Source organism: Poeciliopsis prolifica, unplaced genomic scaffold (genome assembly GCF_027474105.1).
Source record: "Poeciliopsis prolifica strain line A6 unplaced genomic scaffold, Auburn_PproV2 SCAFFOLD007, whole genome shotgun sequence".
NCBI classification, from domain to species: domain Eukaryota; kingdom Metazoa; phylum Chordata; class Actinopteri; order Cyprinodontiformes; family Poeciliidae; genus Poeciliopsis; species Poeciliopsis prolifica.
The window spans coordinates 9,585,911-9,718,284 of NW_026562382.1; the positions used below are offsets into that span (position 1 = coordinate 9,585,911).

At 37.2% G+C, this 132,374-nt stretch overlaps 3 protein-coding genes across 5 annotated transcripts; all 3 read left to right on the top strand.

Annotated features, from left to right (window-relative positions):
- Nucleotides 1–3,035: 3,035 nt before the first annotated feature.
- Nucleotides 3,036–75,752, top strand: hs6st3b (heparan sulfate 6-O-sulfotransferase 3b). The gene is made up of 2 exons (XM_055031437.1): nt 3,036–4,016; nt 68,771–75,752. The coding sequence occupies exons 1-2, from the start codon at nt 3,472–3,474 to the stop codon at nt 69,528–69,530; spliced, it is 1,305 nt and encodes a 434-aa protein (XP_054887412.1). The 5' UTR covers nt 3,036–3,471; the 3' UTR covers nt 69,531–75,752.
- A 5,116-nt stretch (nt 75,753–80,868) lies between these two features.
- LOC129360959 (muscleblind-like protein 2a) lies at nt 80,869–103,462 on the top strand. Of its 3 annotated transcripts, XM_055031498.1 has the most exons (10): nt 80,869–81,126; nt 86,677–87,229; nt 89,816–89,980; nt 90,077–90,280; nt 90,391–90,645; nt 93,157–93,210; nt 93,548–93,704; nt 96,364–96,399; nt 96,949–97,043; nt 103,296–103,461. In XM_055031498.1, exons 2-10 carry the CDS (start codon nt 87,056–87,058, stop codon nt 103,380–103,382), a joined length of 1,227 nt encoding a protein of 408 aa, XP_054887473.1. In that variant the 5' UTR covers nt 80,869–81,126; nt 86,677–87,055; the 3' UTR covers nt 103,383–103,461. The 3 variants fall into 3 exon arrangements, with proteins under 3 accessions (XP_054887473.1, XP_054887474.1, XP_054887475.1); XM_055031499.1 differs by lacking the exon at nt 93,157–93,210 and having other exon boundaries at nt 103,296–103,462; XM_055031500.1 differs by lacking the exons at nt 96,949–97,043; nt 103,296–103,461 and adding an exon at nt 98,141–101,571.
- A 1,337-nt stretch (nt 103,463–104,799) lies between these two features.
- On the top strand, nt 104,800–123,518 carry LOC129360960 (ras-related protein Rap-2a). The gene is made up of 2 exons (XM_055031501.1): nt 104,800–105,842; nt 122,002–123,518. Exons 1-2 carry the CDS (start codon nt 105,529–105,531, stop codon nt 122,237–122,239), a joined length of 552 nt encoding a protein of 183 aa, XP_054887476.1. The 5' UTR covers nt 104,800–105,528; the 3' UTR covers nt 122,240–123,518.
- The last annotated feature ends 8,856 nt before the right edge of the window (nt 123,519–132,374 follow it).

Sequence of the window (132,374 nt, forward strand, 5' to 3'; positions counted from 1 at the left end):
CAACTTGACTAGGATCAGATGTTCCTCATCTCCTTCATATTGACAACAGGTATATGCACTCATTAACCCTGTCCTCGAATAATAACAAGTAGGTAGAAAAGATGGATGGAATAAAAAATGTCTGCACTTCCAGGGTTAGTTAGAGAATTAAATATCCAAACTAATTCATTATTGAAATGCTTTTGATGCTATTCATCTGAAGATAGAAAAAATAAAAATAAAAATAAATCAGAGTAACATAATGATCGTTCATGAATTTACTTCAGACTATGTCTGAGTGGAAGCACATTACCTCTGTCTTTGAACATCCTTCTTTGAAATAAGTATGGCAGAACAAAATGAATACATAAGAATAAGGATCAGACAACAGTTTTAGCTTTAGTTCCTTTGCTCAAAATAATTACATCTCTTTCATACTCCTGCTTTCGGTTCCATAATTTCTAAACTAAAAATGACCTTAATGGTCTAATTCAAGTATGTTCTTCTGAGATAATCTTTGAGATGTTTTTACTGATTCGAAGTCTCTCAAACAACCAATTTATTTAATTTTATTAAGTTCATTTAAACTTTAGAGAAGGACGAACAGACAGATTAATGAAAATTAATGGTTGTTTTTATTTATGTAATTGTTTGCACAATTTCTAAAATTATACAAATAGTATTTTATTTTGAATTTCAGGAAAAACTACAGAATTGGAGGTTCCAGCCACTCTGTGCAGTGCACCAGTTGGTGACTGTTTTTTAAGTCTAAAGCAAAGACCTCGTCGCTTCAAAACTTTTTTCTTGTCATTGTGGGAAAAACACTCAAGCTTTGACCTTTCTGATCATATTATTTATTCTCTAGCTAATTATTTAGATCTTCTCTGTTGGTGTTTTCAAATTTTAACCGAGTTAAAAAGGTGTCAGTTTTGGATCACAGGCGATCGGTGTAGTTTGTGTAGTCTGATTGTTAGAGGTAGCATTAAATTGGCAGTTTGCTTCACTGCCAGTGATACAAAAAGATTGGAAAAATGAAGGACTCCAGTTTATCCAACTATCAACTAGGTGGTTGAAATGTGGACAGAATTAAAAGTTACATAAGGAAAACTACCCCAAATACATAGTGTGAGTGTATGAACGTTCCCCTGAGAGCAGGGTTTGATCAAACCGCGAATTGAACTTTAAAATGCATCTGTGAAGCTAAACTGAAGAGAGTCAGGTGATTTGTTCAAAAAAATCATTATCTCCTAAAAATCACTCAAAACAAGATATTTTTAATCACCTGAGAGCAAAAGAAGAGTTAACATCTGTCCTGTTATTTAGTCCTTCCAGAATTCATTTTTAAATCTGACTTTAACTTTCAGGCCCACACTTGTATAAACTCTTTCCTCACTGAATTGATAAAGCCACGTTCTCCACCTTGAGCATTCAAGTCTTAAACTAAATGTACTAGCAAACCAAAAGAGCAGGGATAGAACTGGAGGGAATTACTCTTTCCAAGCCATTTCACCTCGACTGTGGAAGGAGCTGCCTCTGTTTCTACTTTTTAAATGAGTCTCAACTCATTTAAAAAGCAGATAGAGATATTCATTTTCAACCACGATTGTCCTTAAACTCAAATTTTCTGATTTCATTCCATTTTAATTTCTTCCAGACGCTTCGCTGCATTTTTCAGAGCACAATTTAAATTCTCACTACTTGTTCAGTCATCAAATCATTGTCACTTACGCACATCAAAAAGCAGTTTCTCATTTCTGTAAACAAAATACAAATACTTTTGGACAATCAATTCAAGTGAGTATGATTCTCTGCTTTTTCTTACACTTTTGATTGCTTATGTAATATGGATCAAAATCTGTTATATGGGTTCCTCTTGAATAGCCTCATCCTCCACAACATTTAAGCATAAGTTTGCTGTATAAGCCTTAGAGCCTTGAATAAGTTGTCATAATAAGGGAAGCATATAATCCTATGCATTTACATTAGACTTTTTTGCTCCCAGGTGAATCCTGGGTTTCTGCAACAAAAGTAAATGTGTGAAGCATCAGATCAACCAATGATCAACCATTTCAGTTTTCTTTATGTGTTCTTTATGTCTGACAATGGAAAGACCAAGATTTCAGGTGAACAGCCAGAGAGAAGAAGAAGAGGAAGATGAGTGACTCTAGGGCAAAGGAGTGAGGAGGCAAAACAGAAGACGAAGCAGAGAGCTGAGGACATATGCCAGCTTCCATCACTTGTTGTGACCCACAAGAAGATACTGATGGAGTTCCTCTCACTCAACTCATCATTCCTTAACCTCAGACAGGCTGACACACAGATAGACAGAGCAGCATTAATAATACAGCCGCTAAAGGCTGCTAAAGGATTCAGACTGGAATAAAGAATCATCCTTGATCTGTTTATTGACCCAGAACATACAGCAAGAGATACTGTGCTTTTGATCACAACTTCTTTATGTGTTGTTGGATCTGAATTCAACCTGTAGCCAAGTAAATATGTGAAAATTGCTGTCTGCAGATACTTTCTGTCTAACCCACACTGGTGCTTTTTAGCAAAGAGGAATGGAACATTTTCAGTTTCCAGATGTGCAAACCTGGATGAGACATACTTCAGACAGACAAGTGGCTCCCATAGCAGCCGATGACTTCTTCAGAGATTCCGACCTGATTTGAGAGGCTGAATACAATACAAAGCCACCGTTTTATATGTAACAAATGTTGCCGACCTTGTTTTATATTAAATTATACTTCTAATGATAAAAGATTTTAAAGTGGAGTGAATGTGTTTGAGAAGTTTGGGCTGCATAAATGGTTCAGGAATTTAAATACGGGTTTAAATCTCTATTTTGTCTGCGTCTATCATGCTTCTGGCTTCGCTCTCTGTAAAATAAGATTATGTGGTGGATAGGATGGGAGGGTATGAGCCGTGGATCTCTCTCCCAGTCCATCCACGAGGAGGGCATAACGCGTATTTGTCGGCTCAGATGCAGCAGCAGCAGCAGCAGCATCCTCTCAAGAAGCAGCGCTTTCAGCTGAGCCAGTCACTGAGTCTCAGCCCGTCCGTGCAGACAGGATGCAGCTGTCCGAGCAGAACTGAGTCTGTAAAGGTGAAAGAGAGTGAAGCTGAAAACTCTCTCTGATCTCTTTGTTTCTTCATGCCCCCTCTCTCTCCCTCCCCATTTCGTCGGAGTGGTCGGAGCAGATGCAGCTTCACGGCGGCTTCAGAAGTTGGACAGCCACAGATTTGCATGCCATGACTCTTGAATCCGGACATTCCCAAAGGCAGCGCAGCGCAGCGGCGTGGATCATTTTAAAAGCCGTCGCCTCTGTCCACATCACGCGTGTCGGGGAGGGTGATCAACATGTGGCGCTTTAAATAATAATAAGAGTTAAAGAAAAGAAATGAAGGAATACTGATCTCCGTCCGAACAGCCTCCGGGTGATACCTGTTATTTACAGTAACGGAATGAAGACCCTATCCTGAGAGATAATGGATGAGAGATCCAGCAAGCTCATCTTGGTTCCCATCTTGGCAGTCCTTTTTGTTATGATCGGTTATCAGTACATTTGTCCGGCGGGCAGCAATTCGTGCCACTTTAAGTCCGAGGAGAGATTCAGAGGGGTGAGCCTGCTGTCCTCCCCGTACCAGGACGCCGATGACTTCTTCAGAGATTCCGACCTGGACGACGACGGTCCGCCGAAGCTGCCGTCCAAATTCAACTTCACCGAGAGAGACCTGGACCGACACGTGGAGTTCAACATCAAAGGGGACGACGTGATCGTGTTCCTGCACATCCAGAAGACCGGCGGCACCACTTTCGGCAGGCACCTGGTGAGGAATATTCGTTTGGAGCAGCCGTGCGACTGCAAGCCCGGCCAGAAGAAGTGCACCTGCCACCGGCCGGGCAAAGAGGAGTCCTGGCTCTTCTCCCGGTTCTCCACGGGCTGGAGCTGCGGGCTGCACGCGGACTGGACCGAGCTGACGAACTGCGTTCCGGTCGTGATGGATAAGAAGGAGGCCCAGAGGAATAAAAGGTATTACATTAACAGGCTCCCGGGCCCGTGGTATTTGAAAAGCTGCTGCAGGTGATAGACAAAATGATTGAGGAGGAATTTGTGGTAAATGCTAAAACATTGTGTCTTATGCAAAATAATATTACTCGTTTATTTTTGTGACAAGTAGGTGAATGAATTTATGTTGCATTTATGTTATTCTCAGTAAATACGCCCCTATGCAACTCTTTAACCACTTCTAACTTTTCAGCCAGTGTGCTTTGGTTCATTTCATTACAACCTCTGTGTCTCCATCACTTTAAGGCTGTTTCAGTTCGAACAATCAATGCAAAACAAAACAATGCAAAAAAGTGGTGCTTTTTTTTTTTTGACAAAAATGTTTCAAGACAGACTTGTTCAGCTCATTTTATTTCCCCTGAACCACAACATTCAGTAGGCACCATTTGAATCACATTTTCACCTTTTGTTCAGATAAACATGAAAGTGGGTATCAGATTTGAAGGGCCACCTTCTGAACAATATTAAATGCCCTTTGATAACCAGATAAAATCTTTGGTAAAAATAACATCTAGAAAAATTTAGGGGAAAACAGCTCTGTGCACTAGCTTGCGAAGAGGGTCAATAAGTGTTGATAATCGTGAACTTTTCTTCCTCTGAAATTTTCATGTATTTTATTGGGATTTAGTGTGATCTAAAAATGACAATACTAAGATAACTAGAAACCCACCAATACCAGGTTTTTCACCTAAACTGACTGGATGAGTAGGGAGGGCTTTGATGCAGCCAACAAGCCCATGTTAACCATGGAGGAGCTGCAGAGATTCACAGCTCAGGTGTGATAAGCTGTCCACAAAGTTGCAGATAGAAACCCATTGTTGAAAGAAAGTCTCCTTTAAAATGTGCACAGGTCATGCAGAAGAGTGAAAACTCAAACTCAGTTTCATCTGGTCAAATTTGATGAAAATTAATCTTTCTAACCTATATTCAAAATGCTATGTTGGGTTAGCAAATGGTGGTGGTGGCATTACGTTGTGCAGATGCTTTTTGTCCACTCTGATAAGGAAACTGGTCAGGACAGTGGAAATTGAAGAAAATATGTCACAGCGAATGCAACAAATGCAGGGAATGCTTTAACTTATCCAGTATTACTGAATTTGAGCTACACAGCAAAGACAAACTGAATAAAAATTACAATATCTACATATGCAAATCTAGTAGAAGCATACTTCAAAAGCTTTGCAAATGTAAGTGAGGCAAAATATACTCATAAATGCTTGAACACCATGTTTCTATTTTAATCCATTTCAGAATAATGAACTATATTGTGTTGGTCAAAACAAAACAGTTTGATGTTTCTTGTTGTAAGATGACAAAATGTCTAAAAGCTCAAAGGGCCTTAACACTTTTTTAAGTTCATAGCCCTTGTTTTGTCTGAAAACCTGGACTGTGTCTGCAGGTGTAATAAATCCGAGGCCAGTGGTGGTTCCTGCATAAATGAAGCCTGTTTTTCTGCTGTCCTTAAACCAGTCAAAATAAAGAGAAGTAATCCTGGCGTGTGATAAAATCCCCTGCTGTTCTAAACAAAGCATGTAAAATATAAAATAGATATTTTGTCTTTTTTTGGTACTGAAGTTTACTTACCCCCACACCTTGCTGACCTTTATCGCTGTCCATATTGCCTAATGGTGTCTTTTTGGTTTATAAAATTAATTAAATTGTCTTTTTTTTTTTTAACAAAATCATGATTTGTTGCCATCTCAGCTGTGACTTGCTTCAAATTACAATTACTGCACAAGCTTGATGTTATCTGAGAGAAAAAGCAATGAAGACAATAATTTAAAATTCACTGGGTCTATTTTAGACTGTTGTATCTGCTGCAGAGACACTTGCAATTACTGGCATAAAAGAGATGCAAAGAGGCACGTAGCAATGAGTGCACAAGCGACATACTATGTATGCTATATGTCCATGTGTCTATTTTTCAGGACAGTAAGCAGATTTCAAAGCAGCATCAGGTTTCCAGACTATTCATTAAACAAGAACATTAAAAAGTCAGTGTGCCAGAAATGCACGCAGCACACGGAAACCAAAACGTCTCGTCACATAAGCTGGATTTCTGAACTGCGTAGAATGTCCTTCCTCTTTCAGAAAAAATACAATCATCCAGCAAAGCACGCAAGCACATGATTTATTTCTGCTGTGCCAAGTGTTTTCTGTACTCTGGGAAGTGCTCGCTGGATGCGACAGCTCTTCATTTCACAGCTGCAGCATCTGTTCTGCACTTACAATCCTCCCGCTGCTTGTTCTTCAGTGGCCTCCCGCAGCATCTTTTCCAAGGTTTCTCCTTCTCAACAAGACACATTGCAGTTAGATTTTCTTTCTGGTCAGCCATTATTTTTTGGTGGATTATTTTTTTTGAGGGAAATTTGCTTACTGAAAGGAGTATTAGCATCATGTATTATGATTTTGAAACAAGCATTAGCCCAATAACACATTAATTAATTAAGTAATTGGTCAGAGTGAAAATAGGACCATAATAATAATAATAATAATAATAATAATAATAATAATAATAATAATAATAATAATAATAATAATGGAGGAACTGGGTTCCGGTCTAAGAAAGAAATTAATATAATTGACTTTTATTTGATTTCACAGATTTCACTGCCAAGTATTTGTTGGCAGTGAAATCTGACAACAAATACCTTTGAGGTTGCACTGAGAGAATACAAACTGAATGTCAATATCAATTCAGATACCCTGCCCTTGTATTGTGGGTGCACACTCCTCAGATTGACTTTCCTCACACATGCAAGTTGCCGGCTCCTGCGGTGGCAGTAAGAAGAGGTGAAGGAAGGCTGCGATGGCATCCCTCGCGTGGCCTTGCATGGCCTTTTCAGCCAAGCAGGGTGCGGCGCACGGTGAGTCAGCTGTGCGGCCCAGGAAAGGTCAGGCGTGTCAGGCTGGATCAGTGCGCGTGTCCTGTGGCGTGGCGTCTCTGGAGTGCGCTGTCTGTCAGGGGAGAAGTGGAGCAGGCAGGTCGACCCTCTTCGGGGGCATTGTGGAGAAACAAACCTTTAAGTGCTGTCCTCTTAAGTTGCTTTGGTATTACTTATCTGTTTGCATTGGGATAGGGCTCACCGAGCAGGTAGTTTTCCTCTTTGGGAAAAAAATTCTAAAGGCCTGCAGAGTCTGAGGAGTGCTGGAAGAATTATTTCTGATTGCTACATGTTCATTATCCAACTTTCCAGTCTGGAATTACTCATGTAGATATATTCAGTGTGACACTGGGATGCAGCACAAGGAGCAGCTTTGCAAAATTTATTTCATACAAATGCAAAGAAAGATCTTGAGTAAATCATGTTCTCGGGAGTCTATGTAGTAAAAGGCTGCACTTAAAAATCACAGAAATATTTGATAGGGCTTGCCATCAAAATCAAAACAGGTTTATTTTGTTTCTCACTGTTGCATTTTACAATGCACTTTCATTCTTTCATCCTCAAACATCTGTCAATGACACAAGTGAAGCAGCAATAACACAGTTGAGGAGGCAAAACTATAAATCATACAGTTTGAAATCTTTACACTTAGAAATACAGAATATACCTCAAATAAATCAGTGTCACTTACAGTTGTACCTTGGTTCTCCAAATCCTTTTATAGATGTGTAGAGCAATTTTTTATTTTATTCTCACAGAGCTTTATGATAAACAAAAACAAAAGAAAAACATGTGCGAAAGCTGTATGCATTGCTGCATAGATGCTTTGTGACACATCCTTTCAGTCCATTGTCTAAACAAGCACAATCAGTAGACTATACTAGATGTGCTTTTTTAGTGATGCTCCCTCCTATAGCTGAAACAGAGCTATAGGAGGGATATATCACTTATTGCTTTGCAAAGTCATTACTGTTAAGGAATTGATTATGAACATCTTTTTAATACAATGGATAAAATGTGGAGGAATAACCCTTTTCAGTGAACTGATGTAAACTCACCATAATGCAGACATATTTTTAATGCTTCAAACTTGTATGAGATAAAGTCACACTGACACAGGTGAGGTCAGTTGTTTATCCTCATCATTAAAATGTGTGGTTGTCATCACACATTTGTCATCTTTTATGCAAGATATAAATATCTCTTATTACTATCTAGCACAGCTACAGAGCTCTGTAGATCTGTTTTTATTTTCCATCCAGACATGAAAAGCACTTTAGACATTTACACGTCTATATAGTACTGAGTTTAAGGCAATCCTGTTGTAATTATTTGTCTTGGTTAAATGTAGATTGATTGACCACAACTGGGTTTAGGGTTGGATCCAGCAGACAAGACAATTGGTTAAACTCATTGCTACCAAAGACTGAGTTTAAAAGAATAACCCCTAAAATTTATGACTGAATATAAAATATTTTGGTTAAAGTTGATTTTGAATTTTGTTTAAATCTGCATTAAAAAGTTCAGTTTGGTAAACATAGTCAACAACAGCATTTTTTTTTTTAAGAAAAGACAACAAAACACAACAAATCCAAACGTAAAAATTAAATCTTAGTGATACTTCATATAATGTTGCACTAGTTTGCCCTATTACTTAGCAAGTTATATGATTAACATTATTGTAAATGAACCAACTCATATTAAGACTAACAAAACAATACAACCCAATACAATACTGTCATTATTCAACATAATTCTATCATCTTACCATTTCGTATTTCATCTTGTGGAAGATTTTCCGCAGCATCTCGTCAAGAGGGTGTGTACTTGAAAATGGCAAAGTAATGATGGGACTCTTTATCTTTTTTCTATATCAGCAAACTCAGTGACAATGTTTACTTAATGTTTGATTAAAGATGTCTAACTTCTGTCCAAAAATAGTTTTTCTAAAACAAAGATTAACCCGGCCTTTCTGTTTGTGTATATTTTCTCAATGTGTCGGATGCTGTTGATGCAATGCCCACTGTAGATGGTAAGCCTCTAGTCTAAAACTATAAACTTCTTCTCCACTTCTGGCCAACATTGTTACTTTGATTTGCACAAATAGATGTCAGAGCACTCCTTGCTGTGTCACAAGAGGAGATACATTTATATTAGCAAGCCATGCAATAGTGATGCAAGTCTCACTTTTCTCCACATCATCAGTATTTTATTGGGGAAGGTTTAACAGAGTATTTAGCTGTCAAATTGTTATTTTGAGAACACAGTTTTTGATGATACTCAAACTCTAAAAGAAAGAGTGAAAGCTAAAGCTAAGCACTAGCAAACATTGATTCATTGTGATCTGTTGACTTTAACAAATTATTTTAGAAAACATTGTTTTACCTGACAAACACTGAGATTATAGACAATGTAGTTGTTTCAATGATCTGGCTGTATACTCCCAATCTCAGGTGCTCTACCTTGCTTTTTCTAAGAAAGGCATCCACATATCCTGCATAGAAGATCTTTGTCAAAAAAAATTGCTCACTCCATACTTTATCTGGAATTACAAGTGGTCATACATGTATTTGTTATATTCCCTTGAAAAATACCTTCTTTATTCAAGACAACACTCCATGTCCCATTTACAACAATAGCCCATCTGACACAGCAGGTTCAGATAATATAAAATCACTCATGCGTGGTTCTCACTTCCCAGTTTTAAGAGAGCTGTGGCTAAAAAGGCTTTCTTGTTGTCAAATGTGCTTTTAAAATAAATTATTTACTTTGGAAAAACAATGGAAAGGCTGATTATGATTGATTTATTTTTCATACTTTTAATATTTAAAGATTTTAAAGTGAAAAATAAATCATGCATCATGAATTTTGAAACTCTAAAGTATGATAATTGCTTTTTAAGTCAAATAATGTATTTTCTTTACTGATGACGTGCCTATTACAGAAGCCAGTTCTCATCACTCCACCCAAAATAAGATTGTTCAAATGTATGAAATAACTCCCTTTTGTTAAGAAATGCTAATAGAACTTTTATTAACATGACAAAGACAAAGCAATGAGATACATATATTCATGTAAGTATCCACTCTATTTGGCCTTATCCCTTTCAAAACAATTCTATTTGCTTCCCTGTTTTACTTACCAGCATGCCTTGCAGAAAAGTTTAAAAATCCTTCAGTAGCACAGTTTCACTCTGACCTCTTCAGAGAAATCAATTTTTATTTTGAGTGCATTTATTCACATGAAGAAAACAATTCAAAAATGTTTGAAACAACTACTGGAAACCCACAAACATAATGGATACACTTTTAAAAGTGTATGCTTTAATTTTGTAAGAGGATCAGCTTAAATTAGTAATGTCTAATTAACTCTCCCTGAAGTGAGTAATGTGATGTCACAGGGAGGCCTATTTCTTTTAGGCGCTAAAATCTAGGCAGGATAAGGATCTGAGATTAGCTGGCCAACAAGCACAGTGAAGAGGATTTTAAAGGTGGTAAAAAAGAAAGAAAACCCTGGGAGCTGACTGTTAGAGAAAGGAAAAGGTTTGCTAAACTTTACTACCAGGTTATCTAAAATTATGTGCTTAGGTCAAATAGACTTAGCTCTTTGGCAGTAAGCTCCACAGGTAGTTTGTCAATAAAAAACTGCAGCCAAATGCAAAGCATGGTGGAGCATCTCTGATGCTGTAGGAATGTTTCTATTCCAACGTGCTGGGAAGCATGCATGGGATTATTAACTTTTTAAATACTAGAAGATTTTACATGGAAATCCAATGAACTCTACCATTGAGAATTGATTACCATCGGGTGTTTTAGCAGGACAATGAACTGAAACACATGGCCAAATCAACAAAGAAATAGTGCAGCGGAGATAAAAATACCTCTGTGGTTGTTTAATCAGACGTTGTGAAATATTAACAGAGAGGAGGAAGTCCTGTGTTCTGGGTAAAAGGGTGACACCAAAATGTTGACAGTTCTGGTATAGTGCCATTATTTTTGTTTAAAATAACATTTTTGAACTTTACATTTTTTGTCATAACACTAATTGAATGTATTAAAATTAAGTGGAGGATTTTTTTTTTTGTAAAATTAATGATATGATAATATCACTACTATAAAAGAGGAGTTTCTGCATTTTAGAGATTCCAATTATGGTGACCATAACTGTAAGTGAAAAACACTGAAAATGTCCCATCAACTGTAGTTTAATTGGAAACAGATCCAATTAAAACTAAGTTTAGTATTATATTCTCAGGTTAGTAAGAGGAGGCTTGCTTTGTTGCCCCACTTGAACCTTCTCAGAGCAGCTCAAATATAAAAGTTTAATTTAACATGGTCAGACAAGCGCATGGATGAATACCGCTGTAGCACATCAGGGATTCACACGTTTCCAGCTGTTCCTGGCTGTGTTCTGCTGCTCTGGAAAGAGGTGAGAGTGCAGGACTTTAATGAGACAGCGAAACAGCAGCACAGCTGACGCCCTACGGTCACAGATCAGCTTGAATGAAGGAAGCTGGGCGGATTTACAGTTCTGGGCACATCGTTCTGATGTAGGAGGCAGAGCGCTCATCAGTATGACGGGGTGTTTATAGTGTGTGAAGCTCACAGTGCCCTTGTAGGCCATCCAGGGCACGAAGATTGCTTTTCATGTGTCATTAATTCAAGACGTCATTGCTGGCAGGCCTGAGCAGTAATTCAGTTGGTCTGATAATTAAGTGTTACCTCCAGAGAGAATGCAGCGGCATATGCGAAACACTTGTTTAACGTCATAATAAATATTTTTCACATTTGACTCAAGATTTGCTTAGGAGGAAATATATTCCATGAAACTTTAGCTGCCAATTAAAGCTCAGTAATTTCTGTTTCTTATTAATGTTTATTTTGAATTGATAACTTAAGCAAATTTCTGTGATGCTGCAAAAGTGTGAAAATGTTTTTTCTTAATTCAATTAGAGTATGCACATTCATTGAATATCTAAATAAACAAATGACTCATATCTCATATCTGCAGTTATAAAATATACTTTAATGGATATTTGTCAATATTCATTTAGTTTGGGAAGTGGGTCTGTGTCTATTTTTATCTTCTTTTCTAAACGCCACTTAAGATAATGAAAACTAAAGCTTGGCAGAAAATATCTGCTGGTCAGGCAAATATGATTTTCCAAGAATCTGATTCAGCTCTTTTATTCTAAGAAGTGGAATGTGTTGCACTTCAGCGATGCATTTGTACCCCTTCGAAAGATGATACACTCCCCTTTATGTTCATTTTGTGGAAAGCAGCTCAGATGCTCCTGAAATTAGGGACACAATGATATTTGTATGTAGGTTACACCCATTTCTTGTATCTCATCTTCAAAATGGGAAACTTAGGAGAAGCTATTTAAATAAGGCTTGATTCTGTAAAAGGCTTTAAAATAAATAGATTTTCCCACCACCTTGCCCATGCCTACAGCCAGAGCAATGATTAAAAAGTTGCAAAAGACTGAAAACTGACTGGAGGAGCACTCTAATTTATCTTACTGACACACACGTGCATAGTAGAGGAAGGTTAGGAAGATAAAGAATGTCTCAGTGTTGGAGAACTGGAGCAGTCTTTTTATGAGTGACATTACGCTGGCGTAATAAAAGATTAATTTATTTTAAGGCTTTCAACACATCTTTACCAGTGATGCCAATGAAAGTGGTGGGGACCTTTGTTCAGACTTGGTGTGCCTTGACAGATTGACATATCAAAGAGGAATAGTATGACAGCATAGGTGACTGGCTGCGTTGTTTCTCTTTTGGTTCCTACAAGGGTCGACGAAAGGAGCACACCAAGAATAACCGCGTCTTTAGTTGATTTATTGTAGGAAACCTGGAGAAAGGTCATCTGTCCTTATTTGGGGCAAGCTGATGACATGTAAGTCATACAGTGGGGAGGGCAGGTGAAGCAGCTCCTCCATTTGGATTCAGAGACTCAATGAGCTCCTTGCACACTTAAAGTGTAAGTGCAGGTAGAGTCACCTTCACAGACTAATCCTCTGCTGCATGATCGTGCCACCCAGCAGGATTAAATTCTCTGTGTTTTTGATGTTGTAACAATTTGTGCTGGCTGGCGGTATGGTGCAGCGACTAAAACTTTTAAAGTGCCGCACCTCTGAATGGCCCCACAAGGAGAGCTACAACGACATTTGTGTATGAGAAATATTGCACCAAAATTGCCCACAGCATGTGAAATCTGTTCAGCAAATCGAATATTTACTGCTGGGCTCCTCTCCATCTTTTCTATTGCGTGGATGCAGTCAGACTTGGGAGAGGAATCTGAATAATCTCACTTAACAGATTGAAGTCCAGATTGTCTCTTAAAATCCTGCATTTATAAATAGGTTTCTTCCTCTTTTATTTAGTAAGTTGTTTAGATGTTTGAACAGAACCACACTGTGTTGCAACTCTTTTTCATTCATTTTTTATTTAACGTGTACGGTTTCTTTTAATAAAAAAATATGTATTTTTTTATGCTTTGTCATATTTGTGGTTGTAACATAAAAAATGATAGATGGTTTTCAAAATGTTTCACAAATAAAAAAACTGAGCATTTGTATTTAGCCGTTCTGAGTCAGTAGTTGCTGTAATTTGCAGCTTTAAATCTCCTGAGGTATCCATCTATCAGCTGTGCGCATCCGCACACCGATTGTTTCCTCTGCTCTTCTGTCTAACATGGACCCTACTGAAAGAAGAGCATCAATTTTCAAGCTGTGCCAAGATTCTCAATTGGGTTTAGATCTGGATTTGGAGCAGGCCATTTTTATATGTGGATACACTTTGATCCAAACCAGTTCTGGCTACATGTGGTCCTTCTTAAGGTTGAACTTTCACCCCAGCGTCAAGTGTTTGGCTGATTTTAATATGAGTCTCTCCCATATTAAGTTCCATTCATCCTACCATTAACTTTATGCCCAGTTCCACAGAGGTTTCCCACATCATGACTCTGCCACTGCCAAGCAGAATAATTGTGTTCAGGCTGAGATTAAATTGCACACTTCTGGATTTGAACTACAAATTACTGGATCTTATTTACAAATATCTGACCGTGGTTGAGAACAAATGTATTTTTATTCTTAAAAAAGATAATAAAAGCCATAAACTCCCTTGTTTCAGGTTGTCACATAAAATCTCACGAAAATGCTTCAAATTTAGTGGTCGAAATGTGTTGTGAGTATTTATTCTTCTGCAAGAAACTTTAATATTTAGAGTGAAACAATTTCAAAGCTGAATGTTGAATTAATACTATTCTAAAACTATTTTAATAACTTCCATTTTCTGTGTTATGGGAATCAAATAGTAGTTTCTTTCTCAGTTGAAAAGAATTTCATCCTTGGAAACAATTTCTGTTCACACCCGTCTACAATGCTGCAGTATAAATCAAGTCCCGGGCCGCAGTGTAATAAGTATGCATTAAAAAACTGTCTTTATAAGCGTACGGTGCTCAAGATTGGGGTAACATCTTGTGACATCACTGTGTGCTGGAGTGGAACAAATAGCATTATGTCTCAGCACGTTTTACGACACAGCACATCAAGCTCATGGTAGGAATCTGATGTCCCTCAGTGTGAGTCATTCCCTCTCAACATGCCAGATGAATGGCTAAAAGACAGAGCTTTTAAATCCCACCCACAAATCCCGGGATCACTTAACTTCTCATCAGTCCCCATCCAGCGAGGATGAGTTGACCACGATGTGCTTCATTCATCATTCCGTGTGAGGCTCCGTCTCTCACTTTTGGAAGCCGAGTTGTGCCTTTTGTTTATCCTCAAGTCGGCCGTGATGAGAGTAAAATGTCCTGACACCGGTGGCATTTCCTGCACTTGGTGGTGCCAGGCATGTCTGTGAATCAAAAGAAGTCACGGAGAGGGGAAACGGCATTAAGTGTCTTTGAGTACCTCTTCTGAATGATCAAAATGCGTCTCAGTGTCATCAGGGGGAAGATTTTTCCATTACTGGGTACTTCAGGTTTGACTCTATATTTGAGTATAGTACTGTAAATGCAAGCGAACCTATCATGTGCTTCTTGTGTGTGTATACTGAAACAATTGAAAAAGCCACTTTGATAGCTTTCAGTAGCAGTGTTGCTATGCACTTGCAATGTAAAGTAGGGTTGCTATCATGACTAATGGACCAAACCTGGGTCTTTTATCGACTTTTACAAAAAGAGTCAGGGATTGATTTGACTGCTTATGCTGCCGCTATTCTCTCCCTTCCATTGATACGGTTTCATAGCTATTTGTAAAACTGCAGTTGCAGCCCTTTTTTAACATCAGGTGTCATGTTGAATTTAATCATATTCGGCTCAGTCTGGAGCCAAGCTCTGTTTTTCTTTGAAGTTTGGCTCACCTTGTCAGGTCTATACAGCATGTTATAAACAAATATGTATGTGGGAGCAACATTTAGGTTTTGAAAGTTCGAGATGAGAAACACAAGTGTTCACAAAGTTGCTGCATTATTTTCGAGACCACTTTGCTCGCCCGCACCAGTAACATTCTGCAGCAAAATTCTGATTTGAGTCAAAGTGAAAACCAAGAAATAAGGAACAGCTGTCTGGTCAAACAGATGAAAGCAACATCAGTAAGGAAGACAAAAAAAGAGAAGGGTTGGCAGAGTTTTGCAATCAAAACTTCAAGCTGGAGTAGTTTTTTCCAAATATAATATAAAGGCTTTGTCACATTAATGTTTCTTGGTGCTGCCTTTCTTGGTAACTAAGAAATTTCCAAAATGTAACTGTCACTATATTTTAACCATGAGTAAAAAAACTAAGCCTTCAATGGGTTCTATTTTACAATAATTTATAATAGAAAAACAGTAACTGTGTTGCTGAAGAAATATATTTTTAAAGCTTAGAGTTCAAAATGTTGTATTTTTTTTTCAGTTTTCAAAGTAACATGTTGTTTTTATGCCATTTTTCTTAAAAGAGAACAAGTATGTTAAGCCTACATTGGCGAGCTAGTTAGCCATCTTAAGGTTAAATAACATCATTCAATGTATAAGTACAATACATTTCAATGCATTGATCTGAATCGGTCAAATTTAGAGAAACATCTTTGTTTGGATGTGAGAAAGTGACTGTATTTTGCTGGCTCATTAGCAAGATGCAGATGTTTTTAATAAGTGGCAGAAAACCAACTGTGTTTTTAAGAAAATAAATTGCTTTTCAAATGAAATAAAATATAATTATTTCTTCTTTTACCAGTCTTATCATATAAGTTTTTAATTTTTTCTTTATCTCCAAAGTGGATCGAGGTGGATGTGGTAGATGTAATTATTACGATTTTTCTCTGAGAAATGTGTTCAATATGACACGTTCTACGAAAAATATTTCTAAGATGCTAGAATAATGTGTTTGGATAACTCTAATGGGATGCATCTGAAGTTTCTGTCGGCCATAATTAAGAAAGCTAAGCAGTCAAACCTCCTACTGCGATGCTTCGAAATATTAATAGAAAAACTGAATGCATTGAAAAGATTTTTCAGGTTGCAAAAACAAGTATTTTGAATTCAATGTAAAAAACCAGTTTCACAACAAATTCAATTAAGAGTGCTTCATCGGATTTGCTGTCTGAAACTGAGTCCGGAAGCTATGTCTTATCTCTTTAAGTGAGAAAAGGACGCAGAGTAGCTTTGAGCAACCGGTTTAGCTCAAGACTGTATCCTTGCAGATGATTGATTCAGGTACAGTGAGGAGGCAGAGGAGAAATCGGGCTTCGGGCTGTGTCCGTTAATCACACGGCGTTACCACACAGAGAGCATTTATCACCAAATACCAAAAGGATTCAGTTATGGGGGAAAACTCAAACCAGTCTAACTGCTTATAAGTAATCTATCATATGCCACAAAAAAATAAAATAAAAACTAAAAAACAGCTCTAGAGACTGGCTCCACATCCATTTCCCCTGGAGGATACGGATCCTCCCAAAGTAAAGCCTTGCTCGTACAATTTAGGACAAAATATGTATTGGGTTTGTTGAGTGATCAGATGGAAAATTATGTTTTACAAAAGTGATTCTCCTGGTGTTTTTGTAACTAGAATCAATCTCTGTCAAAGTGACAATTGTTAGGTTCAGAAATACATTTTCGGTAGATTTCAGCCAGGTGAACCAGTTTGAATTTCAACACATCTGTCCTGCTGGTACACTTCTCTGCACTACTGCCCTGGGCAAGATTCTCCTTCTGCACCTAGAATATTTATTAAATTTTATTTACTCAAGAGCGACAGTGTGAATTGAAGAACAATCTGAGTAACATGAGTGTAAATGCACTTAGGTGCATCCTGAGGCTGAATTTGTATGTAGGTTATACAAATAGATTTTTAGTATATTCTGAGAAAACTCCATATATTCTTTAACAGATAAAAACATGGGATTTAAAAAAAATCTGAAATTAATGTAGTATAATTTAGTCCAGGTCATACGCATCATAATGTGAGTTAATTATTCAGGATTCTAGTGTGTGGTTGTGCTTTTGTGTCTTCCCGGAATAAAATTCAAGCCTGACTGACATTATGTAAATATTTTTACAAAGAGATGCATATCAGAAGAAACATGATGGTAAAATTAAAAAGATTACTTTAAAAACATAATTCTAGCAGGGGTGTGAATAATCTTGTGCCAAAGTGTATATGAACAAAGATGAATTGATTGATTATCCTCTCCTGGCAGATGGCCACCTTGGGCAGTGAGCCAGAATTGTCTGAACTTATCCTAATTGTATCTCATATATCCATGGGTTTCAATTCATATTTAATTTAGATTAATCTTTATGTTTTCCATGCAGGAATGGCTCTTTTTTTTAGCTTATACGTAAAAAATTACTTAGACATATCACAATCTATTGCATATTTATGGACTCTATGGAAAAGTAGATTAAATTCCTCTCAACTCCATTTATTTTAGTCTGCAAGTTATAAAATGCCTGTGTGCTAAAACAATAATGATTAAAAAGAATAACATAAACACGCTGACAAGATTCTAAGACACTTTCATGTTGGGGTGAAGCAAAAGAGATGTTCCTAATATTGCAGGTAAAGTGCTTTCCAATGCTGTGGGGAATTTGAACTTAATTGTGAAGTACCTAACTTAAGTGTTATTTGAATAATTAGTTTAAATGATGTATAATTGGCCTAGCGGGTGGATGTCAGCGATCTAGCTCTGCTTCCTGAATCTAATAAGAGAACACATGGCGTGTGATGACCAGAATTTGAGATGGAAAACATGTCGGATCCGTTTCAACACCTGGAAACTCTCCATTGCGCGTATGCCAATGTGTTGCTGTTTTGCTAATTTTTTTTAGGTCTGACAGATGCGAGCTGTAGTAGGACTAAATCACTCTGGCCAGCAGGCTAAGTGACCTTCAGAAGCCTTGCTATACATCCAACAATCTCTTAGTTCACTTTATAATGCTTAAGAGTTCAGAGATGGCTGTAGAGATGTTCTCTTGCATTCGAAAGACAACGATTCATCGATGCATGTTTGTGCAATTTGATCAAATGCGTCACTATGAAAAGGGCTCGAACATGCGCACACAAATCCAGCTGCTAATGAAGAGCTGGAAAGGCTCGCCATCAGCGGCTAATTAGACATAGGTCTTCTTGTCAACCAGAAGTAAATGTTCCACTATATATTTGGGTTCAAGAACCATCTTGGTCAAATATTTGAAAAGACAAATGAAATTGCCAAGAACCACAACCACAGATCTATATATGTTTTTTTTCTTATATTTGGCCTTGAGTATTATGGTGCACAAGCTGTACTCCCTCCTACGCGCGTTTACCATTAGCTATGATAATGGATTTCTCAGTGGGGCGAGGCGGTATGTTTAGAGACTGTGAAATAATGAGATTCTCTACAGCAGGACGTTCCTTATGGTTAGGGTGGCGGCTAAAGCTTGTTAAAGACTAAATGGAGTTATTGAGCTTGCAGGCCAGTTAAAAGTCAGTCATTTAATATAAAGAAACCTACAAAAGTATTCAGTCCCCTTCATTATGTTTGATGATGTTGCAACCAAAAACTTCAATGTTGTTTGGGATTTTAAACCAAGTCAAAGTAAATGAGACATAGCTTTTCTATTTGTTTGTTTAAATAAATACATCTGTAAAAGAAGGTGGATACTTTTGCATTCACCACCCACCTGTATCAATAATGTCAGGAACTGCTGTAAATGTGTTTTGCAGCTTTGCATCTCTAGAGCTGGAAAATAGCTTGAGGGTTCCCTTCTTTTCATCTCCCTCCATGTTTTCATCAGTTCTGACCTGCTTCCTTGTCTCTGCTGAAGTAAAGCCTTCCCGCACCATGATACAGCCACCCCATGTTTTACAGTGGTAATGGTTAGTTGAGGGGAACTTGCAGAGTTGGGTTTCTGGTGGTCAAAGCGTTTGCTGTAAATTTTAAACAAGGAACCATCTTCCACGTTTGTTGTGTCCTGGACATAGCTCGTGAGACCCCGCAAGTTGCAAATGTTATAACAAGGTTTTTTTTTAATTATTATACAGTGCTCTCTGAGAGCACTATATAAGCCCTAAGCTGTTCCCTGGCACCCTGGTTCATTAATGCTTTCTAACTAAAATCTGAAGCATTCAAGAAATATTCGTATTTAATGAAACAATGAAACTATGGTACACAGTAGCCATTGGTTGCACTGGTTTTTATATGGGGGTGTCAGAGTAAAATGAGCTGTATACAGACAAACGGTTCAGAATTTAAAAACCACCTTTCTTCCACGTCATTTGTGTCGGTCTGCAGCATCACACCCCAATAAAATCCACTGAGGTTTTTGGTTGCAATATCATCAAACATAATGAAGGGGACTGAATACTTTTGTAGGTTTCTTCATCTTAAATGTTGTAACAAAATGCCCAAATAAAAAAGAAAAAAGGAAAACGAAAAGAGACGCGAGTACTTTAATGATTTAGTATCTTGATTTCAACCTCACAGTTCATTCTGGTTGTTTAAAAGCATTGGATCATGTCCATCTGAGTATTTGTTTTGGGATTTTTGTAAAAAAAAAAAAAGAAAATTAGCGGTGGATCTAAAATTAAATAGTTTATTTTCTTTGTAGGCTATCATTCACTCTGTTCAACTAGTCCCTCCTGCTTTATATGATGCTGTCTTAATATCCATCCATTATCTTACACGCTTATCCCTGAGGTAGCGCAGGGTGTTGGCACCAATCTCCAACAGTCAACGGGCGAGAGGCGGGGTACAACCTGGGCAGGTCACCAGTCCATTGCAGGGCAACACAGACAAGCAGGACTAACAACCACGCACACACACACACTCACCTAAGGAGGATTTAGAGAGATCAATCAACCTGACAATCATGTTTTTGGATGGTGGGAGAAAGCTGGAGTACCTGGAGAGAACCCACACATGCAATGTTACGTTAATACCAATAAGAAAATCTAAAGACTTAAAACAAGATGCATCCATAGGGAGCTTTTCCACAGAGTTTTCATTCTGCTGCTTACCTTGAAATGAAAAGCGTCGCGATATAAGGCTACACATCTAAATTTTAATAGTTTAAATAGCAAAGATACGGACCAAAGCTCTCTGAGGACCTTTACAGCAGTGCTTTATAATTCAGAGCAAACAGACGCCTGTTTGTGTAAACCCTTCATAAGCAGCTGTGTTTTCCATGTTGAGAAGACAAATAATGTCTGAGCAAGGGCAGACACGCTGTTTTTAATTACCTCTCCCACTTGCAATCGCAGCAATTCTCTTGTCCGCTGAGTTGTCTGCCTAAAGTGGATCAAAGTCAAAAGTGTCCCAGCAGTGTGCATTCCAGATGAGCCTTTGGTTGTTTTAATAACTATAATGTGAAAGCTACAGGGAAATATGCAGCACCGCTTGTATTTTTCTTCATCTTTTTTTGTTTTTTTTTCAATGTCAGCGAACATTTGGAGGCTCTGACTCGCCGAAACCTTTGCAGATTGAAATTTCTGTCATTTTTGCAGATTGACAGGTCATCCAGAAATTTTTCATTCACGGCAGCGGATGGAAATGAAACAACCTAAAGGGGCGCCCTACGGCGCCAACGTCGCGCCAATCAACGCTCACTGATGTGCAGCGGAGGAGGGAGAGTGACATTTACAGCGTGAGGATGAGGAGGCTCTGACCAATTCACACCAGATGCCTTGTAAACATACAGAAACAGGCCTGCTGATCTTTTAAAAAAGGAGCGAGGAGAGCCTGGGGGACAGAGGGAGCGAGCCACATGGCTGAGGGAGTTATTTCATCAAGCTTCCACCTTGCTGCAGTCAAGGGAGACAAACAGTAAAATCAATACTCCCACTCAGGACAGTTCACTACAAGGGCCTCCCTCAGCACAGCTGTCTGTCAGAACCAGTCCCTCAAGCGGGATGGGAACTGCTGACAAGCTGGGTGTCGGAGTGCAACTAAAGTCCTCTTCAATACCGCAGGCACGATCGCAAACACAGGCACAAACTGTGGCTTTTCCGCCGTTTTTCACCTCACGCCTCAGAGACATTTTCGGATTACATCTGTGCAAGAACAAAATTGTGTGTGTAATCAACATCCATTTCACAGCATCAGCACAGCAGAGCTATGAGGATGTTGAGATTTTCTACTTCCCCAAACTTAAACTTCTTAAAGTTCTGTGTTTTTGTCCATTTTTAAGGATAGAATTCAGAGACTCATGAATTTTCAAATGGATGGATGCGTGGAAAATAATAAGTGACTACCGACCGTGATGACCTGAATTTGTGAATTTAGACTAAAAAATCTTCTCTTCCTCATCTTGTCATCTCGTCAGGATAAACATGAAAGACCAAATACCAAAAAAATGAAGCTGTAATTATGTTGAAAACTCAAGCTCTCCATCACACTCATGACTGCAGATGGCTCATCAAGAATCTAAGCAAACAATTTGCACTAGATTTTTTTGGGTACCTTTACCTAATCCATTAATAGCTCTGTAAATGGGGAGTGGGTGGATAACAGACCAACAGTCACGTTTATCCTCTCGGTTTCCTGTGTGGGAATGAGGGGCCCATCAGAGAGCCCTGCCAGTGGTAATGAAGCCACCACCATAAATGGGCTAGTCAGTCATGATTAACTGCCGTGTCATGCCTGAAGTAATTGCCTTAATTAGCTATTGAGCAGGTTTCAGGGTTAATGGGACACCAGGTTTGCAGTGAACCTGATTTACTGGTGGAAGGTAATGATTTTACTCTCTTCTTCCCCCTCATTCCGTGAAATGATTTGATTAACAGTAAGGGAAAACCAGACCCCCTTGTTTGTTAATACAAAATCAATTTCATGGCTGGCTGAGCTATCTCTGACGGTGTTTTCGTTGGGCGAGCAAGGTCTTCAATCAGCCACTGGAGACAGAACAAACACAGACAGGCCTGTTGAGGAGTACAGGCGGTAAATCTGCCCATCTCAGTGCAAGGAGCAGGCGTGCTGCTTGGGAGCTGGCAGCTCCTTCTAATTGCCCACAAATTTACCTCAGCCAGGATTTTCTGCCGTTACTAGCAGACGGTTTTTCCTGAGACTTTGTCAGAGAGATAAGTCTGTGTGAGTAGTTTAGGAAGGAGGCAGGTACCATAAAGTCTCCTCTGTGAGACTGGATCAATGTGTTTAGAGCAGTGTTTTGTGTGAAATGCCAGTGGGAAAACATAAAAATATTTCTCTTCAATCTCCATATGGCAAAGCCATTTAATTAGCAAAGCTGGTCTTTTATTGAACAGAGGTTTTCACTGTTAACATCCGATATTTCTCACTGAAGACAGATAAACTCTCTGGCTCAGATTGTGGCATATTGTTCTTTCAGGAGAGCCTGGGCTGTGGAGTTTTGGGCTGATAAGCAGACGGGTTTGGACAGTTTAATGATATCGTCTTTGGCGTGAGGAAATCATGGGAGACAATATTACAGATGTTTATAAATTCCCTCTGACAAAAAAGCATATTTAGCCTTTACTATACTAGATCGGTTTGATATTCCCATAACAATGTTATATCTGATAAATGGCAAAATAAATGCTGGGGAATTCTTTTTTTAATTTTTTTAAAGTCATGCATTTAGACAGACTTCTTTAATTTTTGGCTCAATTGCCTTTTACAGTGGGTATGGAAAGCATTCAGACCCCTTAACATTTTTCATTCTTCTTTTCATTGCAGCCACTTGCTAAAATAAAAAAAAAGTTAATATTATTAATGTACAGTCAGAATCTCACCTTGACAGAAGGTGAGATTGACAGAAAAAACATTTGCAAAAATGTTTGCAAAACTGAAATATCACAAGGTCATAAGTATTGAGATTCTTTGCTGTGACACTCATTTAACTTACATGCTGTCCATTTTTTCTGATCCTCCTTGAGATACTGCTACTGCTTCATTGGAGAGCAGCTGTGTTAAATTAAACTGATTGGGCCTAATTAAGGAAAGACATGCACCTGTCCATATAAGACCTCACCGGTCACAGTGCATGTCAGAGCAAATGTGAATTATGACGTATAAATATAAACAATATGATGAAATTCTGGCAACCACAGCTGTTGGAATTTTACCATGAGTCAAAGAAAAAACATTTACAGTGCAGAAAGGATATGGGCGCTTGAGATGACTGGGATTGAATGCAGCTAAGTATAAATGAATAAACACAAAGACCTTTCAAGCAATACTAATGATCCAAGTGTATCAAAATCACAAAAACAATTTTCAACAAAAAAAAAAAAACAGTAAAATTGAAAGTTATGTGAAATTGCTTAATTTTATTTTCTATCATAAATTAGCTATATTGCATATGTGTATTGGATAATATTTAAACATGAATTCAGCCATAGTTTACAATCAAATTCACAGATACGGTCTTGGAAACTCCTAACAGCTTATGGAGCAAATCAAAAAGAACTGCTGAAAGCAAACATTTGCTTCACACTTCAATCGTAGTAACACTTTTGCGCCTCACAAAGACGCTACTAACATTCAGGGAATTAAGTAAGATTGTTTCAGCTGCAAAATGTCTGCAAAATTTCTTAATGCAGACATTTTGCGCTTCATATTGAGGAAGCGTTACCACTGCGAATGCTAGCACAGGGATAGCGTGACAGCATTCTCACTCTAGTTCCTCATAAGATAAAATCCTCTGTTGCCTGCAGTGAGGATATGGTAACGTTTCATTACTGACTCTGCAACAGTAAGAGGATCAGAAACAAGTCAGCAACAGAGAAACTATACAAACATATCAGCCTGCTTTTTTCCCCCTCTGTCTTTATTCTTCTCCCTGCAGCCCTGTGATCGGCTTGTCAGCACTGCAGATGCTTTTGTTTATTGAGCAAGTCGTTCCACTCAGATTGTCAATGAAACTTAGTGTGAGCCAGCTAAAACACTCAAAGTCCCACTCATCTGTCAGGCACAGCAGTTACACTCTGCCCTCTGATAATGTTGAGGCGTTCAGAGGGGGGGATTCTCTGCAGCGGCTGTCAACTCAACTAATTCAGCCTGAAGTATTTGATATGTGTGGAGCCAGGAACAAGAAAAACACTTATGACCTGAGGGTTTGTCGAACCAATTATGATAAAACGTATGTTTACACATAAAATTCTTCTACGTTTAGTTTGTATTCTAATTGATATTGCAAAACTTTTACAAAATAACCAGGTAACGCAAAATGAAATATTCTATTTTTAGTCCCCAAGTGGACTGCAGCAATAGAACTTGCGTTGCTGGAAGTAACAGTCCCATACTTTTACTAAATGTCCATTTGCTCATTTAGTAAATGTGCATATCAAACATATTTATATGATGTAGTGTAGTTGATAACTGGCATGCAGAAATTATCCAACGCTAGTCTTCATCCCAACACGCTGATCCTGGAATTTACAGTAAAATTTTCCAACATTCATCTGTTGGAAAGCTCCTCATCCAGCCTTTGAATAATAATGTCAATTCTAATTTTGGTTGAAGAGTGGCTTCACACGAGGAATGCAATGCTTTTTGGATTCATGTAGGATTTATTTCGTTGTGACTGTCCTGCGTTGAAGCTCACCAAATTTTTGAATGGACTTTTCTTGGCAATTCTATCAAGGCTGCAAATTCCCCAGCTGCTGATACAGCTTTTCCTGCAAGTTTTTTTTCCTGCCACTCAACTTTCTTTAAATAGCACAATCTGTGAACAATTAGCTTCTGTTCAGTGTTAGATTTGTGCCAAACACTTCCTTTTGGAATTGTGACTCAAAAGTTTAACTTTAGTTTCATCTGACACATTTCCCCACATGATTTTAGGATATTGGAGCCATGCAGGGCTAGATATTTAAACTAAAAAAGTTTTTAATGTTTTTAGATACATATTAGTAATTTGTGTTTGGGGGAAAAAAAAATTGTTTTAACTGTTGTAAATGATTTTAGGACTGCTGCAATAGTGTTAGCTCCTACGACCAGACACTAAAACTCCAACTTTATGGTGGAACAAAACCAATTACATTTATACTTCAGTGCTATTCCTGATATTTATTGCAGCTCCTAAGTCACACTGCACTGTCTGGAGACACTCAGTCAGAGAAAGAATAAGTGCTGTGCTATGTCTGTCTTACCTTCCTGTTTTCCCTAGCTGTAAAACAAAGGTTACATATTTGGACTGGTGTTTGATCCGATCTGACTGCAGGAAAAGCCAGGAGGTCCAGGCTCTGTCTACTGACTCCTAATAGAGTACATTATTGCAGCATGACATGGCAGGGATGAATTGTGGATTTTATCAGGTTAAGATCTGTAGCAGGACTGATTCTCCTTTACTCTCCTGGTGATCAGGGAGGTTGAACAGCTCTGCTCCTGAGAGACGCCCCAAGCTGATAGCTGTAAATGCCGCAGAGCTCCAGGGCGAAACAGCTATCAAACCCTCCAATGCAAGAGTGAGCCCTGGTTGCAGAGGTCTGATAATGATGGTCAGGACCTGCTATATCTCTCCAGTAATTCTCAGCAGATATTTTCTCCCCTTGACAAAGCAGGTAGGGGAATCTGACATCAGCACAGCTTCAAACAAAGTGAGGGGAGATTTGGCTGCTCCTGTCAAGAGCCCTTCGACATAATCGCCAGCTCCAATGCACTTGCAAGCATCTGGAGCATGACCCTCCAAATAATCAAACAACCCTCTTTTGCAGTGTGGGACTACCGCTGAGCTTCTGTCTTCTTTAAATTGTATCGCTTGCCAAATATTTCGTAATAAAAAAAAGTGATTTGCAGGCAAATCAGAATCTAATTTAGGAATTTGGATGAATGGATACGATATACTCAGGTTCTGGCTGCTGACTGAGGCGATGGGCTAATAGAGCATCACTGTGTCCATCTGTGGGCACCAACTGGTGGGACGAGAAGGAAGATAAGTAATTAGGAGCAGCCTTTTAATTAAGAATAAAGAACCAGTGATAAATATTATTCAATGTGCATTTAGAGTGTATTCAAATTTTTTAGAAAATAAAAGGATATGTTAAGACTGGATCGCTTTGACCAGAAAAGTCTGAAATCCAATTCAAGGGTTTTTCAGGTGAATGAGTATAGAAAAATATTAAAATATCTATATGTACATCCATTTGTCATTTCATCAATCAATTTTCAGTTATTAGTCCATCTATCCATCAGTTCTTTTATTCCAATAATATAGTCATTTATTTATCAAACATCCCTGCATCACATTTCTGGTCCCGTGTTTAAAGCTTGACCTCTGCAAAAATAATTGTCAAGAATTAATTGGGAACTTTAGTTTTTGAACTTTAAACTGTCTAAAAAATACCAATAACTCTTGAAAATTGAGTCTTTAAAAGGCAAGAGCACAAAGGTTAATGGGTGATTTTTTTTATTTTGGATGTAAATATACAAATACTGTTTGAAAAATTTAATATTGAGAGGAAACCATCCTTATTTATAGAAAATTGCTAATATCTGTAAATTTAAAGGTGTATGCACCTCCTGGAGCTAAACTTGGGCTTTTTTTATATAGTGGAGTGGCGAAAAAAAACCTGTTTAAAGATGTTTCATGGAAGAGAGAAGACTATATTGTGACATTGCATTTTGTTTTTATTTCAGATTGATTGGAATACATTTTATAAACTAGTGCATCTGATGACAGTTCGGCGCTCGGGGAGGAGCTTCTGTAGTTTCTCCTTACAGCAATAAAAAGCGCCAATTAAAGGGTGGCCTGTGAATCCTGGGAAAAGGTCATTTTGACAGTCTTATCTTTACACATAATGGCCTCCGCACAGTGCAGAGCACAAGCTTGATACCAGGCAAGGAGTAGACATAAGTAACTTCTATCACAGAGGATTTTTCCATGTCAGCCAGTATCAGCCAATATGATAACAGCATGAATGTTGATTGGCAGCAATTCTATTTGTTAGATGTAGTCAAAGTTTTGCCTGTAGGTAGTTTTTCACCTTGAAACCCTCAAGGTTCACAAACAGAGACGCATGCATGGTAAAGGATCCAAAAGCTAGCTGGGGATACACTGTGAAATAAAAAAAATATTTTTTGTGTACGGATTGAATAGTCCAACCTATTATCTACGCACACACGTCGTCTGACCAGTCGGGTCACAAACATGATATGTGAGCTGTGAATTATTGAACTCTGCAATGTAGTCATACAGTTTGAGTACAACTTCTGAAATTATCGTGCAGCGTATCCCCAGTTTAATTTGCACCATGAAGACAAGCATGTGCAGATTATTGTATTACTTTAGAGATATTATATATTTTCCAGGCACATAGACGATTTAATACTGCAATCAAGTTACTATGTTACTTTTAGTTATTAAAATTCTTTACGCATCAAAAACAGTGAAAAAGAAATTTCACTTTACATCATAGTTGTATCTGAGGCCTTTGAATTGGCCACTCGTTAGAACCGTGTTGTTATTACTGTGCAATAGGTAAAGTTCACCATGACCTCTTCTTGTGGCATATAGTGTATTCAGATTATTTCTCAAGTTGACAAAAACTAAGACTGCCAACTTGTAGAAAATCATTATGCCTCTTTATTGATGTTAAGCAGATCAAGGATAAAAAGTAGAGGTTCACTTTGGGGTTAACTAAATATGGAGTGTCCCTTTATCTTACGGTCAGTAAAGAAAGGAGTTTATCCCCTGACTGATCACCTGAGCATAAAATATAAATATTGCCACCTTTCCTTGAATAATCATGACAGTAAATTATGCTAATGGAGAGTTGAGTCACAGAGTTTATATATTTCTTTATGTATTTCATTGTAGGACTTGTTTGTGTTATGCATACAAAGTAGGAAGCAGATAATTATGAAATATTCCTGCTGCTTCACAGCTGCACTCCAATAAACTACTCCACATAACTGTGGTGAAATGGTTCATATGTGGATTAATATAATCGTTTTATCCCCTATCTAACAACAGTTCTTAACAAGAACAGACCGAGTGTTTTTTATAGAAAAATGACGCACATACTGGTGATCATTACTGTATTTAGTTGACGGAGAGTTTCAAGTTGTAAACAAACCAAATTGCATTACATTAAACAGGCAATTAGAAAGGATGTGTAGCAGAGGAGTTTTTACATAGATGTATGCTGCATGGTTGTAATATTGTAAGGAGTTTAACTACTGTATAGGGAATATGACCCTGTAGTATCTGAGTGTGCAGCAAAACCCTTCCAAAGTTTAGAATATTAAAAATCAGGGCATCGCCACTGTCTGAAAAGCTCTATTCATCCTGGATAAAAAACAAAATACACAAAATTGATCTAGTCTTTGTTTTCAATAGAAAAGTGAACAATTGGCGTTCAGACTCTGCAGAGGTCGTGAGTATTTATCAGCATCAGTCAGAGATGTGGCTGGCAGCTGGAATCGTCAGCGTCGCCAAGTGAGACTTACTCCCCCAGAAATAATAAACAATTTTTGTCAGAAAAACAAGCTTGTCAGATATTGTGGTCCATTTTAGCAGAAAACTGTATGATACTTTATTAGCTTCTTGTGCAGTCCACAGAGGGATTGTAGTAATTAAAATGCTGCAAGTAGCACTTCATCCAGGAAATCCCCACTGCCTTCATTAGCATGAACAGTGTTGGGCTTAATTTCAGACGTTATACCTGCGCTTAGTAAGCTGGGATATGTGTGCAAATGTGTTGCTTAAATTATTTGATTCTCGTTTTTCTAAGTAAATAATTTATTGATGATTTCTCATGTCTTAGAGTAGTTAAATCTGCTCTAAGTTTTCCTGTTCTTTGCTCAATAATTTTAAAACGGCTTGTTTGAAAGCAGAGATGGGACCGAAGTGATAAAGTGGTAAATCTAGCTTTAATTGGATTATTAAATAAGTATGCGACACTTGTATGTGGATAAAAATATTTAATTCTATGATTACATTGAACCTAAATATGAGGACAAAAACCTTTTGGTAATGTTGATCACTATGGTTTGAGGTTATGAATCCTTTTACTGGATCACCCCTATTTTGCTTCATATTCTTTATCCTGTTAACTTCAGTCGCCCTGCCTGTTGTGGCTTCTTGTGTGTGAAGCTGCAACTATCACATTTCCCAGTGGGGCTGATGTGTTCAGAGTGATGTGCACTGTTTTAATTGACCGGACAACCTTATTGTACATTATATTTTCACATTTCTTGTGGCAACATGCAAATGAGATGTTGTTGACAAGTCCAAATTGTTGGACTGTACAACTAATCCTGGCTCGGTGGACTGATTATCCCACCTGAGTTGTGGCTCTCTGCAGCTCCTCCAGTTAATGGGAGTTTTGAGTTAAGGGGGAAGCAAGAACATGCAGGGAGGCAGGACACAAATATGAAGAAAACACAGATGATACTCTGAAAATCTGTAGAATTAAATCAATCATTTACTTACATTTACAATCATTAATTTCCCTCTGTGTATGATCAATAAGGTATAAGTAAAGCGTGAATGCAGGTATATGTGAAGTATTGCATGAAGGAAAGGAGCAGCTTTCCAGAAACCAATATGTTTCAACAGTGAATGTCTTATTGACCCTTTGTTATAAAGACTTGAGCAAGTTTCACATAAGTGAACTTGAAGTAATTTTATTCAGAGATGACAAATTAAAGAGTCTAATCCTTCTCTTTCCACTTTATAAATGCACTTCTGTTTGTAGTTGTTGTTCATAAAACAGATGTGGACAAGTTCTAGGGTTTTGAACAGTTTTGCAATGCTCCATGTGCCTGAATTTATTTCGCTGTAAGAAAAAAAAAACCCACACAAACATTAATGAAGTCACAAATCAAGTACATTAGATTAAATGCACACCTTATTGCTGCTGAACAAAAATTGAGTTTGCACAAAGTTATCGGCCCCAATAACAATTTAACCAGTGTTGTCCTGATCCGCATGATTATGTTAAAATAGACTAAGTTAAATTACAACCTTGTCAAGTAAACCTGTGTTGTAAAAACCTGTTCTGGCGGTCTTATTACCCACCATGCTGTTGGAATGTAAGACTCAGTGTCTGTTTCATAGGTTATGACAGGAAGCCTATTTGCTCATGTAGAACGAACAAAGCACAGGCTCAGAGAAGTTATTTTCTTATTCATCTGTTTTTCATTTCACTTGCTCCACAATTCATCTTTTTGCCCTTTGTAGTTTTTATTAAGCTTTTGTTCACTGAACCTGTGGTGAAAAAATATCTTATTTACATAGATATGAATAAAGGGAGAGAAAAAGCAGTAAAAAGAGCATTCAGTTCGCAAGTCATTTCACCTCAAAATCAAAATCCGCTTGGAAGAAAAGGGCTCCGGAGGTTTCTTCACAGTTTCTCTTTGTCAAACTGTGTGTATAATTTATGCACAGAGCTGAGTATTAGAATGACACATGTCAAATGAAATGCAGGTTTTTCACAGCATGATGCTTTTCTTCTAAGGCTTTATGCCAAATGTTTGTTTGTAGCACCATTCAAAAAATCTACAGTTTAAATTTTACAGAAATTTTAAAAATCTTAGAATGTGTATAGTGTTAAAAAATGCTCTCCTCATCAGCTAAAGTCTTATTTTCCTTGTCAATTTGTCAATTTAGTTCTTTTACCTGTAAACAAAACTGATGTTGCATAAAAGGACAGCATTTTTTTTTTCTTAATGTAAGTCGATAAATACAACTTAACTTTCTCTGTTCTAGCTGATTTAGGATGAAAACATTATTTATGTTCACCTGCAAGAATAATAAGGGAAGTCTGATCAGAAAATGATTTATTAAATATTAACGCCTGGCAATACCTCAAACACTCCTTTCATGACGTTATGACAAAGTCAGTAGAAATCAGCTAAAAGAAATTAGGAGTTGCACGTCTTCTGTCTGATGACTATGATTGACTATGACTATCAAATGCATGAATGTGCCATGTTTGTCTTTTCAAACAATTATGCCCTTGGAGCCACTGTTCAGGAAGGAGACAGGTACAGGTCTTAGGTTTGTCCCAGAGAAAAACTTGCTTTCTGTGATAAATGTGTGTGTCAGCCAGGCCCATAAAAAACAGAAAAGACCTTGTGAAAATGATGGGTGAAGGCAGTAAGATAGTTCTGTTATCTACAGTCCTGGTCATGACCTGTGGTCAGTTCAAACTAATATCTAAATGTTTGGCTAAAATGGCCATTGTTACAAGAAAAAAGTGAAAAGGTTGCAAACCTGAAATCACCATCCCAAAAGGCAAACACAGTGGTAAGAATATTATTTTGTGTGGATGTTCAGCTGCAAGTGGGACTGTTCTTGACAAAACAGAACATTAGGCAACATCTCAAGTCATCTTAAGACAAAACTAAACCAAATTGTAGGAGCTAGTCAAACCAAACCAAATGAGCTACAAATTAAAAATGTGTGTGTGATCACAAACCTGACTTAGCTACACCAGTCTAGTCAGGATTAAAGTGCTTGAGAGAGGCTTTTGGAAGAATACCCAAGATGTTTGAGGCAAGCCAGAAAAGTTAACAGTTCTACTAAATACTGAGAAAATGTATGCAAACTTCAAATTTGAAGTAAAAAAAAAAAAACTCTAAATCAAAATATTTAAAAAAAATTTTTTTCATTTTAATCTGTGCCAAAATAAAAAATATTTAGTCTAATTTAATATCAAATAAAGAAGAAAAAAAAAAGTTATATGTTGTCTTATATGGTGTCACTGGAAACAAAACAGCAAATTAGTTTGTGTTGGGTGTTGCCTTGCAGCTCAGGGCATTTGTTATTACATAAGAGCAGGGATGAGAAGCTGAACCTGACAGCTGTTTGCAGCTATGCTTTCCATTTCTGAGAAAAGCAATACGCATAAAATAAATGCTGTCAGATAGGAACACAAACATGGAGATAAATCTCTTGGTTGCAGTCATCTTGGCCATTAATCTGCCTTTTGTTCCATATCGCATTGTTGTTTTGCCTTGCGCAGTGGCTCCCATGCAGTGGACCAAACACAAACGAACCAGATCCAGTCTGTCGAACACATGGGAAGATTTTTGTTGTTGCTGTCTTCCTGCCGAGGTTCAGCTCCTTCCAGGCAAGCTGTGGTAGGGTCCCCACTGGTCCAAAGAAACCAAAACCATTTTTTTTGCCCTTTCACAAACCGAGAGCAACAACAACGACCTGTTTTTTTTCCCAAGTCAGCTCAGTCAATAAGCAATATTAAAACTCTGAGCTCACAAACAGTGAACCCGCAGAGTGTGAGAGTATTCAGTCATCATACACAGCGATCTTTTTGTTTTGCATTTAGTGAATGCATTTTATTTTGCTCTAATTTCCGACTCCAAGGCACGGCGTTGTAAAGCTGGTGAAATCCTTTACACATTTCCCTCCCCAGACCCAATCAGCACAGATCTGTCTGCAGCAGAGGGGCTCATTGCTGTAGCATATCAACGATGGGCATTTGATACTGCCTCTGCAGAGCACAGTCACATAATCCAGTTTGTGGGCCAGAAAAAAAAAAGAATAAAAAATGTTAATTCAACTGCGGCCAAATAATCCCCTGAAATAACAAGCTTAAAAGCTAAAACCTTCCATAATTTTATCTGGAATCTTCCACGCACTGACAATACTATGACATCAAAGCAGGGCAGGAAATGCATGGCTAACAAATCAATGGACAGAAGAGTCGCATTAAGGCTTAATTCATGGCAAAGTGGAGCTTTAGGAAAGCTGTGTGCTTCAAACGATACAGAGAGACAGACTGAATCAGAGATATTCAGCCTGCTGTGCCACTCATCCCCATGTGTTCTGGGGCTTTAAGCTGGACATCAGTGCAGAAATAGTTTGAGAATTTTATTTCCTTTTATGCCTCAGCTGTTTTGATACTGAAACAGCAAAGTTAATGAATTAAGCTGAAATACATTTTTGAAGTAGCTATTATTTTAAAAGCTCAAAAGATGACCCAGATTTCAAGTAACCTTGTTCTGCAACAATATAATACTGCAGTGATAAAAAAAGAAGAAGCTGACCATAAAATCTAGAGGACCACAGAAACTTCTGACACAAACTTGTGACCCCTGCACACTGCCAACACAGTCTCAACAACCTTCAAATCATTTTAGCTGTTTTTTTTTCCATTTGTGCTATTTGTCCAATCCCATCGCATAAACGACAGCAGGAATTTGCACACGAGTCCTTGGCAAGGATACTTTGGCAGAGAAAAACAATTAGCCAGATAAGAGTTCAGATCAGATATTTTCAGACCCAATGAGATCTTCCAGGTCTGACAGAACACTAAAAATATATTTTTGCAAACTTCTTTTAAATTCAGAGGCCTGCATAGATTTCCTTAATATTTGTCGACATTTAAACCATATAACTTTGGTCAAATGTTTTGATTATTCCCCCTCACAGAGCTGCAGTTGGTACGTCAAAAATAATGCCTATGTTGTGCTTAAGTCATTTTGTGACTAATTTAGTTATATGTCAATTGTCCAACTAAAGATACCTCTGGGGTTCAAGTTTTTAGCACACTGCATGTAAACATTTATTTTCAGCTAAACATGGAAAAATATTCAAAAAAAAACTTTTAGGAACTCAACAGAAAGCATAAAAAAGAAAAATAAATAATGCATCAAATAAAATATATGTAAAATAAAAGCCTGATGGACACACTTCATTAACATGTTCTTTCAATAATAAATAAACTCGGATTTTTAAAATGCACTTGAACAAAATTGTTATGAACAATACATTATAACATAATGTTATTCCTCCATAATGGTACATATTTATCCTAATTACATTTATCTGAACTTTTTCATCTTATTATGCTGCGGTCTTTATAAACTTGTCGACAGCAAGATTTGAGTAGCAGTACATTAACATTAATCCAGTTATTGTTCATACTCTTTTGGTCACATTCATAGAGATTGGTACCCATCACAAAGGATTTTGTTTACTCTCAGTTTGAAGTGACTGTTGTCATGGAAATAAATGGTTTATCTGCATCGTTATTCTTCCAGTAGCAAGACGATCTTCATGTTGTTTGCCAGGGTTCGTCGCAGCATCTTGCAGACGCAGATGTCAAACAGAGCAGTGTGGTTTTAATGTGGTAATTAGACTCTGAGGGCCCGCCTGACTCAAGGACACTTCACGAACACTCCAACATCCTCTTCACCTTTACAAATGCCTTCATCACTCTCCCCACATATTGCCTTTGGGACTTTTTTGTGAAACAGAGCATCAACCTTTGATTTTTTTTTCTCTCCATACACGTACATCAGTCCAGATTAGAGCTGCTCATGTTCTGCACCACAGAAGACTTGAGTGATACTTTATAGCTGGTCGCTCTACCCCGATAGTCCTCTTTGGGTCCCGATTCTGCTTTGTGCACACATTCAGTCCCTATGCAGAGGTTGCTTGTGAGGCTGGAAGCAGACAAAGCAGAGGGAGATGGAACGAGATTAATGTGAGGAAATTCATTCATTGTCGTGGCTCTTGTAACAAAGGCTTCCTCCAAGAAACGATGTGACAAGATATTGCAGGGAGCGCATACATCAAAAGGGATCCATCTGCATTTGTTTCATTTTGCATCAGATCTGAACTGCTCCGGCAGCACTGAGCATTAGTCTCTTTGACCTCCTTGTAGTCTGAGGAGACGGTGGGGCATGAGGCGATGGATTAGCAGGATGTTCGGCTTCCCAAGAAAGCCTTGTCATCTTGCTACTGAGCCACAGCGGGCACGGACCTCCCATCCTCCCAGGGTCTGCAGTATGAGTAGCAATTGGCTGAGGAGACAAGATGCTAGATGGCAGGACCGGCTGAGGTGAAAAGAGAGACACGCACGGTGATAAGTCAAAGCTATTATTCCTGCATCATTTATCCCCTTCCTGCAGTTTCTGCAAAAAGTCAAACAGAAAGTGTCAGCAATATTTATTTAAAATTGCTGTGTTCGTCTTCATTGAAGTGTTTCTTAAATAAAGTTTTTTGGGGAAAAAAATTTTACTTGGATCAAACTGAGCTTAATTATTCAAATATTTTTGGGTTTTTTTTTTAGCTAAGTTTGAACAAATATAGAGAAGTTTTCCACTGATGTTAACACTTAATCCAATCAACTTTTCACTTTACAGTGGATTGTTAATTATTTTGAATTGAATTTACTCTTCTTTACTGCAATACTGACACAGTATTTCAAGTAGAAGGAGTTCTGACTAAGCATTAAGTACAAAGAGATACTTTTCAAAGTTTCTATGTTAAAAAAATCTGCCTGTGATGAATCTATCTGAGCTTTAATTTTCCAGGATAACTACTAAATTAAATCTACTTTTTAATTATTCAAATTCAATCAGATGTAGGTTTAAATATTTGTCTCCTGGAAAGGTTTTACAGCTTCAAGAGCGCCCCCTTGCTGAACTAAGCAACAACAATCTGACTCGCTGTTTTTACGGCAAACTAAAACATTAATTTACAGATGAACAATTAAGATAAAAAACGGGAAACAGAGGGGGAAAATACTACCTCCAGTGCATATTTCCTGCAAGAATGTTCTCATAAAAAGCTATTCATTACAGCATGAACAGCGCAGCTTTGAATAAGCTGTCTACCAGATGTTGGGTAAATATTTTAATGAGTTATTTTCCTGGCTATGATGCAGTGACAAGTGTATTTGCAAGCTGTGTGACACTCAGAGAAAATGTTTTTATGTATTTGGTGAGAGGCAGTAAAAGCTTTCAAGGTCTATGACTGATGAATTTGCACATTAATTAATATGTGAAAGCTGAAGTGTATTTTTATACCCCTCTGACTTCTGTCACATTGCAAATTAGAAAAGAAAATAATGAATAAAATTTGAAATAAAATACTTAATGAGAAAGAAATAATCAAATCTGCCATTAGTGAAAAATTTGATTTCCTAGGGTGAGCATAACTCCCGGTGGTTGTAAAAAAAGTTTTTACTTTGACCATAAACAACTTCTTGTTATACAGGCATAGAGCAGCAAAAGGTTAGAGGCAGATACTTTAATCAATTTGCTTGTGCTTTGATAAAATCTGGTTGTGTAGCTGATAAGTCTGAATTTCAGACGTTTATTTTACTATCTGACAAAACAGGGAAAAACTTTTTTTTTAAAACAAATAGCAACTAACTGTTTTTTTTCATGACCACATTAAAATACACTACACAAACTGTTGTGCAAGTTAAATGTAAACATGAACAAATTCAAAGTTAAATTCACATGGGTTAAAAATCCACATCGGCAGACAATAAAGAATATTACTAGTAGTAATAAATTAATTGCTGTTAATAGTATATAATGTTGAAATAAATCTGCAACCCTTAAATTAAGGTTCAATCATATGTTTTTGTTGCAAATACTTAAGGAATTTTTTCAACAAAAACTGCACTTTTCTCATTCTGGAGGATATATAGAGCTATAAAATATAATGCCTCAATTAGCATATCGATTTTGTTGTGTCCCATTTATAACCTAATGTTTTTTTAACTTTTGTTTTATGTTATATATTTGAACACAAAATGTATTATAATATATCTAAATTCTTACTAAAGTTGCCATCCTTGTATTTCTTTCCTCCTTTGCCAACAAGAAGCAAAAGAAATAAAAAAGTGTGATAAAACATTCGCTCATGAAGACCACTTTTAAAGCATGATAAGGTTGTGGTTTGTTTTTAGTTAATTCTGATGTAAAAAAAAAAAGCATCAGTTATTTCAATATGCTTACCTCTTTTTGTAAAATAACTTGTACAAATGTCTGAATGTCAATAAGGCTGGTCAGAACCCCTGCCTGCAGCAGGCTTTGTACAGGAAGAGTAGCACAGGAGTATAGGAGTAACTCAGCTTTATGGATCCGTTTTTAGGCTCAAGTCACGACCCACTGGTTTTTACTATGGCTTAATGCAAGAAGTCAACAACTATCAAAGCGACTTTGTTCCAACAAACACAGATAGATGAGTAATATTCTGAAACCCGCCTGCATTTACACACACACCAGTCACTAATCTTAAGGGGAACATTGCAACTTTTGCATAAAGCTGCTAAAGTTTCCTGTACAAATGATCTGTTTATATATTTCATAGTATTCCCAACATTAATGAGCTTGTCATTTCGACCACATCCATACATAATAGAACAGGGGAGAATAACACACTTTAAAATAAGAGCTGATAAAAAAAAAAAATACCATGCCAATAGCATGAGAACTAATTGAATTTTTATTTTACTCTTAGCTATGGAGGACTTCCTTAAGAAAAGACAAAAGAAAAATATACTGAGATGAATTTATCTCAGAAACTATAAGTAATAAACCACAAACACGAATACTTTAAGTTTTTATCAGTGTCAACTGAGGTCTAAAATAACTCACATGAGGCGTGACCTTGCTTGGAATTGTACAGTGGTATTTTGAATACCTAGGCAATTTTGTTAATGATCCAACCTCATCACTTTGGCTACAAATTGTTCCAGCTGAAAATTTAAAACACATTAACTGGTAAATGATTAACAAATGTGTTTTATGAGAGTTGCAGTTACCTTGAGCACAACTTTAAAGTGAAAAACTTTGAAGAATAAAAGCATTAAACATGCATTGCGTATCAGTCATCACAGATCATCATACTCAGCGCAATGCAAGAAAGGCGGAACAATCTTCATTTCGCCATGATGAGCCTGAATAATTTAAACACAAGTTATTTGTAACCATCCGGTTTTCACCGGACTCAAGCTGAGGAAATGTGGTGTGACAGATAGCTCACATCTCTTGTTAAATGGCAGTGTGGCTGAGCTACCTCTGAACATCAATAACGCAGGTCCTCACAGGCTGATCTGACTCATTAACTCTGATATTGGTATGTAATGGAAAAGAATCATTCCACTTTGCTCTATCATGCTTTTTTTAAAGACCTTGTGGCTCTATACAGTCATTTGAAAAACACCAGGAGATTCAATTACAGGATCCGTGTCTTACTAATATATTTGGACATTTTAGATTAATTCTAATACATCTAAAAAAACTTTCATAGAAATACACTATAGATCTGAAGAAAATACCTTTTTAAAATGTGCTTAAGAACTCTGAAAAATTGTAGTTTCTGGTGAGGAGTAAATTAAATCACCCCAACTTGAAATTGCAGCAATTACACACAGCATGTCGCATCCGGCACACATGATTAGAACATTGTTATTCAGGATTTTGAAGTAGGTCTAACCCATTAAAGTACCCATATGTGGCTGTTTAATCAAGTTCTCCAAAATATAAAAACTCCAAAAATGCAAAAACCTGCTGCTAATACCCACATAATCAGAAAGAGCTTGCAGAGGTTTAACTTTCAGGGGAGTGTGCAAGGTTGAAACCATCTGTCCGTCCGTCCATCAACAATACTTTGAGCAAGAGATGAGGTAAACCTTTGATAAGTCAACAGAGACAAACAGGACATATTTTAAGGAAGAAATCTGTCAGGTGAATGAATAATTTTTGGCCTAATGTGGATGTCAGAGCCTGGCATACAGATACATGAAACATCTCATTTTAGTTATTTCAGCTAAGTGGGCTAATGCTATCTATTTGGTAATAGGGTGTCTGAATTTTTCCTTCCTAATTCAGAATAAACATTTTTGATTTTTGTGTTTGCATTCAATTAAACCACTTTTTTGTTCCAAAAAATGTAAGTAAATATTTGATGCGTTCCCTCACATGTCTGTATCTGACAGGCACACTGAAACACCTACAGCCTTGCAATTTTCTTTTCTACATTTGTAATAACGAAATATTGAGCAGTCAACATGTAATCGCAAAACAACCACACACACTTTTTTTATTTATTTTTTTCATCAGCATCTTGCTGCCAGCACCTCGTAGCTTCTGTCAATAGATTGATGGAATTGCTGTTCCGGTCTCATTTGACCCCTCTGTGGGCTGGACTGCCTGCAGACTGACTCATGCTGACAGTCCAGGAGCAAAACAAGCTCAATGACCAGCAGGTCACAATGCTGGCTCTCCTTTGTTGCCGTGACACAGCAGCTGTCCGCCTAGTGATGAGTTCAATTTGCTGTGGCCAAGAATAAAAATTAATACGATGACACAAGATGAAAAAGCAGAGGCAGGGAAGAAAGCGGTGGCCAGGCAATAACTGATAGCTTATCAATTAGTAGCGCTGAGCGGCTGTACAAGATACTACTGCAGAGCAGCTGAGATTAGGAGAGATCAGACTTTTAACCTCCAATGCTTCAAACACTGATGAAGGGATTTCAGAGTATTAGAGGGACATTGTTCTAGCTGCCATGTCATTTAAAGACTTAAAGTATGTTTTCAGTGCTGTTTGCAAAAATGCTGTAGTTGTTTTCTCAGTTTTTCCACAGAGTTAAAAACTGTTGTCAGGATATTTTAATATTCTTTGGAGCACTTTAAAAGAGTTATCCAAAAGATAATAATTCATGTTACTAACATTACCCCTGACTCAAATACTATGTATTAAGTGCACACAAATATACTCACTCACCAGCTGCTTTAATAGGTACATCTGTTTGTTTCTTAATCAGTCACTTGGTAGTATTATCCCCACTGTGGCAATAAACAGCAGACATGTTTTTGCTGATAAACAATACATTTACACATCTTGCTGTTGTTGTTTTCACTGAGAAGTGTAACTGGACTGATAATTGTTTTTTTTTTTTAACAAGCTTTGGAAAATTAACACAGTTTTGTTCTTTTATTTAACCAGTCAAACCATGTTGAGCCTCAGCTACTTAACCTAATCCTCCTCCACCATAGAAGAAGAATAAAAACGCTTCCATATTTCTCCCAAAAAGCATCAGATAAGACCGAAAGTGATGAAACCTAGTGCCAGCTGTTACTTTTAACCTCGAAAGCATCCACTGCAGTTGATTTAAAAAAATTAATATTTATTTATTTTTTTGACCGGCTGAAATGTGTTGGAACTATTTCCTTGGTTTCCTTTTCTAACATTAAACTAAAAAAACTGAAAAGCTTCTGATGACATGTCAGATCTAACTGAGGTGTTTGGCAAACTTGTTAAAGGTTCTGAGAACACATTTTTTACACTAACTGTGAATTATTACTGAGCTTTTATAGCCTATCTGATGTTTATTATTCTGTTTTTGTACAGTGTATAATATTTATGCAAATAACAGTAGAGCAAACTGCACACTGATGTGTATTTTGATTTGATTTGTTAGTTTGCTTTGTTTTTCTTTTTAATGTATTATTTTTATTTAATTTTTCCTGTTCATGTTTTATCTGTCCTGCGTTAGCGCTCAACGGTTCATACTTTATATTTTATGTTTATTTCATTCAATGTCTTATTGTCTGACCGGTAAGGAAAACATTATGGTTATTTATTATTTTTTGTTTATTTTAATGTGTTCTGGCAGCTTAGGCAAAGAGTACGGTGATATGTTTTTATTTATTTTTTTTAATAGAACTTAAACTTTTCAGCTTAAAAATTAGCAAAAACAATGTCATACACATTAAACATATTTTAGACTTACATTAAACCGATTGAATGAATTTACCTTTGAATGTTTCCTCATAATGACCCCCATCGTGTTCAATGGTAGCCATGCTAACTTCCTACATTATTTATGACCTGCCAGTCTTATTCTGTTTTAAACTCAACTTTTCAAGCTGACTAGTTAGCGCACAGCCAGACTTCAGTAGCTTGGCAACAACAAACTCCAGCCATGTTCCTCTTTTTTAGTGTCACCAGGAAACATTTTCAGGCTGCTGCTACTTGGCAGCGGTTCTATAATTGGCTGTGTACTGATCTGTTATTTATTCCTTTCATTCGTTTTGCTGCATTTTCCCATTTTGCTCCAATTTTTCTAAAGGTTTTAAATGCCAAAGAGGTCGATATGTCCCCTCACCTGCTTGTGCTTTGTGCTTTTGGTTTTTGAAGCTGATGTATGTTCCAAGTGGAGGCTGCTGCTTCACTGGAAGAAAAGCATCATATCATAAAGCACATTAGTTTCTGTTGCATAATTATTTTAGCTTGCATTTTAAAGTGCAACGAATGAAGTTCTAATGAAGTTCTAAAATCCATTCAGCTTGTGATCATGTAATTTGATTAGATCATACAATTTTTTCTCATTTCCTTTCATTTGACCACAGACACTCAGTTTCAGATGATTCAAAGTGTTAGTTGTAATGTTTAAAGTGTCCTAATCTAGTATTTGTTGATAAAAGCATTTGCTTGCAATACATAGAGTATCTTAATGGTAATGGGTATCAATTGATGTTGGCACGTATCGATTTCATGGGCTTCATTTCACAATTGCAGAGTCTTAGGGAAAAATAAAAAGCTGTGGAAGTGAGAAGCAGCGAGAAAGAGAGAGAGAGAAGCCATTTAAGCCTCGCTACACTTTTCTTACAATCGATAAAATTCCATTTACAAAACAAGAGGTTGGTGACTCAGTTAATTGCTTCATGAAAGTAATCAGCCAACACAACATCTATGTGGTTAAAGCACCTGCAAGAAAAAAAAAAGGTACATTGGGGCATCACTAACAGGGCTGCATGACTCGGGCCTTTCTAGAGATTCCTGCAAAAGCTCTAACACTCTCCCAGATGCTGCAGTGTTGCAGAGCAGTTACTAAATCTAGTAATTACACATCCATGCTTTTTTAAAAATTGTATATTTACAGTGTACCAAAACCAGCAAATAGAAAGTTGGAGAAATGCAAAGACACATATAACCGCTCACTGAAAACCAAACTAGTTTCTTATTTAAATAGCAGTTATACGTGCACTGTTCCTATTATTTCTTATGATACACTTACCGTTCTATAATTGAAACAAGCGACACCACAGGGAACTTGAATCATTAAATATAGAGAAATTCCCTTTATTTGAGTTTTAAGAAAAAAATACTAAACCACCTTTGCTTGAAAGTAAAATATCTAGCAAAACGTTTCATTTTGCATGTGTGCTCATTCTTTGACTTTTCCAGAAAAAAATGTTAATGTGCCGAAGGGGAGATGGAAGCACATTTACCTCTGACTGATCAGGTGTTTCTGCTGATGGAATCATTATAATTGTAAATTTTTTCTTCATTTCTGGACAGCATGTAATATTGCTAATACTAGTTGACAAGACAGAACAATTGCAACTTGCTCGATGGCAGCACGTACCTGAAACTCTCTCTCCAATTATCTGAGATGTGTGCCCATGCTAGTTTGTAATCTCTTCTTCCTATTTATTGCAACAATGCATAATGTCAACATCTGATGACATCATGCACTTCTCGCTGTCTGCTTGATTCACTCAAAAACATGGAAATATGACTAATTTATGTCGCCTTTTTTTCTTTTTTGCAACATTTTAAAAGTTTGCTCAGAAACGCAGCTATTGTTCATGCTCAGATTTACTATATTTGGCTTCTTTATCTCACGTCAATGATGTGAGGCAGTAGCAACCCAGTAGCAACAAGGGTTGCTACTGCAGATGCTTTGAAAACTGTCGGATACACCTTTAGTACTTGCTATGGAAATGGGACAAAAATATTTTAAGGGGGTTGAAAAGATCTGAATTGAGCCATTCATACTGCCATGAAAAGGTAGGATATGCGTCGCATTCGTCTGCTGTGTGAACACAGTCTTATGCTCACCAAGCCTGCAAAGTATTGCAGTGGCAGCATCATGAGGAGGGGAGCTTTTTCCACTGTCCGGGCAGGAAAGCCGATTGGAAGTTTGATGGAGCTAAATAGAGGAAAATCCTACAAAGAAATGCTTGGTCTGCACAGGAAACAAAACTGGATCAGACATTCATTTCCCTGAAGGACAGGGATGTCCAAAGGGTGGCCTGGGGGAAATTTAGATTGATTCATGTGTGACCCCCAACTTAACTCTTAACTGTGAGTTAAGAATGATACAGGTGGTTGATGCAGATGTAAACTTTTTATTTTTAATTTGTGTAAAATTATTACCACCATAATTTTCTTACAATGAAAAATGTTAAGTGCAACACCTTTTTATAATCCAACTTTTATAATGAAATCCACGTTTATCAAGAGACTTTTACTCAAAAGCTGAACCCAAATCAGCTTTTATTGAATTTATTACAGCATTTTGAAAGAGCCTTTTCTTATAACTGAGGATAAATTTGTTCAGTCGAGACCAAAACAATTTGAAAACTAATTTTCTTTCTTTTAATGCAGCAAAATTCTTTTTCCGCTTGGCTCTATGATGAATAACATCCCTTTCCAACAACAACAACAAAAACATTAAAATTAGATTACTTTATTTGAGTGATTTTAGCTTAATTTCCACTCTCTCTGCCTGCTAGTACTACCAGCTGTAGTTGTGTGAAGCTGACAGAGAGAAGACATGCAGATGCACTGTGATTGCAGTAAAATGTGGTTTTACAAAATACTGGGTGGATTTGATTTTTATTTGAAAACGTTTCGTAGCCTATGTTCATCCTAATTTTTGTTCTCCTTCAGAGTTAAACAGTACTACATAAAATATATGGTGGCTATAAAGTGATAAAAACTTTTTTTTTAAGTTCTAGAAGTCTGAATAACCCTGCAAATAAACCAGCTCAATGTTAACCACTGGATTTCACAACAAATACGTTGAAACATTTCAAAGTGGGCAGTTCTGTCAAATCAAGAGCTGAGGAGAAGGGTTATTTTTTATGCTGTGTTTTCTACTTGCTCTATGTAAGAGACGTGTTGCTGAGTTTCATTAAACTTTGCTTAGAAAAAAATGTGGACAGAAGGAAAACTCTGTAACGATTGGTGGCTCCACTCATTTTTCGAATAATTTTGAACGCTTGCCAATAACACATTCTCAAAAAGCCTGAGAGGGATTAATGTAATTTGCTTCATAAAAGTGAAAGCTACATTGATATTAACAGTTTCCCAGGTGATAGGCACATATACGCTGAATAAGTGGAGCGGTGTTCTGTTAGCGGTGGGGATTGACAACAAGGTGGGCTGCAAACTTCAGCAGAGCTATGGTCCACTGAACCTGAGTGGTTTTTGTTTGATGGAGTCAGTGGAGCAAAGAGGCGCTTTAGGTCTGCTGGCCGTCAGTCTGACAGCGCACATCACAGCCTGTATGAATAATTGCCTAATGTGAGCGAGAACAGTTTGGCTGACAAACCTGCTGTCTCTGAGAGAAGATCAAATGTTTTCTAATTGCGCTGGTTTCGCTGGATAATTAACTAATCATTGTAAATCACTTCTTTGATTCACAATGGATTTCGTTTTCACAGTTATTGGTGATTACCAAGTGATTACATCTATTTTACACATCGTTAGATAGGAACAGTAATAAAAAAAAAAACGCCATTTGATATTAAGCTTATTGAATTTTTCATAAGATAACACATCAGTGTTGGGATCCTCATGAAGGAATGAAGTGATTATCACATTCAACATCATGTTTTGTAGAATCTGATCTGTTCCACTGTAATTAACGGACACAGTGCTGTTGGCATTATTGGTTCAGATATTGATCCGATTGCTGACAGTATGATCGCTCACCGTTAAACATTCTCTATGTGCCTTGTCGGTGCTCAACCACCTCAGTTATACATCAGATGGATTTTATGTGTTTTTAATCATGCTTAGAGACATCATAACTCCAAATACTTTTGAGGCTGCATCTTGATGCATGATAATTCAATTGAGGGCAGGAAGAAGATGCAAGGCTTATTCTCTGGGCTGTTGCATTGGTTCATATAGCACCCAGGTAGAAGCATTATTCTGCACAAATGTGTTTTTCAAAAACTTTCATCATAAGTAAGATAGAAAAGTCTATTATTGTTTTAGGGTGTAGATTACATTTCACCCTAACCCTACCTGTGGAAAAGAAAAAACAAAAATAGAAGAGATTTGTTTTCTTTTTTAAGAAGATAAATGTGAAATGAAGTCATTCTTTTATTTATATATGCCTTGACCTCATATTCTCCAGTGTAATTGCAGGTTTTAAGTGGTGCAGAGAGACATTTTATTTAATGATCAGTCATTTAATGCCTTGAAGTTGGACTTGTGTCTCTTTTGAAAGGTCTTGCTCTTTCCAACACTCCTCCTTGAGACGATCAATACAACAATGCTTTTATATTATACCATTTACAATCATTGTTTTGAGCCTTGGACTGAGAAGCAGTTTGTATTATAAGCCCATTAGATGCGCAGCTCCACCAGGTGTTTGCTAATTGCTGCTGCCGCTAGTCTGGAGGAGCTGAGAGAAGCAGAGGTGATCTGTGAGACTAGAAACTGCTGCTCCAAAGAGGAGCTCTGGGTGAATATATGTAATATAAAATATCCATAGATATATATAAAATGTGGTGGGTGCAACATAATTACCCCATAAGACTCAGTGAACTGGATAAAGCATGAAAAAGAACTTTATAAAAAATAAAATATTGGTGTCTACAAATTTTGAAATCACAACAGAACCTCAAAAACCTGTGTCCGAGCAGAATTTCAGGAAGGATCTGGTTATTTTCCATGAGCCATAAAACAGCTAAAAAAGACAATTATGTACACATTATGTTACACATTAAGAAGATTGACACTTTTTCACCTTCATAAAAATCCCTTCATTAGAAAACCCCAGGTTACTTAACTTTTTTAATTGTTTAGACATGAAGTAGATTGATAGCAAACACGCACAAACACCCTCAAGCACTTTATTCCTTTACTGGCAGCCCACTCTAGACAATCTGTTACTGTTGTGAATAATTTATTGTTTTCTGTCGCAGATCCAACTAACTGCTGTCTGTTGTTTGATTAACCTGCTGATCTGATGGACCGAGGACGAGTTTTCTGTCTGGTTTTAATAAACAAAGCCCGTGGATCGCTGCTTGCCACAGCGTGGGACTCTCAGCCAGCACATCCTCCTTACACACAGAGCCAGAAATTAATCACAGTGCAGCTTTGTGTTCTCTCTAAGTTTGTTTCTAATTCAGATTAATGTATTACTGAAATCATGCTAGTTTAATTAACCTCTGGCTTTACGTTTTGCTAATGGGAACATTTTACTAATGATTTAAAGGGACAGTTTCCTTTCTATGAAGTAGGAACCTGCTCCTTTTAAAACGGGGTTGTTGTGTAAAATTGACTTTTTTATGCTATTCTATAATGTTACCTCATCATCAAAACCATATCTGGAGCGCTCTTTGATTCTTTCACGCATGTTTGAGGAATCCTTCAGTCTCCTGTGGCAGCCGGTCGAGGGTCCCTAAACATTTGGTCTCCCAAAGCACCACCTACTTCCTCAAAACTCATCCTTGGATCTTTGAGGAAGTGCTCTGTGAGCTTCCACCTCACAGAGCACTGCTCCCCCTCTCAGCTCCTCCAGACTAGCGTCAGCAGCAACAAGCAAGCACCTGTTGGAACTGCACATCTAATGTGCTTGTAATATAAACTGCTTCTCAGTCAGAGGCTCCAAAGAATTATATATAGAGTTCAGTTCACTTTATCTTGGTAAATTATCAATATTAAACCTAGGAAACGAAAAAATAATAAACAACAATACAGTGTTTTTATAAGAACCGAAGGTAACAAGGTTGCATAATTACTCAAAAGGTAGATATATAAGGAAGATTTTAGATGCCGGAGCCTTCTGGAATAGAGCTAAGTTACTTTCCACAGAGCACATTATTGCATATTAAGGCTAAATGCTGACTTAGTATTTAATATTTAAATGTTAAAATGTTTAAATGTTTAATAATTAAGTTTGATAAATTTTCAAAACTGATTAAACAGTTTGTTTTAATGACTTGACTTAAAATTTCTGCTTAGGTTAATGGTATAAAATTTATTGGATTCAGTTTAAGCCGAGTCTTTTTTGGTGCACCAACTGTTCCACCTCTCCATAATGTCATACAGATAAATAAATTTCGGTATATACTTATTTTAACAGACTCATAGTTGTTGTTTTGAGACTATTGTCAATCAACTGCAAGATGTGCATGAGGAGGCTCTGTGTTTTGAGGAATGTTTAGCAGGAAAACCTGCTTTCAGCAGTCATGTGGAAGCAATTTTGATGTCATCTCCCAAAACACAGTTGCAGACCATCTATCCTCCTTTGAATGGCCGTGACATTCCTTGACAGGTACAGCACGACAAAAAAAATAAATAAAACATTTTTAAAAAGGGCCATCGCTCAAGCCCGGAAAAAATATTTCTGCAAAGGTTTGAGGAAAGCAACACAGATCAGAGGTGCTGACCTCTAAATGCTTTTGAGTAATTGGACAAGGATGTGTGGTCAGATCGATGTGGGCTCAGCCTCACACTTTACAGAAGGACTGCAGAGTTGACTGAGCCATATATGTTTTCAGTGGCTCTACACTGATGTGAAAGGAGCACTCTCCTGTGTGCGCTGTCTGGAGTTATACCTCATTACTGTTCTAAGATTTCATGTCACAAAAAAAAAAGCTTTGAACTGTAGCCTCACCTGCTACATTGGGGGAAAAAAAATGTTTACATGATTGGACTTTGATCATTCTATTAAGGCGAGCTTTTACAGGGTGACTCCAGAAGCCCCCACTATTTGATCAAAGTTACGGTTCCTTGAACATGGAAGCAGCAGCGACTTGTGAATAATTCACTCTGCAGATATCATATCAGTGTATAAAAAAAAAACAAGCCAAGATACAAATTACAAAATAAAACCTTTAATGTCTGCAGCCATGTAGTGAGTATGCAGCTGAGAAATATTTAATACCCTCACTTCATCACCTCACACAGTGATCATTAGACTAAGTGGATGATATGTGTTGAAAACTGCAAGCAGGCTATGCGTTATGTAGCTTAAAAAGTGGCTGTAGTGTCACTCCATCACATTTCAGTCCAAAAAACATGTTTTTTTTCTTTTGTTCCACACTAAGCTCTAAAATAGATTTTTAGTCTTATTATTGATAGTTAACATACAAACTTTATTACAATAATCATAATAAACGCTACAGACTCCTTGACTATACCCCTCTATCTCCAGTAGACAAAAGCAGAGTAGGTCCATGCACACTCTCTAAGACCTACAAGAAATTTTCAAGAAACATGCATGTCAGTAAACCAACATGGTTTGAACTGTGCAAGCAAACTAGAGTATTTGGAAAAACCCATGTAGGTACTGGGAAAACATCCAAGCTCCACCCAGAATCTTCTAACCAGGTTTCAAACCCAGGAACTTGTTAAAATTGTATTTACTTAATAAAAAAAAAACACAACACATTTATTTTGTGTATCTAAACTTTCTTTTATTCTGGCACATGCATTTGTTCATTTTTAATATCAGACAATGAGGTCAAAGATTTTGTTTGTTTATAGTGTATGTTTCTGTAATATTTATTTTCACTGCATATCTCAAATTAGTGCTATTGAAAGAAAGTGAACTTGGAAAATATTTACATTGTTTTTTGTTTAAAGTATGCCGCTTTTTGCTTATTGCCTACACTTTTAATGTGTATTTAATCTAGCCACATCAAGCAATCATAACAACCCAGCATCCATTTCTGTGCTGGTAGTGTTTACCTTGTCTTGAACGTCTTCCAAGCAACTGCTGAATGGCCATTTTAGATGAGAAGGCACAATAATGTGTGTTTGGTTGTGTGTGTCTACTATAAATGTAGATGCACAAAGTAATTATTTCAAGTTAACAAAGAACACCAAAGATAGCTGAAAATGTCTCCTCTGTTCCAAATGAGAATTAGTTTAACGTATTTTGTTTTATATATATAACGACAATTGCATAGCACAGTGCAATTATTGATAAAAGAATCTTTACTGTTTACTCACTGCCTTTATTATTTTCTTGCATGTTTCTCTTCAACAGCCCTCTCTCTTTGTGGCTATGCTCCTTTCTTAGTATTGTAATGATGCACAGACTCATCTCCCCCCTTATTCTGCTGACTCTCAGCAGGACAGGGATTAAAGCCTTGGTTTAAACCTTTCCAATGCTGGTGGCTCCATCCTCTGTGCCAGGCAGAGACTAAAACGAGCTTCTGGAAGTTAGATTATCAGCCTTATCTACACCACTCTCCATGCAAAGCTAATGGTTAAGAGGAACTCATTACACTGTAAATGTCATCTTTAGGCAATAAGTCAGACACAGTGCAGCACAATTTTTCTCCAGAATGAAAGTAGCATCTTGTTGAATCCTTCAAATCTATTTTCTTCAAATCAGTTAGAATGTGGTATGAAAATACAGCTGGAAAATATTTGTTTTCTCACTCTGCTCTACATTACAGACTAGCTTAAGTGTGTGTATTCTTTAAGAGAAGAAATACTTTATTCAAACGTTTACCTTTCACACTCAAGCCATTATTTTTGTGGAGAACAACTCAGTAAGTGGATTTTTTTTACTGAGGAAAGAAAAAAAACGTCATTTATTTGTCCAAAAGCCTCAGACAACTCTAGAAATGCCACAAGATATTTTGTTGGGCATTTTTGTGAAAATAAGTTTCTGTTGGGGTCTGGCTACTTGCTAAACTGGCAACTAAAAATTCAGGCGCAACAGTGTGTTTTTCACTGTGAACATTATTATAAAAGGTGAAAAATATTGCTTACCTCTCCCATAGTCCTAAGAGACGGGGTTTATTGGACACTGCAACGTACTTACCCTGTGCGGGTCGCATTGCACAGGCTGTGGTTTCAGGAACTGACAGGCTGGTGGGACACTTCCATCGCTCCCCTGTTGTCTGACCGTGACATCTACTGTGCTCCTCCTGAGTGTCGCGCTAAAGCTGTGGGTAAAAAAAAGGCAAATTACCCAATAAGTCCCACATAATGATATCATGCAATTTTTACATGCCTTTCCGGGTTTGTAGCTGATATAAAATGAGGTAAAATTAATTTAGTCATGAACTCTAACATCTGCAATTGAAAAATTATAGCTTAATAATCCCTTACTTTTAATCAAGTACATCCCAAATATTCATCCATATTTATTTATTTGGAAATGTTGAATCTATGTCAAAAGTGGATAAAACTAAGCAGTGCTACTGTTTATTTAGTGTATCTAGTGACCGTGTTTGTACAAAAAAATAAAAAATAAAAGCTGGAGACATTGTAATACTTGAAAACGTGAAAAACTGAAATTTCAAATGAACCATGGTTGTCAGTGGTGCTGTGCTCAGCAGATAAAACTGTCAATCTGCACTGTAAGGCATATAAGAAGGCAGGATAACAGGCAGAATATAGTGATTTCTTCACACTGTGAATCATACAAGTTAATATTCTGGGGAGTAGAAAGAAAAACGTGGCACTTGCAATGGATATTATAATGCACATACCCTTTAATATCCAATATTAGCTAATGTCTGCAGGCTGTCAAAAGAGATATATAGTATCTGTGTGTATATATGCAAATTCACAGAAGTGATGCTCATGATCCAAGCATTTCTTGGCTGACACACTAACTTCCTGGATTCTTGCCGTCAGCATGATGTTTCCAGGCAACCAGTGGAGACTGTGAGGATCCAGGAAAGGATGTGTTAATTAGTGAGAGTAGAGGTGTTGATAGGAGATTTCATTACCTTATTTTTTGACAGAGCCCGGCTGTTTCGTCTCATCAACAATCCTTATGGCAAGGCAATGGAATTTTATTTGCATTGCACATTTCAGCGACAGGGCAATTTAAATGCTTTACATGATTCAAAAGGAAAGGAAACAACAACCGAGAGAAACGACAACATGATGTTGCAGTGGCAAAATAGAGGAAAACAATGGTTGGAAAACAGACTATACTTTCTAACGTTTCTGTCTTTGTTAATCAAAGGTGGCTCTAAGCAAATTAGGTTTTAGGCTTGATTTAAAGGAACTCAGCATCTCGGTTGTTTTGCTTTTCTTAAAGCAAGAAGAACTGAATGCTGCTTCTCCATTTCTGGTTCTGGTTCTGGTGACACAGAGTAGGCTAGAACCAAAGACCTGAGTGGTCTGGACCGTTGGTACAATGACAAACCCAATTGTCACATCTATTTATATAACAAACAGAGCAAATAGCATAATATTCTCAAGTACCTGCGCTGTTTGCAGTGTGCAAGTGAAAATACCATCAAATGAAGGTAGGTGGTAATTTTTTGCTGACTTTACAAACAACAGGGGAAGAATGTCACAGAAATTACAAGTCATCTTCCAGTTACCTCTGCTGGATACTTTTGTAAATGGATCCTCAAATCTTTTAGTCATTTCAAAGTCCTGTTGTTGAGGGATCAACAAATTATCAAGTGTTTCGCACAGTTTCGTACAATTGATTCTCATCTGAAGCAAAGATTAATGGAACAAAGTGCAAAAGAATACCATTTTGAATTGTGAATCTGCCGTGTTTGCATCTGTTTGCATTTAAAACAATCTACTCAATAAATAAAAATTAACCGTGCATAAAAAAATTAAAAATAAAAACTTAAGAAATTACAGATTTGTACATTTAGCCCTAAAGGTTACCTAAGACAAATGTGTCACTCAACTACTATTTAAGTCTTTTGAAAATGACAACTTTTAGCATGTGTTTGGTAGCATTACCTAGATTAAAATATATACTTTCTGTTCTTGTTGGTCATCAACAGAATTACCTGGACTAAACAGAAAGCCAACATAACCCATACTGATATTTCTTCTGAATTTCACAGTGATCCATTTAGTAGCTGCTGAATGAAGAAAAAATCTAAAGTGATAAGGCAACTGAAAAGGAGAAGTTCACTAAAATTTGCTCAAAGTTGCTGATGCCATTAATTATTACCCTTCCTGACTTTTTTTTTTATTTCAGTACCCAGTAGGAGATAGTTATCCAGGCGTTTACTGCACGATGAGCAGTCAAAGTCACAATTACGCTTGTGAAGATAATGAAATTCCATAGTACAGATAAAAGCTTTTTTTGCACAATTATTACATGCAGTGGGGAACTAAGCAGATAACATTGTGAAGTTGCGTTTGCGTGTGTGTGTGTGTGTAGGGGGGAGGTTGTGGAGTCTCATAAGGCTCATGGCAGCATGCAAAGCTCTCAGTGTCTTCATCTTGGTGTTATGTGATGTGACACGCATAGTGGTTTCCACTGCCTGCCTGTGTACTTGTGCCGCTCCTCTGAAAGTATTATTAATTCAGATACCATGTGAGTACCCGCCTTTTCTCCTCCCTTTGCTGTCTCACTGAAAGATCTTTGAAAGGGAAAGATGAAAAAAGGGAAGCATAATTAGGTAGGCAGATTTCCAGGATCATGGTAATTGAAGCTCTGCTGTCGTATTACAATATCTAATTGGTCTTGGATTACAGAAGAACAGAGGTACCGAAGGGAGCCACTTCCCAGAGTATGACGACATCCAGATTTCTTGCTTTCATCTCAGAATGCTTTGACTACATCAGAAATTGTCATGTGAAAAATTTCTTCACATCTCTTAACATAATTTAACCTGTTCTGTAACTTTTAATGAAACCATGACCAGGCAATTAAAAATGATCAACTCAACATTAAAGTCCATTTTGCCATACAGAAATAAAATCATGTATCGCTCAAACTATAAAATCACCATAAGCAGTCCTCAGAATAAAGTTTTACAGTGTATCGTGAGGTCGAAGCAGAACCAAAAGTGCCTGGAAGCAGCACTCAAGTAGATGGATTAATGATGAAGATCATGGAAAACGTGCAGGTAGGGCACAAGGAGAACAGGATACGGAGCATGGGCAGAGTAACACAATCAACCAGCGATGAGCAATGAGCTCAAATACCAAAGCAGGGGTGAAATGAGAAAGGGTCCCGGCGAGCTAATCAGAAGGGATGTGGAGCAGCTGTGGCAGAATGAGAGCAGGTAAACTGAGGGAGGGAGACTAATTAACACAGTGGCTGAATATGACAAACAAAACTGATCTGTAGTCTGTGTTTGTCCAAGAAAATCACTGAGATGCTTCAATAAGAAAGGCTTCGACTAATTTATTGATTCAAGCCACAGGTGAAAAGTCATTTTACCACCGTTTATGGTCTTTGTATGCATTCATTCATTTATTTTGCATTATTCCAAAAATTCCAAAAAGTGAAGTCAAGATAAATAAAATTTTGTTCAGGTTGTTTGTTTAATCAAATGAAGACAGCTAAATCAGTGCCATTTGAGAGACATTTATTTCTGCATTTTGTGAAACAACAGCAAACACGAACAAATAATTATTAACTGTGACTATTCCAATCTTTGTGAATATCTCTGGTGAATAAATCAATAATAAATGGGAGACCCTATTCATCACTGTCTATATGCAGTCTGTGTCTTATGAAGCCACTGTGTGATGAACATTGTTCACAAAACCTGAGCTTCAAGTAGAGTCTTTGGAGATCCAGTCTGAGTCAATTCTTGGGTCTTTAAACCTAAATTTTACTGCTGCAATCCAAGTCAAGTTTCAAATGTCTAGAGCTTTAGAGTGACTCACAATATGAATTTTTAGAGCTTTGATCCAAGTTCAGCTTTGAGTTTTTAAATCTTGTCTGAGCTTCAAATCTTGAGTCTTTAGTGCTTAAATCTGAGGTTAGTTTTGACTTTTCTAGCTCTCAAGTTAAACCTTGAGTCTTCGTGTGTACAATTTGTTTGTGCAAAGACATTGGGTCTTTGTGCAATGGACACGGGTTGAAGTGCAACCTGTGTCCAAATCTTGAATTTTAATCGTCATCCCAGCACCTGACACCACCATGTGGTGTAATACAAAAATCACTTGGTTTACAACGTTGAATTAGATATACATCTAATACAATTGTTTCAAATTAAAACATGTTTTGATAGATGAAAAATTTGGGCAGAGTGAAATGTTTCATGTATCTTTTTGCACTATAAACTGAATGGGGATACGACAAATCATCTGTATCACCTAACTATCTGTTATCGATACACGGCTTCAAATACATAAAACATTTTGTTGTTGGTATGTTGAGAACATGCATTTTGACTGATGTTTTTTAGAGGATTGGGTTTCTAATGGTTAACTTTTCAAAGTGCAGCATTTCAGAAGTGATATTCCCAGTAACCTCGAGATGCTCGCCTGGAGCAGAACTCTGTGACGGGCTTCGGAGGTCTGGTAAAGGCGCCTCTCTCACTTGCTCACCCCTGAAAATGTTTTTATTTTTAAGCTTGTAGCTGTGCCTCAAAAGTATTTAAGAGATTTTTTTCACATATGCAAAAGTATTCCCAGAGAACTGTAAACAGACTTTGATATGGAAAATCACCTCGCCGCCTAAAAAGCATTTAAGGCTCTTTCATAATCCGAAATTCCTTATAAAATTCATAATGTCCTTTTATTCTTTGTTTGTTCTTTACCATAAAAGTCAGAATAAGAACCCTTTCCTTGTGAAGGGCATTTTTTTCACCTTTTGTTTTGTCTGCCACTCCTTGAACAAGCACATACATGCACACCATGTCAAGTGCTAGCAATGCCAGCTTCTTGACAAGTAAATGAAAGGTCCCATCGTTCATCTTGTTTCTTCCCAGGTGACACCCACTGTCCCCATTCTGTCACCATCAAAACGCTGAGCAAGATGCAGAGAACCTCAAAACTGGTCCATTATGGGCTGCCAGGGGGAGCACAGACACCATTAAGGGATGGTATTGGTTGCGAATAATGCATGTCTCCGGTCTCATTCTCATCTTGACTGAGGGAACCGGGACGGCACAGAAATACGTCGGCATAGAGGAGACCCTGCTTTCTGCATAATGCCCTTAAGCTCATAGACCAAGACGAGCATTCATGAGAGAAAGTAAAGTCAAGAGCTTGCCATATAATTCCACGTGTAAGCCATTTCACAAATCAAATATGAATGTGGTGTTTTCAGACAGCACAGTACCTTTTGTTTGCTGACCAATTTAACCACAGAACAACCAGTTTTTATTTGGTCTTCATTTGTTGAAGAACACTGATGAACATTTAGGAATAATACAAATGCACATCACACTTTTTCCAATTTTTATTTGTATTGTTTTTTTCTCCACTTTATTAATTAAAATTGATCAAAACATATCCCAAAGGAGTTTGTGGTTTTAGTATAGAAATGTTTACACAGCTCTAAAAAAAAAAAAAAACTTAAGAGACCACTGAAAACCCCCCAGTGACTCCACCAGATATTGATTTCTGAAATCTTCCTGAGTTAAAACATGGGTATTGTTCAATCAATCAATCAATTTTTATTTGTATAGCACATTTCAGCAAGGCATTTCAAAGTGCTTTACATCATAAACACAAGAACACAAAGTCATGCGACATATAATAGACAATACATTGTTACATATTACATTTCAAAAACAATTCTAAACAGGTGTGTTTTTAATTGCGATTTAAAAGAAGTCAGGGTTTCCGCTGCTTTACAGTTGTCTGGAAGTTTGTTCCAAAGCTTTGTTTGTTGTTCCTAAATAAATACAAACTTGTTTTCTCTGCATTATTTGAGGTCTGAAAGCACTGCATTCTTTTAGTTATTTGATCACTTCTCATTTTTGCAAAGAAATACAAATTTTATTTTGCTTGGAATTTCAGAGACATGTTGTCAGTATTTCATATAATAAAATAACAATGTTAAATTTACTCAAACATATACCTGTAAAAAGCAAAATCAGAGAAACTGAGAAACATTTTAAGTGCTCTCTTAATTTTTTCCAGAGCAATGAATAGATTTGTGTGAGATTGAATTTAATGAATAATGTGAACGGAGGAATATGAGGACCAAGCAAAACACATTCTGTCAAAATGCTTTACTGGTTGGCTTTACAAATAAACCATGTAATTAGGAGAGCTTAATACCTGGGAAAATAACATTAGTGATACTTTAGTAGTTGGTTCACGATGAACTGGAAGCGGCTCTCTAATCAAATTGTGTTTTGAGCATCATTCTGCTTCCCTCGACATCAAAGATTTAATGAGCACTCAAATTAAGAACAGTAAGTGAAGAGGAAGTTAATACTAGGGAAGTATTTCTCCTTCACACTCAAATCAATTTTTTTTTTCTCAGAGGGTTCAGCCCATAACATTGTAAAGTTTCTGGCCTAGAGTTAATTTTATGTTCGCACTGTGTAAAAAAAAATAATAAAAATCTGCTTGCCCAGAAAAGTATCTCGGTAAAGTTTAATCTGAACCACATTATCTCCCTGTAATAGATTTCATACAGAATGTTGATAAAGAAGTCTATTTCTGTTTAATTAAGATCACAATCCCAGATGGGTAAACTTCTTTGTTTTTATTGCTCTCTTGAAACAGTGAAACACATTACAGCACAATCACAGCATCAATGTCTCATGCTCAAACCTGTAATACAGATAATTATTTGGCATTTGCTGAGCACCTGACATAATGTCAGGGAGAAGCAGGACCTCACTGATAAACAGCTGGACGAACATTCTGATTGAATCTGTGATGAAAGGGAGCAGGATCAGGCCCGTCCACTTTCCTGTGCCTGGCAGTCTTGAGATGTTATCGCAAAACTCTAAAGCCTCGCTCTTTTAATGTGAGATGCCATTAAGTTCCGAGGCGTTTATGTCTTTTTAATGAGAGAGCTAAATTGCCTTCATACGCAGTGATTTTTGTGCGAATGAAAGCCTTGCAGACGATGAATGTCAAACAGACGGCTAAATGTTTCTCGGTACACCGCCGGCCACGGGCATTAGGGTGTCACATTCACAACGGTGCGATAAGGTCGGGTGCACCTTTCTGCTGGAAGATATTTCAATTCTGATGAGCAAAATGCAAATGCATGCCGGAGTAAAAGCATACCACGAAAATATACCCAGCTCTCTCCTTTTGATCAAGAATGTCTAGACACCCGCATCCTGCAGAAGATGAGTCCCCCATGGTGCGCGCAACATCTCAGAGATCACAGCCAGGTTTGTGACAGTTTCGGCACAGGACTGAATGTCACTTATTTAATACTCACCATGTATTTTCTAAGAGCAAACATTCCCCAAACAGCTTGCTGCTCGTCCCACGTCTCTTTCTGCTGTGACAGCTACAGCAGCACCAAGATTAGAAACAGCCATTACTGTGACGGCTCTGAATACTCTCTTTTGGTAAATGGTTAAATATGATAAGCTGTGCAACCATTTTTTTTTTCATCTAAAAAACTAACCTTATGCTGCGCACTTAATGGTGTGGTATATTTTTATGCTTGTTAATTATGTTTTTTACCTATTTATTTCAAAATGTAAAAACAAATTATGGTCTTTGCATAGTTTGCATTGCATATTTGCATATTAAGAAACCTGTTTTACACAAGTCTAGACGTGAAAACATCAAACTGACTTTATTAAACCTGAAGTATCTCCAATTCCACCATATCCTGGCCTGGTGCAAATCAGCTGGGCACTACAAGAACACTAAGACAGAACAAAGCCATACTTAATATCACTACCGCAGAGTAATGTTTCAAATATACAATCAGCTTCAGCCTTTATGTGACGAAAGAGACACCAGTATCCTTTTCAGCAGCTTTTCAGTTGCATGAAAGGATGCATGTGAAGGGGATTCTGTAGAGAACATTGCACCCTGCAGATTGTGCCATTCTATTTCCATGTTTGATTCATGTTGTACAGTATGTTGTGAACATGCCTTAGTGGGTGCAGTCATAAAAAAAAAGTCATGCACTCAAAATCAAATTTGTGCATCAATTACAGAAAACTGCTAATACTGGTTCATTTACCTAAAATTTATTTAAATTCTATATTTTTTGGAGCCATTACACAGCTATTGCAAAGTTACATCTTGAGCCCATTTTAGTTTTTTCTCCTCATGGTTGAGGAAGGCTTAAATTCTTAAAAAATAATTTTTTAAAGATTTTTATTTCCTAGCTGAAGTCCGACACTAGCAGGGAGTGTGTCTGTGGCAGGCATGGCATTTATCTTTGTGAATCGCTTGAATTGTTTGTCCTGATCTTCTAGGTATGGATCAGATTTGATAGTTTTAATCTTTTACTAGATTAGACAGTGTTTTCAGAAAATTCCTTAGATTTCACGAGGGTTGTTGTTAAACAAATCGTTTTCCGCCTCCTCACAATGCCAAGGATGCTACAATAACCACGTCATTCAAATATGCTGAACCAAACCTTCCAAAAGTCTTGTTATCTTTGCACTGTCAGCACTAACAGAAAATGATACTCACTTCAAATTTGTTCAGGCAAGTATGAAACACATCTCAGCCTCCTGATTTAATGAGCTGCTATAATCAGAGTTGTCTTAATTAACATTTTCTGCAGAATCATTGGTTTTATGACTTTGCAGTTAATGTCAGTTCTTCCGTGGACTCATGAGCGGGGCCGTCCCTGAAATGGTGTGTGACTCACTCTTAACTAAGGCTCAAAAAATTATTAACAGCTTCAGAATGATCTGTGTAGCTTGTCAAAGAAAGTTAATTTTACTCCAACTGGAGACCATGGTGTTTTTTGATCATGACTGAAGCTGATGGACTCTCAGATGTTTAGCAAAACAAGTTGAGGTTTGGTGAGGCTATTAACAGAGGACATCATTTAGAAGAATTTAGAAGATTTATAGATTAGGCTTAAGGAAAACCTATTTAGACTAATCACAATACACACATAGATCTCACTAAATTAGAATATCATCAAAAAGTTTGTTTCAGTAATTCAGTTCAAAAAGTGAAACTTGTATGTTTTACAGATTTGTTACAAAGTTCTTTATGATGATTATGACTTCAAAAAGAAAAGAAATATCTAAATTCCAGTTTATCTAAGAGTGACGAAAGGATTTTTCTATACAAACATCTTTCTATTGAAGAGTACATTAACGTATGTTAGTTTATGAACTCAATAATTGTTGTTTACTCTTGCATATCAGGGTGGCATGTCACTATTACTTTGTGTTTGATCATGAACTAACTTCACTCTTTTAGTTTTATTTTATTTACTTCTTTTAATTTAATTGGGTTTTTATCAGCTGTAAGCCATAATCAGCCAGATTAACAGATACATATCAATACATGTGTAATAAATGCATATTGTATATTAAGGAAGTTAATATACAATATAAGAAAATTTCTTTTCAAATTGAATGATTGAAGTACATCGACTTTTTAATGACATTCTTAATTTTTTTTAGAGGCAGCCACAGCAATATTGATCATTTGTGGAGCAAAAGAAGGACAGTAAAAGCCAGAGCTGAACATCAGAAATTCAATTTTTCTTCAAAGATATGCATCAAAGTTTGAAATGGAGGTAGAAAGATAAAATGCAGGGAAAGATTACAGCTACAGAGAGTTTCACCTTGACGACTTGTTCTATGGGTCTTACAGCCTGTAAATGCCAATTTGGATGTTGGAAATAAAATGTTATTTGTTTGTATCATAGTCAAACCTAAAATTTTAAGTTGTTTAATGTAGATACAACAGAGTCAATGATCAATCTGAGCTACTTATTTACCCCACTTACCTTAACCTATTCATTTCTAGTTCCCCTACCCCCAGTACCAGGGGCAGGTACAGCATTGCCAAGGGGCAAACAATTAGTTGTAACAGCAACTCTTCGTTGTTTTAGGTATATCATTTTCTTATAGTAAAGCTCTGCAAATGAGCATCAACACTTTTTTCTTCTTTGTAAATCAGATTGTATAAAACTTGCCACTTTGAAACCAAGGTTTGGAAAACACCTTCGTGCAATTACATCTATAAGACACTCAGACTGTAGAGAGCTACCAATCCACATCTTTGAGCAGTGGGAGCATCTATCTGAGGTCTGATCCAGTTTAGCTGAGGGCAGTGCTACTGGCGTACATGTATTTCCACTAAGACTGCTGCAGAATGTGAGGAGCTGACGTTCTCTTTGATCGAGTGTCCTGCTCAGATCCTGTTAAAGCAAACAGCAGCAAAGCTTTCTGTCTCTGTGGACTTGTTAACAGTCTTTACAACATTCAAACTTGGGTCCTGAGAAGAAGAACCCTTGATATAAAATTGTTTCATTGTGCTGTTAAACTCAATCACTGTCGACTGACTTGTCTTTAACAAATCGCTGAATGAGATTTAGCTGCAGCAAACCAGGAATGAACATAACTCAGTTTTGAACTGTACAGAACAATTTGAATATTTGCTTTAAATTCCAATCTTTTTGTAATTAGTGTGATTGGCTTTCTGCGGTCATTTTAGTGCTTCTACTTCAAATCAGACAGCAAACCTGAGTTGACTTGCCAAGCAAAAGCTTTTGGGTTCATCATCTGAATTTGTGGAGCCTGTTAAGTCTGATTGCCATGATCACTTCAGTATCAAACCTTGGCCAACAAGTTTTCTTCGAGTTTTGGCTCATCTTCCCAAATCTCCGACCAGCTTCACCAGCCATTTCTGTAAAAAAAAAAAAAAAAAAAAAGAATCTCAACAGCATAATGCAGCCAGTGCCGACACTATGCTTTTGTGTAATGCAATGTGCATTTCAACCAGACAGCTTATATTTAAGCTAGAAAGTTCCATCTTGAAGCCTACTGTCTCCATTATTATGTTGTGGAAACTTTAAGTTGGACTTTTTACTGCTTTGTTTCAGCAACGGCTTTCTGTTTGTCGGTGCAAAAAAACAACAGCAGATTCACTCCACAGTAAATGTTTGACCAGCAAACACTAACAGATGAACCCACCTGAACTTTGGATATCTACAAGTCCTCCAGTTACCATGGATGTCTTGGCAGTTTCACTGATTAATACTCTTGTTGCCTCGCTTGTTCGTTAAGGAGGACAGCCATACCCTAATAGGTGTTCAGTTGTGCCATGCTCTTTACATTTTGAAATAAAGGTGGACTACTACTACCACATAAGTGATTTTCAAAGGCGATGACAGGATTAATTTGTATTCAGACCATCTTTTAAGTACATATATTCACTGAGCCAACACAAAGATGAGAAGTCAAATCAAATTGTTTTTGCAAAGAAAAATCTTACTATCAATATGTTGTTTTCAAGATCCATGAACTGCTATCATCATAGCGATTTACTAGCATCCTTGTGAAAGAAAGCAATAACCGACAAGATGAGAAAATTGATGAATTCAGTCCTTCAACTGGGAGGCAGTGGAGAGCGACAACACCCTGCATAACAAGAGACAGTCACAACAGATACAAGCAGGGCTATTGATGAGTTAATCAGCAGCCTGATTAATGTGACAAGCTTTAAGAAAAGGTTATGGATCCTGAGGGAACTCTGGTTTCTGCAAAACATTTAAAAGAAGCAGAATATGGGAAAGGGCAGGAGTCAAGCGAGGTGTTAAATTAGTATAATGCTTCATTTATTTTGGGTGCTGTGTCTTCAGGAGAAGACTTCCTTCTCAATGTAGGGTATCTTTTCTCTCTTGAGCCAGGATGTTCCATTCTGTAGGTGACTGTCGTTTTCATACATTTAGTGTATAGTTGGGATTCCCAAAGAGAGAGATATGATTATTTTTACTACTTTCTTCATATTGGGAATTTCGAATCAGCCCCAGAGCAAAAGTAAAGACTTTGTCTACATCGTGACTGAAGCAGAGGGGAGACGGTCATTATCACAGTGCATGTCCTGTGCTAATATGGGCAACACAGCAAGAAAGAAGCCATTACTCATAAACAACACAGATTACAGCTTGCAAATGTTCTGAGGGACAAATACCTTAAGGGAGAGGTATTATGATAAATCAAATGGATAGTGGTTTTATTTGTTTGTTTGAAATTGATAATAAATGTAAGTAAAATAAGGATTATGTAGTTTGAAAAATGAAAAATCATAACCAATGTTTGTAGACAACATATGTATTTAATACCTATATAGATACACATTTCTGGGTGTAATTTGAACCATGAAATCTGCCACAAACCCTTACGTTAGGCACATAAAAGCAAAAAGAGCAAAGAATATCGCAGCAGTAGTAAAAACAAATTAGGTGTGTTTCATGGTTTTACCATGTTTAAATTAGTGAGGGTGGAGATTCAGGGAAACACAATCAAAATCACTTTACAACTCTCTGCACATTACAAAAAGGAGCAACAAGGATAAATCATGAAGTGGGCCATCTGGAGACAACAAATGTCTTAGTTTTAAACTCAGACATGATAAAAAAAATTACTGATCTTGCCAAAATCGAAACTAATCAAAAAAATCTACATATCAAATAATAATTTATAGTTTCAAGCCTTTGGAGTGAGAGAAAGCTAAGGTACCTGGAAATACCTAAAATTTCAACATAGAAAGATTTCTGGCAGAATTTGAGTACTAGATTCTCAGAAAAAAAAATCTTTTAATTTACTTGAAAACTTCAGTTTCCAAGACTTCATTTTCTACAAATGTCAAACTTGACTAGAACAAAAGGAAACTTGATCCACTCTTTTTCTGCTTCCCACTCCTGTTTCTAGAAGAACACATGTACTGTCTGATTTCTATGCCAGCTCCTCATTTGGAGAGAAACTGGGCTTCAGTTGTCCTGAGCACTCATGATCAGCGCAGCGTGCCAGCTGCCATCAGTCTCTGATTCACTCATGCAACAACTTCTGCATGAGACTCCCTCATCAGTCAGACACCAGCATCCAGCACACAGTGATGATTTCTTCAAAGAAGGGAAATACTGAGCAAACACTGAGAGTTACTCAGAAAAACCATAGGGACAGCACTTTAATCCTAGCTTCCTTTTTGCATGCCTCAAAGTTTACAAGGCTTGGCATATTCTCCACTGTTTTCATTGATATGTTGATTAGTGTTTAAATCTTTAGACCACTCAATCTGTTGTTTTAAAAATGGATTGGTTAAAAAAACAATCTAATATAGGTTATTACACTAACCCAGTCTGGACTAATCCAGCCCTGGGTTGATTAGATATTACAGAGTTTGACCCAAAGTTAGTTCAGGGTTGGGTCAAGTTTTTGACCAAAAGTATGAGGTGAAAGTATTTTTTATGAACTTAGCAACCTTGTTGTTGTTTTTATTGATTTTCAGATCTCTTTATTTGTTCTTTTTGCAAAAAGCAACAAATCCACCACATTATTGGAAGTTTGATTATTTATGTGAGAAGAGCTGAAGGTGGCTTGATTGGGGTTTAATTGGCAACTATGAGCTGCTAAACTATGGAGCAAAACATTTATTGATGGTCTTCCTGCTAACTTGTGTTTTAGTGTTAAGGTTAATCAAACTAATGTTAGTTCAAGGAACATATCTTCCCACATTAAATACATGTTAGGGAATTTACTTTCTTCATTTGAACCTTTCAAATGGTATCGCATATACAGAGGTGCTCAAATGCAAAAAGCCAATTCGAGTTTGCAATTAATAAGCGCCACCTAGTGTACAACAAATCTGGTCACAAATACTCAGTAGAGATTTCCCTGTACTGCAGCTATCTTTACATGTTCATAAAAGTATTTGGAAAATTAGATCAAATGGCTTAATTATCTCTATTTAATTGATATTAACCCTAATTCAGTTCCAATTGTTTGTCATAGAAAAGTAATAATAAGAGCATCTTTGTTATATTGATTGGATTAATTTCACAAAAGGCAATGTTTGATATGTTTTTTAATTTTTTTATAAAAACAAGACTTTGAGCTTTGTGCTTCCCTGCTAACAGCAACAGTCCCTGCTCATACTTAAACCTTGATTAAATATGGAAAAGAGAATATTAATGACCAGTGACAAAGCTCCTCTTGTCAGAATTGGCTTCCTTCTAACCCATTTATTCTGACATATCTTTGGTTATTTTGAAGCACAAAAATATGAAAGCCATTTAATAATGTAATGTCATACATCAGGTTGGAATATGTTGTTAAACCGAGCGCAAAATTTGCTTATTTCTTCTCATTCACTGTGCTGTGCCACAGTGTAACAAATAATTATGAACAGCACATCAGCAACAACAGCTAGGTCTGGGCAATGTCTGTTTGCAACTCTCCACTGGCCAACTTTATCCAGTGTCATTGTTCCACTGAGACCATGTCCTAGCCTTCCCTTGTAACTTTCTTTGCCCAGTTTACAAGAATGTGTTGGTTTGTTGTTGATTTTTTATTTATTTATTTATTTTTTGTGTGTGTGTCTTAGTGAAGCCTGAGGCATCCACAACAAAATCACAGCCACCACAACTGCCTTAAATTCAGTTCAGTTACTTCAAAAAGACCAGAAGCTCCTGGCAGAGAGTACATTTGCTTTAAGCAGCCTGTAATCACAGAGAAGCAATGGGCTGAAATTGTGCCACTGGAGCTAATTACAGGTAATTAGAAGCCAGTTGTCCGCTTCACCCAGTTTTGCTGAAAATACAAAAATTGTGGGTCATCATGTTTTTAAGATGTGTTGCATTCATTTCTGTGGATGTGTTTAACCGAAGCAGCTGCCATTGTTTTGTGTGGATATGAGCAATGGTATCTTTCTGTAAAAGCACAAATCAGCACATTTTAATAGACAGATTTAGATGTATATCGCTCAGCTATTGCCCGGCTTGAGATTTTATTCATAGTTTACATTTCTGATATAAAAAGATAAGATGAAGGGAAAAATATAAAGATGCAGTCAGGAGCTGATATGTTGAGTTGTGTGAAACAAAGTGTTCTAGTGTTATGAGATTGATACTGTGAAACGTACAAAGACATGAAGCAAGTCAAACCACAAGCTCATTCCTCCAATCCACTATCCAGACAATTTAGAGCCACCCCCATGTATAAAACCAGCATGTCTTGGATAAGAGTAATTTTTTTATCTTCCTAATTAATTCTGATGTTTTCCAGCTTTGTGTGGTTTTTTTGCAAGCAGAAAACATCAGCAGAATATCAACACTTCAGTATCCACTCTATTTCAAATGACTATGAAACCTTTCCCATTTCAGACAAACATTCAGCTTTAGTACATGTTGCCCTCTTTTCCCTCAGCCTCTTCTCCAGCCTTGCATTACTTTCCATTTTTATCCATACTTTTCACTTCATCTTCCGTCTCTGCTTAATGGCCTCTGTTTAGTTGTGCTCCAGTGAAGAAGTAATGCCGTTGGTGTTGCTGCTTAGAGGTGAGTGTTCTGGGGCAGAATAAGCTGCAATATGCCTCCTATCCATTATTGATCCATGATTAACTAGAGTTCAGCGTGGGTTCTAGACTTCAGCACTAATGAAATAGGCTTGGCCAACCTTGGAGAAGGGATATAGCTTTACCACAACCCCAACAAACAAAACAAGCTGTGCTCTTACCCTGTTGGAAAGCAGCCAGCCAGGGTAAACGTGTTCGTAGTATTTTTGGTGGAGAGTGTGAAATGACTATAGGGTTGGTGTTGATGATAACGGAGGTCAAAAGTAAAAGGATCCTGTCCCCCTTTACCCTCCTTCAAAAGCTATTTCTGTCAATCGAGGAAATGCTCCGCAAGGCGGCATTGCAGACCTGCTGATCCTGATGCATTATGACACTGATGGTGCTCAACATCTGACCTCTGGGCTGCGGAGTGCTCTCAGATACGCATAGCTTACGTCCCCATCTCAACAAGGATTCAGACACAGCAAACCAACTCTAGGAGCAAAGTGTCAGGGGTGAGATCTTAGCTTCTGGTTTGATTCATACAGGAGAATATTTTCAGTACTGCCTCTCCTTTGGAAGCATCAAGACAAGCCTACTACAATGTTTTTTTAAACTTCTGCTTAAGACAACACTGAACTGTTTCACACTGAGTCGACCAAGCTCTTATTTGTGATGTTTAGTTCCTTGAAATGTTTGAAAATCTGGGACTATACAAACCAGCTAATAAAAACATCAGAAACAAAAACATGCTTGAATGTGGCACTGGTACGAATCTCAACCTCAAGAAGAAACAAAACAGACCTAAATTTCCTGAATTTGTGACCCTTGGGTGTGACTACGTTGATGTTTTCCGCATCAAGAGCTTTGATGGTGCTCTGACTTTAGAGTCAGAGTGAAATCACAGCATCGCCCTGCACTTTAGCAACTTGCACTGCTCTTCAGGGCTTCATCATTAAACATTCACCAGACACACACATACAAGACATCATCTAGGGAGGACTTCATGTGGCCTTACTGGTCCAGCCATTGTTCTCTGACAGAATGTGTCTTTCAGTGGACTTCACGGTTTCTGTGTTGATGGTGTAAGATGTCATCCTGGAGCACCAAAATGATTTTTGCATATTTTGAATATAACTTTTGTTCTTTTGCACTTTTGGTTTGGAAAACAAATTGAACCGTGCTCTTCCTCAGATAATAGTTTATATAGATTTTTAAAAAAAACTCTAATTGATCACCTTTGATCAATGTTCAATAAAACAACACTCCAGTGAAAAGGCAAACATTGCAGATACAATTGTAGAATAAATCAATAAAAAAAAAATTAAAAATAAAGCAAACATTTGTTCGGTCTCCTTGAGGTAGTCAAAAAGAAAACACACTTAACAAATAATTAATAGTAGCAAAGAATATTTTCTTTTTCATAAGCTGACATTATAAAATCACTGCTAGTTATTTTTACAGATTAAAGGTGCTATGCTTAGCATTGTTGGCTAATATCAATTGCCCACAGTAACTATTCAGTTGTTTATTTTGACAATGCAGTTTTCTTTATTAGTATTCCTCCCATTTATTATTTATAGTAGCAGCAGAGGTGGCAGTACAGTGAGTTTGTGTGAGTACTAACTCAACAACATTACGTATTAAGGGAAAGACTGACTTAAACTGGCTGTAGTATCTTAATGATTTGCATGCAACTTGCCTAGAATTAAAATTTGAAAAGTCTTACTTTTAAACTTTTTCATTCGGTAAAGTGTGGTGCAGCTTAAATAAGAAACTCTTATTTGTTTCTTATTTCAAATGTTAGGCTCACAGTACAGCTGGCTGTAGAAGGACAGAAAGGGGAAATATTCAGGTTTTTGTTTCTTTTGTCACTTAAAGTATTTCTTTTCTCCATGTGACAACTACAGCAGTTAGTAGACTATTGTAAATTGTATTAACTTGAATTCCTGACAAAGTTTCAATTAAACTGGTTGTTGGAAGAAGGTGTATCTAGAGTTATTTTAAAAGTCTTTGTGCTTCCATAAGGTAATTTATTCTTTTTTGCATGTAGAAACTCCTGCAATCATCTTCTTCTTGGATCTGTCCAAATGTGTACTTACTTAATGTGCAATACGAATCTGAGAAGTAATGTAAAAACATCATAAAACTTCATTTTTTTAATTTTCTGTTGACAATATTTGATGAAAGTTCTTCCATCCAGATTTTATGACATCTGACCTCGTCTTAGAAAAGCTTACCGTGTTCTTCCTGATGGGGAGTTGAGCGCTTTAAGCTCTTGTGGAGTCTCTGACACCTTGAGAAGCTTTGAGGTCGAGTACGTGTAAGCTGACGGGGCCATCGGTCTTTAGATTTGCTGTGACCTGTGAGTTGTTTACCTACTCAGCCATCATGTGAGTCATTGTGGTCACCTGAATGCCAGGGATAGTAAACAGTCTGAACTGAAGAAACTTTTTAGATGAGGATTGAAATATTAAATTCTTAGCTATTAAAAACTTATTTCCAGGTTCTGTTATCTTAATGACTTTAAACTTGATTGTGAGCCACATTTTATAGTTTACCTTTGCAAATAGCCCTGCGACAGACTTGGGACCCCACTTGGGTCAAGGGTGAACGGATGATGGATGGATTGATGGATGGATGGATGGATGGATGGATGGATGGATGGATGGATGGATGGATGGATGGATGGATGGATGGATGGATGGATGGATGGATGGATGGGTGGGTGTGGGTGGGTGGATGGATGGATGGATGGATGGATGGATGGATGGATGGATGGATGGATGGATGGATGGATGGATGGATGGATGGATGGATGGATGGGTAAATGGATGGATGGATGGATGGATGGATGGATGGATGGATGGATGGATGGATGGATGGATGGATGGATGGATGGATGGATGGGTGGGTGGGTGCATGGATGGATGGATGGATGGATGGATGGGTGGGTGGGTGGGTGGGTGGATGGATGGATGGATGGATGGATGGATGGATGGATGGATGGATGGATGGATGGATGGATGGATGGATGGATGGATGGATGGATGGATGGATGGATGGATACTTTTACTGTGACTTCGCTGCTGTCTCTCAGCTAAGCGTATTATGGATTTGTGGCACAAAAGCTCAGACCTCATTAAATTTTAACAATGTTTTGGAAATAGTTGGGGCAGTTTTTCTTACTTTCCTCTATGGTTGTGAATTACAACTATGCCTTGATATGCAATTATTTCCTGTGTTGGCAGGTTGGAGCAATGTGTGGAATGAAAACAGTTCTTGCTCACTTTTTGTGAATTCAATGCTCGGGTCAATTTCCAAGGGCAGCATGTAGACTCCAGCTATAATCATCTAATTAGTGAGAGTTTGAGTTTTCCAATTAGCATTCAACCTTGAAGTTTCATACAGAGACAAAACTCACCATCTGTCAGCACAATGCAGGGCAGCTCTCTGTGATGGTGATGCATTCACAGCCCTCTAACTGTGTTTGTTTTGGCTGCAGGAACTTCTACTACATCACCATGCTGCGAGACCCGGTCTCCCGCTACCTGAGTGAGTGGAAACATGTCCAGAGAGGAGCCACATGGAAGACGGCTCTCCATATGTGCGATGGACGCTCACCCACCCAGGACGAGTTGCCCACCTGCTACAGTGGTGACGACTGGTCCGGTGTCACCCTGAAAGAGTTCATGAACTGTCAGTCAAACCTGGCCAACAACCGCCAAGTCCGCATGCTGGCTGACCTGAGCCTGGTGGGCTGCTACAACATGTCCTCGATGAACGAGAGCCAGCGCAACCACATCCTTTTGAGCAGCGCCATGAGCAACCTGAAGAACATGGCTTTCTACGGTCTGACTGAGTTCCAGCGCAAGACGCAATACCTGTTTGAGCGGACGTTCAGCCTGCGCTTCATCTCCGCCTTCACGCAGATCAACAGCACGCGGGCGGCCAACGTGGACCTGAGTGAGGCCGTGCGCAGGCGCATCGAGGAGCTCAACTTCCTGGATGTTCAGCTGTATGAGTATGCAAAGGACCTGTTCCTCCAACGGTTCCAGTACACCCGGCAGAGGGAGCACCAAGAGGTGCGATTGAAGAGGCGCGAGGAGAGACGCTGGTTGAGGGAGCAAAGGGACCAGGGCAGACCATGGCCGTCCAAACACAAAGGAAGCGGGAAGGGAGATGGAGACGTATTTGAGAAGGAAACTGAAACCGACCTGCCCACCACCACTGAGGACTATACAAGCCAAGTGGCACGTTGGTGAGGCTTCATCTAACAGAGAGCTGCAGCAGACTCTCTTGTACATCTTAAGAGTCTCTTTGTTCTTCACCATTGTTCTGTCTGATGCATTTATCTGTTTTGTTGGTACAGGAGCTTTGTTTCTTTTAGGGAAAAAAAAAACATTCATTTTGTCTCTGAGAGCCTTTAGTGTCTTAAATTTATAAAAGCTGTTCATAAATCATCTCATTTAACTACTGCCTTAGTTTTACTTTGCAAAACAATAGCGTAAACAAAAAGAAAATCCTGACTGCACTGATTTTAATATCCACAGAAAGGTTTTGAATATGTTTGAAGTTATTATTGGTGTTCAGACTGTTTTCACTCCAGTGGCTTTATATTTTTGAGTAAGAGTTCCAGACATCATAAACATTTAGAGAGGGCAGCTTTGAGCATCAGTTTTTAATGTGTTACAAACACAAAGTGGAATATGAGAATTTATCAGAGAGCAGCAGAGCATTTCTTGAATCTGATCTTCACTTCCCAGATTTGTCCAAAAAACTGGTGAGTCGGCCAACAGTCGATATTTAACAATTAGCTGGTAGATAGAAAGGGGTGAGGAAAATTTGGGTCTCTGTGTGGCTTTCTCTTTGAACTGCTTCACAAGTAATGTGTTGCCCAAAAAAAAAAAAATTAACAGTACTAGTAATCATTTAGAACATTTAAGAAAATTGGAATATTTTCAACAATACAAATGACAGAAATCGGAGATGTCCCGATCAGGGCATTTTCAATTGACAGGCATCAAAGCTTGTGACTGAACACAGCTAGTAAATACTGCCCTTGATTTTGTCAGCCCTAAGCGAGCCCTCCAGCACTAATTTTCAGAACTTTCTTTCTAAATTTATGCTCTCCTTCTTATGTGCACAGCTTGCAAAGCTTTAATATATGCTATCCACATTGTTTTGTTCTAAGCCAATTTGAGCTTTTTCTACTAATATAGGTCGTTTTTGCCCCCCACAATGACTTTCAGAGTAAATGACAGACTATACGGGCCACTGCAGCTTCCTGTTTCTCTGGTCCTGACCTACATGTACTCTCAGCTGTCAAGGCAGAAAAAAAAGCCTTGGAGAACTATTCTTTTAATTTCATGACCCTGAAAGGAAAATGACAGTTAATGAAAACACATGGCTTTTTCAGTCCTTTTGTCCTTTTTTGGCCTCGTGATTAATAGAATCTGCATTTCAATTTTAAAAGTCATATCAAAGCAGAGTAAACATACGAGCATAAGCCTAGACCTTCACCAACCTGCTGCACATGCACATTTAAAGGAGGAAGATTATGATTTGTGAGCTAGTTTAGTGGGATACAATCACAGTGCTAATGTAATATTGATGATATGTAGTGCTGCTTGTTGGTCATTCAGTCCTTTGCTATTTTGCACTTGCATAGCTTTGGATATGTTTCTTCTGGATACAAAATATAGTGAAGCAACACTTTGAGAGGGGACCATAAAGTAAAAGCTACTGAGGTTTTGAGAAAATTCATGGCTTTCACAAGCATCAGACTAGACTAGGTACGCACTGACCAGGTATGAGCAAATGCCTATTCTAATATGACTAATCATTTCAGCAGCAAATAAAAATCCTGAATAGGACATTGATAACAGAAATCCTATTTTATCTGAAAGTCTTAAAGGCCATGCATGGTCAGGTTGACGTGCGGAATTCAGTTCTCATTGCAGCGTCATTTTGTCCTCAGTCTCATGTCGTCCATGATTTGTCACAACTGCCCTGACAAATCTTGCATCCCCTAATTATTGTATGATTGGTCAGAATTTTATGGTTGTGTTTGTTTATGCAGAAAACAGTTCCAAATACTCCCATCCTAATGCAAGTTTTTCAGTCAGAGACCAGGATGGATAGTTGAGAGGAGCAATTGTCAGAGACCATAAAAAGTATGAACCAAAACATGTTCCAGGCGAAGTTTACAGACCAAAGTACTACACTTCCCCTGCTCAGTTCTTCTGGTACAACGCAGCCAATGAACATCCCAGCGATGCCTTCTGTTCTTCTTTAGCTTTTTACAATGTGGACAATAAAATAAAATGTTTTAACTCATCAGTGATTATTTCCTCCACTTCTGTTTACTTTACTGTTTTTAACCAGACATATGACAAAACACCAGGACGTGTAGCTCATGCAGCAGGAGGGGTTTCACAGGAGCTCATTTCAGTGTATCTTGTGGATCTTGAACGGTCTCTGTGAAAACGAATGTCCCACCTTCGGAGATGTCAACCTCGTGACCAGACTTTGACTGTTTGATCATGCTGGGCCCTTTAATTAAATGACAGATGGCTGCTTGTCACAGAAACACAGTATATTTAGATCTGCAAATTTTATACTTTAATAAGCTCTGGCTGATTTAATAAAAATCTCAGCTGAGTCACGAAAATCAAACTTGTCTTTCTTGAATAACTTTCTGACGATCAGTATTTTGGTACTAGATCTTTCTGCATTTGGAAATCCAAACTCCAAAATGGACATCTTTCTGATATTTTTTTCTTATACTTTTTTGATGTAACTTTAGTGAGAGGCATAAAAAGGCTCTTTCATGAATCTGATCCAAGTTCTGTCACTCAAAATATTGTGCATTTTCATCTACTAAAAGGCAAACTAAACAACTCAGACAAAAGATGTACTGTTTTTAGTCAAATGGGTTTTTTTTTAAAGACAATATTGTTTGCATGTACCCAACTAAACCAAATTACTCAAAAATGTGTATGCCAATTTTTTTTGTTGTGGTTTTCAAACAGTTTTCTAATGCGCAGTATGTGGTATCTTACTAACAGAATAACTTCTGTCTGGTCCATGCATGTTTTTGTAATTTGATGTTCACTACGGATGCAGGAATGATTCATATTGAATCATTCATGTTCATAAACAAAACAAACAAAAAACAACCCTGCCAGTAAAAGTGGTGGAGGTGTTTTCAACCTTGGGCTCACAATTAAGTAAAACTGACATTTTTTTAAAGCACTTATCCTCATCTCAACTTATCAACGTTTTAGATTAGCATTTTTATTCTGGTCTATCTGTTTATTTTGTGGCTAATAAGAAATTGGACTACTTTTGAGGGACACAGAAGAAACCTCCAATATCCACAGTGTACATACATTGATGGCCAGAAAAATGGAGCAAAACATCTGCCAATTATTTATTTATTTATTTTTTGGCATATTTATTTTTAACATCTCCACATATGAGAAAAATAAAACCAAACTTAAGTGTCTACCTGTTTTTGATCACTGAATAATAAAAATGTGCTTCATTTTGTTGTACTTTGGATTTTAAAATGAAAATAATATCAACACTTTTGGAGAGAACATCCAGTTGCCAAGAAATGCACGGACCGATTCTCTACCTGTAACTTTTGTCAAGCATTGTATTTGTTGTGAAAAAATGAAACAATTAAATGGTACAAGAGTGGTAAGCTGGGTCTTTTTGGCAGAGTTGAAAGGTATTTGATAAACAATGAATGTGATGAGTTGGGTAAATGTTGGTGGTATGTGGCCTGACTGGGAATGAGATGATCTGTATTCAGTTGTCATGCCCCTCCCCTGTCACACTGGCTGGTTCTTACATATTTGTAGAGCTGACGGCTTCTGTGCTGTGGGCACTGAGATCGCTCTGATGGCAGCAGAGAGCCAGAACTCAAAGACAAAGCCTGCGAGAAGATGGTTGAAGAAAATAAAACATTTCTGTCACTTCTCTGTGCCTGATAGTTTCCGGCCCCTCAAAGCTTGTTTTTATCTCTTTAAAAGGCTTTAGTGGCCTTTGTGCTTTTATGTGTCTTGTCTCATGCTCACTCACAGCTCATGCATATCAAATTAAATGTATGCTAAATGTCAGCTCAGATATTTGCTGCTATTATGTTAATGCAATTTGTCACATTTTTTTTTCCTTTTTCTTCCTGATTGCACTTTCTCATGAAATACCTCATGTTGCACCGTTTTGCTTAATCTCGCTCCATCTTGTCTGAATGATTCATCGAGTCGTTGCAGAGCATGTGTTGAATGAATATTTTGTCAGCTAATGGGAAGGCGTACATGTATATGCGCTTGCTGGTATGGAAGCACTTACATCAGTAGCGGGTAAAAAGAGGAGGAAGTGTTGCACATTCTGAAAACTCACTCAAGTATATCAAGTGTAACTCACAACATTATAGGACAGTTCTGCATATGAAGAATTCATGCCATTTTTAATGTGGCAGCAGAAGAATACTGCAGGAACATCCCTTCAAGAGGTATTGTATATTTTAGAATGCTTTCCCACTTTATTCTAAAACAACAATAGGCTGTCCTCTGAAATTCAGAGGCATTATTCTTTTGAGATGGATCAGTGTAAGCAGATGGATCAGTTAGCAGGATACATACTTGTTTTCATCTTTGTAAAACTAGGAAAAACAGTCAAAGCAGTTTCTTTCTGTCTTTTTTTTTTTGGAAAAATTATTACTTTAAAACTTTAAAACTTCACTGTGCACAATCTGGAGCTATCTTGCGATAGACCTACAGGGGAATATCCCATTGTCTGAGTGAGGATAAAGTCATCTACATGTCCAAATGCAATAATTTTGGAAAAGAAAGTGGACAAAAGTTAAAATTTCTGGACCGTGTCTGATTTGTTCACATGGACTATCTTCTGTTAGTCCTATGACAACACAGGACTGACAGAAGATAGGATGAGTCAAAATCACATGTTCTGACAGTTAAAACATTTGTGAAGACTGGTAGTTAGCAGTCTACCACTTGTGAATTTTCCCTCCAAATTCATATTATTGTGAATGTGTGGTAGTGTTCTGGAGTTTACAGTCTTAATCTGATAAAATAAGTTTGTCGAGGTCAACAAATGTGGGAATCACTTTACTGAGGAAAAGTTATGATATCTTTGATGATGCTTTGGCTGAAGTAACTTGACTCTTTCTCTGACATCAGTCTGAGAAAGGTTTGACACACTCCTTTCTTTCAGCTGTTTCAGAGTGTATAACATATTTGAAGTTTGGGTCTTTGTCCATGTTCTCTCATAAAGCTTCAGCCTCGCCTTCATGTTTTCCTTAGAGAGCAAATGTTTCCTCACTTTACATCCCACGAAAATTTAATTGGTATAGTCTCATTTTGATTTTACACGTATCCACTTTCATATAAACATGAGTGAGAGTCTTCTATAGGTCCAGTTATAATATTTTTGAAAACATGTATTTTGGCATCTTGCAGTCTGAACTTACTCTGATAACCAAACCTCTGGATGTTGACAGTCATTTTCATTGTCTTCACTTGTAGAAAGTTTCATAGGGAAGTCACAGGACAAAACATAGTAAAAACCAAAACCTACATTTATCTCCAAAAGGTTTTAACAAAAACTGGAGTAGATATATAAATAAGCTGTCATTGTCTAATAAAAATTTGTAATGATTATCAAGAAGTCCGGACAGCTATTGCTCCAGACTACTTTGATAAATGTAAAGAAAATCTGCTTCGTTTGAAAAAATTAAGTGTGTAAAGAAACTGCTCAAAATTCTTACACGGGACTGTAGTTCTGTTTTTGTTTGGGTCAGACAGTTTGTGGGGCTCTTGGCTTACTTTCTGCCAAAACGACATGCAGCCTCTCTGGCATAACGCCTCAAGGACATCCTCCTCAAGCACCCAGTCAGAATGACATTTTATTAGTCTGTGATTATTTTTTGCTTGCAGGAAACTGATGGCTGATAAGCAAGGAATCAATTTTTGCCAATGGATCCCCAACGATCCAACACACCGTGCATATATGTATATAAGTGTGTTCCTGGGAAACAAAACCTAAAAATGAAAACACTTAATCAGTTAATAAACATTTGGTGTCTTTTATACGAGATCTTTTTTTCCTGTTACCATCATAAAACCACAGCATGATGTAGAATTTGCTGTATGTCACTTCTGTGGCTTTTACAAATTATACCTGGGATGATTTCTTTTAATAAGAGAAATGTACGTCACAAAATGATGTAAATAAAGTCATAAAGAGAAGCAAATGTGAGACGTGTCATTCTGTAGGGAGGGTTTAATGAAGTTGTACTGCCACTCTATGAAAGAAAATCTCCCAGATGGTCTGATTTATCTGTTTAATTTAAAGGATTTTAACTGCTGCTGAGGAATGGCTTTGTCTGACTGTAATTGGTTACATCTCAAGAGAGATTTCTCTCTGTTTTATCTGTACATAATAAAGCCTTGCGATGAAAAGAAATATAAAAGCATTTTTGTGACTTTTTTCTGCCTTTTTTTCCTGTCAGAAAATAAAAGGAAAAGAATAACGTCGTTTTGGGTCTCTATGGAAGAACAGCCTGCACTAAACAGTGGTGTTATCATGAAATGTTTGACATGAAAAGTTCTCAAACTTGATCATATTTTGTCACACTACAAGCACAAACTTCATGGTATTTGACTTGTATTTTATGTGATGTAGTAGCAGAAAGTAGAGAATAATTGTGAAGCAGAAGAAAAATAACATATGGCTTGCAAAAGGGTTTATTTGTAAAAATGTGGGAAGCACATGTATGAAGCAACCTTTACTTTGATTTCCATAAATAACAGATGAGACCAAATTTAAGCTTTTGGTCTCCTCACAAACTGCTGTATGTCAAGAAACTAATACTATACGTGTGTAGTACTAGGTTTTATATTGTCATACTTACACGTAGTGGTCGCAGCATTATACTGTGGAAATACTTTTCTTCAAAAAGAACTGCAGCTACAGTGGAAATCCTGCAAGAAAAGGATTACAATATATCAAATAGTTCTTATATGTCACAAACATCAATTCAAAGTTCAAATCTATATCTAGCCACAAATTATTATCAAGACTTGAAAACTGATAATAGAGACATATGATGACAATGGTAACTGTGGCAGAAGTTGAATCTGGAAGAGACAGAACAAATACACACCACACTTTTCAGATTTTTCTAAATCATCTTCCTTACACCATGAAGGTCTATCATATAAAAATCCTGATAAAATGCAGTGACAGTTACAAATGTAAACTGTCAAAATGGCATGATTAGTTTTATTAGTCAGTGTCAAGACTGTACATTTGCATGAGGCATAAGCAAGGCAATCTCTGTATCTCATTTGAATTTCTCCAGCATGATATTTGACAGGAAATATTGCATTCAAGAGATTATTTCTCAATAATCTAAATGAAAACACACTGAGTAAAATCTTGTTGACATCTAGATCTGTGTTCTTGTATGAAGAAATGATGCTTTTCCAAAGCTGAAGACACAGAAGCTCCTTCACATGCCCCGTTATACATAGTTAGTCCCTCTGCCTTTGCTGAGTTGGCTTAATATGTTCTGAAACACAATATATATTCCAGGTTAGTCTCCAACGTGCTCAGCTTTCTGCTTTCCTTCAGGTTAAATGGCTAGAACTGCCAGCTCAGCACGTCTGCTGGTGGCTGCGGCAAGGTTTTTTTTTTTTTGTCCAGATGGCATCACCGTGTCAGTGACAGTTACAGTCAAGGATTAACCTTAGGAAATGTATAAGAACTTATAAACTATGTGGCTAAGCTATTCATATTGGTATTGTTTTTCTTGTGTTTTATGACATTCCCAAAAATAAGGATTTGATTTTAGTTGGAGAAATTATATTAGCTTTATGTGAAAAACTTTCACATTTTGCTGTGCTGTTAGTGAGTGATGAAAATATATATTTAAAAAAATCCAAAAAAGAAAATGTGTTATTTTACTCCAAATGTACATGAACTCCACATTGTTTCTCTCAGGATCTGTGGATTTATTTTAATCATTGGTTAATACTATGTAAATCCCATAATAACCCCAGTCCATCCAAGTTTTATCATGAAAGAAGAGTTCCAATTACACTGACTACAGATCTAATTGCATTACTGATCCACAGTAATTTTATCCAAGGCTTTTGTTTTACCAAGATCCAATCCTGAATTCTCATATTACAGTTTTTTTGGGGGGGAGTTTTGGGTTGGGTTTTTTTTTTTCGGTGCCTTGGTGCATTTCTCTAAGTACAATTATCATAACTTAGTTCAACTTTAGTTAGTTGTGCACATCACAGTAACTGTTTTTCAATCATTCTAAGAAATGAAGGACAATAGTCCATTTATTTTCAACAATACTTATGAACGCTGAGTCAACCATTAAAATCCTTGTTTTTTTTATGGTTGAGTCAAAAATGTCAAACAGTTTTGCAATAGCTGTGCAGATTGTTTCTAGAGTTGAGAATTTTCAGGTAGTGTCACCAAGATCTGATTATGTTGCACTGGAAAATACAGAATGTAATGTCAAAAAACATGTTCAAACAATTTGCTTATTTTGTTCATAAACATGATGCCAGAATTTCTGTTTTGCTGACATTAACATTGTCATCAACATGAATTGTTAGTGAGGAAGGGACAGAGCAAATTACATGCTTTTGCCGATTAGAAATCAGGTTTTGGACTTTAATTGGTTTGAGAAATGCACTAGGTGCTGTGCAAAAGTTAAGACGGATGTTAGAAATTCGCCAAAGCGCCCGGACAGAGTTATATGTGAACGATTAAATCATAGTTAAGATATGACTGCCATCTTGTGGCCAAATATGGTAAATGCTGCTAATCTTTTCTACTAATCTTTTCTTTTCTAATTTCTTCTGTAATAGTTAAATAATAACTAAACACACATATTAGATCTTATTTTTAAAGCGCTTTTCAGCAACAAGGCAGTTCAGTATTTAGGTGATAAAAGCACAAAAAGATTGAATAGGCTACATAGATATAGATGCATAATGTTCCAAACAGGAGCCCAAACCATTTGGGTAGCAGTAATATTTAATTTTCAAAACATAAAAGTGGATCCAAGAAAATGCCTTATTAATAGCTTTATTTTAGAAGACTTTAATTTGAGCTACAGAGTAGAGCAGCTATGCTCAAAACCAACAAAAGACCAAATGGGTGAACGTGAACAACAATCAGTGATAAGGTCACATGAATGAAAGCATTGCCTGCTGCTTTCTCTTTGTTTTTATATCTGATTCGCTTTGACAGTGACATTTTCCTCAAAGGGAGCAATATGGTGACCTTTCTTTGTGGCACTCAGTGCCACATTTCCAGTTTGAGATCTGTCACAGTGACAGATCAGATAAAGCTCCTCTGTGGCCTCCAGAGGGCTGAAAAAAAGCAAAGGAAGAAGAAAATAGTGGTGACTGTTTCAGTTTGTGACAAGTGATGTAAACTCTGTGAAGCAAACTTTTATGTGAGAAAAACAATATTCCAACACAGTTCCGCAACACTAGTTTTTTTGAAACCATGCTCAGTTAATAATTCAAGATGCTATATGTATTAAAAATGATGATACATTTTTAAAATAGGTAAAGTTGCCAGAAACATACTTTACTCAAGTAAAAGTAGAAAGTTCAAACAATTACCCAAGTTGGACTAAAATATGTTCAGTAAAATTTCAACTTGTGTGCCGTGAACTGTTCTGATCTGATTTAAGAAGAAAAAAGAAACAAATATCAGTTTTTCTCAAACTAAAACATTTGAAATCAGTAATTACAACAGTTGACATAAGCATGTTAGAATAAACAAACTGTCAGCAGTATGCTTATTTGACCTCCAGCAGTCTCAGCGGACAGAAAATAACATCAGAACTATGAAGCTTGTTTACGAACGAAAAGTTTAATCAGACGGGCTTATGTGTCTGATGCATTCTGGTTTATAATGTTTTTGTTTGTCAGTCTGTTAAATAACTCAAGCAAAAAATGTACTCAACTCAGAACAAAACAAAATCGTATGCAGCTGTAAAATTCCTGCTAGAAGAATAAATATACATACATATTTATTTATTTTGAAATCCTCAAATTAATTTAACCAAGTATAGGTTCTTAGTTACAATCCATGATTAAGCATTTAACTAAAAACATTAAATATTTTTACCTTGTTGCAAAGTGAGACATAGAGACAGCAATCATCTTGGGTTACAGTCTTCAAAGCATTTTAATGATATAGAACGCAGTTGTTACTCCTACTTTACCTAAAAAAAAAACAGAAAAACTTGGAGTATATGTAATATTTTACCCCAATTTCTTCCTGATAACTCAACACTTGAAATCTAGTGTGGCAAACTGTCTTTAGCAAAAAGAGTACTTTGCGTAAAATAGTCTTAATATTAATTCAGTTGATCTTTGACAGCCTCAGAGATATTTTCAGATCACAGGACAAGCAAAGTTATGGAGAGTCTTCTGCTCAGAAAAGACCAAAAATGTACATCGTAAGTAATAATAATACAAATATATACCATTATTTTAAAACTTTTATTTGTAGATAAAAACTTTAAAAAAAACAGTGTCTACTTTATTCATCTTTAAGTAACATTGTGACCTCATCATACAAACCCCTTTTGAAATACAAAAATGCGTAAAATTTCAAGAATTATAAATTCTTTTGCAAGAACTGGTCTGCATGTCAGTCTGTGTAGTACTGCTGATTAATTAGCAAAACTGCTTGTCAGCAAATCTTTTCAAGATCTTGACATCTTATCATTTTAAATACAATCTGCTTTCTAGAAATCTGGGAGAAAAGTAACGTTGGTCATTTGTACAGTTAACATATAGTACCAGGTAAATAAAATAGTGATTGGAGGCAATTCAGACCTCTGCACAATAGAGTGATACGTTTGCACTTTGTGAGAAAATATTGCTCCTCCTTCTGTGTTTGTTTGTCTATCTCCTGCCTGCATGATCCTATCTGGGCTAGCTTCTATGTTATGTGACCTTGAGCGTATAGCTGCAGTGGTGCATTCTGCTGCTGATTTATTAGCTTCTGACTGCAGCTGCACAAATTAAAACTTTTTAATAAAAAAATAATAATTAGCAAGAAGTCAACCATATATTTGTTTATATTAAAATATGAACGCGTTTACTTCTTTTGGCCACAAAACAATTGTGAATCCTTTGGTGGAATTGTAATTTATGTTTTCTAAATCAAATATTGCATTTCTTAATGAGTTGTTTATACGTGTGTATGTAATAGTGTTTACATAAAGTAATCTAAAAAAAACCCCACATGGTTTTACTGCTGTTTCCTTGGTAACAAGCAAAACCTTGCCCTTTTAGCCTGCTGGCATTCGTGTGGACTGTACCACTCGGGGATGCTAACGGGGGTGCTAGCACACCCACCTTTCACAACTGCTATGCTTCACTCGTATCACAGCGTCAGAAATATCTAAAACACATATATAATACTTAAGTATAACCTCTTGTTAATTCTTTGAGGCTTAACACGACAAATATAAGGGCGTATTTTATTTATTTGCTTTTCGGCCCACCCCGGAAAACTACGTCATTACATTAAAATGACGGTCGTACAGTAAGCTGTCAAAAGCTTGTTGCTTAAATCTTTGCAGCGCTGCAAAGTGGGGAAGAAATTAGGTCGGACAAGCTTTAATTCTTGGTGCGGGGCGGGAATTAGACGGACTATCGAGCAGTCACATTGGGGACACTTGACATCTTGTTTTCCGCGAGTTCAGTCGCCGTTTTGTCCGTGTGTCCTCCTGGCTGCTGCTGCTGCTGCTGCGTGATATCCGTTCCTCACGATGAGGTAAGCAGATCCTCTCATTAGCGCTGACACAAGCTAATATACGACAGTTAAGGTATTCCGTCGTGTTTTATAGTGACAGTGCTGCATATAGGTCGACGGCAAAGTACAAAAAACATCCTTTTGAGGCGAGGGAAAGGCTGTAAATCACTGCTTTCCTTCAACCGTCAATCTGTGCTGATGACAAGGTGTGATAGAAGATAGCGTCAGATAGATTACCGGTTCCCAAAGTTGGGCTCGGGGCCCCGCTGGTGGTCGCCAGTCGGTATAGGTTGTGGAGATCAAATTCAGAAATCAAAATGTATAACCAAACTGTTTGATGAAAGCTAATGTTTGATAAATGTGTTAGAAGGAATTAAAATTGTTCTAAATGCATAAAATACAATGCATTGGCAGTTTTACTCAGTATGTGAGTAAAAGACTTTGAAGTATATGTTTAAATATTTAAAGATCTATTTGTTAGATTTACATTTACTACTCATTCCTCACTGTACAGTTTTATCCCGGTCTGCTGTGGATTTATTATTATCATTACTATTATTCGTAGTCGCTGTCATAGCAGTAGAAGTAGAAGTATTAGTAGCTTTAGTCTTGCTTTTGTGGTGGTTTAAAAGCTTATATCTCTGTGTTTCCATTTGATTTTTAAATTTTGCTGCTGTAAATTGGAAATTTTCAACCTAAGGGAGAAATAAGGGAATATTATGTTCTAAATACTAAATTTGTGTATACAGATTAAAAATCAAGAAATGAAAAGTTATCTCTTTTTTCATTGTATAGCCACTACTCTTAAGTGAGAGGCACACAGTTACTGACTCACCAATAATAACAACTATTCACCCATGTGCTTGGATTACAAGTGTTTACTTAATCATTAGTTAGATCATAAGTCACTGCCACTGCTAATGTGGGCCTCTGCAGTTTAAAAAGTTTGGGAAAGACAGTGATAGATGATTTAATGAGGTCACAAACTATGTTGTATTTATTTAATTTTAGCTCATTTCAAAAAGCGTACAACTGTATTAGCCATTTGTCTATGCTAGGTAGAACCGTATTATATGTTTGGACTGTTTTGTGGCCTAAGAATGAAAACAAAAATCATCCAAAACATGATCAAAGTTCACAGTATGCTTTGAAACAAATTAAAGTTTCAAGACTAGGATGAAAAAAATCTGAGGCATTAATGTGCTTTTCAAAAGTTGTACATGATACATACATGTATAAGAGAGCAACACAGTTTTATATGGTTTTGACAGTAGTCTAAAAATAAACCTATCTGAAATTAAAGCTTGTCTTTTATAGAGTTGAGTTGAGTTTAGATAAAGTTGTACTTTAGACAGGCTTTAATTAAAATACAGTTTGTGACACATGCCTGGTTGCGAAGTAACTGACTTTAAGAACATGTTAGAATAATAAAAACATTCGAGTCAGTGCGCTTTTGTGCTTTCAGTGAGTAAATATGGGACTCCAGTTGTCATACTAATAGGTGGGTTAGCAGGAAGTTTTCCAGTTGCGGATCTGCTGCCACGTTCCTATTGGACGGTTTCAGACTGGGAGGGATCTTTCCAGAGCCCAGCACACAGACAGGAAGGGGGTGGCTGGAAATGTTTTAGTCAGAGCCTGGCAGACAGTTTGTTTTGACTGTTTGGGAAAAAAAAAAACAGTTTTTAGTCTGTGAGTCGGTGGGACAGGAAGGAGAGGGTAAGAGTGTTTAATTGTCATGACTGTAACAACCAAGCAGCTCAAGATATTCTTCTAGCTTTCACTATCAGCTTCAGAAAGCAGTTTAGAGCAGTGAGAGAGCCAGCCTTTCTTTGACCCGTTTCCTGACTTGCGCCTAAAGGAATTTGCTGCTGTATGCTTTGGTTTTTCACAGACGGTTGCTGAAAAGAAAGAGGAAGAACATCAGAGGTCTGTCTTAAAGTCTGAGCATGATCTTTTCTTGAGGGAGAAACCAAAGATTTAAATTCATAAATGAATTAACTACCACGATTTTCCACCTCTTTAGTCGTAGATCTACTGTACAGATTCAACTCTGGTTTCTCTTCCTCTTCCAGGGTCGGGTGTTTATGTCAAATGCTATTATCTCTTATCTGTATAAAGCGTAGTGAACTTGGAGTCAGGATTTCCGTCCAGATGTTCATGTAATGTTATTATCAGACCTGGTAGAGCGCTGTATTTGACCTATAAACTTTAGTATACAAAGAAAAGTATGTATTGCTGATGTAGATTGGCACAGTAACCAAAAGTTTGGCACACATGCTTGCTAACTATAGATTGAAGCTTGGAAATATTCACATACTGGTATTGATTAATTGATCCTCATCTCTCTACTCAGCTACATGGTCGAGCAGATAAACAGCTGAGGCTTTGGGCGCGTCATGCAACAAGCTAATGTTTGTTGAGGAAATGTGGCCTAGAAAAAATTGTTGTTATGTAGGTGAAATGTGCAGCTTTGTTGTTACATTACAAGTTCAGTTAGAAATGAGAATATTTGTAATCGCTCTCAAAAAATAATTAAATAGTGCTGCGAGCAAGATCAAAGAGAAAAAATCTTACTGAGATGTAGTTGGATTTTTGTAATAACTGTGGTAAATATTTCTTTAATTAGAGAGAGGCTTTGTGGATGGAAAAATTATAGTAGAGTTTAGCATAATTTGAGCGTCTTTTGTAAGTGTTTTTGGTGTAGGATGGAAAATGTAAAAAAAAAAATTAAATACAGGGTTAGTTCTGTATGGATTCAATGTTTTAAAAAATAAAATGTTTAACTATTGTTCCTACATACTAAAATGATTTAATTACATCTAATGTATAACCTGAAAAAATGCATACCTCAGACAGACATTTTTCTAAAGACGTAAAATAATAATAGGTTTGTGAATAAATCTGTTTCTGTTAACATTTGGAACAGTAATCAAATGTTGCTGTACAGTTAGAGTGGTGCAATTTCAGGCCCCTCCAGACCCATTTCTGGTGTCTCATTGAAAGGACTTTTGGACTCGTACATCGAGAAATTAAATTTGCCTTGTTTTAAATGTTACTATTCTAGACCTTGGAATAATTTGGCGTTAAATACAGGATTTTCTGACTCCTGTCTCATGAATTGTCTTTGTTGTTTGTGCCGACAGACTTTTAGTGACTTCATTTATTAATCATCATTTTACAATGATTGCTAAATTTTTCATCAACAAACAATGACTAGACTGTGATTAGTCATAATTTGAGAACACTGAGTTCAATGTCACTAGGCACAGCTTGTATTATTATTATTATTATTATTATTATTATTATTATTATTATTATTATTATTATTATAAGTCCTTTGCTATTGTGAGACTTCTTGTCTCATTTGCCATGGAGACCAGTTACTTACATCAACAACAAAACATAAAAACAGTAATAAAACAATCCAGTAAATTCTTCTAAAGATCAGTTCCAAACAAAATCAACAGGGAAATTTTTCTGAGAACAAGGCCTACAGACTTACCCTGTTGAAAAATGAATGTACTAAGTATGTTAAATCTTAACATACTTGAGCATACTTTAAGTCATGACTTATGTGTATACTTCAAGTTCACTTAGGATTTGATAACTTAAAAGTGTAACATTTTGGAACAACTAATTTTGTGCTTAGTTTAATAGTCTTTCAATTGTATTAAAGTACAATTTAAAGTGTACTAAACATACTTCACCATACTTTTTTTGGACAACTTAAGTTGAACTGAGTGCACTTTAAGTATATTACTTTTTATTTAATATTAACATGCTTGATTAGTATATTTTGAGTGTACTATTTTGTGATTGAATTACATTTAAAATATACTTAGAATGTATTTTAAGTATATTGGAATTACATTTTATATATTAGTAGTGTGATTACAGTATGCTACAATTACACTTTTGGTATATTATAATTGCTAATGAAGTACTTTTTAGTTACTTAATATCATTTATTATTCTGCTTTGCCACTTTGTACATTACCTGCTTCATACATCCTACAGCAAACACATCAGGTACCAGAACACAGAAGGATCATTTACAACACACTTTCCAGGTGAAACTAATTATATTATACTTTCATTGTATTTCCATTTTGGTAACACTTTATGTGATGGGGTGTGCATAAGAATGACATGACACTGTCATAAACATAACACCTCATATTCAGAGTGATGTAAAACTGAAGATACCTGCTACATTTATTGTGTACAACAAGTTGTTGCATCTCTGTCACTAAAGTGTCAATGTTGGATATTTTGGCATGAACACATTAGTTACTTTGTGAAACAATAAGGATTATTACTTTTTATTCTTTGCTGTTTTAACAAAAATAGTAAAAGATTATTAAGGCACCTAGAAAGGCAATTGATACAAGCATACTTTTAGTATACTTCTTATATATATTTGTAGGTAGTACACTTAATACTTAATATACTTAAAATGCACTTTCACAAATGTAAGTATGTTTGAAATATACAAAAGTATAATTTTTTTTACTAGAGTATTTTCAAATATTTTTGTTAAAAATTTGAACTCGTCATGTTTCGGGTGGAAGGACCAAGGAAGGAAAATCCTTTATTCACAAGCTCAGTATTGGTATCAAGAAATGACCTAATTAAATCCTATCTGTTAACATAAAATAGACTAACGTTCTCAAAAAGTAATACATTATACACCAATTCAAAGAAAATAATGAATGGATGACATCTGTCAGTCTCTTAAAGTGTCTCAAAGTCATCCCTATGGCCAAGTGCTGCTGTAGTTCTTCATGAACTGGACCAATATCTGATCGAACCTGGAAATCTATTTTCCAGCATAAGGAGAAGTTTCACATGTTGGTTTGATATCACTATTTGTTTATTGATCTGAAACATTTCAGTGTGAAAGGTGAAATCTACCTTTTGCCCTCATGTCAGATGGGAGTAGGAATGTCACAATAGTAAATTTGGCTGAACAATAAAGTCATTGCGATCATTTTCAAGTTTCATCATGGTAATGGAATAATAATGCAAGAGCACATTCTCAAAGATCAATAAACTTTAAATTCTGATGACCATATAAGACTGGAACTGGAATATATTAACAAAACAACTGAGGCTATAAACAAAAAAATATAAAGTCTCTGTAGACAAAATTGTTGTTCAAAGAAGCAAGTTGAAAGCAATTCATTAGACTGAAGACTTTTGACATCCAGTTTTTGAGGAAATTGAAAAATCATGCAAATGGAAATTTTTGAGTTTGTTTTAAATTTATTATACAATTATTACTAATTCATTCATTACTGATTAAGACAGACCTGGATAAGACTATTTCTTAGTATCAACTATTCAATGAGTAACTAGTGAGCTATTCCCTTTATTTATTAAAATAATTATTTTTTAGTCTCACTGTTTCTTAGTAAAACAACAGTGCAAATGAAACAAAAGAAACAAAATAACCAAATTAAAATCTTTGAAAACGTTTTCAAAATGACCTAAAATAATTAGTTTCAAATTAACATATTGTCGGTTTTACTGGAAGGCATTCTAGCTTTAATTGTGTTTTTTCCCTTTCAGATCAGCAAAAGACGTGCCTTTGAGAAGAAAACCCCAGCCTGAAGTTGGCTCCCGGTCATAGCTGGCCTATCCTCTGATTTTAAACACCAATTTAAGAACTAGCATATGAAATCTCGACAGGAAACCTTTTGGTGCAAGTTTGCACACATTCAGCACCAAAGAGATTACTGAACTTCAGCCATAAGAAGAAACGGAGAGAAGAAAATGACCTAAGAACGTTTTGCTGAAATAACATCTGGATGTGAATTCTTTAAAAAAAGAAAAGAACAAAACTGGATTTACACTTATATGTTGTATTAATCTTCAGCTATTATTGTGGGATTTCTTTGAACCGTGAGGTTGACATTTAAAATTTACTGTGTGGTGAAACATCTTGGACATGGCGCTAAATATGTCTTCTGTAAGAGACACCAAATGGCTGACGTTGGAAGTCTGTCGCCAATTTCAGCGGGGAAACTGTTCACGCAGTGATGAGGAATGCAAATTTGCACATCCACCCAAGAGCTGCCAGGTGGAAAATGGAAGAGTCATTGCCTGCTTTGACTCTTTGAAGGTAAGATACATTATTTGACTGGATAGAGTGTGATTCATAACAACTGCTTTGGTATCAAAACTCACCGTTTGAAGTAAAATTACCAAATTTGTTTGCTTTGATATGGAAATGTTTGGATATTTCTATTAGCAGTGACTTTAATAGTCGCTGAGTTAAATGTACCATTTACAAACTTTGATCTTAAGCAAGATTTAAAGATATTTTATACTTTATATCTGCTTTTGGTGGCTGAAAACATCTTCTAAAGTTTTGCACAAAGTCTTCTGATAAATTACTTTGTTAGTGCAGCACTTTGATGTGCATTCCCCTGTAAAGCTTTTATTCATTTGAACCTTGTTTACTAAAGTCGGTAAAGATATCTAAGAATGTTTGATTTGTCATCTGACTTCATGTTTGCATGGCATATCAAACATATCAAATTCCTCTGTTGTTGTTCAAAATGGGAACAATACGAGAACATTCCATTGAGGTAAAATAAAAATATTCCAAGTTTGCTGTCAGAGAAATGTGATTATACTGATCCAATAAAATATTCAAGATTCTTTATCAAGGGTGCTAATGAATATGTAGGGTCTTAGTTTGCTTTAGTTTTCTGGACTGATCAAACAAATGACATTTAATAAGATAAGTAATTATAATCTCCCCCTTACAGTTTTAATAACACAGAAATAATCCTGTCCATTTTCAGTGTTTATTTTCCCTAATGAAGATTTCTCAAAGTCCCTCATCGGATTAAGATGCCGCCACTTCCAGACACTTAAAATCAAAACCACGCTTAATTAGAACACAGTCATCTCAAATATCATGTAAAATCCCAAACAACCAAGCAATTTTCCATTAAAAAAAGACAAAATACATGCCATCTGTTGTTATATTTGGTTATATTCAAAATAATTAATCTTGGATCCAATTGAATTAGAGCCAGTTTATCCTTGCTCCCTTTGCCTGTATGGAGCCAGTTCTGCCTTAATCCACTCTAATACGTTCAGTTGCACGTCCCGTACAGCTTGCTCCTGGGATTATTCTCATGTTGAGTCTTTGCTTGAGCTCTTCCTTTTACTTTCATGAACTGCCCCATGTGCTCTTACAGTCGAGAGGCTAAAAGCATTAACAGAAAGTGTAGATCCCTTATTTTGTTATCTGAAAGGGGGAATTGGAATAATACTTAAAATATTTTAAACATATCTGTAAATGTAGCCATAGAGTTTTTTTTTCTTTTTGTGACATAATAAGAATTATTTTAATTCTTCTTAATATCAGCTTTAGATATTAGCAACATTTTATTTTTTAGTGGATCAGAGTCCATTAAATTACAGAGGTGAGCCATTGAAGTGAATTCTTGTCATTTTTGCAGACTTGCTCTTTCTGCTTTATTATTACCTCATGAACATGGAACTAGCTCTTTACCCTCAAATGAAAGCAAAATTAATTAGTTGTACATTTTCTAGTCTTGCATGCTTAGCAGCCAAGCTTTGAGCTTCTTGATTTTAAATCCGTCAAGCAAATTACTATAAATGACTATCTCACTGGATACTTTAGTTTTGGCTTCTTTAGATAGCGAGGTGTGCTTGCTGCTGTAAAAATGCTGGAGGTATGATTTTCTTCACCACATTAAACTTTTGAACTTCAGTTATGAACCACTGACTCCTATAGATTTACTGAGGGGAACTGTAGCACTTGAATTTGCACTGACCAAGTGAAGGAATGTATTATTAAGTGAAGATTTTTTTTTCGGAGTCTAAGCTTTGAAATTTATAAATAAATAATATTAAACCACCACATTTTTTTTATAATAATCATCTTTGCCTATTCAGGAAGATGTTTTTACCTATACTTTTTCTAATGTTTAACTGTCTTCATCCTGCTATGTCCATATAATTTATTAAATTCCTGGCAATTACTGCACAAATGTGTCCTAACAGACCCAACTTGCTGTAAGAGGAATGTGCTCTGGCTTTGATATTTGATTCATTGGTATCTCATGACTTGTCGGAGTTGTAGGTTTTGTTGATGCGCAAAACCTATTCTGTTGCTTTGATGACTTTACACTTCAGCCTCAGGAGGTGCATCGAGGCATTTAAAAGACAGCTGCTTAAAACTATTCTGTAAACTGAGAAAAAAATGAAATGTAACATTTCGTATCTATATCAAAAATAACAACTCAGACAAATTTGGCTGGTCTACATTATTAATGCAACATGTAACACGACTCAATGAAAAGTTGGAGAGTTTCAGGGACCTGCAATATTTTTCTTTGGATCAGAAATACTTACCACTGAGATAGTAGATGTGAAATATTTAAAACATTCAGTTTTTGGCCTTAAATAAAGCTGCTCTACAATTTTATTAGTCATATTGCTATAATGCTTGACATGTTTTATTGTTTAGTTATGAAACGATTATATGTTAAGTATATTTTTACATCATTAAGTAAAATGGGTGATGCTTTTATATGAGTGTATTTTAAATGCATTGTTTCTTTTGTCAAAGATCAATAGTTGTATTCATAACAGGGTGAATACAAATGGAAATTTGACAGCATCTGTGTTTATTTTTAATTTCTTTTTGGGTTTTCTCACATAATAGGGCAGATGCTCAAGAGAAAACTGCAAGTATCTCCATCCTCCTTCTCATCTGAAAACCCAGTTGGAGATAAATGGGCGCAACAACCTCATCCAGCAGAAGACAGCTGCTGCTGTGCTTGCTCAGCAGATGCAGCTGATGATCCCTGGACCAAGTCTGCAGCCTGTGGTGAGGTCCTTAGAATGACTCAGCAACAACTTTTATTCTTGACTAAAATGTAACACAGGTCCTCTCCCCTCGATGTTAACATCTTCTGCTCCACAGGGACTTGGAACTAATACCAGTCTTGGTTATGGGTCATATATCACCCCTTTGAGCCATGGAATGAGTCTCATTCCCTCAGACATCCTCTCCAGCACCTCAGTTCTTGTCCCTGGCAGCTCAGCTGTCACAGTGCAGTGTTCCTCCTCTTCTTCCTCATCTTCTTCTTCTCCATCACAAAAGCTGCCACGTGCAGACAAATTAGAGGTATTGAAAGCTCCAGGAAGTTTAATTTAATAGAAAAACACATTAATACTTCTAGGGCTCATATTGGACTACGGCTAAACTCCCTCCTCTATCTTAATAACTTCTTTCAGGTGTGCCGGGAGTTTCAGCGGGGTAACTGCTCGAGAGGGGAGACAGATTGCCGCTTTGCTCATCCCACTGACAGCCCAATGATTGACACCACCGATAATACAGTCACTGTTTGCATGGACTACATCAAGAGCCGCTGCTCCAGGGAGAAGTGCAAGTATTTTCACCCGCCTGCACACTTGCAGGCCAAAATCAAATCCAGTCAACAACAAGTCAGTCAGACCGGGTTGGCAGGCCAAGCCACAGCTGCAGCCATGGTAAGACAGAGCCTTATCCTCCTTGTGACTCTTAAGTACTCAAGTTCATCAGTCGCCTCAACACTGTGACAGCTTATAGGCTGTGTCTCAGCCAGCTAGATCCAGCAGTTCAAGCAGAGACAATCTGAATTGAAAATCTCTTTGGAATTGATATGAGTCTCCTGCTACATAGTGCCATAAAACATGACCGTAATATACTGCATTATTGCTAACATCTTCCAATATGCCATCAGACAGCCTCACTTGCACAATTTACACAGTATGCTCTGTCTACTGCATTCTGTTAACTGAGAAAAATGTTCACATATAAAACAGGACAAAAAGGAATTTGTTACATATGCATAAATAAAAGAACAGCCAATATTTACATATAAAACAAATCAAATGTAATCTAAAAAACTTGAAAAAACCTAAAATGTAATTATATATGTATATGTCAGTATCCGCTAAAGAGATAATGATAGGCATATGCACATCACAGAAGTGAAAAGTACTCTTTGTTATGTTCATATGGAACCAGTTAGGTCAAGTTGTTTACACGGTTTAAATTTTGTTTTCAGTAGATGTTTGTTGAATGCATATACTGTAACTGATCTGTAGCATCTGCAAAAGTATTCACTGCTAAAAATAAATCAAAATATAACATGTTGCATGTTACTAAAATTAGTCTGTTTAAAAAAAATGTCAAAAATATTCAGACATACTTGAAGAAAAAAAATGAATTGTGACTGAAATCTTTGCTTTGAGTTTCTGCAGGCATATCTTATTAGTAGAATTGATGAAAATCTCACCAGCTGAATATGCAGCTCCTTTCAAAAGCAATAATACTCATTAAACGTTTTCACATTTTAGCTTGTTATCTCCTAACTTCAAAGTATTTTATTATTTTTATGCGAGAGGCCGACCAAACGTGAAATGAAATTATAAACTGGAAGTAAAATGATAGATTTTCAAAAAAATCCATTTGGATTTTTATCTATAGTCAGGAATTGCTGTCTTTAAAATGTGGACTTTGTTGCCATTTCATTATGTCAATCATGAGCTACAAAAACATCAAGTTGTAAAAAAAACTTTATAGTGCAGAAATTATTGTTTCTGTCATACAAAAGAAAATTATGTTTTCTCTTTACATTGGTGAATAAAAAAAAATCGCACAGCAGCATTTCCTAGGCCTAAAGAAGTATCATTTTTGTTGCAGAAGATGCTGTGGAACCATGATTGGATATAATAACAGCTTTCCAGTGTAATAACAGCTACTTTGTTTGTCATCGCAATGCTAAATTTAGAGCATGTGTATTTCTTCATAGCCATCTGCAAATGCTTAGTCGGTACAGTCATGTACGGTGGATCCTAACAGTAAACACACTTCTCCTAAATCCCAGTTTTTATGTAAGCAACCTGTCTAAACTTTTTACTTGATTTTTTTTAAAGGTAAAAAAAAATCATGCAAAACTAATAAAAAAAAATAAAGGACTGTGTAAAAAAACTATTTGCACAAACTTTGGCAAAAATGCACATTTTGTTTGATTTTCTTATTATTCATTCTTTCTGAGTTCACATCTGCATCATAACAGTAAGTCAGACTATCCTGGAATGTGGCATTTTTATAACATTTCTAATTTGCTTTTTTTTTTTTTTTATCTAAAGCTAAGTTAAAGATAATCAAAAGGATCTATGTGCATGAACATGTTAGTCAGGAGAAGAGTGCAGTTGATTCCAAGATAACATATGTAGTTTATGTAGTTTTTCAAAGCATTGGGACACTAAAGAGCTGTCTTGTTTTGGTTCAGTGTCATCATTATGCATAAATTTGCTATATTTGTTTAATAGACTTAATTTTTTACTCTGAAGAGCAGTTTCGTTCTTTTATGTAATAGATATGTAAAGGAGGCATCCATCATTCCACCCAAAGCTTTGCAGTAAATGCAATAAATGGAGCTCCACTCTGTGTTTTATGATCCTGGACGCATGTTTCATCTGTTGATTTGTGGCACTTCTTCGGGCTGGCTCTCATAAAACCAAGTCATCTTTCATTTAACAGTAACATTTTCAGTGCCTGCTGTGTTTTTCATTGACATCCCTCTCTCAGAGCCATAAAATTGGCATAATAGGTCTAAAACTCTGCTATTTGTGCAAAGCTCCACTAATTTTACTACATTTTGATTATATTAACTTCCTTTGAGCTCATCTAGTGAAATACATCAATTGCATTTTGAGGGTATATGTATTTACACAAAATCATAGTAAATCTTTACTAAATCTACGTATTAAAACAAATTGACTTAATGTTTTTTTAATCATTTAATCACCCTAAATATGTTTTTGTGACTGTGCATGAATATTTATGTGGTATACTGCATTCAGATTATTTTGTTTTTGTTTCCCCCCTCCTCTCACCTTTCCACAATGCTGTCCTCCATGATGCACCTCTTCTTGCTGTTACCTGTATGTTAATGCGCTTGAACCCCATTGGCCCACTGCCATCATGTGCTCGCTGCCTGCTATGTAAAGACTCAGTCGACCGCCAAAGCAATGAAGCGACCCCTCGAGGCAGCTGTAGACCTGGTACTTTTCACCTTTTGCTTTGCATGTAGCTGTTGTCATTTAAAAAAAACTTTTTTTAAATGTTTTTCTCATTTGTGATTTACAGCTTCTTTGTGTAGCATCTTTTCTGTGAACAGCCACCATCAGTAAATGCTTAAACAACCAAATTTGTTCTTTGTTTTTGTAAATATTTTATCCTCATCATAATTTGATGCTTCAACTGTGGTTGTTTTTTCCCATCTTTTATTATTGTTTTCAGTATAAAATGAACTCTTTAGCAATTTAAGAACAGGTATTACAGTTGAACACAATGAGAGAGGATTTATAAGGCTTTACGAGTCTTCCTGTCACTTTTCAGGCCTTCCCACCCAGCGTCCTGCAGCCCTTACCAAAGAGACCAGCCCTTGAGAAGAGCAGCTGGGCCAGCTCTCTCCTTTCACCCAGTTTATTGCACTACCAGCAGGCTTTGGCTAATTCACAGTTGCAGCAGGCTACAGCAGCATTTTATCCTGCAGGTGAGCTTTTTATCAGAGACGTTTATACAACTTCATGATGCTGTTTGTCTATTATACACCAAGCAAAAAAAAAAAACAGCCTTCATTCTGTAAGTTTTTTATTGAGACTAAAGTATATAGAAAGTCTGTTTATTAATTTAACTCCTGAAATTGATCAAAGTCACATCCGACTCATTTGATTTAGTTTTAATTTTTGAAAGCAGTTGACTGCTCTGGATTGCTTGCAACATCTTGATTTTATTTTTTAATGAATAATTTGGAACACCTCATATAATTTTTTTCTTCTACACCTAGATTATGTGCTGCTAGTGTTTCTCACATAAAATCCCAGGTCAATGCAGTGTTGATTGAAGGCACTGTGTATCTCATTTCTGGACTTCAGTGACTCCATAATGTCAGAAACACTTTACCTGGTCTTTGAAACCTGATGATGCATCTGGAGGTCATACTGGGATTAAAAGGATCTGATATATCAAGGTTTTCCAAAATGATTACGTTTTTTTTATTTTATTTTATTTAATTTTTCAAATTTAAAAAAAACAAAACATGAGTTTTATTAGCGTTTGCTATGATTTCAGTAGGCCTTAAACTGAGCAAAAGATTTAACTTTAGACATTTTATTTTTATTTTATGTTGTATAATAAAGTACCAATTGCAACTTTCCAATAAAATCGCCTTTAAGTTTACTTTGGTAACCCCAGGTTATAGAAACAAAGGTTTTTATTGACAAAAATCAATACTTTGATGAAGGATCAAAACCAGTATCCTTGGCTATATAGAAGACAAAAAGGCAAGAGGCAGGACTAAGTGAATTACTGTCATTTTATTATTAAATCCCAAAAATATTGTCTGAAGTTGTTGTTGCAGCATGACATCTATGTTGTAAGTTACATCTGCAGGATGTCAGAAGGGATTGTTGTTTTGTGTTTCACCTTCTCAATCTCTGCAACTCTTTTTCCAAAAAAGGAGAAAAGATATTTGTTTTCCATAATGTTTGATTTGTTTTTCCATTGAACATTAAAAATGAATTACTCCAAGGTATTTATTTTAATGTGAAACACAGTAATAATAAAAATATGGGAATCATTGTCTTTTAGCTGTAAGTATTTGAACACCAGTAAAAAAAAAAGTAAAAATATTACATTTTATTTGATATTAACTGAGTAAACATCCAAAGTCAGTTTGTAAAAAAACTAAATGTACTCAAACAGACATCAGGATGGTATTAGCAGTGCAGTCCACCCAATGACGTAATCCAATGCTGTTTAAAAGTAGATATTTTAGTAGCTTGTTCCTTTGGATTATGTACAGTATGTGTTAGTGCAATGCCAAGGAGAAATGCCGGTGATCTCAGAAAATCAAATGGTGCCGTCCCTCCATCTGGAAAGATAATAAGCATTCATTCTAGCTAGCTATCATCCCAGTAGTTCATGTTTCATTAGGTTTACCCCAATGTCAAACTGTGCAGTCCCCATTGAAAGTGTATTAAAACCAAGAAATGTGCATCTTTTGATTAGTTCAGAACAAAGTACACAACATAGCAGTCTGGGCTTGCAATATTACTTCAAAAACAGACCAAAAGACTATTAAGCGGTTAAAAAAAGGACCTGGACTAATGAAGAGCTGGTAAATAAATACACAGTTTAGCTGAGAAAGATGACAAAAGCCCACTCTGAGTCTTTTTTGGTGGTTTCTTATTGTCTTAAGGGTTTTTTCTGTTTCTTAAAGTCTTTTTACAAACAGCCACATATTCTGGGATGTTTAATGGAACTCTAGAGTAAATTATAGTAGGTCTGCAATTTTTTCTGTTATTAAGAAACAGTACATCATCAGTCATCAAAGTTTTTTTATTGCTGTGAGGACATGATGACTCTTGTTTGCTTTTGGAGCCAATAGCAGAATATTTGGCAGTTTTAGCTGCTTAAAAGTAATAACCAGCCATCAACAAATTGCTATAAATAAAGAAATGTTTGCATTTATGTTACTTTCATATTCTTCATATGAATGGTTCTGTTCATCCTGTTTGGTTTTACTTTCTTTGAACATGATGATCAGAAATCTGTATGCTCAATAGAACACAATGATAAGGACATGAATAATGCGACTTTTTTCATTGTGTTGCTAATTATTGCTAACAACTAAAGCCAATAGCATGCCTTCTATGGATTCAAACCGTAAAAAAGCATTTTCAGATATGGACATCAGGCAGTATGACCGGTTTAATGTGATACTAATAAAAGTAAAACTGTTCATTTCTGCAACTTTAACTTGATGCTCTCATCCCCTCACTTTGGATATTGAACTCTTTGGCTGAGATTCAAGACACTCAGAACTTGTTCAAAACACGTCTTATGTAACATAATATACAAGTAAACACATTTTGACAGGGACAACTTATCTGTAGAGGGGATCTTGCCTAAATGAAAGCGGATACAGAACATTTTAAGCAAAGGAAGCTTGAAATGTATTGCAAATGTTGGAAATGAGATCACCAAAAATGTATTTGAGTGTTTTATTGACAGCATGAAAAATAAAACACATAAATACATAAACTGTATTTCCTATGCTTTCTTGTTTGTTCACTAAACTATGCCAGTGTAAACTCATGTTAATGTGTTGGTCAAACTAAGTTTGTTCTTCCCATTTTGTAATCACACAGGTTCTGTCTTCTGCATGACTCCTGCTAACAACATTGGTATGTTATTTCATCTTCTTCAAACTGTGTTTTCCAGTGAAGATCAAATAATTTGTTTACAGCACTAGAAAACCAAAACACCATTGTGTATTGAAATACGATTTCTTATGGCACATTTTTTTTGCTTTTCTGATCATATAGCCTTGGGTATAAAACTTCCTCTTTTATTCCAAATGGTTATTTTTGAAACTTCATCACTGTTTGTAGGTTTTCTATGCTCTACTGGGAAGAATTAGGAAATTTGTTCAGCATTCTTGACATTTAAAAGTTTTCAATTTTTAAGTGTTTTTTAATATCTGTGCACTTGTGGTATTTGTCCATTTCTGAGCAAATTTCCTAATTAGATTTCTTATTAGTTCTCCTTTTATGTTTTCCCTTGCTGTCTTGCTTTGCCGTGTGATCACATGCCATCTGCTGGTCTAACCCAATGATGGCTTGCTGCTACTGTCATTGTATATTTGCTTGGCCAGAGAACGAGAAACATTGCTATGGTTACCATAACGCTCCACCTCCCTTTTCATTGCTTCCATGGTTCCCCTCCTGAAAAAGTCCCCATGATGTACAGTGCTACGCCTGCTACTGTCTCTGCAGCAGCCACACCTGCCACAAGTGTCCCCTACGCAGCAACAGCACCAGCCAATCAGGTTTGCTCCTTTTTAAAGCTTTCTGTGGTAAATCCTTGAGCTCTGTATCAGTGCTTCATCTTTAAATCAAGGGAGTTGCTTCATCAGCATTGGGATGCCATGCTTGCTTTACAGCCATAAAGCTTCGTATACCTGTAGACCTTCAGCAGAACTGCTAGGCTGCATTTCATTCCTTTCCCTTACTATAGACAACACCTCCTAAGAAATCTTAACAGTGTTGTATTTATTTTTTATTGCATGTTTTGTGCTTTGTTCATTGTCGTCTTTTTAAGACTTAAACAGCAGCAACAGGTTATATTAGGAATTGAATGTTTGTGAGCATGATGTGTTTATTACATTTTACTGAGATTTTCTTTTCTGAGTCCTGCAGTAACTTTGTGAAGAGTGAAGCCAAAAAAAAAAAAACAACAGTATTTTAGTCCTTCTTTTTACTCAAAATGATATTTAATGTGCAGTTAGAGATAAAAATTTACGCACACTCATCAACAGCATTGATGCCATATATTTTTGGCTTTTAATGACACATTTTAACAGTAATTTGTTTTGGGTGGACAAACACGACATAAAACATTATTATTCAAAAATAAGACATTAGCGCACAAGCAGGGTTTTATTGCCATCTTTCTCTGAGCAACGAAAGTTGTATTGTGCATCCTACAAACAGGGTCAAATATATACATACACCCACACTGATGCATAGTCCATACATGTTCAATATGGCCACTCAAAACTAGTTTGAATATGTTTGGATAATCATTGTGTTTCACCTGTCAACAGTATAAAACCTTTTAAAATGGTGTCATATTCAACATATTTTTACTTCTGTTTATTTCTCCCAATTTTTTTGAATCTCTATAAATTTGTGGAATAATTGCGTTGAATTTTGTGTTGCAGATTAAAGCAACCAGCTCTTTGTAACATGCTTTTCTTTATTTTGGTTCAGGGTACAGTTGTAAAATGCAGGACTGTTTTTCTTTTGTTAAATATAACAAACTGTATCTCATGGATGTTGAGGAACTTTTAAAAAGTGTAAAGCTGCTAAAAAAAACATATTTAAAAACCTGTCGTGTGAAACTATTCTTCTGCTTTTGAAACAGATCATCCTCAAGTAACCATCAGAAACAGACATCAGTGCCACGTCGCAGCAGTCAGAGGTCCTTTACAACCTCCGTACAAACAGTCCACTAGCCTCACACACAGCATCCAACAACCTGCATGTTAATAATGTTGCTACTGAAATGAGGGTTTCTTTGCATTATAGAAGCTTTGCTGTAAGTGCACGCTTTTACGCCTGTGTTAAATGCATTTTCAATTATTTGCGTGATGCGTTGCCCCCTTTGCCGGTTCTGTTGAAGTCGAGGATGAAAGTATTTTGTCTAATTATACACATTGTACAGTAACCTGGTCTGTTAAAAAGGCATTTCTGAACAATTACAACAAAAAACCCCCACAAACAGCAGACAAAACAGTGTAAATACAATATAAAAATATTCTTTTGAACTAATCTTAACTCAAATAATAGAGCTCTTACTTGTAAACCATTTAAGTATGTAGATATGTATGGTTGAAAACATTGATTTTGGTCACAGAAATGTCAGGTTGGTCCTATATTGCAGATTGTTTTTATCTTCTTGAATGTGCTATTTAATTAAAGGTTGTTTTTTTTTATGACAATTTCATAGTGCCAGATTTAAATATATTTAACAAAACCAGTGGAAAGCACTTATTCTAACTTTTAACCTCATGTTATGTTAAATGATAGCTGGCTTGTGGACATCCCTTTAAAATGCTCAGAAAGCTCCCTAGAGAACTGGATCAGTGCTCCACCTTCTGGTGTGCCTTTGCATTGCATAGACAGGCTCTATGCTGAGAGGAAATGCTGTATAATTCATCTGATGTCAAATAGTAGACCCATTCATAAAACATTATGTCCTTTTAACAGTATAAACTTCATATTACAAGTCAGATGCTTAGAAGATACGGTTTAAGCTGTAGGAAGAGCGGCTACAGACAGGAGAGATTGCGAGGAATACAACTGCTAATATTTAAACTAACATTGTTGCGTGAACATTGGCAGAACTGTTTTGTTTGAATGTTACAAGTGCCTAAACAATTGTAGGTAGAATTGCAAAACACAGTCAATATTTTCAGAAAACAGTGTAAATACTGAAGTTACTTTCTCTGAACCTAGATTTTATTTTGAGTGCCTGGAACTTTCCTGCATCTTACCAGCTGCTTTCTCAAACTTACTGAGTTCCTATAGAAAAGGAGCAGCATTTTGAAGTGACTTGTAACTTTTCTTGAACTTGCGGTAATATGTTTTAAATCGGTCCTAAGAACCTTCCAGGTACCCAGATACAACTCGCCTCATAATACACCCTGCCTCATGAAAATATTTAGTATGTTCCACGAAAGTACTGAACAAGTTTTGTGTCAGTTCCTGAAAAGAGAGCTTGGTAAGTTGTAGGAAAGTTCCACAGGGTACCTGGTAAAATCCAGATAGGTTCCACAAAAGTTTCAGGAAAATACCTGGTAGGTTCTCTAAAAGTTCCAGGAAAGTGTCAAGTTTTAGGAAAGCACGACCCTAACGTTCCTGAAAAGTAACCTCTAAGTCCAGTAAAGTGCAGGCTGTATTTTATAGTGCTACTGAATTGTACATGCAATGACATCTGAAAAAAGTTTTGTGTGAAAATCACTTCAGTAATGTACTAATTAAGTTTGAGATAGATTTCCATGCATAGTTTGCAGTGAATTAGTATTTTCTCAAAATTCAGATAAGGTTTTGTCCTTGAATACATTTCTCACTGATGTTCAAACAGATGTGTGCTGTGCATAGGACCTAATATCCAGGTTTAAAATTATATTGTTAAAAACTATGTTAAAATACTTTTTGATTTGATAGAATTTTAGAAATAAAAATTGTTTTGGTGAAATGTATTTGTGTGGTTAAACCATCACAGCAGCCAGACTGACATTTGTTTCTTTTAAGAAAATAATTTCTCTCTTGTATATTTGTATTTTCTATTCCATTCTTTAGTTCTGTGTCTTACAAACTTTTGCCGATTCCGTATTTGTTTACCATCCTTGAATCATTTCACACTTCATTAGTTGACACTAAAATATGGATATTTTGCTAGTTTAGGACCCTTAAAGTGTATTCTATTATATTTTATGATGAATGTAATTTATTAAACTGACTTTGGATCTGTTCAGTTCCTTTAAAAACCTTGACTTATGGTTTTAGCCTACTAAAATAAAAAAATCAGGATAAAGAAGAATCCGAAAACATTCAGTTCTTGTCGCTGCCTTGTTACCTGTAAGAGACAATGAATGTCTGTATAAACAAGGCTGTTAAGTTGCTTGTTATGTGCAGAAGTGCATTGTACCATTTGTACAAAGATCTGAAACTAAAACAGCTTGTGATTTAATGATGCTATTGCGATTGTTTGTATAGCACTTTCTTTTTAAATGTTACAAAGTGCTTTACGTGAGTATGTCAGATGAGTTGGTTCAGAAAGGTCTTCTCAAGATTAGAATAATAAAATGTGTAATAAAGACATTAAGATATTTAATTGGATGTCAGGAATTAAAGTGATTGAAAACTTTCCAAAATTATGCACAACCCTTAAAATTATTTGATTTTATTTTACTTTAAAGCCACAAACTCCAGTATTTTATTGGTATTTATTTAATACACAAAGACAAAGTGAACATAAAAGGATACATGATACATATGTTTTTGATCTTTCAGATAAGATCAAAAACATATGGAAAGCAGTTGTTTTTAAGCTCTAAAGAAACCGTAACAGTAACAATTAGGACTCCTAAGTTTCATATCTTTGGGTCTGCAAAGACCTCAGGGAGAATCTTGACAACGAAACTACTAATGTTTCACTGATGAAAAGTGTAAAAACATAAAAAGTACAGTTTGAAGTTTGTTACAAGGCAAGTATGGCACATAGCTAAAATGTGGAAGAATGTACTTTGGTCAGATGGGAAAAAATTGTAACCATTCGACTTGTGTCAAAAGTTGTATGTGTGGCAAAAAACCAGAGTCCTCCATGAAACAATTGAAATGTGGCACCTTTTGGTTGTCTGTAGGGTGAAAAGACCAGAACAGCATGTGGGTGGGGGGGCTGCAGGCCACGCAATATTGTTACGCCTCTGGGATACAGCGGAAAGTTGTCACAGCTCTGTAGCAGCTGACATATGTAGGAGTGAGCCAGCTTTCTGACTCAAAGGGTGATGTAGCGATTTACAGCAATCGTGCATCACTTCACTCACATCATTTCTTGGTATTAACACACCCCAGAGGGTTCGTGCTGGAGAGCACAAAGATGGGATAGATCACTGGCTGTCAGCCAAGGGTAGACTCTTCAGTACCATTTATGCATGAAAAAGGACAAAACTGGAAAGGCGACACTTCTCCAATGTGTTTAAATGCCTATAACGAAGATGTTGGACAATCATTTTCCTTTTGTTTTTCAAAAGCTACATTCTTAACTTGATTTGTGATTTAAGAAGAGTGGTTTATTGTGATTTACAATATATATATATATATATATAATATATATATATATATATATATATATATATATATATATATTTTTTTTTTTTTTTGTAAAAAAGGATTCTAACTTACCAAATTGCCCTGAACATACAGTTCAGTGCAATGACTGCTTGTGAAACATTGTCATGGCAGCATTAACCTGGGAGGATGCTGCTCTGAGTTCAAATGAAGATGCAATATACTAAAGAGAGGGTAATCCTGGAAGAAACGCTGTTGGATGCTGGAAAGGGTTTGAGATTAAAGTTGAGTTCACGTTCCAGCAGCATGTAGTAGCTTTCAACATACAGCCAGAGCTACAGTCAAGTGATCATCGCAAGATTCGTGTGTCCCAGTCAAAGTCCAGACTTAAATCTGCTTGAAAATCTGCAGCACTTCACAATTATGCTTTACTTTGTCTTTGCCTCTTACATAAAATCCATTAAAATACTGTGAAGTTTGTACTGGTAGTGCAACAAAAGTGAATACTTTTGGAAGGAACTGCATATGTAAACTTATTTACAGCACGAAACAATCTACAGTGGACCAAAACACTAAAACTTTCTGCTTACGTAGCCAAATTAGCTATCCCAAGACCTTACTCATGTCTTTAAAAGTAAAAATAAAACAAGTGAAAGTCTACTCATCGCTTTTAATTGAGTCTCTCAAATCTTATATAAAGTCCCTGATGTCTCTAACGCTTGTTGCGAGTGCATTTCTTACACACTGCTCTATGTAATGTTGAAGCATTAATAGTTCAGCAGTTGTATTCAATTTCAAAGTATGATTGCTTTTAACTTCAGTTTGTCACTATCTTTGGAAATTAGATTTTTTTTTTTTTAATTTAGCTTTCAAATGTAAAGCACATTTCTGAATATTTGTGTTACTTTTATGGACTAAGAGCTTAGCAGGAGGAGCAGGAGGCTGTTTTAGAGTTGGATATTTAAAACATGAGGATTTGGACATTAAGAATGTTCAGTCTTACTGAAAGAAACACGTCTCTTCAGCACTTTGGCAACTGTCAAATGACTAAGATTTATTTGTGATATTTGCCTTATCTTTGATCTATCCTGAGTTTGTATTTGTTCTGAAACTATTGCGTTGTTCAGTGAAATAAATTTTACAGATGTTTTTGTTAATATTCAATAAGTTTAGAGTTGTGGTTGCAGATTGTATGATGAACCCAAATGACATGCTGACATGCTTGACGTTTATTTGATTGATCAGCCTGGCAATATGATTCATTTAAAGAGTTAGCCATCTCTTAAAGCACCCATTCTGGAGAAATCAGGTTGCATCCTGGTGGGACTTGTTTGTGCATAATAATACATTTCATGTGGACAGTTTTGTTCATGTAAATTCAAAATTGTGTAAAATTTGAGATATTGCAAATAAAGTAATGTCATATACATGCAATGCTGTGAAATCTGTTTTTTATATCTGATTTTAATATTTCTGGCCCTATATCAGACCAAAGAAATCCAGATTATAATCAGAATTTAGTTTGGACTCCAAGGTTATCTGCTAAGTAAGTAAATGGCATAACAAAGCAAAATAGCTTATCCCAAAAAAACGAGCTTCCAGGTGCAAATGCCTTTAAAAATGTCACATAAGGCAACTGATCAGCACTTTTGAGAACATCACTTTTTCTTTCTTCTTTTTCCCTCTTTAATGATGCGTTTTCCTTCTTCTGTTTTATTGCACAGCTGCAGCAAAGCAATCGAGCCATATGCGAGAAATCTGAATGTCATCAGGAAAATCCAGCAACTATTAAACTCCTGGTGGAGTTTTGAAGAAGAACCAGAGCATGCTGTACAATCCAGATCTTTAACGGATCACTTTCATAAGTGTGTTCCATTGAGAACATCTTCTATTTGCTTTTTTAACATGTCCTATGTTGGAAACAAAAATCTAAATCAAAATTTATTTACCTTATTTATGTTTACTGTAGATTTACCCGGTGAAACTATTTACACTCAGATGTTGTCAGTAGGGAGGTTTCAGAAAGTTTGGTAACCTGTGGCCAAACGGGACAGTAATAATCTTCTGGTAGCTCTCAAGAACCAGAATCCATTAAAGAGCCTATGAAATATTTGTTACAGTTAAACCCCAAATTATTCTCCTTCCTCTGGCAAATTTACACTAAACTAAACTTTTAATTATCTGATGAAGAATCTGTGGAGGGAGTTTAAAATTAAAGTGAAGGGAAGGAATCTTTCTAACCCTGGTATTGTCCAAATTGCACTTGCAAACTTGCAGAAAGCTGGTTAGCAATTATAAGGATTTGGCAGATTTTTCAACAGGTTATTCTGAAGGTTATAAATCATTTTTGGCGTACCATCTTCTTAAAGAAGAATGTAAAAAAATTAGATTTACAAAAATGATTATGTTTGGTCATCGTTTAAAAGACACCCGTCTCATTTATCGGAAGCAAACGTCTCGGTTGAGTGGAAATTCATTTCAATCTAAATCTGCCAAAGGTATGAATAATTTTTAGATTAAAAACAATAATAATCCATGCTTTCAAAAACGTACCTTACTTGAAATATTAGCACATATATTATTATTAGCACAAATATTAGCACAATATTAGCAAATATTAGCACATATTAGCATTACATTTCTGCGAAATTTGAAACATTGAAGGTCTTAATTTAAGCTCTTTCAAATTGTTTCAATATTTTCCAGCTTATTATGAATAAATACATTAAAAATGGAGACTAAATGCTACGGATCACGTTGCCCATCTTTTTCTCTTAATTTCATATTTATAAAAAAACATTAAGCGTTTCAGTAAATGTATTGGGTGGCCGTTGCCCAACATGCGTCCACCACCGGAGCCCCTCCATCTCTTGCCTTTCTGTGTCGGGGTCAACAAAAAAAATGCGCCGTTACCACAGCAACAGCATCCGGCGCTTGTCTCCTCCTCTTGGATACACATCACGGAGCCGCTCCTGTGATTGGCTGAGCCCTCCTTCGATGTCACCGCGGAAAACGAATGACGGGAATTTTAACACATGAACGGAAGCGACACCGCGGAATCTCACTGGCTCCCGCAGCGTGGCTCCCATTCAGACACGCGTGAGGCCTGCGAGGCGCGGAGGTCGCCATTGGGCTGCTTTCTTGTCCGTCATATGAGGGAGGGCCGTCTTTTTTTTTTATGTGTATATATATTTATTTATTCCCCTGTTGCCTCGATACGGAAGCCGAGCGGGGACCGGCTGGTTACGCAGCGGGCCGCGGGTCTCCACCCGAGAGAATGGCGGCTGGAATCTGCTCCGGGTCGCGGTGAAGAGGGTGAGAGAGAGAGAGAGAGAGAGAGAGAGAGAGAGAGAGAGAGAGAGAGAGAGAGAGAGAGAGAGAAGAGGAGACATGCCGGAGATGGTGAAGAAAAAAACAAAGAGACGCAAGTTCTGTGATTTGGTGTCGCTGCAGTTTTAGCTTGTGTTGCTTTTACCCCACAGCTTAAGAAATTGTGCCTGCAGTTTGTTTTTTGTTTGTTTGTTTGTTATTTTTACCAAATCCCCCTTTTCCACTCTCAGCGTTCTCGATGGAGCAAGTTTGTTTTTTTGTGATGCACAGCCGGGGAAGCAGATGAAAACCCCGCACGGTCCACATCATCGGGCGATATTTTCATCCTCCCTGTGCGCGTTTTTACGCGGGTGGGTTGGGGGGCTGGTGGAGAGCAGCTGCAGTCCGCGGATGCCAGCGTTCGGCCTGTCTGCGATGGGGAAGAATTCCCACAATGAAACCCTCCGAGTCTTTGTGCTCTGCATTAGTTGAGCAATGACAGCGCTGTTGACGAGCCCGTTCAAAATGGGACGCGGATGGTGAGCGCCAGTGGGAGGGGAAACATTTTTGACTTTATTTCAATGACGCGTGGAGATTGATGTCCCTTGCCAGCTGATTTAAAAAAATAATTTAAAAAAAGAACCCACGATGCGCGAGTACAAAGTGGTGGTCCTGGGCAGCGGTGGGGTCGGGAAATCAGCCCTCACCGTGCAGTTTGTCACCGGGACGTTCATCGAGAAGTACGACCCCACCATAGAGGATTTCTACCGCAAGGAGATCGAGGTGGACTCCTCGCCCTCGGTGCTGGAGATCCTGGACACCGCCGGCACGGAGCAGTTCGCCTCCATGCGGGACCTGTACATCAAGAACGGACAGGGCTTCATACTGGTCTACAGCCTGGTCAACCAGCAGAGCTTTCAGGACATAAAGCCCATGAGGGATCAGATCATCAGAGTGAAAAGGTTGGTGCAATGTTAGAGCCGCTTCCTGAACTCACTGTAGAGGGAGTTTGCGGCACGTCAAGACTGCCGCGGTGAGTTTTTGCTTTTTGTGTATGTATTTATTTATTATTATTATTAATTTTTTATTTATTTATTTTACCGTTTTATTGCAAATAAAGCCACGTAATCAAAAGTAAAAGCCTACCTCTCAAATTCAGGCTTCACATCACCGTTGTGACGTCACGCACGGTCACGGCTCTCAAACCAAGTGAAATACTGCCTGTAGAGGAAATCAGATCAAAAGTTTGTTCAATGGAAATGCAGAGAAACTAGAAAAGCTTGTGAGCTTCAACAGCAATAGACGAGGTGTTTGTGCGCATAAAAGGTTTTCACAAAAAAAAAAAGGTGCAGTGGTAAAGATATTGACAAGTCACTGCATAAACTGAAGCAGACAAAGTAAGGCCAAGCTTTGGTGGCTTATGCTGCTTTTATTGTTCCTCTGAAGTTGGAAGTGCATTTGGGAATTCCACCTCAAAAAACACTGTGATCCATTAATCAATATCTTTGTAACCAAAATAACTAATCAGTTTAACCAAGTTAGCTCCCTCCATTTCATTTCCAAACACTAGCTAGTCATTTTCCAGTGGAAATTGTACAGTATAGTGTGAATGAAAGGCATTTGATCATTTTTTTAATTAGTATTATTTTGGCTGCTGTCATTAAGTTTTTACATGCAAGGCAACCATTTTGGATTTTAACGTCAAGTTGGTGAGAAATCTTAGATATCTTAGATTTTATGGAACTTCAGGTCACCACTTCTTCTATTTTCTTAACCTCTACTTCTTCACCTAACTATCACTAATTTCTGGCCAAGTTCTTTTACTTCTTGGTAAAATTGTATATTAGCAGTTAAATTTTTTGATTTCTAGATAAGCTCAAAGGTGGAGCAACTTGAGCTGAACAAATAAATATTACTGAATTTTCTCACAAACTACAAAGAAACTGTTCTATACAGCAAATGTGTGTCTGACTCTTAGATCACACCATGGTGATCTGGCAGTCCTACTCCTTTTTTTGCTGCTTTCTTACGGAAACACCACCAGACAATGCTGACCTCACTCTTGTTCCCTCAGGAATGCACATGGTTGCCTTTTAGCTCTCAGCTGACAAACTAATGTTGAACCGCACAGACTGATGATTGCTGGAACGAGCATCATCTGCGCTACCTGTTGTTTTTTGCCTGCTTACATCTGAATTTTAAAATAGAACTGCTGTAGGAGTCAAAAATGTAAGGAGCTGCAAAACAAAGGTTTGGATATTACAGATGAAAGCCTTTTTGAACGCTAAAAACAAACAGGTTGTCTCATTGCGCCGGTTCTTTTCTATAGTAAGGTCCAAATGAAGAATTGGTGACCTTTTCCATTGCCATCATTCCAGTCAACACCAGGAGGAATAATTAAAGGAAAACTCCCACTGCTCGGCTGTGAGAAAGTGAGTTGCAATGTAGTATGAGTTCAGACTGAATGCGATGCCATTTTATGGAAAAATCACATAACTATTTAAGACACACGCAGAGTAGGGCATTTATTCATTTTGTCAAGTACGAAAAAATCAGTATGAATGATTAACACCTGGCCCAATAATGAACACTATTATTAGTGTTCAATACCATGTACCCCGATGATGTCTTCATGTATCCAACATGGCAGCTCAAATATGAAATCTGTATTTAGCAAAACTGCGCTATGAAAAATTCACATTTTATTGCCCAGCCGTGGCTTTATTGCCACTATACAATATAGTATTTGGTGAAAAAATACTAAACTGGATAGTGTCTTTAAGTATAAATGTTGAAAACGAAGACATTTCCAGAATATTACATACAACCTGTTAGCCAATCAGCCTATGTTTTTTGTTACCACATTCACTCTCCCAGTACTTATACATTTTTTCTCCTCTCACTCCTTCCTGGATCCTCCTGTTAAATCCTGTTACTTCCCTGTCTCATTCTGCTTGCTTTTTGTTCTCCCTGCTTTCCCTGTGATTTTTGTATGTTTTTTGCTCTTCGTCTTTTATTAAAACTTCACATCTATTGACCATCTCTGCCTTGCTGCCTCCGGGTCCTCCATCAACATAACCAATCATGAGAACCAGAGACGAAAAAGTGCAAGATAAAAATGTTAAAATCTTACAAAATGCAAATATAAATACTTTCTTTAAATTGGATACTATATATCTAGACAAACCTCTGTTCTAACAAGCTGTTTAAGAAAGAAATTACTTGAAGAAGATACTGTCATCATCTGGAAACCTCTCAAAATCAATATATGGGTCAAGTTCTGGTATCAAGATGGACCAAAGTTTTAAAAAACTGCAGCTTAAGCCAGATACAAATTTCCATCATTACTGTTCGTACAGTTTAAAGATCTTCCACTGAGACGCCAGAGAAAATGTTGGAATGGCTGTATTTTTCGTCAGCTGCATGGTACAATGGTTGATATGCTTGACCGTCCTTCGCATGTTGCCATGCACTGCCAGTCAGCTGTCTGAAAGAATATCCTAAGAAAATTCCCTTGTGTATAACAAAAAGATATTTATCTGTATGGAAATATAACTAACATTATAGCTGTAAAAATCATTATTTTAAAGGACACTGGGATTACTTTGCTTCTCCGATTCAAATAAATTAGTTAATGTGACACATGATTGCTTAAAATTGTTACCTAAAATGATACAGTGATACTTTGGTGTTTATTTTTTTTTCAAGGTTGTCATAGTATGAGAATCTCAGACCAGCCTATGACTAATGTCTACTGTGCTGGATACTGCTACTGATACCCAGCCGTGAACACTGCGTAGTCAGTGTTACAGAGGCTCTGCAGAGAGATCCAAAGAAGTGCAGCTTTCACTACTGTAAGGATGAGAACCGCACTCGCTCTCATGCCAGCTTCTGCAGAGGAAAGTCCATGCACAATGTCAGTAGGAGGAGAAGATGATCCCAGTATGAGGTCATCAGTGGGAACTACTGATTTCCTCTGTCGAGACGTCAGTGTTACTGTTGCTGCTCAGCTTTAGTCCCATTTACTGTGCAGACATCCTTTATGCTTACATTTCACAATGTCGCAATGTCCCGCTGTGAACTTAAGTGTGCGGATTCACAGAAGCAGCAGCCTTGCTGTTTTTATTCCATCACTTTGGGAGTTTCAGTGTGCAGGCGTCTTTCACCTATATACAAAAGCGCTTCATCAGACACTGGGGACGAGAGTCAAAAAAACTCAGAATTAAACTCGGCTTAAAGCTAAATTACACTTTCATCCTATAGACACAAGCCGGAATTAAATCATCAAGGTGGTATTACTGATTAAATTGACCTTGATTAGCGATACCACAGTGTAAGACTCTGTGTTTACACAATAATTAAAAAAGAAGTTATAAAATCAATGTCAGACAGATGAGGAACATTTGTTCCAGATTTTACAAAAATAATACAAGTCCATAATGATCGCTTGTCAATTGATTACTAATTATGATTTTATTTTTGTTCCATATATATATATATATATATATATATATATATATATATATATATATATATATATATATATATATATATATATATATATATATATATATATATATATATAAAGCCGGAAGCTAAAATTAGAATAAACAACCTCTAATTTAAGATGTAATTTCCAAATGCTTACTATTTCAAATTTATTGACTTTTTTCTTGTCTGTTTTCATACTAACACTGCAAGCATTAGCTGGCAATGTTATCTAGTTAGTCAGACTATCTGCTCCGATAGCGAGCACACAGGCAGGTATGCTGCCAATTGAAGTTTTAAAACAGTGTTCGGTAAATAAGAATGGAAAGTCCTTTGGTTTCACCATTGTGACTGTTTTTTTCTGTCCTGAAATATTTTCTTCTTTAAGTTTTCTTTCAGTTTGTTTATCTATTTATCATTACAGTTCATCATGACAGTAAAAGGACTCGTCCAGTGTGTTTGTGTTTGGGAGTGCTGTGTCCTCTCATAATACAAAATAATGAAACCAATGCAGTATTGTCAGACCTCAAATAATGCATAGAAAACGATAATACTAATGTTTTAACTCAGGAAGAGTTCTGAAATCAAGTTTTGGTATAATATTCATTAAGTTTTCAGTGGGGTTCTGTGCTGTGGTCTCTTAATTTTCTGCATTCTTCGTGTGAGAGACCCCTGCGTGGGGCTCTTACATTTGCAACATTTTACTGTCTGTATAAATAAATCAGCTGAGAGAAAGGAATGCTTTAAAAACAACCTAATTTGCGTTTGTCTTTTCTTTTTAAGCAATAAAGACATTTAAGAGATTTATTTCACCTTGTTGGGTGGCAGCTTACGGCAAACAGGTCTGGTCGCATCTTTAATTTTCATTGCCATCTCATTAAAATGTCTTGAAGCCGTACCTTACTATTTCTCAATACTAGAAAATGTCTCATGCCAAAATGGAGCAAATTACTTTGTTCAAGCCTCATCATGCGGAGTTTGCAGAAGAGTCTCACTTGAGGGTTGTAGTTTTTCTGTCTCCTATGACAGTCATGCCAATATCTGATCCATGATGCTTCATAAAAATGCAACAACCAACATACTTTTGCTTGTTTTTGTCACTTTGCTGGGTGTAGATTATGTGCGGTATACTCCCTTAACAGCCATGTTGCTTGAAAGAATGAGGTCAACATGGTTCCCCCATATGATTTGAAATTGGGAAAAGTATTTCAACGTGGTGATGTGTTTATATGTAAATACGGGTACTTGCATGTTCACACTTCACATGCAGTCGGGCTCTCGGTGTGACTCAACGCCCATCACTGAGTCTTGTGCCGTTTTCTGATATCACAGAAGAATCTATTTTCTGGAGCGAAAGCATCACACCTCACACACTCCTCCTACACATCAGTTGGTTTTACAGTCCTCTGCATCCAAACAGTTCAAATATAAGCCCGGTGCATCAGCGCAATCTCTTGACTTCGTTAAAAATATTTAACCCAAATTCTACATTGAATTTGTTTTGAATAGAGATTGATGTCAGGAGCAGTGTGCACATTTTATGTTAAATTGTGCAGAAGGAATTTTAGGATTTATGTTTGCAGACCTCAGCGTCCATCATAGACAGACAGACAGATATTTGTATTGTATAGCTAGGATCTAAAAGGTGGTCAATCACAAGATTTCAAATGTATTACAATATTCAACTAAGTTACATTCTATCATTGCCTTTCTATGCATCAGGCTCCAGCCAAGTCAAGCTGCCAGTGATTTTTGGGTCAAGTCTAACTCCATTCTGCATGTTGCAATTTCAAGATGTCATTTATGCTGCACAGAGATCCTGGTGCTAAAGAAGCCGCATAAACGTTTAGAGTTACATTTTTGTATGTTGCAGAAACGATCTGATAATAACTTGGTCCAGTCCTGTGCTACTCTAAACAGAGGCTCTATCTACACCACTCACTTCAAAATGCCAAATGCTCAGAGTAGCTGACATCACTGACCTGTCTTTAATTTCTGATTAATTCTGCTGGTAATTATTGGACCATTTGGAGGAACTCCAACTGTGTGTAAAGCATTGACATTTTTGGACGATACCTAAGTTTGTAAGGAGAAAAACAAGTAAGACAATCACGTCATGGCACACAGTACTCTCTCTGTCTTTATGCTGCAGCATAAAGACAGAGAGAGTTGAAATATAGTTACATATTTCAATGCAAATGAAATATGTAACTATATAAATACTTAATGCATGTAAGAGAATTTAATGTTTTCAAAAATGTTTTATGTGTCAAAATTTTTGTTGTTGTTTTGTTTTTTTACCTCATGTTGCACCAATGTAGAAACTTTTCAGAGACGGCAACATAATTGCAAGATTAGAAACAGCATGACAGAAACTCAACCTTCTAGTCAATTATTGTTTTGTTCTGAAGTTTAGCACAATCCTGTTTCGATTGGCGCCGTTTCAGAGCAAACAAATCCGCTTCAAAAAGTTGCACTCTTCTCAAATGTTTCCTGTGCTCCTGTGCAGGTGGTGAACAGGGGAGCAGAGTGTGTTGTTGACCATCACATCGATCTGGACGCTCCCCAGCCACATAGACTGAGGCCTTTCTGACAGACAGGCAGCAACCCAAGAGACGGGAGATGCACTGACCTATTCTGAGCAGCTTATCACTCAGCAGAGGAGGCTGAATGGTGTTGAAGCTACTGGAAAAATCAAGAAGTGCAATCCTCACAATGCCATCACCCCTATCCAGGTCAAAGTGAGAACACAGCAGCAGACAGGTCTACCCCTATGTGAGAGTGAGAGGAATGTAGTTTGGCTAGAGGAGAATTTCAATCAGATTTCTTTTGCAAGAAAGGAAATGCTCCAGATTTATCTCACCTTCAGATTAGCCTTATGTTAGATCTGACATGAAGTTAGATGTTGTTAATTTTGTTTCATCTGATTCTGATCACCAGCTGGTTGTCTCAGGTTTTTACGCAAAGACAAATGTGTTATGTCCACCAAACACCCTGCAGAGGTGCTATAGGTTCTTCCAAGCACCCAACTATCATTATGTCCATTTAGATCTTCTGACAGTGTTTCCCCCTGAAATCCATCCTGAATTTGAAAAATATATTAACTCAGAAAAGCCAAAATACTATAGCGTTGCAGCATTACACTTTTGGAGTAAGGCGTACATGAAAGTAATTCCATTTGTCAAAATCTCAATGTTTCATTCCTCTTTTCAAAGAAGTGTTTTTAAAAATATTCTTGCCTGTTTGAGTTCTCAGTCAGGATTGTGACTGTGACCAAACGTTCTTCGTCTTTGGCGATTTCGTGGTTTTACTCTATATCTGTCTCTCTGATGTTTATGCTGCCCATTTGCAGTCCGTCAACACAGAGTGGAGACAGCCATGACACCCAGCTTGCATCAGTTTTAACAACAAAAAGACACAGGGCATTGCATCTGAGGCTGAAAGAAATGAAACATGGTCATGACTTAGAAATCAGGAGATATTTACCTTCTGAGCCACATATTTCTGCAGCATTTGCCCCTATCTGCTTCAGATTTAAGTTCACGTCTCCGTAAGAAGTGTTTTTTGTGCTTGTTCGATTAGTCTTGTGTTTTGACTGCTGCTGCCAAAACACTGACGACCTGTCACAACCGTATTGGCATTCGCTCAGGTCAGAGGCGCTGTAGTGTGTCGCTCTCATTCTGAACTCTGTCGGCATCTATCAGTGTGTGCACATAGCAGCACAGGCAGGGCTTCTTGAACTGAGGCCATGAAAGCTTGTGATTACCCCTGGGATTGCTTGTTTGCCGGGGACATCATCACTCCTCTCTTCAGCCACGATTAATGTTACACCAGGGATAAATTGTGATTGGCATCTTAACACACCTTGGTCGGAGGACTGTGTGGAAGACAGAGGTGAAACATGGTACTATCATTTACCATGTTGTTCTGCAGCCATGATGCTTGTGCACCTGCAAAACCTCTTTTATGTGCAGCTTATAGGCTTTCATTTCACTCTGTTTTTTGCTCTTTTTGATTTCTGAAGTGGTTTTTGAAGCTTTTTTTTTCTTTTTTACAAATTTGTTGGTACCACACTTGCTGGCATTTGTAACATTATCTGTTCATACTATGCTGTGGAATGTCATATATTTTAGTGTTTTAAGTGTCAACACTGAACATTTATTGGCCGTCTTGGTCAAAATGTTGCGTTGTAATGGAAAAGCTAATTTTATGCTTCAATCAGTAGTCTGTTGTCACTAAGTGTGACACATTTGCTTTTGCCATCTAATTTAGAGATAGCAAAAACAAAGACAACCCATGTCAAATATAAAGCACTGTTTGATATTTTCTAGGGAAATTTTGCAGTGTGAATATTGTTGCAGCCAATGTATTTTGCCCGGCTGTGAGCAGCAGAAGAAGTCAGATGCTCAAACAATGCTCATCATTTGAGCATCTGACTATAATAATAGCGGGATTAACTTGCTCTCCTGTCTGTCTGTCTATCCATGGCCATCATAGTTGCTGGACCTGAATCCTAGGATTTAGCTGAAGAGATGAGAACATAAGAGAAGACTCTTGATAATTTACAAATATTGTGCAAAAAGAAATGCTGAAAGATCCATCTTATCCTCCACAGGCAGTGGTGTGTGGTTTGAACGACACTTTGAAAGCCTTTTCTGAGGGAGTTTTGAGGAGAATGGCTCCAGGAAATACCAGAAAATGGAGTGTAAACACTTGCTAACCCACTCTGAAAGCAAGAAACACTTTAGCCAAGCTGGTTACATCTGCTATATGGATTCTGCTTTGAATCACAGGAGATTTTTGGAGAGTAAGCGCTACTCATCAGACAGTCATACTCCAATGAACGAGAGTTTCATTGTCTTGACATTACAAAGGCTTTTTATCCAGCCTTATCCATCTAGTCATAGATCTGAGTGATAATATACATTTGTGATATTTCAGTCAGACTCAGTGGGATATGGAGCTAATTTGGAGTGCAAAAGCGTTCTTGCTAAATTAAAATGGTGAACATGTCAGAATAATACCTTCTAAACTTTTTTATGCTCCCTCTGACAGTTGACATTGTAAGTGGCTTTTGGGGCAGTATGACTCATTACATCAGCTTTTTGCGGCTCTGGGCTTGTTAAGCAGTAGCTGAAAAAAAAAAGAGCCGTTCCAAGCACGTTAGCAGGAAGACATTAAGATATTACTCATCCAAAACTGGGAACTCTCTTTTATAAATTTCCATCTCAGAGCAGCAGGAATAAAGTCATTCATACCAAGTCCAGCAAATTGAGCAGCACAAATAGAAGTGGAGCTGGGAAGTTGGTTTGTCACCCAGTTGCACCCAACCGAACCGTTCTCTGTAAACATAAAAGACCTTTCTGATATGGAATGTAAACATTTTCCTCGCTCTCAGCTGCCTGAGGCCCCAACTCAGCAGGAGATGAAAAGCCAGGCCAGCAGCAGGCTCAAGATGCTTTATCTCACTGCCTCTGTGCACTGCATTATACGATGAGCTACATTACAGCTCAAGTCCTTTCCTCCATCACGGATGTATGGTTCCACCATCTTCAAAGGAGAATGCAAGCCTCCAGAGAGGTATGATGCTTCTCTACTCTGAAAGCCCGATTCCTTCTGTGTAAAACCACGGATATTAAACGCTTCAGTGTAAACAAACTGGTGGGTTTGCTGCATAGGTCCATACAATATTAGAAGAAACATGCAATTTTATCAGTGTTATTAATATTGTGGTGATGATTTCTGTTGTGAATGACCTGCTTAGATTTGTTCCCACCATTACAATTTCTCCATCTCTTTCTGTTAACTTTAGTGTCATAGTCATCATCTCAGGGTTTTACATGAACAGTAGTTAAAGTTCATGCAACTAGACAAATGTGTTATTTTCATGCAATTGAAAATGCAAGTCTTTGCAAAAACAATTGCTCATATTATATCCATGCAGTCTTTTGTTATTGCGATATTGAAGACATCGAAATCAGGATGAGAATTACAAATCGATGGGGGCTGAGAGTCAAATCCAGCGGTTTATTTAAGAGAAAAAAGTAGTAAATTTAACCAGTCATTGAGTTTTTTTTTCCTCTATTTTGGTCTCTGGCGTGATGATCTTTCTCACCTACATCCATATCAGTCTCATGCACTTGAAAGATTATGCAAATTAGGTGAGGTTGTTGTTCACCAGACCTTTGTAGACTTTTACTGCAGCCAATAACTATTTCCCTTAGTAGGTGGCAGTAGTGACATTCAAAGAGCAGTTGCTCTATTTTATCTTTTCGGGTTTTTCAACTGTCATGAAACCTGCTGGATGTAGAAATGTTTTGGAAATTGCAGTGTAACAGTGAGGCTCTACTTTCTGTAGAGCAGGATTTGTTGTTAAAGCTTCAAAAGTCACTTAAATGAAATTGTTTTCCCATTTGAGAACCATTGCTGCAGGAAACATACATAGAGGCTTCTGTTTTAGTCAAGCCAGCCACGATATTGATACTAATCTGCAATTTGTATGATTCTAAAGACAGTTTTTATGTTGTAAGATCCTATTTAATGATGACTGTTTTATCTCACAGATGCAACGTGATTTCGCCTCCCCTCCTACTATAAACACTTAATGAATTGTCATATCAAGGAGATTAGAAATTAAAAATGTATTCCTGACAATTTACTGCATCTCTAGTTCAAGAAGATTGAAACACTTAGAGATTCTGAAACGTTAAAAAGGACGGATGCATATCAGCAGTGAGACTTATGATCCATCCGGTGGTGAAAATGTGAAAAAGAAGAACCAAGCTAGAGAACATCTAAAATAGAGTTCGTGTCTAAACCTTATCCCAAGTTAGTTTCTGAGTTGGTGGAGACCTCACAATCCCAAATGTTAATTTAATCTACAATCATATTTAGATTTTTTTTGGCAGTACGTTCCCTGCAGGGCTTGACAAAATCAAAGGCTCACAACGTGACTTCAGCTTTTAACACCTGTAACTTTAAACCCCTTTGAACTTTACTCAGATATCCCAGATGATGGCATAACAGATTAAAAAGCACTTATTTAAAAGGTCGGATACGACTCATTTTGATTTTTGATCAAGTTTTATTAGTGTCAACTTGACAATTATTTGTTTATAATTGTTTATAGCAGACCAAGACAATGAATACTGAATTTTTGATTACGGAAACATTCACAATATTAATAATGCTGTATATGAACTAAATGCTTTTTATTTTATTAAACCGCTAATATCATCATGCGATATTCATGGAGATGTGATCCCCTCTGTGTGTGTGTGTGTGGGTGTGTGTGTGCGTGGGTAGGTGGGTGTGTGTGTGTGTGTGTGAGTTCTCTCCAGATATTCCAGCTTCTTCCCACCGTCTGAAAACATGAGTGTTAGGTTAGCTGGTCTCTCTAAATCGCTCTTAGGTTTGAGTTGTTCTTTGAGTCGCCCTGGCGATCCACGCAGATGTAACCCAATCACTGCCTGAAATATGCACCAGCGTCCAATCTCCTCTGACATAACTACAGCATTTTGAGCTGCCATGCAGCAGATGTTTTATCTTTTTGAATATACGAGCATGTGGTGATTTGCTGTCTGTTTTAAACAATTGGACAGGTGTACCTAATAAAGTGGCTAGTGAGTGCATGAGTCTGAATATCTTTTTTAGACAAAGTTTGAGGCACTAATGCGTGACAATAACACTCATGAATGAGGGTCTGAATTATTCAGAACCTCTTTTCCGTTACCAGCCGCTCTGTGGGAACAAATTTCCAGTAAAATTCAACTTTGCATTTCAGATTTTCTTTAGTGAGGTACTTTGTAAGAGCATGAGCCCGAGGCAGACAGCGTGATTACCCCCATGGAGCTAAGAGTGCGCCAGCGCCTTTACTGTTCTACATCACATTCTAAGATATACTGTACATGCAGTTTTTCAAGATCAGCATCCATTTATCCTGTCCGGTTTGGCATTTCTTGGCCGGTGTTTGTTATCAGAGTTTAAAGTGATTAAGGGAGATGCAGGGAATTTGTTTTAATAAGCTTTAGGAAATCCCTCAGAGGCTCTCAGCAGCTTCTAATCAATGCCCGTTTGATAAAAGCAGAAACCCTTTTTCTTTATCCTTGTCAGTAAGTGTTTCCAGTAAAACCTTATTAGGCCAGATAAGGAATATTTTTCTCCTCGTTCATCCCGATGATGTTCCTCTGTGCTAATGTCTCTGAGCTCCGCTGCTCATCAGGGTTGTGTGAGATGGTCTGGATCATGCATTATAGATAAGATGTGTCTGGGTGTTTGCAGGCTAAGTGTTTCTCTGCCTTTTGGCATCAGGCTCACAAGCTGAAGGCTAAAGTGCGACACATGTTGTTATTGTCTCAGACAAACACAACCAGCCTCAGTCACTCGTCTGTTCTTTGCTCTTTGTGTGCGTTGTATGGAGGAGTGCATTTGCTGTGACATATCAAACACGGCTGAGTCCAGAGAAAGAGTGTTTGACACCCTTTGTGTTCACGCCTTTGGGGAGCCTCGGTACTGTGGCAGCCACCATGTCAGACCCCTCAGACTGCTGGTTTTCTCCTCTATTATTATGGCTATATATACCCGCGCTCTTTTTATAACACATGTATTTATAATGTCTTCCCGTCTTGATGCAGCCCAAATGAGTTGCAGATTATGACAATAAGATTGTTCAGCTTTTAAATGTAAAGCACTTTGAATCAACTTGTTGCTGAAAACGTTCTTTACAAGTAAAACTGCTTAGCCTAAAATCAGAGGCTACAAATCATCATGAAGTGATCACAAGTAACTTATTTTTAAATAAAACCATGCTGTTGATCTTTAAGTAGTTATTTTTATTTAGATTTTTTTTCAGCAGCTTGATTGACTAATTATTATCTGGGATTTATGGGTGCTGTAAATCCAAAGCAGAAAGACTTTAGGTATTTTAAAGGATTAGTTTACTGATTGGAAGTCATAATCACTTTGGCATCATTTAGTTTTTCTTTCCTTTCTTGGTTTCTTTCCTGCTTTCTTCCTCATTGCATTTCTACTTCAGGACTTACCTTCCTTTCATACCTCCTTGGGCCCTTCCTTCTTTCATACCACCCTCCAACCCTTCCTTTCTTCCTTGGGTTGTTCTGACACTTTCTTTCCTTTCTTCCTTCTGTCCTTTCATTTTCCCATGCTACCTGTATTCTTTTTCTTTAAAACCTCCTTGTGTCCTTCCTTCTTTCCTTCTTGTCTTTCTCTTCATGTCTTTTCTTTTTCTAAATGTGTTTTTTATTGCGTGTCCTTCCTTTGTTCCCTTCTTTTTTTCTCTGTTTAATTTTTTTTCAGATTCCTGTATTGTTCCTATCCTCCCTTGTGTCATTCCTCTTTTTCTTTCTTTCCTCCCTGATGTCCTTCCCTTCCTTTCTTTTTCAGTGTCTGGATTTTCAGGTTGTATGTGAAGTTTCTCTACAGAAGAATTTTCTATAAATTCATCTGGCATTTTAAAATGAGCATTAAGGACTGAATTTGGAACATTTGGGTTTGGGAAAGTATGCAATATTTTTATGAAAGGTCTGTGGAAATATTTTGACACAAAGGAAATTGTACTGTCTTAGACTATGTTTTAAAATAAATTACGTTGCACTTTATTTTTTTATTTTTTAAATTTTTTTTTGCAGAATTAGATTGATCTTTCAAGATGAGTTGAGCTAAAACTGAAATGATACACTGAAAAACAGTTCAGATTTGTTTCCGATTTTAATCCTGCTGCCAACCACAGAAATTTGTTCTATGAAGAAATTTGTTGTTTGCATTCCTTTAATAAATGGAGTGTTTGGATTTATACAGTGACTCTTAGCAAATCACAAGAGATCTTTACAACAGAAACATGTTCACATGTTTTCAGCAGAGAAAAGAAATACCCAATAGCTCCTTAACTAGAGTCAATTTTAGGACTCCAGTGTGTGACAAGGAGTCAACATGAATACTGATGTTCCTCAAAGCTGCTTCACACTGTGAGATAAACATATTTTTATTGAAGGCAATCTATCTATTTAAAAACCTAATTTACAAGCAAAGTAATGCTAATTCAGGTGAACCTGAGCAAAACCTCTGTGAAAATTAGACATTTGACACGCAGACAGTTCTGACAGGTGCAGCAGAGAGATTTCCATGGCGAGGACATACTGTCTGGAAACAGTATGTACTTCCTTTTTCCTCCTGCTTTTGTTGTTTTGTATGTATGTTGGCACAACAAATTGAAATTCACTTCTGAAAGACGAGGGACAGCTTTATTATTTGGTTCTGTTCTAGTTTGATGACTTAAAGTAATCTTTTAATAGATAAATTGCTTTTTAAATATAGTAATTAGCTCCAGATCCTGTCATATTAAATTTATTATACTGATATTGATGTATTTAACTCTGGCTCACAATATATCGGCCAATCAGCTTTGTTATGAGAATGATAGCAGGGGCGACACACTTTTTCCTCCTAAAGATTTTAACCAAATATTGTTTTCCTTCCCTGGTAGAAATGCATGTATGTGCTGTTCCATTACAACCACAAACTAAATAGATTTTATATGGCTTTTATATGAGAGACAAATAAGTAGTTTATAATTGCAAAGTTTGTACTTTGCCTCTGTTAGTGTAGATTTTCTAGAACTGCCTCTCACTACAAATTCAATTAAATTTTTTAGCTGTGTCTCTAAAATTTCTGCAGATCTAGAAACTGGAACTAATGCAAAATTAACAAAAAAGCCCAAGATAAATCGGATTGGATGGAAAGGAACAGTTTTCCACTCTTGCCACACATTCTCAATTGCATTTAGGTCTGTACTTTAATTGTGATGTTCTGTCATTTAAATCTTTCTATTTTTTGTTGTTGTACTATTACATGCAATCTCAAAGTTTAGAGTAATAATTGTGAAACATTAAGGGGATTAAATGTATTTGCTAGGTACTATTATTTCCTAATTGGAAAGCACTTTACAAGTAAACATTTTGCTGATGTCTTCCACCAGTGAAAGAGAAGTGAAGTAATTACAGGACTCAGGTTCTGCACACTGAGTACTTTCTCATTCAAACAGCCTCAAGATGGAGTTGGATCTCTGTCATGTATTTGGTCAAGCCCCTAATTTCTGCTGGTTGGTCTCCAGCTGCTGAGCTGATCCAGGGAACAGAGATGGCGAGTTGAGAATAAAGTTCACAGGATAATGTATTCATGAGGAGATCAAAGTCTGGGAGTTCAAGCTCGTTTAACGCTGAAACTTGCAGCTCTAGCCTCTTAAAGACGCTCAGGGACCTGGAGTAGAAATAAAAGCTGAGATGTTCTCCTGCTCTTCATTCAGAATTACACGTTTTCTTTCTCATTCCGGCAAACAAGCACAACAGTTTTTTTAAAGTCAGCAGCAGGTATGCTTCATAGTGTGGTAGCAGAATGTGAAAAATGTTGAGATATTAATGGTGCTTGGGGTAGATTGAGCATATTTATCTAAAACGTCAGGTCCAACAAGCTGCTTTGTTCACAGAGATGGATGAAAGGAGAAACGTGTTTAAAGGTTGTGAATACTCTTGATCTGTGTTCTCTCTGATCATTCGAGCTTTGTTATTCCCTCTGATGTGTACAAAGTGTCTTGCAGAGCTGCCATGTTCCTCACTTTTCAAACCTGATGCAGGGAAGACATTATTAAAACCACATCTTGGTTCCCTGTTTTGTCATTACCAAGCAGCAGCCCATTTATTTAAACGTCTCCTCTGGAGTTCCATGAAGTAGCACAGCTCCACAGTGACAGGCAAAGGGTCGTGGACACTTCCTGTCCTCAGAGGTCATAGCTGCCCACTTCCCGCTTTCTTCTAAGGTCACGCTTCAGAGCCAGAACAAACATGAGGCTTAAGGGGTGGCGTGTCTCTTTAAGTAAATTTTTAAAGTAAATCTTTACCTTTTTGTGTTTTATTAGTTGAACAGAGTGTCAAGGAATATTCGATTACTTAAGCTTGGCTTCTTGTTTTGCAGAAGAGTAAAAACGGTGTGAGACAGAAGTCTATTTCTTTTACTCATACTTAAAATGGAAAAGACAGGAAAACATTCAAAAGAACCAGAAGTGTGCTAAATTTATAAGCAAAGAAATGGTTACAATAAAAGTTTGTCCCTAATGAGCTTACCTATATCCAGAGTTAGAGCAGTGTTAGAATTAAAAATATAAAATCCTAATATTTCAGGAATAAGGTTGTAATATTTTGAGAATAAAGTCAAAATATCTCAACAAAAATATACAGGAATAAGTTCGTAATAATTTGAGAATACATTAATAATGTTATGGCTTTATTCTCGAACAACTTTATTCTCATGACATTGTTGAAATCTTCTTATTTTTATTTTCTTAGATTGACCCTGATTCTCCATTTGGCAAACAAGGCTGGACAAACAAAAATGTTGATCTTGGAAGATATTATGAAAAGTAAACAAACTCTTTTGCTAGGGGACGCCAACATGTTTTAACATTTTTCTCTGTAGGTTTATACTGCTGCAGTTAAATAATTATTTATTCTGGGTCTGTGTACACATCTGCTCCACCTCAATAAAATAAACAATAACAAAGCAAACTGGTTGCTCTTGAACACCTCATGAGCTGTAGTTCATTCAGTGTGTCTGCACCCTCAGGTATGAGAAGGTCCCCGTGATTCTGGTGGGAAACAAGGTGGACCTGGAAAGCGAGAGGGAGGTGTCGTCCGGCGAAGGCCAAGCCCTGGCAGAGGAGTGGGGCTGCCCCTTCATGGAGACCTCGGCCAAAAGCAAAACCATGGTAGACGAACTGTTTGCGGAAATCGTTCGGCAGATGGACTACGCCGCCCAGCCAGACAAGGATGACCCTTGCTGTTCCTCGTGCAATATACAATAACCCCCTCGGGGGGTCTTTTGACTTACAGGAGACAGACTCGTTCTTAGACACACACGTGCACACGTCAGTTATATTTAGGACAAATTCCTGTTTGAATGCTATTGATATCAGCTCAGCGGAGCATAAAAAACTCTCTGACACGATAATTAATAAAGACAAGTGAGGAACGCATCCATCGTGGATGAGAAAAACAAAGGATGTGCCACAAGAGAATTTGACAAACGATAAAGTGGAACATGACCTCGCCTTATGTTAGATTCTTTGTTGTTTGTGTTGATCTTTTCAGGTATAGAGGAGATAGATCCTCGGCAAACAATCACAGACTGCAGTCTTTACACCGAGATCCATTTCTCGTTTTCCATGACTTGACTATCAATCAGTACTAGAGATGCTATATGTTAATTTTTTTCCTCCAGTTTAGTTTGTGCAATGGCTGTCAGGAGGTTTTTCTACTCATCACAGGGCTGAAATACAGGGGTGACCTGAAGGCGCCTCCATTTTCTAATACTTTTTGTCAGTTGCTCAAAACGGCATTGGAAAGAAAAATGGGTAAGTCTGTTTTTCTTTTTAAAAACACATGCAGCCACCTCTTCCATTTTCTCACAGAGCAGTCTTTCACATATTGTGTGATGTTTTCTTTTCTCCTCTCTGGGAGACTCTGACAGCAGATTGCTGTGTAGTAGTGTAACTAAATGCTTCATTCTGATGGGACAAAGAGTATTTTCATTCTTTGAATTTCCACCAAAGACTATCACCGCACACTTGATTCAAGAATGATTGGCGCTCAAGGTGAAGATGCCAACTTTTCCTTTCCCCCTTGGCAATCAGTATGAGAAGAAGCACTTGAGAGTTGCAGCATTGCTTCTGTGCTGAGAGGATTCAGACTCATGTTGACGAGTGGTAAAATGAGGAGCTTGACAACAATAGCGGTAGTGTAAATATTTTGTATTGGCAGTGCCAACTCAAACAAGGACTCTGACTCAACACCCGGATCGTATGCATGGCTAGAAAACAACGACAAAAAAAAAAAAGAAGAAAGGACTCTTATCGTTTGAGGTGGATCTAGGTTGTGGAAATGTGCAAATCAAACATGTCTGGATCGGGACACATGTCAAGTTGTACATTTGTGTTGGGCACGGGGAGCAAACATTTCCCCCGTGGGGCCATTTTCATTGTTGATTTTCTATTTTTTTATGTAACCATCTACTCTCGATCCCTCTACAAATTGTGACACTGTTACATTTGACAACTGAACAATAAAAGTGCTTTCAACACTCGAGTGGAGCTCTGATAGTCTTTATGTAAAGTAAAATGAAGCGAATGACTGAAAACCTTGACTTCGAAGAATGCTAATTATATACTGTATAGTGTATTATGCATTCATAATAAAGTAGCCTGGGAAGGTGTTGAATCCATTTATTCTTCCAAATGTTTATAGGCATGGGAAAAGTGGACCTTTGGTGGTGGTATAATATTCAAAGCAGGTGTGTCTAGTCCATACAGAAACAACCCCAAAACTAACATCATACATCCAGTCATTGCCCCCCTACATAAGCAGCAGAGGTCTAATTTCATCTTCATGGACGCAACATCACCTCAAATGGAGTGGTCTGCACTGTCGCCACGTTGCGGCTCGTAACTCTGTACCCCAGAACTTCAATGAGCCTCAGGAGACAATAAATTGTTGTTGAGATGTCATTTTAGCATACCTTTTCAGAAAATGTCACCAGAAAGCAAAATATTCCTGCCTTTATGTAAGTAGGACTGTAAAATGCAATTCGGAGATAACTGACAATTCTTATTAAAAATACATTTCTATTTCAGCTCTTGTTATTGATTTGATTTTCTCGCAATAAAATGAAAAAAAAAATAGCCTATTGCTGACTTTATTTTTCACTGTGCCGCTTTATAAACCCCTATAAGACAGACCTCTCTCACTGTCAGGTGAGAGAGGTCTCAGCGGGGATCATTAGGAACCACAATCCTTGTGGCGTCACTCAGTCTGCTGCAGGATCGTTGGCAGCACATAGTCACATAGAGCACAAACACCCCCAGCGACTAGTGAGGAGGCTTAATGAGAATAAACTACCAGATGTATACAGAGTTCAGCCTAATTGTGCAGTTTCATCTTGTTGCACTGCTCCATTCTCCCCTCACATCCATGCAAAGTTAAAGGCAAGAAAAACTTTTGAGGATCTTGATGCAGTGTCGTGCGATAATTAATTTACAGAGGGAGGGAAAAAAGCTAAAATCAGCTTAAAAGCAAATCCCTGAGCATCACAGTGTAGGTTTATGAATTAAATTGGTGCTGACTCATTGTTACCTGTTCTCAGCTCTGTAAGCCGGCAGCTTGGAGGCTTAGAGATGCAGCAGTGACAAAACAATCTTTTTGTTATCCTTTACATCACTGTGTCAAATGTCAGTGATGTAAAGGGTGAGGAGTGCTGCATGAGTCATCATCCCCATCTGCCCCCTGGTTGGGGCAGCATAGTTCCTCTCTCCCCTCCTCTGCGTGGGAGACATGCAGCAAAAACGCAAAAGCAAAGGTCACATCCGAAATGTCTGCTTTCTGGCTCCGGGGGCGCACGAGTTCAAGAGCCTGCCGTTCCCATGGACCAGAGGGACACCCTGCAAGCACAGCACTTTTAGGATAAAAGGAGATTCCAGTGCACATAGCAAACAAAAAGGGCTTTAAACAGCTTTAATCGCCTCATTGATCTGTGAAGCAATAAACTCTGTGAGAAAATTTGGCTTTTGCGTCTGTTCAGGTCAGCGGAATGGTGAAAGTCAATACAATGCAGAGTACAGTGCTATGAAAAAGTACTTTCCCCCGTACAGGTTACTTGTTGTTTTGTTTTACAGTCAAATGTTTCTGATTCAAACATTTTAAATTCTGATAAATACAAAATCCAGTCATAAATTACTTGAGTAGGAAAAACCTGGGCACTAAAGCAATGACTGCTGAAGAGTCTTTTACACTCTGGAGGAATTGTGTCCCACTCTTCTTTGCAGAGTGGGACACATTTTTCATGCATGCCCGAAGCACCTCAATCAGATTTCTTTAAACTTTGACTGGGCCATTTATGGTGTGGTTTGTGTCACTTTACCATAGCATAATCAAAGGATGCTTGAGTTGAAGGTCACAAAATGATGGCTGGATATTCTCCGCCAGGATTATTTGCAAAGGAGCAGATTTGACTGTTCCATTACAGCAAATCATTCAGGTCCAAAGGCAGGAAGAGCATCATACTATCACCAACATGTCTGAATGTAGGTATTATATTATTTTTCTGGAGTGCTGCGTTACCTTTAAGCTAGATGTAGCAGGATGTTTTTCCAAAATACTTCAACTCTTAGGACGAGTTCAAGCCTTTTCCATGTTTTCATTTGTGGATGTTTCTCACTGCAGTTCACTATGTTTAACAAACCTCTAGAATAATGAAGGCTTTACAATTTCTTCCAGACTGATAGATCCCATGACTTTATTTTTCATCTGATCTTTAACTTTTCGGTCACAATGGTACCACAAAACATTGTAAGAAATGTTTAACTTTGTTTTGCAAAACTCTAATTTTCATTCTCTCTGCAGGTTCTGCTTCCTTGTTGGCTGCGCTTTTCTGTTTGTGGTTTGTTTTGCGGATCTCTGGAGATTTTGTGACTTTTGTTCCCATGTTTGAGGATATTTTGTTCGTTCTGGTTTATCCCTTTGCTTACCTCGCGGTAATCATGTTGAATCTATTTATTAGGATTATGACTTTTTAAATTATTCTCATCAACATTTAAGTCAGTAGGTCACATCCAGTTGCCCCGGTTGCCCCAATCTATACCCTCTGATCATGATAGTAAGGTACCAAGAAGGGTTTTACTGATGTCACTCTGTCTCTGATTGCATTATGTAATCACTGTAAAGTGTTTACCGCTACATTCCTTTTTCATAAAGGGTAGGAGAGCTTTTGGCTCAGATTTTCCTCCACCTCACTCCCTTCTGGGTGAACGTAGCTGCTCCAGAGACATGGATAAAAAGACAAGCAGTGGTAAACTCTTTTTCACATCCATCACTCACCCACCTTTTCACTGGCACAGGGAAGCATCTCCTACGCATTTGCTGGTGTGGGACTGACAGGGGAGAAATCACACTTGGTGTCTTGGCAGCTTCAGAGGCCCTCAGGAGGCTTTATGTTGGAACTGAGGCAACAATGAGCATGAAACTGAGAAAGCTGCAGAGAGAAAGGAGGAAACAGATCAGAGAAACGCTGGTTCAGATTAGTTATGTAAGCAATCAAGATCTGGTGTCTTGTCTTTGCTGGTTGTTTGTTCTCTTATGTAATAGAGGACGAAATTAATTTAACTTCGCATGATTCTCAAACGGATTGAAAAAGTCTGAATTTATTGTGACATGCAACATTTAGATTCTGCACTATCTTTTCCACAAACCTAAGCATCCTTCATTTGGACTTTATGACACAGACCAAGACAAGACGTAATTCTGAGTTGATACATAATTGCTTTTATCTGGAAACTGAAAAAGTGTGGTGTTGTTCATTTGTATCCGGCTCCCATGAGTGAACACAAGAAATCTATAGGGTTATACTTCTACTGACTTTCAACATTTGGAAGCTGAAAACCATATTTATTCTTCTTTGCAAAATTGTTCCTGCTCAGCCAAATTTGAAGAAATGGTGTTTTTTTTTTTAAGTCTTGCAACATGTTATCTTGAAAGCCACTTAAAACAAGAATGTACTATAAGCTAAACAATTCAGCTAAATCCAGCCTGTATGTTCAGAGTCGTTCTGGAAGAATCAGTAAGTTTTACCACCTTAACAAGGTTTTCTGCCCTTTTAATTAACTCTACTCATCTTTTATCATCCTTGACCAGGTGATGAAAAACATCTGAACAGCATGATTCTACCACCACTGTGTTTCAGCACTGAGGATCTGTTCAGGATTGCTTTCTGATGCAGGTATCACTTTACAGCCAGAGGTTTGATCTCATCTGAGAGGAGTTTCTTACAATTTTTTTTTCTTTGCTGCACTGTGCCCTGTGAGAACATTCACTTCAACAATGTCTTTCTTCTTGCTAGTCTTTCATGAAGGCTGGATTTTTTTGTCAATTGATTCTCCCAGCTGGGTTTTGGATATTTGCAAATTCGTGGAGATTCAGAATCGCTATGAATCTCTTGACTGCTCCTTTGACCAGCACTCTATGTCCATACTCATAGATTCAAAGGAATGACTGAAAGCTTCTCCTTGAGATGTTTAAAGTTTGAGCTGTATGCCTGAAACATAAGCTGGTGTTGCACTTTAAACATTCAAACCCTCTTACAGTCTCCAGAGTATCATTTTCTGTCTACACTATTACAGACAGACATACAAATAGAAAACTCACATGCAGCTGTTTAACTAAGTGCAGATCACTGATTAATAATGTGTTCGGACATATGCAAATGTACTAGTTGCTAACATTCAATCATAGCTTTGGCTTGATAGAAATGTGGAGGACATGCTGTTATTTCTGTAGTTTAATCGTCTCCAAATGAAAAAAAAATGTAAGGAAGGACGGAAGGATTTTCTCATATTTCTCTGCAACGAAGAACAACGAGCAAATGTTGCTTCTTTTCTAAACACAATATGAACTATACAATGAAATAAAAAAAACTTTAAATGAAACCAAATTGCTTCATGTCAGCATTTTGAGTTTCTTCTATACTGCAAATTTATCAAAAGCTGAGAGAAAACCTAATTTAGGCAGCTTTGCTTTTTGTCGATGGAAAACATTCTGACTCAAAGACTGACAGAGTGCAGAGCGTTCTACGCACTTAATAAAAAATAAAACTGACTTTCTACACTTACTTTGCCATTTTGTCTTGTTTTGGGCAGAATCACTTTGAATCACAGATCAGTGATTTTGCTTCTGTGATACTTTTATTTTGATATCCATTTGTGTCCCTTCGACACAAAACAAGACTCTTGGTGCTGCCCCATAGAAAACGAAGAATTAACACTGAGAGAAATCTGTCAGTAACAGAGTAGGATGAACTGGGAAAAAAATATAAAGCAAAGGAAATCCATTCCCCTCAAGAAAATCCCTACAAGACATTCTCAAATTTTATGCACTCCAAGAAACAATAGAAAAAAAGAAAATGTCAAGGGACCCAGGAGTGATAAACACTGTAAATAGTTGAGAAACTAAAATGAGCTTTTCATTTCCTAATGTATGGAATTTAATTTTTAAAAATTAGAATCAAGACATAGGAGAAAACAGTGCATTCACACATAAAACCTGCTGTGAAAAACCGATCAGAAGTTATCAGCTGTTTCTTCAATATTTGGCACAAATATGACAAAAGTTTTACTTAATGATGACTTAATAATCGGTCAGGTGTGTTGTGTGTTACATTCACAATGCACATACATTTTCCCCAGACAAGCTGCCCTTTAGAACAAGCCAGGCAGTGCTATAAACATCTATCCTTCATTTAAACACACATTTCCATGCAGGGACTCAGGAGTCTCATCCCATTAAATCTACAAACTTCAGCGAATTTTATTGGCATTTTAGGTGACAAACCAAAGGAAGTAGTCAATAAATGTACACTGGAAGAATTGATCGATTCAAAAACATGCTTATCTCACCAAAAAGCTAAAAACCGTGGCATGTATTTGTATTAACTACCATTTACATAGTAAAACTGCTGGAAAATATACCACATCTCTGACGAATGATCTATCGACATAAAATCTGTTGGTATTATTCCACATAAACGTCCAAGCCAAGAAATTAAAGTTTATTTCAAGACATAAAGGGGATGCAGCAAAGGATGGTGGCAGCATCAGGCTGTGGGAATGTTTTTTATTTTTGTTTGGTTGGTTTTTTTTTGGCATGATTGAGGAACGTGACTGGATCACAATACAGGGCCTAATGCTGCCTGAAGTTTATTTGTTAAGGTAAAAAAGTGTAATAATCCAAAGAGTACAACACTCTTTGGATTTAACTGTTGCACACTGTCAAAGCAGAGGGCAAACAAAAAGTGCGACATTTCACTTCATACTGTCACTGACAATGTTCCCTCTAAGCTGCGCGCCTGCGCAATCGCGCACTGCTCACATATTCTCAGCGCACAAGAAAATCTATGTAGCGCATAAAATAAAGTCCAACGTAAAGTGGACATTGAGCTCAGACATCAGTTTTGACTATGGACCAATATTTTTTTTTCCGTACTACTTTGCGATCGAACTCAGTGAGTGATAGGAATCCAGCCAATGATACGATACGGTTCACTTTCGCTACGCAGCCAATCAGCGCATGCTGTGTGTACGTGGGTTACGTGCCTTGGTCATATGGCCGTGCAGGTGAGAATAGTGCCGTAGAGTTAAGAAACGTGAAAGCCATCACCTTATCATGTCTACGTGGGTGTAGTGAAACCTGTTTAATTTAATGTCATTCAATGTTAAGTTAATCTACTGATGGTATCTAGTGGCAAATGTTATAATTTTGTCTATTACTGGCTTACTGACGCCATCTTGTGGTTACTTTTATTACTACGACTTGTTTACCAGAAAGGAAGAAAGCCGTTGGTCCATGTACTCCGAAAGGGGCCCTCTTTGTTGTGTTTTCTTTAATCTAAGTGCAGAAACGGCATCGTCTGTAAATGCTGTTCTAATTTGCTTGTCATATAAATCATAATTTGTAACCCGTTGACATGTTTTATGTCACGATAGATATTTTTTTTACTCGTGTTAGCCCGACGCGTTAGCCTAGCTGGCATTCATTTTCTGTACTTTTGTGTTACAGTTTTACACGATTCTCATTAGACCCTGCTAAAGAACCAAATGGAGTGCTTCTTGGTGGACGGATGGGAAAGTGTTTAGCTACTTGTATAGCTGAGTTACTGTTAAAAGTCACAGTGCTTAGCGAGGCCAGGACAGTGGGACCACTCACCAAGCCAAATAAAAAAAAAGAAATGCACTTCTTCTAAGACCAAATGGAATCAAATCAAATGAAAGCAATGGTCTGCATTTTATATTGAAATGTTGAGTTCAGACTTTTGACTATGGATAAACAGACATTTGTACACTGGAAAAGAAGTATGAGGTCATTCTCCTCCACCCACAGATTATGGAGGCCATTAACAGTCAATATGCTGAATTCAAGTACATAAAGCAAGAAGCAGACTGAGCATCAACCTGGGCTAAGTGTACAACCACTGGAGAAGTGAGAAGGGCAGACGTGAAAAAAACTGTAATTAAATGTTTTACAAGAATTTATACTGCATCACAAGCTACAGAAAAGATTTCATTGTGCAAAATGTGAATGTTTTAATATGTCTGAAAGGTGTAATGTCTCATTTCTCACTCTGGCTGAAGCAGGACTCTTACTTATAGCATGCATCTCATGAACAACAATGTTTTCTTTTTTTATTATTTTAAATGAGCAAATCACTTAAATTAAAAGCAAACGAATGAAAATTGCTGATGTAATATGATTTTTTTAATAAGCAATGCAACTTTCTATGATCCCAGATTTATGATACTTGTGCGTGGCCTGATGATGCTCAAGCTTCCTGATGCCCAGGAAGCTTGATGCCCAAGCTTCCTGGGCATCAGTGTGCCCAGGAAGCTTGTGTGTACGCCCAGACACATGAACAATTAGAGGGAACATTGGTCACTGATAATTATAATTTTATATAAATTATGACAAAATCATGCTCTTTTTTCTCTCCTCTCTCTCTTCTAGTGGCAAATTGTTGTGAAATTGACGTCACATGTCGCCATGTTTTTCTGTAATGACACCCAGTTATCAGGCCCTGCGACAGCCCAGACTCAGCCGGTTTGCGGCATCTCTGCTCGTCCACGGCACATCAATGCTGCATCTACTATGAAAAAGGCATGCTGCATCAGAGTGTGGGCTGATAGCAGCTCTGCTTTCTGGGACTACCAGCTGAGGTGCATGGAGGGAGAGAACATCAAAATCTGAAGAGAACATCAAAATCTCCAGAGAGCATGAAAACAAGAGAAGATGGAGAGGCTCAATAACATTCTGAATGTGTTGCCTGCAATTAGTTTTACTGAAAAATCTTTATTTCTCCATCTTAAAAAGATGGGTTCTCTTGCTTTCTACCCATTTAAAGTGAAAAAGCAGTTCAAACCAGCCTAAAAGTTTTTGAAAATATAATTTCCGCTCTGTTAATTCTGATCAATCTGTTCTTTGGAAAGCTGAGTTCCTGATTACTGCCAGAAGAGCCAAGAATCACAGGTTTCAAAAGGCAACATATCGCTTAGTGGGGACACTGCCAATGAAACAGAAGGAAATTGCTTTCTTGATTTTGGTCTTAAAATTGCATAGCTGCTCTGGTTCAATTTTGTTTAGCTCTGGCGCCATCTGTAGGCCATGCTCAGAAACACACAGCAAAGCTATTGCCGCTTAAATGAAAGCAGAGTTTTCATAGAAAAAATATTAAAGAGTAGAGGAATGACTTTATTTAAGGCAGTGACGAGGGCAGCTTCCTCTTGTGATTTATTGAAAATATTTCAATAAATCACATGCTATATCCTTTAACAAGACCTTTGTGATTAACCCCAATGTGAGCAGAGCTTTAAAAGTTAAATATTGGTCTGTTTCCTACTGTACATCCCACTGGATCTCAAAAAGTTCTTTATGCTGTCATAAAACACATTTGTCACTGAATTTGCACAATGTGTTTGAAACAGTTGTTTTCTGTTTAAAATGGAAAATAATAATAATAATATTGAAAAAGCCTATAACAGTAACACAATGAAAAACCAGAGTCTGAAAAGTGGTTCAGATCATTAGAGAAACTATATAAAATGGGATTGCTATGAAAATCTGTTTAAAGTCACTGACAGAGAAGTTTAACTGGATTTAAGTCTGGAGTTTGATGAGGCCACACCGATGTCATTTTATTTATTGTTATTCTGAATAGCCTCCTTTTGTGCTTTCTATCATCATTCTGCTGCATAACCCCAGATAAAGATCACAAAGTTATTGGCAGACATTCGTCTTTAGGATTTCTGTGACTTCCTGTGTAAGTGATGAACATGCTCCTTGAGTAATTCTGGTAGGTTTGACACATCTGGGATAGAAAAAGGCTTCAGGGTCCTGGCTGTAGGTCTCGAT

Bases quoted from the DNA above. Each gene is read 5' to 3' on its own strand.
- hs6st3b (XM_055031437.1), top strand. From the start codon at position 3,472: ATGGATGAGAGATCCAGCAAGCTCATCTTGGTTCCCATCTTGGCAGTC. The intron at 4,017-68,770 runs GTATTACATTAA...TTTTGGCTGCAG, and splicing joins GAGGCCCAGAGGAATAAAAG to GAACTTCTACTACATCACCA.
- LOC129360959 (XM_055031498.1), top strand. From the start codon at position 87,056: ATGGCGCTAAATATGTCTTCTGTAAGAGACACCAAATGGCTGACGTTG. The intron at 90,281-90,390 runs GTATTGAAAGCT...AACTTCTTTCAG, and splicing joins CACGTGCAGACAAATTAGAG to GTGTGCCGGGAGTTTCAGCG. The intron at 96,400-96,948 runs GTATGTTATTTC...CTCCTGAAAAAG, and splicing joins GACTCCTGCTAACAACATTG to TCCCCATGATGTACAGTGCT.
- LOC129360960 (XM_055031501.1), top strand. From the start codon at position 105,529: ATGCGCGAGTACAAAGTGGTGGTCCTGGGCAGCGGTGGGGTCGGGAAA. The intron at 105,843-122,001 runs GTTGGTGCAATG...CTGCACCCTCAG, and splicing joins CAGATCATCAGAGTGAAAAG to GTATGAGAAGGTCCCCGTGA.